Below are 138838 nucleotides of genomic sequence, written 5' to 3'. Positions count from 1 at the left end.
GGCTGGAGAGATGGCTCAGTGGTTGAGAGCATTCACTGCTCTTCTGAAGATCCTGAGTTCAAATCCCAGCAACCACATGGTGGCTCACAACCATAAATCTTATTTATTTATTATATGTAAGTACACTGTAGTTGTTTTCAGACACACCAGAAGAGAGCACCAGATCTCACTACAGATGGTTATGAGCCACCATGTGGTTGCTGGGATTTGAACTCGGGACCTTTGGAAGAGCGGTCAGTGCTCTTAACCGCTGAGCCATCTCACCAGCCCTAATAAATAAATCTTTAAAAAAAAGTCTGAAGGGCTGAATTAAAAATAAAAAAAAGACTTATTTATTTATTATATGTCAGTACACTGTAGCTATCTTCAGACACACCAGAAGAGGGAGTCAGATCTCATTATGGAATTTAAACTCAGGACCTTCGGAAGAGTAGTCAGTGTTCTTAACCGCTGAACCATCTTTTTAGCCTTCCAATTTGCTTCTTGGTCATGATGTTTTGTGCAGAAATACAAACCCTGACTAAGACAAATTGGTATCAAGAGTGAGGTATTCTGGAGGCAGAGACAGACAGATTTCTGAGTTCGAGGCCAGCCTGGTCTACAAAGTGAGTTCCAGGACAGCCAGGGCTATACAGAGAAACCCTGTCTCAACAAAAACATAACAACAACAACAACAAAAGAGTGAGGTATTCACGACCATGTTTTGGGGAGGACTGTGGAAGGACCTTGAAACTTTGGTCTAGAAGAGCCATTGGGTGTTAAGAGCTCTGTGGGATGCTCTGTAGGAGCTTGGAAGATAATGTTGAGAACAGTGCAAACAATGGAGGCCTGGTTTGTGAAATTTCAGAAGGAGGGTTATAGACTCTTATCAGGGCCATTGCTATCTTGATTGTAAAGATTCTGTGGTTTTGGTTAGCTGAGGCTGAAGAATCAGCTGTGATTAACAAGATACCAGAAGTAATAAAATGAAACCTTTGCATTACAGGGATGATTGATGCTGGTTAGCTGGAGCTAAGAAATTAGCAGTGAATTTTTTGTTTGTTTGTTTGTTTGTTTTTCGAGACAGGGTTTCTCTGTGTAGACCAGGCTGGCCTCGAACTCAGAAATCCGCCTGCCTCTGCCTCCAGAGTGCTGGGATTAAAGGTGTGCACCACCATGCCCGACTTAGTAGTGATTAAGAAGAGACCAGCCTGGGGCTGGCGAGATGGCTCAGTGGGTAAGAACACTGACTGCTCTTCCAAAGGTCCTGAGTTCAAATCCCAGCAACCACATGGTGGCTCACAACCATCCGTAATGAGATCTGGTGCATCTGAAGACAGCTACAGTGTACTTACATATAAATAAATAAATCTTTAAAAAGAGAGAGAGAGAGAGAGACCAGCCTGGTCTACAGAGTGAGTTCCAGGACAGCCAGAGAAACCCTATCTCGAAAAAAAACTTTTAAAAAAGTTAAAAATAAAAAAAAAATTTAAAAGAAGAAGAAGAGACCAGCATCACTACACTAAGGTGAAATCTTCTGGGAAGTATTTCCTGAGAGCATAGAGAAGCGGTGTTCCAGAGGCAGCCATGATTGTACCTCATGTTAGCAGTCAGATTTGGTAATGTGTAAGAGTCACCCAGGTGGTACTGTCTTTGAAGCATGACTGGGTAGCAGCTGATGCTTGGGCACCATTGGTGCAGGTACAGCCTCAGTGGCAGTTGAAGGCTCAGGACTGAAGGGGGCATGCAGAGAAGTTGAGGCTGAGAACTATTTGTGAAAGTTGCAGCAGAAGACAACAGTGTATTAGAGATGCCAGTACCATGAAATGACCACCAAGAACAGCAGCAGCAGTGGAACACAGGCAGCTGAAGCCTAGAACACAAGGTGTGTGCTACAGAGGGCAGAGCTGGAGAAGTGACCCAAGCCCTTGGAGGAGCCCAGAAGATCGTGAGTGGATCCCAGACATTGGAGGGTTAGAGTTTGATTTTGCTTTTGTCACTGTGCCCTGATATTTTTCCCTCTTGGAGTAAGAAAGTATTTTAGTGGACCCCAGAGTTAAGAGACTTTGAATTGTAAAAAGATTTTGAATTTTAAAAGAGATTGAATTTTTAAAGGGATTGAATTTTTAATATGTAAAGATTTTGGGACTTTTAAAGTTATTTAGATCAATAATGATGGTGTGCTTGTGTATCAAGTTGACAAGAGGTCAGTTGTACTGGCTGGTTTTGTGTCAATTTGACACAAGCTGGAGTTACCACAGAGAAAGGAGCCTCAGTTGAGGAAATGCCTCCATGAGATCCAGCTGTAAGGCATTTTCTCAATTAGTGATCAATGAGAGACAGCCCAGCTCACTGTGGGGGTGCCATCCCTGGGCTGGTGGTCCTGGGTTCTATAAGCAAGCAAGCTGAGCAAGCCAGGGGAAACAAGCCAGTAAGCAGCATCCCTCCACGGCCTCTGCATCAGCTTCTGCCTCCGGGTTCCTGTGTGAGTTCTTTCCTGACTTCCTCTGGTGATGAACAGCAATGTGGAAGTGTAAGCCTGAATAAACCTCCCCAACTTCTTGGTCATGATGTTTTGTGCAGCAATACAAACCCCAAGAAGACATATGCCCATGTTTTTTTAAAAATGCACACAGAGGAAAGCCGTGCTCCCTCCAGGATGCCTAATGTGGCGGCATCCCACATGCTGCAGTGGGTAAGTTGGTTTTCAGTGGACTTGAAGATGCCAGAATGGGTGTTTGTGGCTTCCTTTAACGTGATAGGCAGGTCATGTTCAATCCTGGGGAGCTGGGGAGCACGGAGCTGTGAGCTCACGGCAGCATTGTGAGCTCACGACTGAGCTCACAGACACTTCAGACACAGTAACTCCCGCTAGGACAGAGATGGCTTCCTCTGGCCATGATGTTAGTACTTCTTTCGTGATTCTCATTCCCCGAGAGACATCTGCCAAACGAAGGAAACAGGCCTCAGCCCGGCTGAAGGAGGAGACCCGAGTGAGGGCCACATCCTGCTGGAGTTGGGTATGGGGAGAAGAACGGAGAGAGGCAAATGAAGATGATCAGTTAGAGCCGAATGGCTTTGCAGTCATCAAAGCTGACCCTGGCCAGGTGTTCTGGTCTGCTCAGGTGCTGGGGCTCAACCTGTCAGCTCAGAGGTGGCACGTGAGGTGGGGCAGAGGGGTGGAGAGGATGGGAAATGACTAGAGGAACTACCAGTCATTTATGAGACGTTTGCTATCCTAAAGGTCTGGAGAGCATCCATTCCTCGTTGGGAAAAGTCTGATCTGTTCCCGTTTCCTCAGAGACCATTCAGCCCAATCTCTTACTCTGTGACTGAGAACTTTGTGTTTTTAAACCATCTCCGAGGTTAATGGATGGCTTTCTGGGCCAGCAGGACTGCTCAGTGGAAAGGCACTTGGTGCAAACCCTGCAAATCTAATATCCATTCCCGAGACAGAACAGACACCCATGCCTGGCCGGCTACTGTCACCCTGCTCTTATCTATTAGATTCAACCTCCAGGATGCTGCAAGCCAAAGGGCAGCCATTGTTCTCTGCTCTATCCAGTTTTTTTCTGAATTGACAAACACAGCCAGTGCGTGGGTCTGGGAGGAGGGAAGGCAGGAAAGCAAGAGGAGAGGGGAGAATGGTTATGTTGACCATGATGATGAGTCTGTCCCAGGAGCAAGGCCTAGAGTCAGGGCAGTTAGCTCTCTGCCTCCTGGACTTGGCACGTGAACCTGCTGTGGCTGCCACAGGTCAGAGCTCCAGAGGGAACTAGGGCCTTGGGTGTTCAGAAAGGAGACCCTGCAGCCCCTGCTTTGAGCTCTGGCCCTTCAGAATGCTACTAGGTGGCCTGGGGCCTGGGCAGGCCGTGTCTGTACTCCAGTAGCTCCCAGCATGTGCGACTGTCCTGTGCCTGCTGCTGTGCCCCTCCCCTCATGCCCATGGGCCACATGGGCTGTGCTGCCAGACAGGCTAAAGAACTGGTGTGGTGGTGTGCTCACACCCTGGAAATCTCAGAGATCTGAGATGGTAGGAGAGGATCTGTCCCCTCACAGCCTCTCATGCCTGCTCTGGAACATGTAACTACACCACTGAGAGAACCACGGGCAGTCAGCCATAGAATGCGGCATATGGAGTCCTTCCCCATGCAAATGGTAGAGCATCACCAACATCCCAAACTTGGCCAATACGAAACCTTTACCTGCCCCATCCCATCCCATCCCATCCCACTCCCCAAGGTTCTTTTCTTTTTTTTTTTTTTTTTTTGGTTTTTCGAGACAGGGTTTCTCTGTGTAGCCCTGGCTGTCCTGGCACTCACTTTGTAGACCAGGCTGGCCTCGAACTCAGAAATCCTCCTGTCTCTGCCTCCTGAGTGCTGGGATTAAAGGCGTGCGCCACCACGCCCGGCTCCCCAAGGTTCTTATAGTCCCTGTCCACATAGAATAAAGCACACAAGTTACTTCACCAAGGATCGTTTGAAAGTGGCTGTCTTTACTGAGCTGTAACGCTGGAGAAGAATTCTCTCTCTCTCACAGAGCCTTTATCATTGGATCTTGGACCCGCCTGGCTGGCCAGGCTCCCACTGCCTGCAGAGGCTCACATCAGAGTGGCAGAAGCTCACACCACCAGTGCAAGCCACCCAAACTCCTTTTTTCCTCTTTTAAGAGCTGGGACACTCCCAGCATTCCCAGCTGAACCAGAGTCCTGTGGATATTCATGCCAGACTGCGCTTTGCCATCCTCGGTCTGGTGTATAGACATGTCTGACACCCTAGAGGGAAGTGGGTAGACTGTGGACCACACATGTCCGTGGCAGTGAGGAGCCTCTCTCCCACATGGTCTTCTAATCCCCCCCCTGCTCTGTTCTGTGACAGGTGCCCACGGATGGCACTGCTGCTGCACCGCCAACCACTGGTGACACTATGTTTCTTGGTGTCGTTCCCTGCCCGGATGCTGACCTCATTAGTGGGGTATCACCTCAGGTTTGTGCTTCTCCCCTTTGCCTGCCACCCTCCTGTCTGCTTCCCAAAAGATCCCAGAGTTCTATAGACTCTCTACTCTGTTCAGATAGCTTGGTTCAGGTGCTGCTTCTGGAGCCTGGCATGGGGAGGCCAAGATGGGGAACACTTGGGATAATGGGTGTTGAGATGAATTTGGCCCACTGTGTCCCTGTGGACAGTAAGCAGAAGCTGAGTAATGCTACCTTATTTCTCTCTACCCATACAGAGCCAAGATGCTGGCAATTGCTCGAACCTCATGGAGGAGACCAAGTAAGTGTTCCCTACTAAGGGAGTCGGGGCAGGCCTCTGCCCATGAGCCCCATTCCCATCAAACTACCTGCACCCCTGATCTTATGTCTCTTCTCTTAGGACTTTCTCATCGACTGAGAGTCTGCGACAACTTTCTCAACAGCTCAATGGCCTTGTGTCTGAGGTACCACAGGACTGGGACCTAGAAAGAAGGTAGAGAGGAAAGGAAAGTATGTTAGAAAATGAGGTGGGATTCTCAAGAGACTAATTCACGAGAGGCTCTTGTCATACTGGAGAAGACTTGGATTTGGACCACAATGGGCAACGTGATTTTTTTATCCTGGTGTGGTTTGAGGTGACAGCTGTTGAGCGGCGAGGTTGAGCCATGGCGGGATAAGAGCCATGAGGAGTGGCACAAAGGGGGTGTGAGTGAGCAGGAAAAGAGATTCTGCTAGTTGAGGGGGAAGTAGGAGGCTGCAGGGATTAGACATTGAGGGTGACAGAGCATCTCCATGTGAGGTATTGTCTCTCCTAGTCTACATCCTACATCAACGGGGAGAGCCTCACATCTTCCAACATGAATGCCTGGACCATGGATTAGGACCCTGTCTCAAAACTGTCATGGGGGAAGGGGGCTTGGAATGTAGCTCAGTGACTACATTCTTATCTACTGAGTACAAGGCTCTGGGTTCAATTCCCAGAACCAAAATAGAAAATGAGACGCCACCGGGCGTGGTGGTGCACGCCTTTAATCCCAGCACTCGGGAGGCAGAGGCAGGCGGATTTCTGAGTTCGAGGCCAGCCTGGTCTACAAAGTGAGTGCCAGGACAGCCAGGGCTACACAGAGAAACCCTGTCTTCGAAAAACCAAACAACCAAACAAAAAACAACAACAACAAAAAAAGAGATGCCATGGGATCACAAGAGTATGTTTGAGCAATACTTAACCAATCTGAGACACTTGGGAACATCCAGGTGAGAAACACTGACATCTGTACAACAGAAAGACAGACAGACAGCAGTGCTGTGGACAGTCCCGACTGGAGACAGTATGTACAGAAGCCAGAGACAGGAATAACGTTTAGTTGAGAAGCGAGCAGGAATAGAGGCAGGCAGGCTGGTCCACTCAGATCCTTGGAGTGAGACAAGAGCCTGGCCCAACTGCATCTTAACCAGGCTCTGCCTTTGCATGGATCACCGGTACCAAGGGCACTGCAGAGGAAAACATCCCAGATCCAGGTCTGTGTGAGAACAGCTTTCTCATGTGCCATAGCAAGTACTAGCCTCCAGGGGGCAGTGTCCACCTAGTGATGTGCCCATCAGCTGGGTAGCCTCTGTTCTGTGGGCTTCTCCAGTCCACTCTGTGCAGGCCACTGGCCACAAGCTGGATCTTTCAGCTTTCTTTCCAGGAGTCTCCAAGGGAGCAGGATGGAGTCACCTGGTTGGAAAATCGAGGCTGACAGAGAAGGCATGTATATTATACACCGCCTCACTATACCCGCTGTAAACCCTACTTGAAAACATTTGAGAGTCAGGTATAATGGCTCACACCTGTGATCTCAACTCCAGAGGCTGAGAAAAGAAAGAAGCAGAGTTCAGGGCCAGTCCTGCCCTCCCTACATGGCCAGGCCCTGTCCAAAAATAAAAATAAATTACGCCAGTGAGTGCCAAAGAAGCTGATGTGAGCAGATTGCTTCCATAGATTGAGACCCGCCTGGGTAAGCAAGTGGAGAGCCTATCTCCAGATTTAATAGTTGAGCTGGAGTTCAGCTCAAAGCCCGAATTCCCAGCATCCCTCTACGGAACTGGAAAGGGGACTTGGAGCTTAGGAAGAGGTGGTTCAGCACCAGAGCCGTTACCCACCAGCTGGTAGCAGGTAACTCCAGCTCTGGGAACTTCTCTCCCTCTTCTGCCCCCTGTGGGCACTCGAGTTTACATATCCAAATTTTTTTAAATAAAATTTTCTTTAAAAACTAAAATATTATTGCTGATAGGACCCTGATATAGCAATCTCTTGTGAGGCTATGCCAGTGCCTGTACAGAAGTGGATGCTTACAGTCATCTATTGGATGGAACACAGGGCCCCTAATGAAGGAGCTAGAGAAAGTACCCAAGGAGCTGAAGGGGTCTGCAACCCTATAGGAGGAACAACAATATGAACTACCCAGTACCCCCTTCCCCCCAGAGCATATGGTGCATATGTAGCAGAGGATGGCCTAGTAGGCCATCAATGGGAGGAGAGGCCCTTGGTCTTGCAAAGATCATATGCCCCAGTAGAGGCCAGGAGTCGGGAATGGGTGGGTTGGGGAGCAGGGCAGGGGGAGGGTATAGGGGACTTTCGGGATAGCATTTGAAATGTAAATGAAGGAAATATCTAATTAAAAAAAAAAAACCTAAAACTTTGTCTCATCCTGAACCTGTGGCACTCAGGACAAAAGTGCATTATAATCTCCACTCATCCCAGACAGCCAGAAGGTTAGAAACTTCTGAGTGCCATGCGGTGGGACCATCAAACTGCACCCTCTCCAGCCTTTCTCAAGAGACCGCTACACTCCAGTGACAGCGTGACAGGAGCCAGACAAAGCACCCAGCTTCATGGTAAGGAGGAGGTGGAGCCTCCCAGCCTGGTCCTGAGGCACTGTAAGGAAAGGTCCTCCAGGAAGGCAGAAACAGAGGAGAGTGACAGTCACACACCCAAACCAGTCGCCTTCAGGACTGCAATAACCAACGTTTACACAAGTCCGTGGCTCAGCCAGGCCTGTGCACCTCACCCGAGGCACCTCATTGACCCCCAACAATGGAGCAAGGTCTTGTGGAGCAGTCCAGCCCCAGACTGAGCCAGCTGAGTACAGAGAGCAAGGCGCTACATCTGATACATAGTGTCTGACTCGAGAGCTGCCTCCCCAGCAGAGGCTAGCCTTTCAAATGGTGTGGTGTGCTACACACTTAATTCCAGCACTTGGGAGGTGGAGATGGGGGTGGGGTGGGGCGGATCTTTGTGAGTTCAAGGCCAGCCTGGTCTACATAGCATATTCCATGAGAGCCAGGGCTATGTAACAAGACCCTTTATTTAGAATGAGAGATCTTGTGACAAGGTTCTCATGTAGCCCAGGATGGCTCCAAGGGGAGGGATGCATGGAGGGAGGGAGGATCCACAATTTCTCTAAGCCCTTAGATGTGAGGTCTTAGTCGCAAACCTCTGCCATGCTTTGTAGAAGTTGTCTGGGGGTTGGAGGATGGCTCAGCAGTTAGAAGCACTGGTGGCCCTGGCTACTCATACAGGGACTGAGTTCAATCCCCAGCACATACAAGACAGCTCACAAGTACCTATAACCCCAGTCCTAGGTTGTTAACTTGTACTGTTTGTAAATGCTCCCATACAGGCAAACCTACACACACACTCCCCACAATTTTTTGAAGATTTATTTTGATGAGTGTGTGAGTGGGGGTGTGTGTGTCAATGTGTGCCATGTGGATGCAGGGATATGTGGAGGCCAGAGGTGACATCAATGTCTTCATAATGGTTTTTCCATCTTACATTTTGAGTCACAGTCTAAGATGCTGGTCAATGATCACTAGTGAGCCAGCCACCTGTCACCACCCCTCAGCACCTGGCATTGCAGGTGCATGCTGCCACACATCTGCACATGAGTGCTGGGGACTGAACTCAGGTCCTCAAGCTTGTATAGCAAGAACTTTATCTACCGGGCCACCTCCCCAGCTCCAGGGCTTTGCATGTGGTAAGCAAACATTTAACGGCTAAGGCACATTCCCAGGTTTCTTCTTTTCAATTTTCACTTTGCGATAGTATCTTGCCAAGTTGCCAAGCCTGGCTTTGAATTCACCCTGTAGCCCAGGCTGGCCTTGAATGTGTGATCCTCCTGCCTCAGCCTCCCTTAGGGCCTATTCACCAGGCTAGCTTCTGTGGGTATTCATCTGTGGTGTCAAGTTATGCCTGCTAAGCAAATGCTCTACTACCAGACTAAGCTCCCAACCCCTCCTCATGTTTTATTTGGAGACTGGGCAAACCCTGAGTCACTCTACCATCAAGATGGTCTTGAATTTATGATCCTCTTGTCTCAGCCTCCTGAGTATCTGAGATTACAGACCTGTGCCACCAGGCAGTTTCCTAAGTGTGAATGGCATCTTCTGCCTCTGCTGCGTGTTCTCTGGTACCTGGTGAGATGGCTGCCAAGCCCCAGTAATAAAGTCCAGCAGACACACCAACCTCCCACCTGAGAGCCAGCACCATCTCAGCTCTCTGCCGCTAAGGAGAGACCTGATCTCGCTGCTCCCACGCCATCTCACAGGCCCTGGTTGTTCCTTGGCTGCTGTCCTTACCCTGGAGCTGACTTGCCCTACCTCCACCCTACTCTGGAACTAGTGAACCTGCCCAGCTCGTTTGCCGGGGAGGAACGGGGCTTGTGGTGTCATCTCGGGGCAATTCTGACGACTGATTGACCAGAACTTGAGAAAGCACATGCAGGGGGGGGCCAGAAGTGGGACCATGAAGGAAAAAATGACTAGAACCTGCTCTGCAGACCCCACCGGGCTGGGATCAGCAGCTCCAGATCAGCACCCCTGGCCTGACTAACCACACCGTGACCACCCACCTGAGACACTTGTCCCTTAGCCTCCACCTCCCCACAGCAGCCTCAGCCACCATCTCTGCCAGACCAGACCTTAGCCATTACTAATGTCTGCCCTCCTGTCACCTAGCCCAAGCAAGAAGGCCTGAACTTCCAGCTGAGCCAATCAAAGGGGTGGGGCTAGGGGCCTGTCAGTCAGGCTGAGCAGAGGCTGGAGGAGAAGTGAGATGCTGACATGGTGGGTATGGATTTGTTTGCTTTTCTGTCTTTTGAAAAGGTCTCCCTCCATAAGTAGCCCAGACTTGGACTCAAACCTAGAAGACTCAGACTCCTGAGTGCTCGAATTACAGCTATGGGCCAGTAACCTGGCTAGATTTAGGATCATCATGGAAACAGGCCTGAGGCCAAGGGAGAAATGGAAGACCTACCATAAATGTAAATGTGGGTATTACCATTCCATTTCCTGGGGTTGGGGGTGGGGATCCAGGATAGGAAAAAGATGAACACAAGCATTCATCCCTCTTCGAGGGCTTAGTGTGACCAGCTATCTCACAGGCCTCCCATGCCATGGCGGCCTGCACCCTCCAGTTGTGAACAGAAATAAAGCTTGTTTGTTTGTTTGTTTGTTTGAGACAAGGTCTCACTGTGGGTGGCCTCAAACCCACAGAGCTCAGCTTACCTCGGCTCCAGAATGCTGGGTGGGGCCGAAGGTGTTTGCCATCATGGCTGCCTCTGGGTGGGGCTGACACTGTGCACCATGGTGATTGCCTCTTAAGCTGCTTTTCTCTCAGGCATTTTGGCGAGATGAGAAAAGAAACTAAGATAGCTTTTCACTTGTCTGCCTGTGGCTGAAGACACGGCTCACAGCTCAGCGTGGCACAGAGGCACAGAGACAGCGCTGAAAGCTTCTTCTTACCAGGCCTGATTTCTTCATCTATAAAAGATGCCTGTGGTGGCCACGTCAGGCTGCCTTAATGACTACATAGACATTAGTAAATGTCAGCTCAGTGTTAAAATGGCCACACTGCATGTTCTGAGCACATTTCAGGCCCCGGGGCCACAGCTGTGGGATCTTAATGAGCCGACTGCCCACAGGTACAGAGAAGGGAGATGGAGTGGGTTGAGGAGACATGAGGCTACAGGTTTACAGTGGCCAATTCGATCCATTTATTCCTTCATACATTCATTTGTCCGTTCATTCACCAAGGTTTTTAATTTTTTTTTAATTTTTTAAAGATTGATTTATTTATTATATGTAAGTACACTGTAGCTGTCTTCAGACACCCCAGAATAGGGCATTAGATCTCATTACGGATGGTTGTGAGCCACCATGTGGTTTTGGGATTTGAACTCAAGACCTTTGGAATAGCAGTCAGTGCTCTTAACTGCTGAGCCATCTCTCCAGTCCAGTTTTTAAATTTTTAAATTTTGTATGTGTGTGTGTGTATGTGTGGTGTGCATGTGGGTCCTGACACCCACAGAGACCAGAGGTATCAGTTCCCCCTGGCGCTGGTGTTACAGCTCAGGGCTGTCTTACGTGGGTGTGGAGAACTTGGGTCTCCCACAAGCACATGAGAGCCTTTACCCTCTGAGCCATCTCTCCCTCACCAAATCCTGACCCACGGAGGGGCAGCTTGCAGGGGTAAAGTACCTGGGCTTGCACAGTTAAGTTCCAGGTAATAGAAATGGACATGAAACCAGGCTGATGCACACACCGCCCCAGCACTTGGGCCAGAAGACCGAGAGTTCAAGGCTAGCCTGAGCCACATGAGACCCTGTCTTGGGGGGGGGAAAAAAAAAAACAAAATCAAAGAATATACATTAAAGCCCATGTTGGGACTGAAGTCCATGTTGGGGGGAGGTGCTCACACTAGAGGTAGAAATGACTTAATTCCAGGGCTAAACCTCTCCTCTCCATGCCATGTCACCCAGGCAGGTGTCTGGCAAACTGTGTGTGTGTGTGTGTGTGTGTGCGCGCGCGCGCGCGCGCGCGCACATATGTGCAGTGCCCTCAGAGGCCAGAAGAGGGCATTTGATCTCCAGGAGCAGGAGTTGCAGATGGTTGTTATCCATTCAATGTTACAAAGCCCAACTTGGATCCTCTGGGAGAGCAGCCAAAGCTCTTAACCATCAAGCCATCTCCATCCCACCTGTTTGTGGTTTTTTGGGTTTTGTTTTGTTTTTTTTGTTTTTTTTTTTTTTTTTTTGAGACAGGGTTTCTCTGTGTAGCCCTGGCTGTCCTGGAACTCTGTAGACTAGGCTGGCCTTGAACTCAGAGATCTGCCTGCCTCTGCCTCCTGAGTGCTGGGATTAAAGGCATGCGCCACCATGCCCGGCTTAAAGAGCTTGTTTTTAAAGCTGCAAATGTTGACTCAAGTTTGCATCCCCAGAACCTAGCAATGGGTGTGGCAGCCTCTGATTCCAATGCTCACAAGGAAGACAGGTCTCTGGAGGCAGGCAGCTGGCTAGACTGACTGTCGGTAAGCTCTGGGTTCAGTAGAGAAGTCCTGCCTCCATGGGGAAAGGGAAGACAGGAGTTTGAGGTTAACCTGGGCTACATGATGAGGCTGAAACAAACCCTGTTCAGTGTACCTGGTCTACAGAGTCGCAGTGCGGGTGGCTATCAGTGTGTGCAGCTTCCCTGCCTCCATAGCAAACTGGCTTGGCCAGGATCCAGGGGGCTCTGAGCTGAAGCTGTGTTCTGCTTTGGGGCACACACGTATGAGGTAGGCAGGTTAAACTGAGGTTAATCACCTCTTCTGTCCTGGAAGATGGGGTGAATAACCAACATGAGCCACAAGAAGCACCCACCCCAGCCCCAAGCCCTCACTCAGTTAATGACAGCTAGTGTCACTAATAACAATCTCCTCGCCCGAGTGTCTCCAAGCCACCCCAGCTTGCTGATAACAAGATCAAGGTCCAATGCGTCAGACCCTCTGAAGGAGCAGACCACAGTCAGGTTAGCTCTGAGTCTGGGCTGACATTTAATCAAATGCACAGAACCCAAAGCAGGTCATCTTGGCTTCTGAGTCAAACCAAGAGCTGGCCTGGCCACCCTTTATGAGAACAGCTAACACTTGCCCATCAGGTTTTCAAGGCCTTGGTGAGCCTGGCTTCCTAGCAATGGGGCCACTCAGCAGCGAGCTCTGCGTTTCCCTGATGAGTCACCTTCTGTATTTCTTGGCTCTGTTCATCATTGTCTTCTGGCCTTTACTCAAAGGACCAGTTTTTGTGACTAAAGAACACTGCTACCTTCTCTGCACTGAGGTTTGGCTGTCCTGGGCACCTATGAATGATCTGAGCCCACAGTAAGCACAGACTAAAACTGTCCAGCAGTATTGATTGCATAAACTGACTGGAGAGCATGCCTGAGAGAGACTCATCCTCCGGCAACAGTTTCTTAATAGGAAGGAAGTTGCCCAAGTAAAGCAGAGGTCAGAGCTACGTAGATGGGCCCTTTTTCAAAATGGCCCAATTCTCTGATCACCCTGAAGGACTCTGTGTAAACGAATGTCCAGACATGATGGAACATTACCATGCATTATTGCTAAATCAAAGAAGCAAGCTGCAGTGTACTGCATACACAAATTATAGATTCCATTTTGGTAAAAAAAAAAAAAAATCAAACAACAACAAAAAACCCCAGCTGGTCACTTGCTGACGCATGACTTAAAGGTGAGGAGCTCTGAGTCTGAGGCCAGCCGGATCTAGTCTACAAAGCAGGTTCCAGGACAACCAGGGCTAAGGGGTAGAGGGGATTTGAGACAGGTTCCCACTAAGTAGCCTAGGTCTAGAACTCTATGTAAACTAGGCTGGCCTCAAACTCTGAGATCTTCCTGCCTCTGCTTCCTGGATGCTATGTGCCATCATCCTGGGCTTTCCAACCTTTGGAAAGATTTATTTTGTGTGTGAGTTTCTTGCTTGAATGTGTGTATGTACACATTTGTGTGCCTGGTGTCCAGGGAGGCGAGAAGAGGGCACTGGATCCCCTGGAACTGGAATTATAGATGTTTGTAAGCCACCATGTGGGTGCTTGGAACTAAACCCAAGATTTCTGAAAGAGCAGCACATGCGTTAACCACTGAGCCATCCCTCCAAGAACAAAAAGATTATGTTCATGTGTGGTATGTTCACATGTGGTGTGTTTATGCCACATGTGTAGGTACCCAGAGGCCAGAAGGCATCTGGTCTCCTGGAGCTGAAGTTACAGGCAGTCGTGAGCTACCTAACGTGGGTGCTGGGAACTGAACCCTAATCCTCAGAAGAGCAGACAGCGGCCCTAAGTGCTAAGTCAGACTTTGAGACTCGGACACAGGCTGGCCTTGAATTCTTTTTTTTTTTTTAAGATTTATTTATTTATTATATGTAAGTACACTGTAGCTGTCTTCAGACACTCCAGAAGAGGGCGCCAGATCTCATTACGGATGGTTGTGAGCCACCATGTGGTTGCTGGGATTTGAACTCTGGACCTTCGGAAGAGCAGTCGGGTGCTCTTACCCACTGAGCCATCTCACCAGCCCCCCTTTTTTTTTTTTTTAAAGATTTATTTATGGCCTTGAATTCATGATCCTTCTGACTCAGTTATGGCGCCCACAGCTAATTCCTTATGTTCTTTTCAGATACCGTTGACAGAATAGAGTTCTCGTGCCTAGGGACGCAGTTTCTTGTGATGTGGACTTACATCTGTGACTAAAGGTGTATCTGTATCTGCAGCGCACACTGAGGATCAGAGTTCACAGAGATAGTGTGTCTCACTATCTGTGTTCTGCTCTTAAGCCTCACCCAGGAAATACTGCGCTAAGCCACCTTGTCTCTGGGATCCTCTTGGCTCGAACAGTTGCTTAGTCTGTGTCTGCATTAGACATCGGTCAGATAACTTGCTTGCCACCCCCCAGCGGAGCCTCCCCTTTATCTGATAAGACAGAGCTCATGGGTCATTGGGTTGCCACACGCTATCAGCCTGACTTACACCATGGGCCTGTCTGGCTGACTACCTGGCAGATTGTTAACACCACAGAAACAAGAGGTGGAGGGAAGCCCAGACTCTATCTTTCCAGTCATTGTTCTGGCTCTGAAGTCAGCACTTAGACTAGATGACCATATATATAACTCACATCTGTTGGACCACAGCACCTGACACCTCATCTTGTCTGCTCACACTAACCTCACAAGATACTCAAAGTCATTATTCCCATTCCATGGATGGAGAAGTTGAGTGCTTGAGGTCTCCTAGCAGGAGCCTGCTGAAGACCGACTGCTTGGAGCAGTAAGCTGCCCTGGGGGCCGCTGCGGAAGGGTGGAATGTGATGCTAGTCAGGCCAGTTTCCACAGATGGCACACGGTCACATGGAGAGCACGGAGAAGGGGCATCCTGGTGCTTCTCTCTGAGGGTGAGGGGATTGTGGGGATGGGATGGCCTCCTTTCAGACTTAGGGGCACAGAGCTGAGCTAACGGAAGTGAGCTGCTGCAGGAGCTCACACCTATGAACCCAGCACGCAGCATGCAGGAGTCAGAGGCCAGCCTGAGCTACAATGTAACACTCCGCCTCAAAAAACAGAGGGAGACACAGTTGATGCAAGTTGCATGATGACCTAGCTCAGACACCCAGTACCATGTTTAAGAAGCAGGAAAGCTGCACTTGTAATCCCAGCTCAAGAGAGGTGAGGATTTCTGGGGCTTCTCTGCCACCCAGTTGGGCTGAACTGCTAATTCTAGGTTTAGTGACAAGACAGTTCCTCTCTCAAAAGGCAAAGTGGGGAGCATTTGAGGGGGAGACTATGTGACCTCTGGCCCCTAAAAACATGTACATTTCCCCCTCAAATGAGTAGTTTTGCTGTGGGCTGGTTTCAAACTCACTGTACGACTAAAGACAACCTTGAGTCCTGATCCTCCTGCCGCTGGCTCTAAGTGCACGCACAGGTTTGCATGAACAAGACAGGCTTTCTCCAAATACACGACATGTTTCCAAAATAAAACACCAGTCAGAGAAAGTGAAAAGGTATCTGCACGTGGGGACAAAGTGCCTACTACAGAGAGAAAATCAGGGAGAAAAACAGCAGGGAGAGGGGTCACTAACATTAAGGACATTTGAAGCCGGGCGTGGTGGCGCACGCCTTTAATCCCAGCACTTGGGAGGCAGAGGCAGGCGGATTTCTGAGTTCGAGGCCAGCCTGGTCTACAAAGTGAGTTCCAGGACAGCCAGGGCTACACAGAGAAACCCTGTCTCGAAAAACCAAAAAAAAAAAAAAAAAAAAAAAAAAAAAAAGTCACACAAAGCCACATAGAAACTAGTTTTCTAAGTCTACTAAAAAATATAATTAAGCTGATACAGTGGCACACACTTTAATCCCAACACCCAGGAGGCAGAGGTGCTCAGAGCTCAAGGTCAGCATGATCTACAAAGTGAATTCCAAGATTACACAGTAAAACTGTCCTGAAAACGAATATTTAAACATTTATATTCATATGTATGTATGTGTGTGTATATATATATATATATATACATACACACACACACACACACACACACATATATATATATATATATATATATATATATATATATATATATATATATATGCTTGAATGGAGGTACACTACACAGGGACTAAAGCTCTGTCCCAAAAGCCATAGGTTTTTAAAATGCTCCTCTCCACTGTGGGATACGTCCCTTTGTCAGGTCACCCAGATCCTTCAAACAATCCAAGCTAATGCTATTGCTCTTGGTTGCCCAGCAGAACATGACAGACCATGCTGCTGAGGACACCACACTTTGGTGACAGCATATGAAGAACAGACCTGGAAACCTCTAACACTGGAAGGTGCTGCGCAGGTTACTCAGGGAGACAAGCCAACACCTTGCGTAGCTGTGAGCCATCAAGCCACAGATGACCACCCTGGCAAGATATATGTCCATTACTGCAACAGGGGCATTAATATTAATTACAGAGGTAACCACTCACTGTTCAGACTTTGAGCTTACTCCACAGGAGAGACTCAGGCCCAGTACTGCAAACTGGGCTAAGAACCTACAGCTGAGAGGTCCTAGGAGAGAAGCAGTACTGCCATCTTGCTCATCTGCCCTGTAAACAGCCATCTTTACACAAACAGGTGAGGGCAGCTCTCAGGCCTCTTAAAATCTCATCACTGCCCATTCAGCGGAGAGCAGTTAACGAGAGCCATGGATGGCCAAGGTGCAGAGCAAGTGACATCTGCATCATCGTCCCATCACCTTCAGGGCTTGGAACAAGTCTCAGAAGCCAGGGACAGGGGACAGTACTGGAAAACTGACTTCTGGGCATGATAGTCTCAAAGCACCTCTGGTTATCTGTACACAACCAAGCCAGTCAACCTTCCAGCAGGGATGGAAGGGGTGTTGAGGTTTGGTCTGTTATGTGTTGCAATGCTAAATACTGGCCCCCAAGGTCTGGTTGCCTCAGGAAGAGAAGATCTTCAATGTGCACCAAGTCTATGGAACCTTGCCCCCAAGTTATCCCTGATTGGTCAATAAAAATGCCTACAGTCTATAGGAGGTAGGGCTTGGGGTCTGAGGAATAGACCATGAGGAGAGATCAGAGAAAAGAGGAAGACACCATGGGGTAAGGGGTAGTAAAAACTGGCCAAAGGGGTGTCCAGGGGAGTAAGAGTGGCTGGCCCAGGTAGAACATGGCAGGTCGCGTCTCTGGGTTCTTGGCAGGGAAGTAGACGAAATAGCCCCAGAGGGTTCTTGCATGTGTAAGGTTGTGTCCTTTATCTGGGAACCAAGTAATCTAAGGCATGCTGGAAACCCCCAATTAATATCATTTACCACACAAAGGGGCTCATGGACCCCACCACCTTGAGGCTGCTGGAGGAGGGGGTGGCTGTAAATGGCCCCATACCGTGCACTTGCCCAGCGCTAACTGGTCTCAGGGACTTACAAAGATAACTGACTTGAGGCTGAGAGGGGGACATGATGGGAATGGGGTCAAGGAAGAGTTGAAGGAGTAATTAAAACATCGTATGCCTTTCTCAAAGAAGAAAAACACTGTATTTTATAAACCTGTTGTCTTTTCTGCACCACTCCTTCCACCGGCACCACCGAGAGAACACCATCCCTTGCTTTCCTGTTAGTGTTTACACTGCAGACACCAACAATCATCAGCCTGTAAGTGTTTACAGCCAGGGCACTGGATAGTTACAGCTGTTACATCACAGGGCAGGCAGTTAAATTAAATTCTGAAGAAATGGACCAGTGGTTAAGCTGTCTTTCAGAGGACTAGTGGTCCATTGCCAGCATCTCCATGGTGGCTCACAACTGCCTTTAAGCCCAGCCACAGGACTCTTACATCCTTTCCTAGCCTCCATGATGCACCCGGTGCAGACATACATGCGTGTAAGTACTCACATGCATGCATAAGAAAGAAAACCTTTTAAAAGTAATTCTGGGCTTTTTATATTGTCTTGGAGATAACGTTCCATGTAGCCTGGAACTCATGTAGCTAAAGATGACCTTGAACTCCAGATCCTCCAGTCTCCACCCAGGTGCTAATTACAAGCTTGCAGGATTGACTGGCAGGATTAAATACTGACACACACTACAAAGTACTCCAGGAGACTTGTTCAGACTGGCCTTAAACTCAGAGCCAATCTCCCGCCTCAGCTGAGTAGTACTGAGATCTCAGCTGTGAGACACCACTTTGAAACAGCGAAAAAACTTTCCTTCTGTGAAAACAGATTCAGATCATCTGTCATGTAAATCTGAGTAAATCACTCACGGCCAAGGAGTGCTGAGGCAGCGGCATTTCCCATCAGTGTGAAAAGCTGAACACTGCAAGTAGCTCAGGCTGGCCTTGAACTCCCGACTTTCCTTTCTACCTCTGGAGGGCTAAGATTACAGAGACATCATGCCTGACTCTGAGTCAAGGTTTTACTAAGTAACCCTAGGCTGGCCTTGAACTGTCAAGATTCTAACCTGGGCCTCCCAATTAGCTGGGACGATAGGCCCTGTGGCCACACCTGCTTGCCTCTGCAGTTAGTCTGTGTCTCAGGGATGATGGCTCAGGGGCCCCTGATCTCATTACTCTTGCAGAGTGACCAGTTCTGACCTGTGAAGAGCCTGTTTGCCCTCCATCTGGGTGCTACCTGGCCCTTTACTGCCCTGAACAGCTTTCCAACTCCAAAGTGGAGCTTGGGTCCTTGAGACCCCAAGGTTGCCCAGTGCTGGGGAGCTGCTGGTGGCCCAGCTTTAGGCTCAAGTTCTTTTGCAGTTCCGCTGCCACCCGGGGGGCTGCCGCCTGGATAGCATCCTGGATGTTGTGTAGGTCCCACTGGGTTCTCAGGAGGGCATCATCCAGGCTGAAGAAGCCATCCCGAGTCCGCCGGACTTGCGTGCAGACAGCACTGGTCTTCAGCTCCAGGCCGATTTCATGCACCAGCTTCCTCAGCTGCTGCTGCGTCTCGTGCATACACTGCACCTCTGTGGGTCACAGACACACAGACATGACCGTCAGGAACAGCTGCAGGGACCAAGCTGACATGGGCTCATGTCCCTTGGACCCCTCCCCACAAGGAGCCCCCATTATGAGATGCTTTTGAGCTTTGCTGTAGGGCTGAGAGCATGGCAGTGGTGCTGACTGCAGGCCTCCTGCACCTGCTGGGGCAGACCCCAGCTCTGGATCCCCTGCTTGAGCTGTAAAAAGGCTGGGCTTCTGGCAGCACCATTCACACACTTGAGTCTACTCAGCAGCAGGAGTGAGGTCAAAGACAGCACTGTCATGTGGGGCTCTCCACCAAGGTCTTTGGTCAGAGCCCAGGGAAGAACCCACGGAAACAGGGAAGAGGCTGGGGCAGAGCTGGGTGAGACTCAGGAAGTGACAGTCATGCCTGAGGGGCCTAGAACAAGGTGGAACTGCTCAGGAACTGAGCTGCCAGAGACCCAGCTTCTGTTTCTTTTATTTCCTTTTTTTCTTTTCTTTTTTTTTGTTTTGTTTTGTTTTTTTTTTTTCAAGACAGGGTTTCTTTGTGTAACCCTGGCTGTCCTGGAACTCACTCTGTAGACCAGGCTGGCCTCAAACTCAGAAATCTGCCTGCCTCTGCCTCCCAAGTGCTGGGATTAAAGGCCAGCCTCTGTTTCTTAAGGGCTGGTTTCACATGCTTTGGGAATAGACAGGAGACAGAGCAGAGCCGTTGTGCTGCTCCTGGTGGAAAGAAGCCACTCGGGGCTGGGCATGCTGTACGTGACTCCATCACATCACTCCAGCATCCTGGGTGACTTACCCAAAAGAAACTCGGGAGGTGCAAAATGCAGGCAGCGGATGCCAGAGATGAGCATGGGGGACTTGTTCATGGGCCTGATCACACCTTGCACAGCCATCTCATAGGCCTCCTGGGACTTCAGGTCCAGGTTGGAGTACCTGGGATTTGGGAGAATGGGAGGCTGGTGTGGGGCACCTGCTCCACCATAAAAGGGGGTATCTTAATTGTTCTCCATTCCTGCCTCCCACCCCTTCAGAGCAGCCTCCCTCTCAGCCCCCAAAGGCATCCTAGATCAATCCCTGGCTCCATCTGTCACAGGCTGAGCAATCCTGACCACGCCCTGTGCACTGCGCTGCACCCTCAGGCACCTTACCTAAGAGATGCAACTGATTCCAGGGCCACCCACACAGATGCCCCAGCTCCCTTCTTTTCCTGCGCTCCCTCCCTCCTCTAGGCTCTTCCTCTACTCTGCTGCTGCTTTCCCGCTGTCAGCAGGCTTGGAGCAGGGAACACCGGGCACTGTCCTCACAGCTGGTCTCCTTCACTGCCTGGCTTTCCTCACAGGGTCCCCAGTGAGACCACAGTGCTGCTTCAGAACTAACCTCAGTGCCCACTGCCCTGGCCAGCCTTACTTGCTTCCCTTTGCGCCTGTCCCAGCCCTTCCTACCTCAAGCTCTGATCCTTGGCTTCTAAGCACAACTGGCCATTTCAGTCCTGGCACACCCACCGCGGGTGCAGGCAGAGGGCCTGTCTCCTGCTAATCCTCTGAGCTCTGTCAACTGAGCCACTTCCTACAATCCCAGCTGCTCTGCCCCTGCTCTGTCCCTGTCTCTGCCTAGAACACTGTGCTCAGGTAGAGTTAGATCTGTAAGTCTGTCCCATTTACAGATGGCTAGGTAATTTCCTGGGAGCCACAGGGCTGATGCCTGGGAGTCAGGAGTCCTGAGCATCCCAGCAGAGGCCTCTCAGGCAAGCTCTCAGATCCTAGGGGATTCCATCACCCACACCCACCCCTAGTCCTATACCTTGGGAGTATGGACCTCCCCTCTAAAGCCCCAGCAGGGCAGAGGAGCCCTTGGATCTACTTACATCACCAGAGCTTTTTGGTGGGAGCCTTGGATCACAGCCAGGATCCGGTCCAGCCGCTCTCTGGTCACATGGTCTGGAAAAGGCGTGGGGTAAGGAGAGTGTAAGTCTACAGGTGGCCAGGGGCAGATCACAGTAACCAGCCAAGCACCTTTTACCCAAAACAAGCCCATCTTGGAAATGGCCAGAGCATCCAGTATGGGGTTTTTATAGGAGGCTGAGTCTACACACAGTCCTTTAGAAACGGCTGATGTTGGGTAAGTAGTGCATGCCTGGAGCCCGAGCACCTAAGAGCCGAGAGTGACAGGAGAATGAATTGGAGGACAGCCTGGGCTACATTCCAAAATTTAACAATAAAAATAAGTAATCAGCATAATAAGACATATTTTATTAATAAATAAGTATTATTAACAAATACATAAAAAGTTGTCAATTGTAGTGTGTACACCTTTAATCCTAGCACTCAGGAGCACAGCAGATCTCTGTGAGTCAGAGGCCAGCCTGGACTACAGAGTTTTAGGTCAGCCAGAGCTACAAAGTTAAGACTGTCTCAAAAGGTAAAAAGAAAAAAGAAAACTTGATGAAGGAGCTGAAGAGATCCCAGTGGCTGAGACCACTGGCTGCTCTTACAGAGGATCTGGATTGTCCCCAGAACCCACATGATGGCTCACAACCATGGGCACCTCCAGTTCCAGGGGATCCAACACTTCTGACCAGTCTCCTGCGCAAACACGGTACACACATACCCAGGAATACACAAACACGGGTTATTTTTAAGTTGAAGAAAACTGGACTCTTCCATTGGCTAGATTTACACTATCTGAAGAGCTCCCTCCACCTCGCTAGTGACTGTAGGAGGCAGCACCTGGCCAAATGCAGAAGCAGGCACCCATGGGAGGAGCAACTCTGCCGCCAGGCCCCATTGAGGGACTGAGCACTTAAGCCTGGACTTTCACAAACTACCAGGAAGCTGAGGCGTTGAGGCATGGGGGCACACACACTAACTTCTAAGCAATGCTAGGATTTGGGAACAGCATAGGGCTGAGGCCTAGTTGGTTGCTGTCTCCAGCCTTCTGACTGCACTGAACCCACCATGCTACCTGGAATCCACCTGCCACTGTCTCTCTGACAGGAAAGCCCTCCCAGCTTTATCCCCTTCCCAGGAAGCTCCCCCAACCCCAATTCTCCTGGCTTCTTCTCTTGATCACTTTGCATTTGGGTCCTTCCCACCATCTGGTATACTTTGACTTTTACTCTACTCTTTAGTTATGTAACAGATATATGAAGGGTTGGAGCATTTTTAATGGTAGCGCAAGCACAAGGACCTGAGTTTAGTTCTCAGTACATAGTAAACAACAACAAAAATGTTCACGCTCTCCTTTAAGAAGTTGTTATGGGCTGGCGAGATGGCTCAGTGGTTAAGAGCGCCGACTGCTCTTCTGAAGGTCCAGAGTTCAAATCCCAGCAACCACATGGTGGCTCACAACCATCTGTAACAAAATCTGATGCCCTCTTCTGGAGTGTCTGAAGACAACTACAGTGTACTTACATATAATAAATAAATAAATCTTAAAAAAAAAAAAAAAAAAAGAAGTTGTTATACCCAGCTGTGATGGCGCACACCTTTAATCCTAGCACTCAGGAAGCAGAGGCAGGTTGATCTCTAGTTTGAGGCCAACCTGGTCTTCAAGAGTGAGTTCCAGGGGCTGGCGAGATGACTCAGTGGGTAAGAGCACTGACTGCTCTTCCGAAGGTCCTGAGTTCAAATTCCAGCAACCACATGGTGGCTCACAACCATCCGTAATGAGATCTGATGCTCTCTTCTGGTGCATCTGAAGACAGGTACAGTGTACTTACAGATAATAAATAAATAAATCTTTAAAAAAAAAAAAAAGAGTGAGTTCCAGAATAGTCAGAGCTAGACAGAGAAACCTTATCTTAAAAAAACAAGAAATGCTGTTATTTATTATTATTAATTTATTATGATTTTATTTTTCTGAGACAAAGTCTCACTATGTAATCCTGGCTGTCCTATAACTCAATATATAGACCAGACTTGCCTGGAACTCAGAGATCATCTTGCCTCTACCTTCTGAGTGCTGAGATTAAAGGCATGTGCCATCATACCCAGCTTACACCTACACTGATAAGCCTGGACAGATCCTTGGCCACAAGCTGAACCTCCCGGTCCATCTCTCCTGAGATAATGAAAAGACAGATCTTAAGTAAGTATGCATAACTGGTTTCCATTCTGACTGCAGCTAACGTAAGACTGAGGTGTGGCAAGCGCCCCAGGGTGGGGACATTTGAACTGGAAAGGAAGCAGGGCCAGGGTATTCTGGGAGACATGTGGTGAGGGCAAATCTCCAACCTGAGCTTAGTGTGCCGAAACCCAACAGGTACCACTGTGAGGTGGTCAGGAAAGCTCAGGAAGAGAATCACAGAGACAGGAAATAAAGGGAGGCTGAGGCAGCTACCTCTCCTGCCCCACCCTGGTTCTCACCATACGTTGTCTTCTCTATCAGCCGCCCATCTTCACAGAAGTTGTCTGTAGCTTTGCCCAGGAGGCCACGCACTGTGTAATCCTGTGGGGACAAGGCAGGGGGGGTCCCCATTCTAAGCTCTGATGCTGAGGAAGTGGCAGTCTGGTGCTGGGTGGGGCCTCCTAGAGCTCCATACAGCATGCCTGCTGCTCCCCTGCCCTGAGGGAGGATGTGCACTCCACTCTGGAGCTCAGGGCAGCCCTGTGCTGTTCCCTGTGACCCAGGCATGGCACCAGCACCAGTCTCCACCCACTTGGCCAAAACAAACAGTGTCACCCCACACATGTCCTGGGGCTGTTTCAGTGCCCAAGTTAAGGGCATTTCTGGATGCCTTCATGAACCCCCCTTTCTCCAACTCTGTACAGACAACCAGCCCTTCCCTGGGGTGATGATAGCAAGGAGGAGAGAGATAGCAGTGGCAGTGACGTTGATTTGGCCTGGACTGTGTACCAGGGGCTGAGCCAAGGCTTCATATGAAGTCACTTTAACCCTATTTCTTCATTCCCATTGAAGACTAGAGGAAACTGAGGCACAAAGATAAGATGTTCATGGACTTGCCAAGGACATGTGAGCTGTGGCTGGCAGAATGGTATAATGTGCAAGTGTCTCACCACAGCCCTGACTAGGATTGCAAACTGGAACCTTTTGGTCCTGAATTCTGTGCTGTTTAGCACTGAAGACACAGCTACCTAAAGTGTCCCCTCAGCAGACTTCACAAGACCACAGCCTAAGGCCCCACCTGGTCCTGGAGGAGTCCTGGAGACTAGACAGTGACACACATCTGTCTTGCTGTGAGAACAGAACACTGCTTGGCTTGGACTGTGGTGTGGGACAGATCCAAGCTCAAATTTCAGCTCCTAAGGCTTTAAAGAATGTGTGACCCTGGCTAGGCATGTTCTTTCTTCCTAAGCCTCACTGTACTCAACAGTAAAATGGGAGCGTGGCTAAGTGGGACAGGGCTTTCCTAAGGGGACCCACACACAGCTCTTCGTGGTGGTCAGAAGAGAAGAGTGTGAGGGGCAATGCTGGATCTCTAGTCTTTCCTAGCTACAGCAAGCCAAACATGCTTGCTAGTGGCCTCGACCTTCCCTATCCATGACTTCTGGGAAAGGATCACTGGGTAAGTAGGCTGCACCGTATCTTTAACCCACCATACCTTGGTGAGATGAGCATCATACATGTCAGTGAGGAGGCTGCGTCCATGTCCCACGGCGAGCACTGAAAGGAAACCAGACCCTCTCTCACCTAGTCCCTTTCCCTGGGAACAACCCTTGCCATTCATTCCCTGCCATCAAACACTTCCTCTCCTTGCAGCCAGTATCTGGGGAGGGAGCTGCTGTCAACACTGGTCTCCAGGGCTGGTCTAAGGGTGGCATCTGGCTCACGGTGGGAAATGAGCCTAAGTACCCGAGGAAGCTCCCAGAGGGTACTGAAACACCCCCAAAGCAAGAGACCATTGTCCCAGCTCCACCAAATTGAAACTACATTTAAGGCTGGGAGGGAGTCACACACCGATAATCCCAGCACTTGGGAGGCTGAAGCTGGAGAACCCTGAGTTCCAGGCCAGCCTTGGAAGTAGTCAGAGTCTGTCTCATATAAACACATACATTTAAAAAATAAAATAAAGCTGGGCGGTGGTGGCGCACACCTTTAATCCCAGTACTTGGAAGTCAGAGGCAGGTGGGTCTCTGAGTTGGAGGCCAGCCTGGTCTATGGATCAAATTCCAGGACAGCCAGAACTACACAGAGAAACCCTGTCTCGAAAAACAAAAACAAGACAAAACAATTCAAGACAAGTGCCACGTGCTTACACTTGTCCCCAGCACTCAGGTGGAGGAGGGCCAAGATCTCAAGGTCATTTAGACCCAACTGGAGCCAGCCTCAGCAAACTGAGACAAAAAAAAAATTCTTCTCAGAAACAAAAACAAGAACCTAGGTTTTCTGACTCTTAACTTTAAACATTTTTAGCCCTCAAACTCTCAATGAGTTATATAGAGAAAGATGCTCAGGCCTGTGTATATCACAGACTGGGAGAGGCAACAAACAGAAAGCTAATGGTACAAAGGAAGGAGCCATAACAGGGCCTTTGGGGCCACTTCCTGCCTATTCCCTGATCTGTTTATCCCTCTGTCTAAAGAAATGAATGGCTTTCCATTCACTGTTAGAGAGGGAAACAGGGAGGGGGCATGAGATCATGTCTGACTGCCCACACCTCAGGAAGAAAGACAAGGGAACCAAGACTGTGGAGGCTGGACAATGGGCTACCATATGACCCGGAGGCCACAGAAGGCTTGTGACTTGGGGCTTTGTATCCAGCTCTGGCAATATGCAAACCGCAGCCAGAGGAGATAGAGCCATGTGCCTGCTGCACCCTAACTCGATGGTAGCTCCTCTGGGGACCATGGATATTTACTGGCCAGGCCTTAGCTCCAGTCTTACTCTCTTCACTGGTAACATTACATAGCATCTGTCATGGGTATGATGAACAAATGTCCATACATGTCCTTGAACCACGTGTCATGCAGGAAGGAATCCCTTGACAGAGGTGGGACCTGCCCAGCTGAAGAGACAAGAGATTCACCGGAGAGAAAAGTAAAAGAGTGAGGTCAGATAAGCTGTGGGCCGGGCCCTGGATCACCTACTGATCCTTCTCCAAGCTCACGCACCACATCCCCAGACTTACCAAGCACACCAGAAGCCTGGGCATCCAAGCGATGTCCCACACCCATCTTCAGGTTTGTGAATGCTGGACCACGTACTGGAAAGAAAAAGCCAGTTCATTTCTTCAACTAATGAGCCTTGAGGGTAGCTTTGGGACGAGGCCCTCATTCCAAGAACAGAAGGGCCTCATGGGGATCAAATTATGCTAGGCTGTATTTCCAGGCTTCTCTTCCAGGAAGCTGGAACCACTATTTCCCTAGTTCCCTGGGCCCAGAGAGAGGGCAATGCAAGACTCTTCTCCCTCTGCCTATCACTATTCGCCCCATCCGAGGCTTTGAGATCAGGCATCACACTGGCGATCAAGATTCTGGGGTTCTCTACACAGCATGTGCTGATAGAAAACCTGGCCATTCTCCTCCTGAATCAGTGAGCTCCCTAAGGTGGGACCTAGGTCTGTCTGTCTACAATACTGACCTATGGCCCCAGACTCAGTGTCTTGACCACTAAAAGACTGACTACAGCTTAATGTGCCCCAGCACTTGGGAGGCAGAAGCAAAAGGATCAGAATCCAGACTTCAAGGTCATACTTAACTATATAGTGAGTTCAAAACCAGCCTGGACTACAGGAGGCTGTGTCTCAAAACACAAAAACAAGAGCTGGCGAGGTGGCTCAGTGGGTAAAGGCTGCCAAGCCTGATGACCTCAGTTTTGATCCTGGGACCCATGGTGGCCTGAGAGAAGTGACTCTCAAAAGATGCCCTCCGACTTCCACAGCCATGCCTTGGTGTGCACACATATATACAAATAATATGTTTGTTTGTTTGTTTGTTTTGTTTTGTTTTTTTAAATAAGGGACCTACCTCACAGAACTGTGGTGAGGAGAAAGATAACATGATGTCTGATACAGAACAGGTATTAATTAATAACATAGGTCTACCAGAAGTTCTCAGTTTCCCTAGAGAGTCCTAGAATAGTTAAGAGTCAGCAAAGTATAGTTTACAAGTCAAATCATCAAGTCTACTTTGTTTTGAGACTGGGTCTCACTGTGTTGCCCAGGTTGGCCAGGGACTCCTAAATTTAAATGATCCTTTCAGTCTCCCCTATAAGACAAAGGCTGTTGGACACTGGTGTTTATAACTGCTCTCAAAATAGCTGTTTTGTAATCCAGCCATTTTTTTTTTTCCAGACAGGGTTTCTCTATGTAGCCCTGGCTGTCCTGGAACTCACTTCGTAGACCAGACTGGCCTCAAACTCAGAAAACCTGCCTGCCTCTGCCTCCCAAGAGCTGAGATTAAAAGTGTGCGCCAGGACCACTAGGCTGCACTCCAGTCTTGACTGAAATACAAGAAGGTTCTCTCCTTTCCTATGGTCTAAAGATGCTTTGCATTACAATAGCAGAGAGGAGCAGAGAGAGGTAAACCACAAGGCTGTAGGCAGAAGCTGTTTAAAATCTTCCCTCGCTAGAGAAGTTTGCCAAACCCTGGGCTAGAAATCTAACTCGGGCCAGGGATTTCCTCTAACATCACGGCCAGGGTGCTGCCTGACTCTGCCTTACCAAGTCTGTGGGTGGTGAGGGAGGGTACACTGGTGGCTCTGAGAGTCAACTTCTTCTCTTCACTGCCTTCCACAGGGCCTAGCAAGAAGCAAACACGCTGTTCAGGAGCAGGAGGCTGCTGGGCATTGAGACCTACGCACAAAAGAACACACTGTCAGTACTTTTCCAACCCGCAAGAGAAGGGGTAGAGAGATGGTAGCATAGAAGATGGATTTGTGTATTGTAGAAAACATACTATGACTCCTTCAGAAGCCAGGTATGGTGGCACGCATCATTAATTCCAGCACTGGGGAGGCAAGAGGCAGGCCTATCTCTGAATTCAAGGCCTGACTGATCTACAGAATTATTTCCAGGGCAGCCAGGGTTATACAGAGAAACCATTCTCAAAAAAATGAAGAACAAACAAAACAAAAATCCTAGGTTGGAAGTGTAGCTCAATTCATGAAGTGTTTGTACAATACGCAAGATGCCCCGGGTTCCATCCCCAGCACCCTAATGGGAGGTGGTGCTACACAGATGTAGTCTAAGACCTTGGGTAATGAAGGCAGGACAGTCAAAAGTTCAAGGTTATCTTCATCTTACATAGAAAATTTGAGGCTACATGACAGTTTTTTTAAAAATGAAAGAAAGGAAAAAAAGAGAAAGAAAAAAAAATTGGTGTTTGAGGGTCGGGGTGGTGGTCACGCTTGTGATCCCGGCATCTGGCAGGTGGAGACAGGAGATTCATAATTCTCAGTGCCTCACTGATTTCAAGGTCGGATTAATTAGAAAAGACCCTGTCTCAAAAGGCAAAAAAAAAAAAAAAAAAAAGAAAGAAAAGTTCAAATTCTAACTCTGTAACAGAAACCGCGAAAAAACCCCAACACTATAGAATGAATTTCTCTAACGGAAAATAGCGGAGAGTGGGTAGTAACGAAATGTGTACAAGAGAAAACAAAACAAAACAAGAAACTGCTACAACCAGGCAAACGAACCACGTGACCTCACTCCACGTCAGAAAGAACTAATGCAGAACCGTGGGTTCGCGTCGGAGTTCTCACCTTTAAGCAGTTGCAACTCCACGGTCTCACGCAAGTGCAGCCATTTCAGCCCCGGAGGTTTATAGACAGCGAAGAGCCCCTGCAGCCGAGATAGGCCAGAAGAACCCATGGCTGGAACTCAGCGGTACAACATCATCCAGAAGCGGGGATGCGGGCGGAAGTGCTGCGTGGTCCTTTCCCAAATGTGGTCCCTACTGTAGGTAGCCGCCTTGTTTCCTTGGCAGGAAGAGGTTCTTATCTTATTGTCCTCCGGGGGGAAAATATGAGATGGAGAAGGAAATAGGGCCGGATATCGAGCAACCGCGTTCTCGGTTCTGTTATTTTTGGAATCCCTTTCAGGAGTTTTGTTTGTTTGTTTGTTTCTCATATATCCCAGGCTGCCCTCAAACTTGCTAAGTTGCCGAGAATTCATGACTTTCCTGTCTCCACTTTTCCAAGTGCTGGAGTGACGAGTAATTCACACCGGGCTTGGTTTTTGAGATAAGGTCTCTAGTACTGTCTTCGTACTTAAGAAATAGCCAAGAAGGATCTCGAACTGATCCTACGGCCTCCAGGTTTCAAATGCTGGGTTGTCAGGCCAACGTTATAAATAACGCCTGGCTCACAGCAGTTGTTTTATTTCAGTGGCAAACAGATCTTGTGGCTTTCCTTCTCATGCTCCTGTCCATATTACAGCATTTCCGATCAAAAAGCCACAGTGAGTGCAGTGCCCCAGGAGTCTTTTGACTTCTCGGGCCTCCATAGCACCTGCGGAGCCCCGCCTATTCACGCGGACGTCCGCTGCCATGGCGACCCTGCTGCTGCTTCGCTCCCTGCGCCTCCACCGCAGTCTTCGGCCCCGTACTCGGCCAGCTGTAGGTGAGCAGCTCTGACCCCGGTGTCCGCGGCGACCGGAGAGACCGGACTCCTCTCACCTTTACCTCTTTTCTGCCCGCAGATGTACCCCTCAGGGCCGGGAGCCATGGCGCCCACCTGCTGTACCCGGACCACATCCCAACCACCCCGCTGCAAAAGATGCTGCTGGCTGCGGGCGCGGCGGGAATGGCGCTCTACAACCCCTATCGCCACGGTAAGACGGTTCACTCTTCGGTCTCGAAAGCTGGGACCGGTGAAGACTTGGTTTGTGGGCATCCAAACCTGGCTGCGCCTATCTCATATTTCCCAGGAACGTTTATGATAACCAGGTGCCTGGCTCTAGCTAGAACTGTTTTGGGTCTTCTGGGCACAGGGAGGAGAGGAAGAAAGAAACATGAAATCTACAGATTTGCCTTTTTTGTAATTCTTGGAAGAGTCTGTCACCCTAGCATATTAATCTGGGCTGAATGAGTTACAGGTACACACCACATTACAGCATTCTCACTGGGTAGTAAGTAAACTTGGTAAGGGCTATGATCTTCAGGATTTTCTTTGCTGAAACAGTTCAAGATCAGCTTCTTTTTTGCTTGTTTGGCTTTGGTTTTTGTCTTTTTCAAGACAGGGTTTCTCTGTGTAGCCCTGGCTGTCTTGAAACTCATTCTGTAAACCAGGCTGACCTCGAACTCAGAAATCAAGGCCTGTGGAAACACGACACTCTGTCTCGATAATGGTCTATGAAAGTGGTTCCTACTGTTGATGAAAGCCACCATATTCCTATAGGTTTGTAATGGTAAGAATAGTAGCTAGCGCCGGGCGTGGTGGCACAGCACACCTTTAATCCTAGCACTTGGGAGGCAAAGGCAGGTGAATTTCTGAGTTCGAGGACAGCCTGGTCTACAAAGTGAGTTCCAGGACAGCCAGGGCTATACAGAGAAACCTAGCTGTCCTGGTGGTACAGGCCTTTAATATAGCACTTGGAAAGCAGAGGCAGAAAGATCTCTGAGTTTGAGGCCAGCCTGTACTACAAAAAGAAACTGTCTCAAAAAGAAAAAAACAAACAATCAAAAGAATCCATTCTCTGTCTTTTCCCATCTCTGTCCTTTCAGACATGGTTGCAGTTCTAGGGGAGACCACAGGATGCCACACCCTGAAATTCCTCAGAGACCAGATGAAGAAGGATCCAGAGGGTGCCCAGATTCTACAGTAGGTCCCAACTTTGCTTTGGCATTTGGCAGGGGTGTGTCTGTCCTCATCCTGTAAGGAGCCCTTCAGAGGACCATGGATGGATATATTGCCTGGGGCACTGCTCAAAGCCAGGAGCATACATATGCGTATGTGGGATGGACCCCCTGGATTATACAATATGTCATCTTAGTCCTGTGTAAACCACAAGACTCTGCATTAAGCTCCCAATGGCTAGCTGTACTTCTCCAGATGTGCTGTATCTATCCCCTCCCTGGCATCTGTGGCCCTTCTCTCTGACTAGATTGTGCCTTTGAAGGCACCAGCTCAGCCCTGGGTTGGGATCGTCTCCATAGTCCCTAATACTGCAGTGTTCCCTTCGGGCTTGTGACTACATAGATGTCCTGTGGCTACATAGGCCCACTTCAGCTTCCTTTATGTGACCCTTTCACTTGCCCTGGCTGACACACACCCAGGCTTACCTCCTACATTCTGTCTTTCAGAGAGCGTCCTAGGATCTCCCTGTCTACCCTTGACCTGAGCAAGCTTCAGAGCCTGCCTGAAGGCTCACTGGGCCGTGAGTATCTTCACTTCCTGGATGTGAATGTGAGTTTCCGGGCTCTGTGTATCCAGCAGTTACCAGTAAGGGTGGAGGGTGGCATGGGAAGAGATAGCCTAGAGCGGGAGGATGCCTAAGATGCCAACTAAGGCAGGAGTGCTTTTCAGTCTGTGACATTTTTCTATATGATGGATAAATGGTCTGGTAATGCCATTCCAAGTACTGGAGGTTACCAGCCTCCTGTTACATGCCAGCTGACAGGCTGGCACATGACCTGGCTAGATCCTGCCAGTGACCTTTCTTGTAAGTTCTGTTGTCATCTTCTTGCAAGACATGAGGACTCAGGCACAGAGCAAGCAGTGAAACAACATAACTTCACAGCTAGTCCAACCCTGGGCAGAGGGAACCAGCGTCCTGGGATCCACTGTGCTGTGGCCAGAGTAGGACTCTCCAGCACCAGGCAAGACAGATGGTGGGAGGTGGGGATTCCCAAAACTCAGCGTCACTCCGTGTGCTGCAGTGTAACAAGTCAGGTCCCTGCCCCACCCCACCCCCCTGCAGCTTGTGCTCTTATTAGAGAGGCAGTTAATAAAGTAGTTTAAAAAATTGAAATGACAATGTAGTGGTCTGAGGAGATAGCTCAGTTGGTCAAGTTCATGTAGAAAGGCCTGGGTTCAGTCCTCAGCGTGAACCTGCTGTAGAATAGAGGAAGGAGAATCAGAAGCCCAGGGCCAGCCTAACCCTCACAGAGTAGGTTTTGGCCGGCCTGGGTTACACAAGACCCTGTCCCTCCTACTTTTTGAGGTAAAATATTTCTTGAGTACTTAGAACACACAAAGCATCATGCTCAGCCGTGGGACACAGTGAACTGAAGGAGCCAGACATCTGTTACTGGGGAGCCCACAGCCTAGCAGGCGGCCATGCTGAAGGGAACAAGACAATGGGACAGAGGATGTCTCTGGATGGAGTAGGGGTAGCCACTGCTGGTTCAGTGGTCAGGAGAGACCTTTCCAAGAAGACTGGGATGTTGTTGGCTCTGTAGAGCTCTGGGGAAGAGCACTATGAGCAGAATCAACCAGCTCAAAGAAGCAGGATGGTGCAGGGCTGGGAGGACAGCTCCACAGGTTCAGTGCTTGCTGCTTAAACATGGGGGCCTGAGTTTGTAAAAGCAGACCTGGCAGTTCAAACCTGCAACCCTAGCAATGTGGAGGGAGGGGCGGCTGATTCCAGGAGGTCACTGTCCAGCTAGCTGACCTGTATCAGTGAGCCCATGGTGCAGTTAGAGATGTGTCTCAGAAGACACTCAACACCAACCTCTGGCCACCGCACACGTCATACATGTGCATACGAGCTTATATGCCACACATGTATCAAAAGAGAAAAAGAAAGTCAATCCAGTAGCTATGACCCAGTTGCTCCTACCAGCGTGGCTGCAGCAGGAAGGCTGCCTCTGAGCTCAAGATCATCCCTGGGTACGGAGGGAGCGACCACACGTACTATACTTACAAGGCAAGACCCTGTCTTTAAAAAAGCAGACGAACAGGCTGGCGCGGCAGCTCAGTGGTTAAGAGTGCCTTCTGCCCTTTCAGAGGACCTGGTTCAATCTGCAGCACCCACTTGGCAGCTCACAGCCTTCTATAACTCCAGTTCCAGGGGATCTGACATGCTCTTCTAGCCTCTGTAGGCAGCCAGCACACACTTGGTGCATAGACATATATATATATATATATATATATATATATATATATATATATATATATATGTAAGAAACAGCCATGTGTATATTAAAAGAAGAATAACAAAACAAAACATCGGAGGGCCTGGGGGCAAAGCTCAGTGGTAGGTAACAAGCACGCCTAAGGCCCTGGGCTCTGTCCCAAGCATAAGTGCATAGACAAACAAAACACACTGCAGAGGCCTGAGCAGAGGAAAGGGAAAGCTTATGCTGATCCAACAATGCCGGGGCCTTGGGAAAGAAGCTGCATTTTGTAGCAGGAACCATTAAAAATGATTGGAAAGTTTTAAAATAGTAATCCCAGGTCTCGGGAGGCAGGGGTGGGTGGATCTTTGATCTCCACAGTTCCTGGACAGCCAGGGCTAGACACAGAGACCCTCCAGGATACAGAGACCCTCTCTCAAAATGAAATGAAGAAAAGATCAGTATAATACAGTTTTCCTTCTCCACCTGTCCCCTCCCTCTCGTGCACACGTCTCCTTGAAGCTTAATGGCTCTTCAGCCAGACGCAGCCAGGCTGGAGGAGGAGGAGGAGGGTGGCCAAGGGTCACTCTAGAACAAGGAGGGTGGCCAAGGGTCACTCTAGAACAAGGAGGGTAGCCAAGGGTCACTCTAGAACAAGGAGGGTGGCCAAGGGTCACTCTAGAACAAGTTCTTAGAGTTACATTACTGCTGCTGTGAACTGGGGACTCTTGATTGGGCAGCTGTCCTGTGCCTCGTAGGCTCTTTCGCAGCATCCCCGACCTCTCTCTACCAGATGCCAGTCAACTCCCTCATCCATCCATTGGTCTGGACACTGTAAAGATCCCCTGATGAACAGTTGAGAACTACTACTCAATGCAGACAATGCCCCCAGACAGCAAGCTGCCTCTCACCCTCTCCTAGCACCATTGCCTTAGCAGGGCCGTCACCTGCCCTAGTTTCACCAGGGTGCAGGTTACTTCATCAGTGAGGAACCTGCCCCAAGTGCCACCATGGGAGGGACAACTTCTGCATTCCCCACAGCCTTTAGCCCTGTTGCTGGGGTGGGGAGGAGGTCTATTAGGGCCATCCTGGGTGCCTTACCTAGCATATTCCCTCCTATGGTGTCAGTCTGGAGATGTGGTACTTCTACTACAAGGAAATCAACCACATAATGGCAAGGTGCACCTTGAGCCCTACAGAGAATTAGGTGAAAGTTGAAGGTACAGTCACAGGAGCTAAGGCTGGCTGCTGAAAGGTGTGGTCACCCTTTGGTGAGTTGAAGGGATGTGGGTAATGCCCCACAGCCCTGCACAAATCCTCCCCCAGAAAGAGGATAGATCTTTGATCTCCAGGGCACTAATATGACTGATTGATAATGGGTATCAGGGCTGGAGAGATGGCTCAGTGGTTGAGAGCACTGACTGCTCTTCCAGAGATCCTGAGTTCAATTTCCACATGGTAGCTCATAACCATTCGTAATGGAATCTGATGCCCTCTTCTGGTGTGTCTGAAGACAGCTACAGTGTACTCATATACATAAAATGAATAAATGATTCTTTAAAAAAAAAAAAAAAGAGCCGGGCATGGTGGCGCACGCCTTTAATCCCAGCACTCAGGAAGCAGAGGCAGGCGGATTTCTGAGTTTGAGGCCAGCCTGGTCTACAGAGTGAGTTCCAGGACAGCCAGGACTATACAGAGAAACCCTGTCTTGAAAAACCAAAAAAAAAAAAAAAAAAAAAAGATAATGGGTATTGTCTTAGTCAGGGTTTCTATTCCTGCACAAACACCATGACCAAGAAGCAAGTTGGGGAGGAAAGGGTTTATTCGGCTTACACTTCCATGCTGCTGTTCATCACCAAAGGAAGTCAGGACTGGAACTCAGACAGGTCAGGGAGCAGGAGCTGATACAGAAGCCATGGTGGGATGTTCTTTACTGGCTTGCCTCCTCTGGCTTGCTCAGTCTACTCTCTTATAGAACCCAAGACTACCAGCCCAGGGATGGTCCCACCCACAAGGGGCCTTTCCCCCTTGATCACTAATTGAGAAAATGCCTTACAGTTGGATCTCATGGAGGCATTTCCTCAACTGAAGCTCCTTTCTCTGTGATAACTCCAGCTGTGTCAAGTTGACACACAAAACCAGCCAGTACAATTGACCCCTTGTCAACTTGACACACAAACACATCACTAGTAAGCCTCAACCCTTACATTCTTATTCATCCCCAAGATCTAAATAACTTTAAAAGTCCCACAGTCTTTACATATTCTTAAAATTTCAATCTCTTTAAAATATCCATCTCTTTTAAAACCCAAAGTCTTTTTTACAATTAAAAGTCTCTTAACTGTGAGCTCCACTAAAACAGTTTATTCCTTCAGGAGGGAAAATATCAGGGCACAGTCACAATCAAAGCAAAAATCAATCTCCAACCGTCCAACGTCTGGGATCCAACTCACGATCTTCTGGGCTCCTCCAAGGGCTTGGGTCACTTCTCCAGCCATGCCCTTTGTAGCACACACGTCGTCCTCTGGGCTCCAGATGCCTGTACTCCACTGCTGCTGCTGCTCTTGGTGGTCATCTCGTGGTACTGACATCTCCAAAACACTGCATGACCCCTTCAGTCCTGGGCCTTCAATTACAACTGGGGCTGCACCTTCACCAATGGCCTTCCATGGCCTCTCACAGTGCCGAGCCTGAGCTGCTGTGTGACCCCTTCATGCCTTCAAAACCAGTACCACCTGGGTGACCCTTACACATTACCAAGTCCCACTGCAGAAGGAGTACAACCTTGGCTATCTCTGGAACACAGCCTCTTTGTGCTTTCAGAAAACACTTCCCAGAAGATGTCACCTCAACGATGCTGGTCTCTTCTTAATCACCGCTAATTTCTTAGCTCCAGCTAACCAGCATCAATAGTCCCAGTAATGCAAAGTTTTTGCTTTAGTAGTTCTGGTATCTTGTTAATCACAGCTGATTCTTCAGCCCCAGCTAACCAGAACTACAAAATCTTCACAATAAAAACAGCAATGGCCCTGAAGAGAGTCTTTAATTTTCCCCCTGAAATTTCACAAACCAGGCCTCCATCTTCTGCACTGTTCTCAGCATAATCTTCCAAGCTCCTACACAACATCTGACAGAGCTCTTAACAACGAATGTATCTTCAAGCCCAAAGTTCCAAAGTCCTTCCACAGTCCTCCCCAAAACATGGTCAGGTTGTCACAGGAATACCCCACTCTGCTGGTACCAATTTGTCTTAGTCAGGGTTTCTATTCCTGCACAAACACCATGACCAAGAAGCAAGTTGGGGAGGAAAGGGTTTATTCGGCTTACACTTCCATGCTGCTGTTCATCACCAAAGGAAGTCAGGACTGGAACTCAGACAGGTCAGGGAGCAGGAGCTGATACAGAAGCCATGGTGGGATGTTCTTTACTGGCTTGCCTCCTCTGGCTTGCTCAGTCTACTCTCTTATAGAACCCAAGACTACCAGCCCAGGGATGGTCCCACCCACAAGGGGCCTTTCCCCCTTGATCACTAATTGAGAAAATGCCTTACAGTTGGATCTCATGGAGGCATTTCCTCAACTGAAGCTCCTTTCTCTGTGATAACTCCAGCTGTGTCAAGTTGACACACAAAACCAGCCAGTACAGGTATCAAGGCTGCTGGCTTTGGAGACCATCAGGTTGTCCCATCTATTTCAGCTGTAATATCTTTACCTTCCTAGCCACATTTTTCTCATCTGTTTGTAAAGTTAGCAATAATGTCTACCTCCTAGATTACTGTAAGAACAAAATATGACAGTCTATGTAAAGGACAGCATATAGAGTTGGCACATAGTAGGTCCTTGGTGAAAGCAGCCACTGTTACTGCAGTTGGCTTCCTCTTAGCACAGCAAGAAGAAATGAGGTCTTGGGGCCCAGCAAGACCTAGGTTAACACTGAGCATAGCACTGTACCAGCTGCCCCGAGGCAACAGAGACCTCAGATCCGTTGGACCAGGCCAGCTAAGCTGACCCCAGGCTGTTCAGGCACCGATGCAGACTCAGAGAAGCAGGGTGGAGTGAATGAGGATGATCAGCCTGTGTGGGGAGTGCACACACCTGTAACCCCAGCCTTAAGGAGGCTGAGGCAGAAGACCTGCTATGAGCTCAAGGTCAGCCAGGGCTGTGTGGCAAGAGACTAGAAAATGACAGAAAGGCGTTGTTCATCTGGTCCTGGACACCAGCGTCATCACTGTGAGTGAAATGGCCAGCCTGTCCCAAGGCATACAAAACAACTGGCCACACGGGGACTTTAAAGCTTCCTACTGGCTCCTTAAAAGCAAAAGGAAGCTGATAGAAATAATTTAATAACTTTTTGGATTTACTTATTTATTTTGATTTTTGGGAAAGGCTCATAGCCCAGGGCAGCCTCAGATTCTCTATGTAGCTAAAGATGACCTTGAACTCCTGATTCTTCTGTCTCTACCTTCTAACTGCGGGATTACAGCCACTGTGCCTGGTTTTATGCAGTCCTAAGGGTGTGCTAGACCTGCACTCTATCAACTAAGCTCCACCCCCAGCCTGTCACAACCATTGTTAAGTTTATAGTTCAGCAACAGTGTGTTTATCTTACAGTGTGTATGTGTGTGCCTCTGTGTGTGTGTGTGCACATGCACGTGTGAGTGAAGATTTTTAGAGATTGACATCAAGTGTTTTCCTCCACCTTACGTTTCAAGTCAGTCTCATTGAATTTAGGGCTCATCAGTCTGGCTAAAGTGTCCGGCCTGCAGGCCCTGGGGCACCTCTTTGCCTCTTGTTTCTGCCTTCCATGTGCCGGGATTACAGGCACAGGAGCAGCCACCTATTGACTGATTGATTGATTGATTGATTGATTGCATGGGTGTTGGGGATGGGCTCAGCTCTTCACGCTTGTACAGTGAGTACTTTCCTGACCAATCATCTCCTTAGCCCCTAGTATGTGCAATTTTTTTTATGCAACTAATCTCAGAACTTTCTGTCTTACAAAATAGAAAGTCCATCCCCTCCCCCCACACACACCTTTCTTTCCTCACTAAAGCTGTAGATTTCACCAGGCTGCAGCATTGTGCGAGGTGTGAGCAGGAGTGGGGGTTGGGGTGATAGCTACCTGAGGCTCCCAGTTAGCAGGTGTGGAGACAATGGCAGGATTCTCAGTTAGGGTATGTGCTCAATGGGAACATAGCTGAACATCAACTAGTGGTGGGCCAGCAAGGCCCTGGGGTATGATGGGGAGGAGTCCAAGGAGGGATTATGTTCTCCAGAAGGTCTCTCCGGACACACGAGCACCTACGCGCTTTGTGGACGATGAAGAGCTAGCCTATGTGATCCAGAGGTACCGTGAGGTGCACGACATGCTCCACACCCTGCTGGGCATGCCCACCAACATGCTCGGTGAGTGCCGGCGGCCAGACAGGAAACGGCAGGGCACCCCCCACCCCAACCCCCACCCCAGGTCTGTCTGAAAAGGCAGAATCCCAGTTCATGCTTCTCTTTATCAGCTAGCTCCATCCTGCCTTCTGCATTGTATGTATGCCCTAGCAGCATCCCTGCCAGCCATCCTCATCCTTCCCTGCCTCCCGGCCCTTGTCTCAGCATCTAGTCACCAAGGATCCCTGCCTCTGACACCCATAGCAACTCCCTGAGGCCTGTACAGACCATTGTCAGCCTGGCCTTCGAGGTGTTCTGCATGTTGTCCCTGCATGCTATCCCAGGATGAGACTGGACCCCACCAAACCTTACAGTGCTTCTCGGGGGCCATTTCAACATCACTGGTCCCCCTCACCTGCCCACCTCCTATCCTTCCTTATCTCTAGGAGAGGTTGTGGTAAAGTGGTTTGAGGCTGTGCAGACCGGCCTACCAATGTGCGTCCTGGGAGCACTCTTCGGACCCATCCGCCTCCGTACTCAGTAAGTTTCCTGGGGTGAGAGGAGACCTCAGAAGGGCTGGGGCTCCAGGAAAGAAGGATGGCATGATACAGGTGCTTCATGCCTCTCCAGAAAACAAGGATGGGGAGAATGAGGCAGAAAGGGAAACTGAGTCAGTGAGCCCCAGGGTCTCTCCAGCCAGGCCTCAGGGACTGGATCAGCATGAACAGGGTCTCATGTTGCTACAGCTTCTGGAATTGGACAGCCCTGTATTTAAATCTGAGCTTCATTGTCTGGGGTGTGTGCTATGAGGAGTGGGAACTTCCCTCACTGAGATCTGCATAGGTCTGAGGGAGGGTTGACAGAAAACAGGGTCTGTTTGGGGACTTTATGGCTTTTCTTCTCTCTGCTGCCCTCCAGGAGCCTCCAAGTGCTGTTCTCAGAGCTGATCCCTTGGGCGATTCAGAACGGGCGCAGGGCCCCATGTGTCCTCAACATCTACTATGAGCAGCGTTGGGAGCAGCCCCTGACAGCCCTGCGGGAGGAGCTGGGCATCAGTCCTCCCCCAAAACATATCCAGGGCCTGGCCTAGCTTGAGCTGCCACACACAGAGGATTAAGCCTTCCTCTCCACACACTGCCTTCTTGGGACAAAAGAGCCTCTCAGCTGCTTTTGTTTCTTCTCTTTGAACCTTGAACTCAGAGTGTCACTTATAATTTTTATAGTCCTTGCTGCCTTGTACCTTCAGGGCCAGCCCAGGAGAGAGAGGCAGAGCAATGGGGCCCCAGGCTGCTGTGAGCCATCCGGAGAGAGCAGTATGTGTGCCTCGAACAGCCATATTGGATCATACTGATCATTGCAGTCTGAGGCTCCTCTTCTGGACAGTGACTCTGACAGGGCATTTTGTCAAGCTGTCTTCGAAAGCTTTACTACTACATCATATTACCAAGCCCTGAGCAGACTGGTGGGGAGGAGAAGGCGTCTCTGGTGTCTGAATAAAGCTCCCATCAGGCCTAGAGTCTGCTGGTTGTCCTAGACCTAGCTCCCTTTGCCTGACATATTGGTGAGGGGAATTCCGTCCCAGTTGGACTCCAGTTGATGCTGCTGTCATTGGGTCTTAAGGCAAGCAGTCTAGGAATCAAGTCCCCAACCATCAGAAAACTAACAAGTCCCTTGTGTTTGTAAGCCAGCCTTTTGACATCAGCTGAGGAACAGCAGCAGTCGCTATGGGTCAGTGGCAAAGGCGCTGCCATCAAGGCTGCAGACATGATTCCAATCCCAGCACCCACAGGATAGAAAGATAACGGTTTCTCACAAGTCGTCTGCCAACGTCTGCATGCACCATGCATGTGTCCACACACACAAACGCACAAAATGAAACTTCAGAGCTGGAACAAAACAAATAAAACGGGTTTATTAGATGATTTACAAATGTGAAAGCACATGCCACCAAACCTGAAGACCTGACTTCCATCCCCAAGACCCACAAAGTGGAAGGTGAAAAACAACATCCGCAAGTTGTCATGACCAGCACAAACATGCCATGGTGTGCATGCACTCACACCTGTGCAAAATAAAGTGTGAAAACTATCTAATGTGATGGTTTGGGGAGCTGTCTCAGCAGCTAGACACTGGAAAACAGGACCTGAGTTCAATTCCCAGCACCCATATGGTGATTTATAACCACCCTTCACTCCAGTTCTAGAACCTAATGCTGTCTCCTGATTTCAGGATCCCAGGCACTCTGGTGGTGCATATAAATACATGCCCACAAAATGTTCATCTACATAAATCTTTTAAAAACTAAAATGAACAATGAAATGTTGGGGTGACTGGAGACAAAGCTCCAGTCCCTTATTTTCCCTTAGGGAAACCTCTCCCTTCCTCCTGCCCTCTCCCTCCCTACCTCCTTCCCTTCCTCCTGCCCTCTCCCTCCCTACCTCCTTCCCTTCCTCCCTATTTCTCCGTCTCCCCCCCCCATCTGTCTGTCTCTCCCCCTCCTTCACCCCCCCCCATAAGAGGCTTAGTAAGCCTCTTACTACAGGGAGGCTCACAACCATCTATAATGGGATCTGATATCCTCTTCTGGTTTGCCTGAAGACAGGGGTGGTGTTTTCATATACATTAATAAGTCTGTTTTGTTTTGTTTTTTAAAACAGACAGGGAGGAAGGGAAGGGGAAGGGAAGGGAAGGGAGGAAACGGGCTTAGTGCTTAAGAGTACTTGTTGCTCTTGCAAAGGTCTCTGGTTCCCAGCATTCACCTGGTGGCTCAGCCATTCATAGCTCCAGTTCCAGGAAATCCAATATCCTCTTACAACCCGGTGCTTTCTCCTGACATCCACAGGCACCAAAATGCAAGCAAAACATTCATCCATATAAAGTGAAATACATCTAATTGCTTCTGAAACTTTTGACTATTATCAATCAAGTCTAGTATCTGTTCTTGTCAGTTTAATATCCAATATGTCCTCTATCCTAGGATCTTATAGTACATGGTTTTTGGAGCTAGAAGTTAGAATGGGAGCTTGTCACATCCACTCCACTCAGGACTTCTAGGACTGGTTGGTGTACCATACACACACACACACACATACACATAAGAACATTTTTTTTTTATTTTTGTTTTTTGAGATAAGGTTTCTCTGTAGTCCTGGCTGTCCTGGAATTTGCCCTGTAGACCAGGCTGGCGTTGAACTCGGAGGTCCACCTGCTTCTGCCTCCAGAGTGGGAAGCCAGGTATTCCCCACACCTGGTTCCCGGATGCTTTCGTAAGTTCCTGCTGCTTTTACCCCCAGCTACGATGGTCTGAAACTGAGCAGTAAAAGCAACGGTTTCTCCCTTACACTTCTGCCCAGCTTCAACTTTTTGTTTGTTTGTTTGTTTGTTTCAACAAAAATTTAAAAAGCGGGGCTGGTGAGATGGCTCAGTAGGTAAGAGCACCCGACTGCTCTTCCAAAGGTCCTTAGTTCAAATCCCAGCAACCACATGGTGGCTCACAACCATCCTGAACAAGATCTGACTCCCTCTTCTGGTGTGTCTGAAGACAGCTACAGTGTACTTACATGTAATAAATAAATAAATCTTTAAAAAAAAAATTTAAAAAGCAGCTGGTCATATGTACCATTAGGAAACAGGGACAGAGAATGCCTGCGAGTGCTCAGCTAGATCTATTTATTGTTGGTGTTATTTTTGAGACAGGGTCTCACTATGTAGCCTTGGCTAGCCTAAGATTCACTATGTAGATCATTGAAATCATAGAAATCTTTCTGCCTCTGCCTCCTGAGTGCTGGGGTTAAAGGCATGCACCATCATGCCTGGATAGTTTTCTTCATTTTATCCAGCCTAGAACCCCCTGCCCAGGGAATATCGCAACCCACAGTTAAGATGGTTCCCCTCAATCTCAGCACTCGGGAGGCAGAGGCAGGCAGATTTCTGAGTTCGAGGCCAGCCTGGTCTACAAAGTGAGTTCCAGGACAGCCAGGGCTACACAGAGAAACCCTGTCTCGAAAAACAAAAAACAAACAAACAACAAAGATGGATCCCCTGACATTGTTTATGTAAGATGATTCCCCCCACAAGCATGAACTAAGGCTAACTTCCCAAGTGACCCTAGACTGTCAAATTGGCAACACCATCACAAGCAATAACGGAAACAGTGCCATTTCTGGCCTTAGAGTTGAGGCCAGCTGAGGGTCCTCTGTGGGTCAGCTCTGCATGTGTCACCTTGAATTCTTGCCAGCCCTGGAGGGATTTCTATTTAACAGGTGCAGATAGACTCTGGGCTCTGGGAAAGTGAGTTCTCAAAGCCTAGCCACTGAGGGCAGGGACTCCATCCTAGCTGCGACCGACCAGCAGGGAAAGACCCAAGGAGAAATGCCCAAGGAGAGCATTAGGCAGATGAAGGGCCAGAATGTGGGGAGGAACAGCCTAGTCCAGTCTTTACCCACCCTCTCCTCTCCGTGTCCAACCATGCCCAGCAGCTTGAAGGCAGAGTGTCTTGCTTGTCTGTGTTTGGTTTCTAGACCTCAAGCCCAGTCCAGCATTCTGTGGGACACTGAGCCCCAGCGTTCTGTGGGATGCTGCCTTCATTTGACCACTGTGACAAGTTTATTAAGAGAACAGCAGTTGCTTCTCCCAAACACACACTTGCTCCCCTGCAGTGACCTCAACCATCTAGGGCGAGTGTTCACACTTACTGGTCACCATACTCTCCCTCTCTTTCTCTTTCATTCAACAAGCATTGCTTTACCACTCACTAATCCCAGTGCACGAGCACGTCTGTGCTCACAAGATCTTTCTACCCAGAGTTTTTATCTGATACAAAGTCTTGTCATGTCATATGACCTAGACTGGTCTGCTCCTTCTTTTCTTATTTGAATTTTTCTTTCTATATATGTATGCATGTTTTGCAGAGGCTAAAAGAGGGCTTCAGATTCCCTGCAGTTGGGGTTATAGGGGACTGTGGGCTACTGGATGAGGGTGCTGGGAAGGAAACTTAGGGAAGCAACAAATGTTTCCTACTGCTGAGTCACTCTTCAGGTTGTCTTTGAGACAAGGTTTCCCTGAAACGCTGGCTCACCTGGAACTCATTATGTAGAACATACTGATGTCCAACTCACAGAGACCTGCTTGCCTCTGGCTCTCGTGTGTGGAGACTAAAAGTATATGTGTGCCAAGGGGGCACATGCATGAGTGGGCAGGGAAGGTGTGCGTCACACTGCCCTGCTTGGCTTTTTCAATTGATTGGTTGGGTGTTTTGGTTCTGGGATCAAATGAGGGCCTTGGGCAAGCTAGGTAGGGCTCTTCTACTAAGCTGTGAGTCTAGCCCTATCCTGACACACTGTGCACTCAGGATAACATCAAACAAAGGGAGCCATAATGTCTCCTAGAGCTTGATTTATGTGCTCTCTATAGCCAGCCTATAAACTATAATAATAAACATGTCAGCGCTATTTCAAATGTGTCCATGAATTTGCACACCAGTGCTGTGAGGTGAGTCCATGAATCATAGCCATGTGATATTGCTTGTTTACTTGTTTGTTTGTGACAAAATTCGCCAATCCCGGGGCTGGTGAGATAGCTCAGTGGGTAAGAGCACCTGACTGCTCTTCCGAAGGTCTGGAGTTCAAATCCCAGCAACCACATGGTGGCTCACAACCATCCGTAATGAGATCTGACACCCTCTTCTGGTCTGTCTGAAGACAGCTACAGTGTACTTACATATAATAATAAATAAATAAATCTTTTTAAAAAAAATTCGCCAATCCCAGCACTTGGGAGGCAGAGGCAGGCAGATTTCTGAGTTCCAGGACAACCAGGGCTACACAGAGAAACCCTGTCTCGAAAAACCAAATAAATAAACAATAAAGTTATGTACCACCATGCTTGCCTGACCCCCAAATCCACTTTGGTGGGGTGTTGTTTTGTTAGTTTTTTTTTTGAGACAGGGTCTCACTACGTAGCCCTGGCTGTCTTGGAACTCACTATGTAGACCAGGCTGGCCTTGAACTCACTATGTAGACCAGGCTGGCCTCGAACTCAGAGATTCATTTGACTCTGCCTCACAAGTGCTGGGGTTAAAGGTGTGCACCACCACCACCACTGTGCTTGATCCCCTAAAACCCACTTTTAATACATAAGAAGGCACAGATTTGGAACTCTCTGCTGAGAACATGATTCTCTTGTTGTTCTGTAACACACATGTCTATGTACGCGGGGCACCTGCTAGTATAGCCCTAGAGACATCCTTTTAACTTACTATCCAGCCTCTCCGATGGATGCAATCCTGAACAGGTCCAGACCATCTTCATACCAAAATGTCATCCGTAATCCCTATAAACAGACCTTGAAGGTTGCCCCTCCCCGCCTTAAGAACTTGACTAGGCTATGTCATTGAAGGGGCTATTTAAGAACAGAGGCAGTAATAGACACATTGCAGAGTCATCCCAGAACTTTTCAGAGGCTCTCAATCCAACCGCTGTGAGTCTAGACCCTTGCCCACAGCCTGACAAAGCTCTCGGTTTACAAAGGAACCAGTGTTCGGGAGTGTTATCAGCCAGGGTTAAAGTTAGTTACACAGGCTTTAAATCCTGACCTTTGAGGAGATCCCCTGAAGCTACCCCTCCTGGCTCTTCAGTTCTTTTTGAACCTTGCAAAGGTACTGAAAACTGTAAAAGTCCTGAGGGAACAATCATACTCAGCTGTGGTGAATGACCATTCCAGAATGGTCTAGAAGCCCAATGCCCTGTGTATTCTGCCAGAATCCATAATTAACATTGTGCAGGCTCACCTCTGCCAGAATCCAGCCTTTTTTTTTTCCAGCAAGTGGTATTGAACATTTGCTAAATTCTATTTCAAGACAAGTGTATTAGTTAATGCCTGTAATGCCAGCGCTTGGGGCTGAAGTAGATTAACTACAGCAAGATCCAGGGCAAAGTTACTACCCTGTTTCAAAAAACAAACAGGACTGACAAGGTGGATCAGGAAAAGGTGCCTGTTCCCAAGACTGAGGGCCAAGCCTAATAACCTTAGTATGATCCCTGGAGCCCATGGTGTAAGAACAGAATCAACTCCCACGAGTTGTCCTCTGACCATACAGGGTCTTTGGCATATATATCTACACATACACAAATAAGCAAACAAATGTAAATAATAATAATAAGTTAAACAAATTCTACTTGGGCCTTCGCTTCTGGCTATGTATTCTCAAATGGTCTGTGGGCGGGTTTATGCTACCTGGATCCCCTGGTCCAGGAAATTGCAGAGAGGAACGACCCAAGGAGCAGATCTACACACTGCCTGACCAGGGCAACTTCAGCAGCCTGAACAAGCCAAGACTACTAGGACTACAACTCCCAGCATGCCGTGCGGCTCAGCCTACCACTCCCAGCGGGCCGGGCGGCTGCGGAGGCAGTGGCGCGCGCAGGGCTGGAGGGGCTGGGCGGTGTCGGGCGCGCTGGGGCTGGGTTGCGCTGAGGTGCACGGTCTCAGAAGCTCGCCCTCTGCGGGGACGGCACAGAAGGCGGTGCTGCCGGCTGGCACAGCCGGTGCGGATGCGGGAGGCGGGTGGGGGTGGAGCGCGGCAGAGGTACAGACCCTACAAGGACGAGGAGTGGGCCAGACGCACCGAGGCTCGGCTGTGTGTGCCTCGGGGCGGCCGATGCCCCCAGCGCACCGCACTCCGCTGCCGCAACCGGGCCGCATCCTGACGGGGCGCCGCGCCGCGCAGCCGCAGCCGGGTGAGCTAAGGCGGGGACGGCGGCTTTCTGAGCGGGGAAAATGTGCCAGGCCGAGCAGGGGGAGACGGCGGTGCCGGCTCGGACTGAGGGGCGCGCCCTCTTTCTCCCAACCCCGAGAACGCTCTGATGTCCTGGCTATCTAGAGGCAGGTCGGTCCGTGGCGTCCCTCCTGTCCTGTCTCCTCTCTCAGCGGTCTTGGACTGGCTCCTAGCTTGCTTTTTGACTGCCTCTGTCAGAGAGCTAAGGATCTTAGCGATCCTGCGGTAGTCCTCCCACCCATAGCTTTATGCTTTTCTCCAGAAGGCAGTCTCATAAGGGAGTCCCTGTGGTCCAGGCCGTGGTCCTCCGCCTAGCTTGGAGATATTCAGGCTACTTCATATCTTTGACCTTCCTCTCTTCCCAAGAAAAGCAGTCCATTAGCAGTCCTCTTGACTAAATCCATAAAGAAGAGGGAATAGAGCGTGGGCCTTAATCTCTGCCCTGGGGTTCAACACAGCCTTTCCCCTTCTCAGCCCTAGTCCTCAAAGATTCATCTGAATGTGTGGGTACTTCCAAATCCTTTTCCTGTCCGAGAATCACCTCTTTCCACCCTACCCCTGGGCTGTCACCTCTCAGGCCCCTCCTGCCTCTAAGCCATTTGCTGGCTCGCCCTCTATGGACCGGTAGAGGCACAACGCTACCTTGAGTCTGTGGACCAGAGACTGTGCAGGGTTCCCTTCCCAGGAAGCTGCCCTTTTTGGTGGTGTCATTTCCAGAGCTTCCTGGAGTCCCTAGCAGAGGAGTCAAGCCAAAGACACTTCTATCCGCGCCTGTCTCCCGGCCATCTGCTTAGGGTGCTAGAATATCGGTGAATGGATTGTCCTGTTTGGGTTAGAAAGGTTCTAAGAACAAGTCTTACTAACCCAATGCATAGAGCAAGGTGCTATGGCCTGAAGTAGGAAAGGGGCTAGCACAAGGTCACTTGACAAGGTGGTCAAAGATAGAACCAGAAGCTAGATCATCCTCTTGTTTCTTAACCCCAGAGCTGTAGATCTTGAGGCCCCTCCAACTTGGCATGGAACCAAAGCCTTGAACCTTTTTCTAAGCCACCCCTTTTGAGGTGACTAGGCAATCCCCATAGGCTGACCCTTTGGGCTCATACTGAAGTGGCTGCTGGTGCAGAAGAGGCCCCTAAAGAAGGAATTGAGTCTCCTAACCACCTTGTACCTGCAGATCACAATGCTACTTGGAGCATCTCTGGTGGGGGCGCTACTGTTCTCCAAGCTAGTGCTGAAGCTGCCCTGGACCCAGGTGGGATTCTCCCTGTTGCTCCTGTACTTGGGGTCTGGTGGATGGCGTTTCATCCGGGTCTTCATCAAGACGGTCAGGAGAGATATCTTGTGAGTACCATATCTAGCCTCCCTTGGGGTCTCAACTGTACTGGGCTTTACCAGCCATTATCCCTGCCAACACAAGACATCTGGGTCATTAAAGGAACAGTGTCTTCTCTTTGCCCTTCTCCTGGCATACCTAGAACTTTCATCTCCAAGGTCAAGGTCTCAAGGAATCTCCTAACCCCGAGACTCCTTGACCTGGGGCACAAATCAAAGCAGATCTGTTGAAGAGATGTGTCTGAGAAGGGTCTCGAGGACACTGTTCATTGCAAGGTGAAGAAGACCCCAGGGGAAAAGGACCTTTCCTTAGGTTGGCACAGCCTGAAAGAGCCCAGGGGGACACTGGATGCTAGCACAAATCCTGAGTTAGACATGTGGGAGAAATTGCTCCTAGCTGCTCTAGGCTAGGTGCTAGGCTGGTTCTGAGGATCAGAGAGGAAGAAACTCAGACTTTTAGGGGGTAGGAAAGGGACGAAGTGACTCCCTAAACTGTCTGTGCTATTGCTGCAGAGCCCCTGGTGGTCTTGCTCACTCCTGTGTTCTAGTACCCGGAACAGGGAGCCTTGCCTAGAATGGACAGCTCAGTGTTTGTCAGTCTGGGCTGACTAGGACAGGTGTCTAGTGGCCCCACGGGAGCTGTGGGAGCCTGGGGTAAAGAGAGCAAGCCTTAGGTGAGGAACTTGGGCCAGAAACCCAAGAGGTCTCCTGGAGGGAAAGGACTCTGTTTGAAAGGTGCTGTGCAGGTGGGGGAGGGGGACAGAGCACAGCCGGAGGACCCAGCACTGACAAAGTAGCAGCAGTTGGCAGTGTGGGATATGGGGGTAGGGGGGAGGTTCCACAAGCTCTGGACATTTTCCCTGTGCCCAGCATGGAGAAGGCCTAGGCGACAAGGTAGTAAATGTGACAGGTACCTGCTTCCACCTGCAGGGAGAAAGCTCATCCCTGAGTTTCTATGGCAGTTAGGGCTAAGGGAAGCTCCCGATCTCCAGATCAGGAATGGAGACTATGGGCTTGGGGCCCCACCCCAGAGGGCTTCTAGCAGAACAGCCGACTTAGAAGAATAAGAGTAGAACTCCGAGCCGGGCGTGGTGGCACACGCCTTCAGTCCCAGCACTTGGGAGGCAGAAGCAGGCAGGTCTCTGAGTTTGAAGACAACTGGGGCTACACAGAAATCCTGTCTCAGAGAACCAAAAGAGTAAAAGCTAGCTAGCTGGTTCCTGAGCCTCAGGCTGTTTGGACAGCCTGGGCTGAGGTGTCAGGAGCCTGGCTTAGCACTGACAGCTTCTTTCCTCCCACACAGTGGTGGCATGGTGCTCCTGAAGGTAAAGACCAAGGTGCGACGGTACCTTCAGGAGCGGAAGACGGTGCCCTTGCTGTTTGCCTCAGTGGTACAGCGCCACCCCGACAAGACAGCCCTGATTTTCGAGGGCACAGACACTCACTGGACCTTCCGCCAGCTGGATGAGTACTCCAGTAGTGTGGCCAACTTCCTGCAGGCCCGGGGCCTGGCCTCAGGCAATGTAGTCGCCCTCTTTATGGAAAACCGCAATGAGTTTGTAGGTCTGTGGCTAGGCATGGCCAAGCTGGGCGTGGAGGCGGCTCTCATCAACACCAACCTTAGGCGGGATGCCCTGCGCCACTGTCTTGACACCTCAAAGGCACGAGCTCTCATCTTTGGCAGCGAGATGGCCTCAGGTGAGCTGCATGTGGGAGACCCATGGGACCTTGCACAAATGACAGCTCTGTTCTATCCCCGAGGGAGGCTGTATGAGTCTCGGCACCAGAGCTTCTGGACCTGCCAGGGATGCTGCAGAGCCTTTAGGAACCACAGGTCCCCTGAGCATTGATTTCCCTAGCCACAGCACCACAGATCTCAAGAAGGTCTTGCTCTTAAGCACCCACAGAGTGGCCAGTGCTGTCTGGTCCTTGGGTAGATTGGCCTTGTCTGCTTTATCTGTACAAGGGGAGCAGAACTTAGGTCCCTTCTTTCCTCTCAGACCTGGCTTTTATTTCTTGCTGAGTCAGGGACAGAAAGTGCTGAGCGTGGTGCTTTCCGAAGCTCTGATCTTCACTAAGACTGAAGAGACAGCAGTGGTCATCTTGATTTTTGGACTGTGAGTCAGGTTCAGAGGGAAGTGAGGTGTTCATCTAGCATCACACAGACACAGCAGGCTTACGAGTTGATCTTAGGCTGGACCACAGACTTCCTGGTCTTTCTCCCTATACTGCTGTGGTCATGAGGTGGTGGGAGAGGTGTTAAGAGGCTCCAAGTGGAGAAGAAAGAATACAGCAGTGAGAGAAGCCCTTTCGGTGAGTCAGAGGGAAGCCAGAAAGACTGAAGACATAGCTCTTTCATTCATAGTACTGAAGAAGGAATTTAAAGCTAGGCAAAGCAGAACCAGCAGGCCAGGATCGTCTCATGCCCAGAGTGAATAGAGTCTCTGCCGCTCCAAGAGGCCTGAGAAAAGGTTTTCTGCGAATGGGAGCCTCTGTCCTCCTCTTGTCCTCTAATTGTCTCTGACAGAAGGCCATGCTAGAGCAGGCTAAAAAGAAAAGCTCAATGTGAGATTGCAGCATCTCTTCCATCTTTAGCATTACTTTCACCATCTGTAAAATGGGCTGATGGTAGCTAGCATGCTGGTATATACCAAAAATCCTAGCACTAGGGGGCAGGAGGATTGGATTACATTGCATTACATCGCATTATCAGGCCATATACATAGCTACTTTCCCTCCTCCTCCTCCTCTCCCTCTTCTTCTTCCTCCTCTTCTTTCCGTTCTTTTTTTTCAGCAGGGTCAGAGGTCAGGGAGATGGAGAATTGTTTTTTGGTAGCTACCTCCCAACTCTGAGCAGGAGCCTATGAGTAAGGCATCGTGAAAGTTCCTGAGAAATGCATCTCCTGACAATAGTAAATGTGTCTCACCCATTTCCCTACACCATTCAGTCTTCCCTGACTGTCAGCCATGAATGACAAAGGTCCAGGGAACATGGGCTTGCTAGACTGCCTGCTGACCTGAAGTGTCTCCTCTTCAGCTATCTGTGAGATCCATACTAGCCTGGACCCCACACTCAGCCTCTTCTGCTCTGGATCCTGGGAGCCCAGCACAGTGCCCATCAGCACAGAGCATCTGGACCCTCTTCTGGAAGATGCCCCGAAGCACCTGCCCAGTCACCCAGACAAGGGTTTTACAGGTGGGCCTTACAGTACACTGGAGAGTTCCAAAATGTTCTAGAAGACAGTGCTGGCCTCAGGGCTGCAGACCTGCCAGGTGCCTTGAACAGGTTGAGACACCTCCTCTTTTCCATCTGGAAAATGGGGCGGGGTTACTAGAAAGGTGAACTTGTCGATTTGTGGAGCAACCCATGGCCACACCTTGTATGTAGGGCTGTGTGTACCCTGCAGCTTGCCAGGTGGAGAGGAGGGTAAGTGTGAGACCCTCAGTGTAGCCTTCCAGCTTGTTGAGGGTAGGCTCTGCCAGGCCCCAGCCTTTGCCCTCTCCTCCAGGAAGCCTCCCTGGAGGCTCTTCTCTACACTGGAGCCCGACAACCCTTCTGCTGCTGCTCTTTCTACTCTTCCCTGAAGTCTCACCACCTGCTTTGTTGCCTGCTGGCTGCTGAGCCCCCATCTGAGTTCTGTTCTGGCTCTGCTACTTCCCTGCCTCTGACCTGCCCTCTGAGCCTCAGGTCCTGCTGCAATAAAGTTGGGGATAGTAGCAATCTACTTTATGGGCTTATTGTAAAGGTCAACCTGGAGGCTAGGGTATCAGCAGGAAGGGCTGGGACGTGTCATTGCCAGAATTGAGACTCTCCTTTCCCTCATTTCTTAGATGCTTCCAGAAGCTGCTTGACGGCAGGGACCATGGCTGGTTCCCCCTCTTACTCTCAACTACCCAGGGCTGGCACACAGCAGGTGCCACAGTGCCTGAGGTGGCTGCTGGCAGTGCTGTCTGGCAGGGTTCTTGACCTCCTGAGAAACACACCCCTGTGACAGGGTGTGACAGGGTACTTGGTGACAGTACCCATTTGGGTGGGCAGATGGACATTAGTGGTGTGGAGTGGCCATAGTGCCTGCTTCTTTTATTCTTTTTTCCTGCTTTTTGAGACAGGGTTTCTTTACATAGCCTTGGCTGTCCTGAAACTCACTTATGTAGACCAGGTTGGCCTTGAACTCAGATCCATGCCTCTGCTGGGATTCTCCTGAGTGCTGCAGTTTAAGGCCAGCATGCTTAGCCTTTGTTTTTTTGTTGTTGTTTTGTTTGTTTGTTTGGTTTGGTTTTTGAGACAGGGTTTCTCTGTATAGCCCTGGCTGTCCTGGAACTCTGTAGACCAGGCTGGCCTCGAACTCAGAAATCCACCTGCCTCTGCCTCCCAAGTGCTGGGATTAAAGGCGTGCCCAGTGTTTTTTTTTTTTTTTAAAGGTTCGTTTATTATATTTATATGAGTAAAGTGTAGCTGTTTTTATTGTGAGCCACCATGTGGTTGCTGGGAATTGAACTCAGGACCTTTGGAAGAGCTATCAGTGCTCTTAAACGCTGAACCATCTCTCCAGGCCTGAGATGGTACCTTTCTATGTAGTTTTCACTGTCCTTTTAGCTCAGTGTGTCTCAATCTCACAGAGATCTTCCTGTCTCTGCCTCCTAAGCACTAGATTAAAGTTATACACCACCTCATTACCCTTGTACCTAAGCCTTGAAGCAGGTATCCGCTCCTTCTATAAACCCTCCTGATACCACCCTTGCGCCTGTCAGCTGAGCCAGCTGGTGCTTAGCTGTCACCAGTCCTATGTCCCCACGATGAGGCTTGGTGTTGAAGTGTTTTGTCTTCATCTGATTGTCTCACTCAGCTGGGACCTCAGAGGGGACCAGTTCTGTATTCATCTCAGCCACTGTTCTCTCACTCAGCCTGGGGGAGGAAGGTGCTGTTGAGGTTGTCAGTAGGTCTGTATCCTGGAAGAGATAGAAATGGGCTGAAGGGCATGCACCTTCCGTCTCCCTACACGGTCCTGCGGCCGCTCTCCTAGTGACCTGCATTGCATATCTGTTTCCTTCAGATAAGCTCTTCTACATCTACACATCGGGCACCACAGGGCTACCCAAAGCTGCCATTGTGGTGCACAGCAGGTAATGGACAAGGGCCCAGGGCTGGATGTGGCCTGTATGGGACTGGGAAGCGTCCTCTTGCCACCCCCACCCCCGTCCCACTGACCTCTTTGCCCTGTCCCCTCGAAGGTATTACCGTATGGCTTCCCTGGTGTACTATGGATTCCGCATGCGGCCTGATGACATTGTCTATGACTGCCTCCCCCTCTACCACTCAGCAGGTAACCCTGGGCTTGCCCTTAGCTGCCAGCACCCTGTGCCTTCGGAAGGCCCACTTTCCTAGCCACTTACAGTAGAAACATGGGGCGGGGCCATCGACTCCACCACAGTCTTCTTGTCCACTGATGATGACATGAGGTTCCTGTGTCTCAGGGGGCATCGTGCCTGCTGTGCAGTGAGGTTGGTTTCTGCAGATGTGCAGCATCACTGCTCCGTTACAGGAGCATAAGGGAGGCGAGCTTGAGTCTTAGCCTGACCTCTGGGGCAGCGTTATGGCCGCTCCACACCACAGAGCTGGTCCATGATGGGAACCTGCCTGACACTCAGGAAAAGAAGGTAGGAAGGGACACAGTGAGGAAGCACAAGTGTCACCCTCAGGAAGACCTGTGGTGGGCGCTCAGACCTCCTAGAGGAAACATACCAGGTAGGAGAGCAGTCCTGAGTAGCAACTGTGTAGACAAGAAGCGTGTGCTTAGTCGGGTGTGGTGGCGCACGCCTTTAATCCCAGCACTTGGGAGGCAGAGGCAGGTGGATTTCTGAGTCTGAGGCCAGCCTGGTCTACAGAGTGAGTTCCAGGACAGCCAGGGCTACACAGAGAAACGGAAGAAAAAAAAAAAAAAAGTGTGTGCTTGATTCCACAGGTACTGGAAACATGGTAGATAGGGAAGAGGTGTGGCCAGTTAGCAGGACAGAACAGGAGGAGGAGACCAAGGGAGGGCCTGTGAAGAGACAGGGCTGGAAGCTGGTTGTGGTAGTGAACCCTTATAATCTAGCTGAGGCTAGCCTGGACTATATGAAGAGGCAGGTCTGAATGAGATTAGGCTCTGGGGTGGGGTCACTGTCTGACCTCCAGGCCCTCTGACTTAAGGAAACATCGTGGGGATTGGCCAATGCGTACTCCACGGCATGACTGTGGTGATCCGGAAGAAGTTCTCAGCCTCCCGCTTCTGGGATGATTGTATCAAGTACAACTGCACAGTGAGTGAGAAGGGACAGGCATGAGCAGCCCCATCCCCATGTCCCCCCCTTGCCACCCATACACTGGGGCATCTGAACAGCTGAGACTTCAGAATGCTCCCTCGGGCAGCGTCTTCATTGCTCGGATGAGAGGGACGGGACTGTCGGGCCACTGTGGGGAGGTGATGAAGTGGGGCACCCCTAGAGTCTGGACTGACACCACACCCACCCCAGATTGTACAGTACATTGGCGAGCTCTGCCGCTACCTCCTGAACCAGCAACCCCGTGAGGCTGAGTCTCGGCACAAGGTACGCATGGCACTGGGCAACGGTCTCCGGCAGTCCATCTGGACCGACTTCTCCAGCCGTTTCCACATCCCCCAGGTGGCTGAGTTCTATGGGGCCACTGAATGCAACTGTAGCCTGGGCAACTTTGACAGCCGGGTAAGGTCCAGATTGGGGCTAGTAGGGCTGCTATGGGGGATGGATCACAATCGGCCCTCGGCTTACAGAGGGGAAGCAGAATACCAGCATGGGAGTGGATACCAGAGTCCCTCCAGCCCCTCTGTCTTTTGGGGAGTCCATGGAGCCCTGGCCTAAATCTTGGCCTTTGCAGGTGGGGGCCTGTGGCTTCAATAGCCGAATCCTGTCCTTTGTGTACCCTATCCGTTTGGTACGTGTCAATGAGGATACCATGGAACTGATCCGGGGACCCGATGGCGTCTGCATTCCCTGTCAACCAGGTCTGCCCAGGAGGGAGTGGACATTTGTGGGGGAAGGTGTTGTCTTGGAGGATAGTCAGTGTGGGTAAACCATTCTGAGTGTGGGTTCTGCTTTACCCACTGTTCACCCCACTGTCGTCACCAACCCTTGCTCGCTTGCTCACTCGCCCGCCCGCCGTGCCATCTGCACACCTCCCTGAGAAGGCTCCATCCTGGCCTCATACATGAGCCCCTCATCTTCATGCAGAGCTGATGGCAGTGCCTGGTTCAGGGTGTGTGTGGTAAAGTGTGGGGCACTCACTGAGGAGAGCCTGGTCAGGGGTAGGGCTCAGTGGTACCAGGTTGCTCTGCTGTCTAGTCGGGCCTGTAACAGCATTAAGTCAGCATAAGATGCAGGGTGCCTTTGTGGATGGAGACAGGTAGACGAGGCCACACCTGACTGGCTTTCTCATCCCTAGGCCAGCCAGGCCAGCTGGTGGGTCGCATTATCCAGCAGGACCCTCTGCGCCGTTTCGATGGGTACCTCAACCAGGGTGCCAACAACAAGAAGATTGCTAATGATGTCTTCAAGAAGGGGGACCAAGCCTACCTCACTGGTGAGTCCCCTGCTGTTTGCTGTTTGACCTTCCAGAGGGGACAGGGAGAAATGAGAGCTTCCAGTCTCAGAGAACACATCCCCTGTGATGACTTCCTGACTCAACCTGTGTCAGGAACTAGGCTGGCCCCGTCATGACTAACTGTCCCCTCCCTAGGTGACGTCCTGGTGATGGATGAGCTGGGTTACCTGTACTTCAGAGATCGCACTGGGGACACGTTCCGCTGGAAAGGGGAGAATGTGTCTACCACTGAGGTGGAGGGCACACTCAGCCGCCTGCTTCATATGGCAGATGTGGCAGTTTATGGTGTTGAGGTGCCAGGTATGTGAGGAGAGGATGGTGAGCATGTCCGAACATTGCCTGCCACTGACTGTGTACCCTCCTGCTTCCAGGAACTGAGGGCCGAGCAGGAATGGCTGCTGTTGCAAGTCCCATCAGCAACTGTGACCTGGAGAGCTTTGCACAGACCTTGAAAAAGGAGCTGCCTCTGTATGCCCGCCCCATCTTCCTGCGCTTCTTACCTGAGCTGCACAAAACAGGTCTGTCCCTGGTTCCCTTTCCTGGCTTTCAAGGCTGGGTCTTTCTATAGTATAAACTCCCTGGCTAATCTCTTACCTTGACAAACAGCCTTGCCCGTAGGCTGAGATACGCTCTCCTGGGTAGAAATGTGCAAACATTTCAGAGAAGGCTCACCATCTCTTAGAATGGGGACTATTCTATGGCTGCCATACTATGGTTTAGACCCAGAGTAGAAAAATTACAGAGGTATGGAATGGGCTGGGTGTGGTAACACCCCGGTAATCCTGATGCTTCAGAATGGAGGAAAGAGGCCAGCCTTGAAGTTACAACACACAAGACCCTGTCTCAGCAACAACAAAGCAGCAAAAAAGAAAATGGACTTCAGATCATGGCATAATAGACAGGACAGAACTCAGTGGAAGAGCTTGTCTAACGTACATGAATTCTTAGGTTCCATTCCCAGTAGCACAGAAAAGTAGTGATAAGTAAGTGGGTAAATAAATAAATCATAAGGCATATAGGCAGATAGTATTAGACCAATAAATTAAAAGGAAAAGAGACCCCCAAACCTGGATGCTTCAACAGTAGTGTGCTGTGGGCCATCAGCAGAGGCCATCAGGACCCTTATAGGCCTATAGGATCTTATAGACCAGGATGGGAGTGGGATAGCCTAGAAATAGTAGGAAGTTATCTAAATGTAAGATTGGTCCCACAGAGATCTCCAGCTGCAGGGTGGAGAGTGGCAGAGAACTACAGATGTCTCAGGAGGAGTTGGTATCCAAGAGTGAGCTGTGGGTGGGTCTATGATCACATAGAGGCTTAGTCAGGGTTTCTGTTCCTGTACAAACATCATGACCAAGAAGCAAGTTGGGGAGGAAAGGGTTTATTCAGCTTACACTTCCACATTGCTGTTCATCAACAACAGAAGTCAGGACTGGAACTCAGGCAAGTCAGGAAGCAGGAGCTGATGCAGAGGCCATGGAGGGATGTTCTTTACTGGCTTGCTTCCCTGGCTTGCTCAGCCTGCTCTCTTATAGAACCAAGACTACCAGCCCAGAGATGGCACCACCCACAAGGGGCCCTCCCACCTTGATCACTAATTGAGAAAATGCCTTACAGCTGGATCTCATGGAGGCATTTCCCCAACTGAGCTCCTTTCTCTGTGATAACTCCAGCTTGTGTCAAGTTGACACAGAACCAGCCAGTACACATAGTAGCACAGTGACATCCTTCTATGTGTTGGTCTACTGATGGCTCTCAGGAGTTCCCTGAGTCAGGAAGGGGATGTGGAATCTCCTGTCTAGGCCCACCATACTGTCCTTAGGGTCCTTCCTGGCTCTCTCCATTGCTCAGTCTCATCCCTAGCTGCTTACCCAGGGGTCCATGTGCCTGACCCCCTCCCATGCATTGTCAGTTCCAAGCCTTCTCTGGCTGCTGAGGTCTGTCAGCTTGTGGACATCTGTACCCCATGCAACATATGAGATGGTGGGAGAGGCCTAGGCTGCAGTGTGACATAGGGAGGGACACAGGGGCCAGTCTTGCAACTGAGACTGAACTTCCTGAGGACTGGACGTGTGACTCTGTCCAGGACAAACAAGATGGCTTTTCTGCAGAGTGAACTACATGCAAGGATGTCTGAGGGTCACAGTTCTGTAGGTTAGTGATGTGGGGTTTAAATTCAACTGTAAGGTGTTAGTGGAGCTGCAGAGGCCATAGTTGCTCTCTTCTGCAGCCCCATCCAGCAAAACTTTGTGTGCTGGTAGGAGTGTTTGGCATCTCTACTGCCTACTATGGTGGCAGCTAGTACCATGGAGGGATTGGGCATTTAAGATAGAGTTGGTGTGCCTGAGGAACTGACATATGGGCAGTGCTGGTCGAGGGGGCTTGTCTGGATTGGTTTGTTTCTTTCGTATGCTTCTCAATCTTCCAAGGCCGGGCTGGGCTCAGGGATTTCTCCCCGCCACCCTCAAGGCTGGGCTGGCCTCAGAGTTCTCTCCCAGCTACCCCCAAGGCTGGGCTGGCCTCAGGGTTCTCTCCCCGCTGCCCCCAAGAGCATGGGTTGGAATGGCAGGGTCCTTGGAAGCCTAGACTCACTGGAATTCCAGAGCAGTGCTTCAGAGCAAGCTAGCAGGCCAGTCTGGTTTGGAGTTTCTGGAATTGTGGTTTCTGTTGGGAGCAATGGGTGGCATTTCAGAGGCTAGCAGATCTAGGGAGAGGGTCTGTCATTCCTGTGTTCAAATCCTGGTTACCACTTATTTCCTGTGTGACTTTGCTTTCTCCCCCCCAAAATGGCATGGTGATGTACCCCTTTAATCCCAGCACTGTAGATCTAGAGACCAGTGGATCACTAAGAGTTTGAAGGACAGCCAGGGCTATCTAGTGAAACCCTGTCCATAAAGGGGGAATGGAGAGGAAAATACATGCATCTTAGACTATGACTGAGATCTGCCTCAAGCACCTGACTGTATCCGGTCAGTACTCAAATAAAAGGGACCAGATTCTGCCTCTACTCTGCTGCCCATCAGAGATGTCGTTGGACATACACAGTGTCCCCGTGTCCTTTCTCCCCTCCCTAGCTCTCCCTTTCTCAGCCCTTGTCATCAGATTTGTAGGAGCTGCAACCCCTGCCTTGCACTTTCTGACTTTTCTTACCCACTCTCTAGGGACCTTCAAGTTCCAGAAGACAGAGTTGCGGAAGGAGGGCTTTGACCCATCTGTTGTGAAAGACCCGCTGTTCTATCTGGATGCTCGGAAGGGCTGCTACGTCGCACTGGACCAAGAGGCCTATACCCGCATCCAGGCAGGCGAGGAGAAGCTGTGATTTCCCCCTACATCCCTCTGAGGGCCAGAAGATGCTGGATTCAGAGCCCTAGCGTCCACCCGAGAGGGGTCCTGGGCAATGCCAGACCAAAGCTAGCAGGGCCCGCACCTCCGCCCTCGGTGCTGATCTCCCTCCCCCAAACTGCCAAGTGACTCACTGCCGCTTCCCCGGCCCTCCAGAGGCTTTCTGTGAAAGTCTCATCCAAGCTGTGTCTTCTGGTCCAGGCGTGGCCCCTGGGCCCCAGGGTTACTGATGGGCTCCTTTAGGATGGTATCTTGGGTCCAGCGGGCCAGAGTGTGGGAGAGGAGTCACTAAGATCCCTCCAATCAGAAGGGAGCTTACAAAGGAACCAAGGCAGAGCCTGTAGACTCAGGAAGCTAAGTGGCCAGAGACTATAGTGGCCAGCCATCCCGTGTCCACAGAGGATCTTGGTCCAGAGCTGCCAAAGTGTCACCTCACCCTGCCTGCACCTCTGGGGAAAAGAGGACAGCATGTGGCCACTGGGCCCCTGTCTCAAGAAGTCAGGATCACACACTCAGTCCTTGTTTCTCCAGGTTCCCTTGTTCTTGTCTGGGGAGGGAGGGACGAGTGTCCTGTCTGTCTCTCAGATGCAGCCTTCCTGCCTGTCTGTGAGTCTGTGTTGCTTCTCCATCTGTCCTAGCCTGAGTGTGGGCGGAACAGGCATGAGGAGAGTGTGGCTCAGGGGCCAATAAACTCTGCCTTGACTCCTCTTAGCCTGACAGCCTGGCTCCTTGCCTACCTCCTTCCCCTCTAGCCCCTTTCACTTAGCCCTTGGGATAAGCCCTTAGCCAGTCCTCTTTTCCAAAGCTCTGCCTTCCTATAACTCCTTAGGAGAGACTCCCACCGGATCTGACAGGATGTTAAACTTTGCAACTTAACCTTTAAAATAAGCATGTGGCTTTGGGCAAGTGTCTCCTGAATTATGGGGGTAATTAAGGGATTCAGAAACTACACGAAGCCATTAGGAGTGGGAGAATACTTGGCGTCTTTGAGGGAAAGCCCTCCCCTGCACAGAACTGTCCATGGGCCCATGCGCTGTTGCTCCATCTTCTGCCAAATGACCCATTGGAGCCTCCCCAGCCCTCTGAGGTTTTCCATGGAAGTTTCATGTCTAAGCTCTGTCTTCTTGGCCAGGAGGCCTCTGCACCCGGGCTGAGACTGACAGGCACCTTGAGGATGATGTATCTGATCCAGACAGACTGCCTGACCTCCTCAGGCAACCCCTGGCCAGTCAGCAGCACACTGGTCCAGAGGCCTCCAGCCTGGGAGTCCCTGGGAAGTACAGAGGGTCCTAACAGCTCAGGGTGGACTGCTCAAGGACCCTCCTCCACTGTTGGACCGTCTCCTGTATCTGTGAGGTCAATTTCTTGAGTTCTGAGATTTTTTTTTTTTTTTTTTTTTTTTTTTTTTTTTTTTTGTGGTCCTGATTGGCATTTTCCTTGGTAAGATGTTGAGAATGGCTTTGACCTCAGGCTCCTCCTCCTTCCTCCCAGGTGCTGGGATGAAAGACATCTGGCTTGAGTGGTTTTGTTGTGGTTATGTGGGCATGACTCAGGTTTCTGCAAACAAGAGACCAGAGGCCTCAGAATCCCCTGGAGCTGGAATTAAAGGAGGGGGGTTCTAGGAGCTAACCTGGGTCTCAGAGCACGTTTTTTGTTTTTTGTTTTTGGGGGGAGGGTGTTGATTGGTGTTCAAGACACAGTTTCTCTATGTAACAGCTCTGAACTGGCCTCCAGCTTACAAAGATCCACCTACCTCTGCCTCCAGAGTGCAGAGATTCAATGTGTGTACCACCACCACCCTGGCTTGAAGCAGGTTTTATAAATGGACTATTCAAGAATTGACCCAGAGTGAGGATATTATGACTAGCTCAGTGGGCAGTGTCACGCAGGGAGTGGGGAGGCTGGAATGCAAAAGGTCACGTTCTTGATGATGCCCCGCCCACGGGGTACAGAAGGCAGCAGGAAGCCAGAAATTGCTATTCCACACAAACCAGTGGAACCTGCTCTGGGCCACACCCTGTGCCAGCAGCTGACAGTCCAGAGGCGGGGGTGGCCAGACTAAGAAAGAGATCCAGGTGCCTCCAGGAAGAAAGGCTTTTGAATGGGGGTATGTCTAAGAGCCCAGAGATAGGTGTGGAGCATGGCTGGGTGTCATTTCAAATATGGCCAGCAGAGGGAGCAAGGGGCTCAGATTTGCATTCCTGGCTTACAATGCCTAGCCAAGGAAGTAGGATGAAGGGATGTGGGTTTTTTGCCTCACCATTGAGCTAGGGCGATTTCCTAAGGTTGGTCTCTGAGGACTTTTGCTTATGTTTCCAAAGATTTAGGCTCGATGAAAAAAAGAAATGTTTCAGATGTTAAGAGCTCTTTAGGATCTGAAGAGATAGTACAAGGGTAAAGCGCACTAGCTGCTATACCAGAGGAAAGCATTCCATCTGTAACTTCAGTTCCTGGGATGCTGATGCCCTCTTCTGGCTTCCACTGGCAATGCACACACACACTACACAGATAAACCGTGCAGGCAAAACACCTAGGCTCAAAATAAAAAATGAACCGGGAGATGGCTGTGCACCCTTTAATCCTAGCCTAGCACTTGGGAGGCAGAGACAGGCAGATCTCTGAGATCAAGGCCAGCCTGCTCTACAGAGTGAGTTCCAGGACAGTGAAGGTTACCCAGGAAAACCTTATCTTCAAAGAAAAAAATTAAAAATAAAATTTGTTGTTTTAAAAGATCTTGCAGGGCTGGTGAGATGGCTCAGTGGGTAAGAGCACCCGACTGCTCTTCCGAAGGTCCAGAGTTCAAATCCCAGCAACCACATGGTGGCTCACAACCATCCGTACCGAGATCTGGCGCCCTCTTCTGGAGTGTCTGAAGATAGCTACAGTGTACTTACATAATAAATAAATAAATCTTTAAAAAAAAAAAAAAAAAAGATCTTGCAGGCAGTGATGGTACATGCCTTTAATCCTAGCACTCGGGAGGCAGAGGCAGGCGGATATCTGAGTTCGAGGACAGCCTCGTCTACAGAATGAGTTCCAGGACAGCCAGGGCTACACAGAGAAATCCTGTCTCAAGAAACCAATAGATAGATAGATAGATAGATAGATAGATAGATATCTGGTGATGCATACCTTTAATCCTAGCACTCGGGTGAGATCTCTGTGATTCCTAGGCCAGCCTGGTCTACAAAAAGAGTTCTAGGTCAACCAGGGCTACATAGTGAGATTCCGCCGGGCGTGGTGGCGCACGCCTTTAATCCCAGCACTCGGGAGGCAGAGGCAGGCGGATTTCTGAGTTCGAGGCCAGCCTGGTCTTCAAAGTGAGCTCCAGGACAGCCAGGGCTACACAGAGAAACCCTGTCTCGAAAAAAAAAAAAAACAAACATAGTGAGACTCCATCTCAACAAACTGGATGGTGGGATGGTTCAGCAGGTACAAGAGCTGCTGCTAAGCTTGACAGCCTCATGGAGCTGCAGAACCTACATGGTGGAAAGAAGGAACTGACAATACGTTGTCCATCCCAAGCACACAGCAGTTCATAATGTAATCAAAACATTCCAAACAAGGCTGTTCCCACTTTTACACTGGGACTACTTCTAACCCCTCCTTGAGGGGCTGACAGCTCTTGGACCTGCATCTGATTGTCCCCAGACCGTGCGGAGCCCTCTTGAGTACACACAGCAATTGACCAATACTTGCTTATAAAGTTAACTTACATAGCTACTGCTATTGGGCAGCTCCTCCCATTAAGTACTTGACGGTTGCAGAGCATCTATGGGTTCACCTAAGAAGATAGAAAAAGCTGCCTGCCATGGGGCGAGGTCTAGGCCCCAGATCCACCACAAGGAGCAGCAGTTGGCAGCAGCTAGCAGATGGACCCAATGAGGTGTGCCCTGGGACACAGGAACACTGCTCTGTTGGCTTTGAAATGTTCTCCCTATATAGCCTTACCTGTCCCACAACTTGCAGGAATCGTCCTGCCCCATCCCAAGCGCTGGGAATATGAGTTCTTTGTACCAGGGCCTAGCACCAGGAAGCCTTTCAAGGAAGCATGCCAGGCAGACTAGGTCAAGGCCCACAAAAGGAAACAGTAGACCAGATGGGCATGGGTCTTCACACCTTTGGTCCCAACCCTTGGGAAGCAGAGGCAGAGATCTCTGCTTTCAAGCCTACCTAGTCTAAGTCTACATAGTTTCAGGCCAGCCAGGGAGCATAGTGAGACACTGTCAAAGGGGAGGGGTGGGGCAGACTGGAAGGATGGCTCTCAGTGGCTAACTTGCTGCTGCGGGGCTCTCAGCATCCATACACAGCACACATACATGCAGGCAAAGCATGCATATGTATGCATATGCATAAGACAAAAATAAATTTTGTTTTGTACTTCAGAGGAAGATGCTATCAGAGGGGTTGAAATATAAATTTGAAATATAAGGGGCCAGAGAGACAGCTCAGCCATTAAGAATTCATATTGCCCTTGTAGAGGACTAGAGACTCCAGCACCATCATGGAGTGACGCGAATCTGCTGCCTTTGACTCCAGTTCTGGGGAGTCCATTCGATGCCTTCTTCTGGACTGTGCAAATACTGCAGTAACATGAATATATATATATATATATATATATATATATATATATATATATATATATATATATACACACATAATTAACAGAGTAAATAACTAGTAAAAACCCGTAAGGCGATGGAGCTGTATGGTTGGGGAAAGGAGTCATTGCCCAGCCTCCTGCATCCTTGGAGGTCCAGCAGTGCTTGGACAGGCAAGTGGCTGCCCAGGCCAGTGTGTGGCTATCGCTTTCAATTCCTAGGAAGAAGGTTAAATATCTTCCAGAGGCCCCTAGAGGCAGTTGTGGAGAGGGCGGGGGATGGGGGGCGACCCAGTGACTTTCAAAGCGGCCCTGAAAGCATAGCCACCCCTCCCCCGGGCCGCGGCTTCCTCCTGGCCTAATCAAATTCTGGGCTCAGCCCTAGTCTTTGGCGGCAGTTTAACCCGAGCCCGGGCGGATTTCTTTCTCACTGATCTCAGCTTGACACCCAATTAGCACAAGAATGGGAGGAGGAAGCCTGCGAGAGGCGCCTCCCAGCCTCCCGGGGTGCGCGAGGGGGCAGGCGGGAAAACAAAGGGCGGCGGGCAGGGGGGCACTTGCGCCCTCGCCTCCGCCGCGACCTCGCCATTGTCTCTCTTGGAGCTTCAGAGAGGATGGAGGACTACGCCCTGGCTCTCTGGCTGGGGCCCCGGACCCTCTACTGCAAGGGATACTAGGGGAAAGTTATTTGTGAGACCCTGGCCTTAAGTGAGAAGTAGTGGGGAGGGCCAGGATCCCGAAGGCACGGCCTTCGGAGACTCAGTTTTGTCATCTGAAAAATGGGAGGAATATACAAGGTGTAGTCCAGTGGCTCTACTGCTTGGCACCACAGAGCTCAGTAGACAAACGTTCTTTGAGGGAACACAATACCCAGCCTGTACTGTTTCTAACTGATAGGTTAAGCTTGGTTCTGGACGCGAAGTGGCAGTAGCATCAGACTCAGTACTGCCAGCATGAGTTCTTTGCACAGACTTCTTCTGTTCAGATGAAGCCTGAACTCGGACTCATCATGTTCCTGAAAGGGACTCCCATCAGAACTGCTGGGGTGCCAGGCAGTGGTGGCGCACGCCTTTAATCCCAGCCCTTGGGAGGCAGAGGCAGGCGCATTTCTGAGTTCGAGGCCAACCTGGTCTACAAAGTGAGTTCCAGGACAGCCAGGGCTACACAGAGAAACCCTGTCTCGAAAAACCAAAACAAACAAACAAACAAAAAAGGGCTTGCTGCTTTTTCTGAGGACCACTTAGTCCCTAGCGCCAGCTCCAGAGAATCCACCCTCTTCTGTGCTCACACACAGAAATCTAAAAACAAAACAAACAGAAACAGTACAAAGAGCTGTGGAAGTAACTCAGTCTGTGCGCCAGTGCTGGGGAGATAGAGACTGGCTGGACCTCATTGGCCAGTCACACTACCCATCCTCAAGCCCCCAGTCTCGGTGAACTTGTCTAAGGGGTGGGGGGGGCGGGGGAAATCAAGGGTTGTTATTTCTCCTTCGGAACTCCTCATTTTCCTTAACAGTTTTTATTTTATTTTATTTTGCCTGTAGATATGTATGTGTACCATGTATGTAGCCCGGTATCCAGGAGGTCAGAAGAGGGCTATAGGACTTCCTAGAACTGGAATTTGGATGGTTGTGAATCATCATATGGGTGCTGGGAATTGAACCCTGATCCATTGGAAGAGCAGCCAGTGCAGCTACTGAGCTGTCTCTCCAGCCTGTCCTTAATAATCGGAGGGAGAGAGGGAGAGAGAGGAAGGAAGGAGGAAAGAGAGAGAAAGAAAAGTCAAGCTTAGTAGCTAGTCCAAGTCTTTAATCCCATAGGCAGGCAGACATCTGAGATTGAGCCAACCTGACCTATATATATATATATATATATATATATGTGTGTGTGTGTGTGTGTGTGTGTGTGTGTGTGTGTATGTGTGTATGTATGTCAAGGCCAACCAGGGCTACATAGGGAGACCCTGTCCCCAAAATAACTAAAATGGATGGCTCCTGAGGAGTGACACAGGCTAACTTGGCCTACACACACACAAACTAGAAAGGAGTGGGGAGGTAGCTCAGTATTAGAACTCTTGTCTAGTGTGCGGGAGACCCTGCGTCAATCCCAAGCACCGGCATGGAAAAGTAGCCAGAGTGGCTAGGCTTAGCTTAGTGTGATGGTGTAGACACCATAATCCCAGAAGAGAAAATAATTCCAAAAAGAAACACGAAACAAGGCCTGGAGAGATTGGCTGCTCTTCTAGGGGACTCAGATTCTGAGAACCCACAAGGCAGCTCACAAGTGTCCATAACCCCATGCTCTAGGAATCCAACAACCCCCCTCCCCACCACCACACACACACACACACACACACACACATATTCAAGCAAAGCACCAATGTATAATAAGTAACAAATACATAAGAATCATTAAAAAGAGAAGAAGGTTTCCTCTTGGGAGTGTGAGGTGGCTTAGTAGCTGCTGCTCTTAGTTCGGTTCCAGGTCCACAAGGCAGAAGGAGACAAGCAATTCCTACAAATTGGCCACTGACACCACACAGGCCTCGGCATGCACAGGAACATATGTACACATGCAAATAAATGAATAAAAATGTAATAATGGAAAGTAAAACATAAAATTCCACACAGGGGCTAGAGAGGTGGCTCAGCAGTTAAGAGCACTGACTGTTCTTCCAAAGGTCATAGGTTCAAATCTCAGCAACCACATGGTGGCTCACAACCATCTATAATGAGATCTGATGCCACACCTTTGGGGGTGTCTGAAGACAGCTACAGTGTACATAAATAGATAGATAGATAGATAGATAGATAGATAGATAGATAGATAGATAGATCTTTAAGAAAAAAATCCACACAAACTTTAATATAATTTGAAACATAAAAGTTCAAAGAAAGACACTTAAAAATGTATAACCTTAGCCAGACAGTGGTGTCATACGCCTTTAATCCCAGCACTTGGAGGCAGAGGCAGGCAGATTTCTGAGTTCAAGGCCAGCTTGGTCTACAGAGTGAGTTCCAGGACAGCCAGGATTACACAGAGAAACCCTGTCTTGAAAAACCAAAAAATAAAAATTAAAAAAAGCCAGGGGTGGTGGCACACGCCTTTAATCCCAGCACTTGGAAGGCAGAGGCAGGTGGATTTCTGAGTTTGAGGTCAGCCTGGTCTACAAAGTGAGTTCCAGGACAGTCAGGGCTACACAGAGAAATCCTGTCTCTAAAAACCAAAATAATAATAATAATAAAATAAAATTTAAAAATCTATCTATCTATCTATCTATCTATCTATCTATCTATCTATCTATTGTTGCTTCCTTCAGACACACAAGAAGAGGGCATCAGACCCCATTACAAATGGTTGTGAGCTACCATGTGGTTGCTGGGAATTGAACTCAGAACCTCTGAAAGAGCAACCAGTGCTCTTAACCGCAGAGCCATCTCTCCAGCCCATGTGGGAACTTCCTGAGTGAAAATCACATTTAATATTTTATTTATTTTACATGTACAAGTGTTTTTGCTGCGTGAAATGTATGTATGTATATGTGTATGTATGTGTGCATGCATGTATGAGTGTATGTATGTATGCATGTGCCATGTGAGTGTCCCAGTACTTCGGAGGTCAGAAGAGGGCATCCGATCCCCTGGAGCTGGAGTCACAGCTGTGAGTCATGTTCCTGTTGGGAATCCCACATTTATTTATTTATTTATTTATTTATTTATAACTTTCAGACACAGGATTCTTTTAGTGTAGCCCTGGCTGTGCTGGAACTCCATCCATCCTGACCAGGCTGGCCTTAAATTAGAGATCTGCCTGCTTCTGCCTCCCAGATGTTGGAATTAAAGGTGTGCCACCTTCACCACTGCCTGGCTTTCCTTTTATTTTTGTGACAGGATCTCTGTGGGCCTGGTTGTCCTGAAACAAATAGACAGAGATAACATAGAATGCACAGAGATGTATGTGCCTCTACCTTCTGAGTGCTAAGATTATAGACACGAGCCACCACCATTCCTGGAAACGTTTAATTTTCATTCATTCATTCACTCATTTATTCATTCTTTCTTTCTTTCACTTACTCATTTATTTGGCTTTAGAGACAGGTTTTCTCTGTTAAACACCCTGGCTGACCTCAAACTCACTGAGATCCACCTGCCTTTATCTCCAGAGCATCAGGATCAAAGGCATCAGGATCAAAGGTGTACAATACCACTCCTGGCAACAATCTTTTAACAAGAGTTGCATTGGTGGCTTGCAAGTTATATTGTTCAAATGATTACAAAAATTAAGTGAAAGCCCTGAGTAGTGCCTCCCAGCTTCCTTCAGAGTAGTGCCCCACCCTGTCTTCCCACCATTCAGGAGGCTAAAGCAAGAACATTGCTGCATGTTCAAGGTGAGCTTGGGCTTCTCTCAAAAACTACATCCCAAAAGGGGTTTTGGTAAACATTTTGTTGTTCTGTCTTGTTTGAGACAGGGTCTCATTGTACCACAAGCTGGCCTCAAACTCATTACTTCTTTTTTGGGGGGAGGGGGGAAAATGCGAGACATGTTATTTTGTTTTATTATTTTTTAAAAAGATTTATTTATTTATTATATGTAAGTATACTGTAGCTGTCTTCAGACACCCTGGCAGAGGGCATCAGATCTCATGACAGATGGTTGTGAGCCACCATGTGGTTGCTGGGATTTGAACTCAGAACCTCTGGAAGAACAGTCAGTGTGCTTAACTGCTGAGCCATCTCTCCAGCCTAAGACATGTTATTTTTTTTATAGATTTATTTATTTATTTTATGTATATGAGTACACCATGGCTCTCTTCAGACACACCAGAAGAGGGCAGCAGATCTCATTACAGATGGTTGTGAGCCACCATGTGGTTGCTGGGAATTGAACTCAGGACCTTTGGCAGCGCAGTCAATGCTCTTAACTGCTGAGCCATCTCTCCAGCCTGAGACATGTTATTTTTTTTTTTAAAGATTTATTTATTTATTATATGTAAGTACACTGTAGTTGTCTTCAGACACACCAGAAGAGGGCATCAGATCTCATTACGGGTGGTTGTGAGCCACCATGTGGTTGCTGGGATTTGAACTCTGGACCTTCAGAAGAGCAGTCGGGTGCTCTTACCCACTGAGCCATCTCACCAGCCCCGAGACATGTTATTTTTAAAACAAGGTTTCTCTACATAGCCCTGGCCTTCAACACAGAGACAAGTCTGCTTCTGCTTGCTGAGTGCTGGCATGACGGCCTTTGCCATCATGCCTTTCCTTCCCTTTTCTAGGCAGTATCTCCTCTCTAATTGAGGGTTACCATGCACTTCTTCTTTTTTTTTTTTTTTTTTTTTTTTTTTTTGGTTTTTCGAGACAGGGTTTCTCTGTATAGCTCTGGCTGTCCTGGAACTCACTTTGTAGACCAGGCTGGCCTCGAACTCAGAAATCCGCCTGCCTCTGCCTCCCGAGTGCTGGGATTAAAGGCATGTGCCACCACGCCCGGCTCTACCATGCACTTCTACCTCTGCATGCTTGGATCACAGGGAGACAACAGCATAGCCACTGATTTCTGCATTGCTAGAGTCCAACCCCAGGGCTTTGTGTATTCTAGGCAGGTAATTTCCCAACTCCTATACCCCCCCCCCAAAAAAAATGCATTTAAAACAGTATTTAGAACAATCCCATCCCTCCTCCTCAGGGCTTCAATAGCTTTCCTTCTCTTCCAGACTTTACAAGACATAGCTTGGCTCTGCCTACTTTTTTGTTTTGTTTTGCTTTTTCAAAGCAGGGTTTCTCTGTGTAGCTCTGGCTGTCCTGGAACTCAAGAGACCTTCCTGCCTCTCCCTCCTGAGCTGGGATTAAAGGTGTGTCCCGCCATGGCCTGGCCTCCTACCTACATTTTTAGCTTTACCATTGGCCAAGCTCCCTGCTCTCCAATTTGCTCCCTCGATATTCCAGTTAGTTTGCAGCTTATGTTCTCCTCATAACTACCTGGCTAACTCTTATAAAAGTTTAGAGCCCAGACAGTCCACTTTGGTATGTCTCATATGTATACCACCCGGTACTGTGACCAAATCTAGACCCTTGAGCAGGGGCAAGCACTGTACCATTGGGCTACATCTCCAGTTGACATTTTTTTTATCTTTTTTTTTTCTTCATGTGTGTGGATGTTGGTGTCTTCCTAAATCATCATTCTCATATATATATATATATATATATATATATATATATGATTTATATTTTTCAGTGTACTGTTTTTTTGTTTTTGTTTTTCGAGACAGGGTTTCTCTGTATAGCCCTGGCTGTCCTGGAACTCACTTTGTAGACCAGGCTGGCCTCCTCGAACTCAGAAATCTGCCTGCCTCTGCCTCCCAAGTGCTGGGATTTAAGGCATGTGCCACCACCAATTGGCTCAGTGTACTGGTTTTTGCCTGAATATATGTAACTGGAACTGGAGTTAAAGTTGAGGACTGCCATGTGGGTGCTGGGAACCAACCCTGGGTTCTCTAGAATAGTAGCTAGTGCCTCTGGGCCATCTCTGTAGTCCACCATTTTATGTATTGAGGCAGGGTCTTTCTTGAACTCAGAGCTTGCTCATTGGCTAGTGTAGCTTGCCAGCTTGCCTTGAGGAAGCTATTGTCACCTCCCCAGCTCTGGTATTACCATGCTAACCATCATTTCAGGTAGGTTAGGGATCTTATCTCTGATCTTTACACTTGCCCAGCAAGTACTTTATCAGATTGAGCCATCTCCACAGCCGTAATGTTCTCTTTCACAAATCTCTATAATTCTAATTCTCTAACATCAGAAAATTTACTTCAGTTTAGGATTTCACATTTATTAGCATGGTTTGTACATTTGATTACAGCTGTCTCCCCGTCTCCCTGCTACACGGAGAGACCTAGAGACAAGAACTTCAGTTACACCCGTTATTACTGACTCTCCACAGGACCAATCTGCCAGACACATGGTTAACTCAGTAACCGTGGAGTAGAAGACATACAATTCATCATCTGACACAGATGTTTGCATAGTAAGATGGCAGCTCGGGAGAGAGACAACTGGGTCAGAAACACGAATTTGGAGTTACCTCGTTTTACTCCCTTAAGCGATGTTAGCTTAAGGCTGGGTTGACAAGGGTTCTTGTTTGTGGGTTCTTTGTTTTTGGTTTTGTTTTGTTTTTGAACCCTGGGTGTCCTGTAATTCCCTACGTAGATCAGGCTGACCTGGCATTCGCATAATCCACCGTCTCTGTCTTTCTGAGGGTTAGGATTAACGGCGTGTGCCACCACGCGTGTCTTAAAAACAGATTTGTAGCCAATGAAAGATCAACAGTACGTGGCTCACAATCATGTCATCGAAAGCTGATGAATTTCCCCTTAGACGTCTTTCTTCAGGAAGTCCCTTCCTGCTCGTTTTTTTTTTTTTTTTTTTTTTTTTTTGCCAGGTCTGCAAATAACGTAGACAATCAATTCCGCAGCCCAATGAGCGGGACGGTGCCTTCGTCCAATAGCTGAGCAGTAACGGATTTCGCCCCACCCCATACCGCCTCTTCCGCTTCCGCTTCCTGGTGGCGACCGGAAATAAATGGGCTCTCCGGAAGTTAAAGGGCGTGTCCTGCTAGTTTGGTTTCCTAAACATGGCTGCGCCCTTATGTGTGGAGGTGGAGTTCGGGTGAGTGAGATCTGGGGCGCCGTGGGGATGGAGCGAAGCCATAAGGCTTGGAATTCCGGACCTCTCTTGGCCTGCCGAGGCTGTGTCGCCCTCCGAGAGCCGGGATAATCCCCTGGCCTCTGACTGACGCGGTCTCCGTGGGTGACGAGGCCGTGAGTCCGAGAGTTGAGGCGCACACACGGGTAGGGAGATGCGTTTGGAGTCCCTCGCCTTGTTCTGTATCATGTAGGACTGGGAGGCATTGACAGTGAGCAAGCCATCTTCCAGCATGTTTCACCCGTGCCATTCCGAGCCCGACTCGCCTTGTCTGGTTTTTGAGCTTCTAAGGGGAGCGCACGAGTAGAGACGAATCCTGCTGAATAATCTCAGTTCTGTCTTCCCGCCTAGTGCCTTCCTAGGGGAAGACTTGGCCAAGACAGGACTTTCCTCTTTCTCAAACCTTGTGTGTGTGTGTGTGTGTGTGTGTGTGTGTGTGTTTTCGAGACAGGGTGTTTCTCTGTTTGGCTGTCCTGGAACTCACTCTGTAGATCAGGCTGACCTCGAACTCAGAAATCCGCCTGCCTCTGCCTCCCAAGTGCTGGGATTAAAGGCGTGCACCACCATCGCCCGGCATACCTTGGAGTTTTAATTTTATTTTACTCTTTTGCAAAGTAGTTTGGTAACTGTCTTCTGCAGAGTCCAGAGGAGCTACCGGAGTAAATAAGATGCCACGGAGGGAGTGACTAACATTGGTAGTATATTATCCTCCCGTGAAAAGGTCCAGAATCCGGGTACACATCACTACTTGAAGGAACACAGGGAAAAGTGAAGATTGTCTCAAATCACCATTGTGTTCTTCCAACATACAGAATGTTTGTCATGGTTTCAAAACCTGCAGAAGATAGACTTCGGAAGCTGAGAACAAAGAACTGAGGCTTCTAGAGATGGGTGGTTGGTTTCTAGAATCATATGGAAAAACTAGGGGTGTGTGTGTTTGTGTGTGTGTGTAGATGAACAAGCCAAGGTTGAAGTGAAGGGAAACTCAAGGGTAGAGAGAGATGTAAAATTTCTTCCAAATGCCTTTCTTTGCCTTGGATGCCCCCCATTCCTTTCATGTTGTCCCTTCACTAGGCAGTTCATTCACCAGTCATTTATTGAGTGCCTACCATGTGCCAGGCAGTGAGCCAGACACCAAGGATACAAAGATAAATAGCACTCTGTCTAGTCCCTACAGTGTTCAGCATTTCTGTCCCTTGGAAGGGAGTAGTCTCATGAATGTTAAGTGCAGTTTAATTGATGATATTGTCTTGCTGCTTGGATCCAATTAGGTTGGTCTGGCTTCCTGACTGCTTTGCCTCTTCGAACCTTAGCCCAGCTAACACGGTATCCTCCCACCTCCCAGACTGGGCTAAGAGGGGACTTCCTGATGCCTTGACCAGCTTCAGCAGAACTGAGAAGGAAGAAGCTACAGGCTCTCAGTGTTAATGTCTGTTGGTAGCCAACTTGCCTTTCATTCTTACTGAGACGTGGTGTTTACTCAGCAGAGATGTGTTCTTTCTGCCAGCTACTGTGCTGGCAACAGTAAAGACGTCAAGTGAATCAGACCCTTGCCCTCAGGTTACAGACCCATACAGTTACTTATTTTCTAGCCTCTACCTTCTTTGCCTCTCAGAGCAGCCAGACAGGACAGCCTTCTTTACCCACCTGTGCATCTCCTTCCACACCTCCCCAGATAAGTGACCCATCCGAATTGCAGCTTCATGGGGCATGGTGGCTCATGTCTGTTATACCAGCATTTGGCATGCAGGAGCAGTTGGATCTTTGTAATTTTGAAGCTAGGCTGGGTACAGAGGAAGACCTTTCCATAAATAAACGTGCTTACCAAACCCAGAAGTCTTCCCTCTGTCGTCCTATTTTGATGTTGTTTGGAGACAGGAGCTCATGATAGAGCTCAGGCTCACCTCGAGCTTTCTATGTTAGCTGAAGCTGGCCTTGAACTCTTGGTCCTCCTGCTTCCTGAGTACTGAGATTACAGGTGTGGGCCACCCTGCCAGTCATCTTACATGTTTTTACCTCTGACCTTTGATTAATTGTGTCATTTGACAGAGAGGCTTCACCTTTTACTATGAAGCTGAGAGGATGTCAAAAGATCTGTAATGCCATCAGTCTCTCCTCACTGGTCCTAGAAGTCTAGAAACTATTGACTCTAAACACTGGGTAGATGGGATCCTCTTGGTGCCACCAGCTCTGTTAGGTCCTTTAGAAGGCTTCTCATCTTTTCCTTGTTAGGACTAACTCTGTCACCTTTTGACATGCCTCCTGAACTGCTGCTATCAGAAGTGGTTTTGGGGGGAGGTGGTTGGATTCTGGAAAGCTTTGACAATAGAGCTATCAGTATTTGCTGGTTGAATGATTTTGAGAGAAAAAATACGATTAAAGATGACTTTTATTGCATCTAATCCCCCCCCCCCCAAAAAAGGGGTTTTGTTTTGTTTGTTTTTCGAGACAGGGGTTTCCTGGCTGTCTTGGAACTCAGAGATCCACCTGCCTCAGCCTTCCTAGCACTGGGATTAAAGGTATGCCCCACAAAATCAGGCTTCTTTTGTTTTTTTTGAGACATGGTATCCACGAGGGCTAATATCTCATATTCAGTAGGTAGCGAGGATCTCTCCATCTCTCCAGTGCTGGATTACAGGCATGTACTGTCATGCCCAGTCTGCAGTGCTGGTGATGGAATCCCAGACTTCCTGAAGACACAGCAAACACTCTACTGTGCTACACTTCCCAGCTCTACCAGAGCATACTTTGAGGACATACAGAATTGGAAGTATAGTACAGGCATGTTTGGGGTTCATCGTTTCAAGATTGTAATGACTTAGATGTGAGATTCCCATGCTGTGAGTTTGGGGAGGGAGGGAGGCTGGACACACGATTGAGATCAGAGAATTAGAAGTAGTCATATTCATTGATGTGGCCGTTTTTCTTTAATTCCTGCTGTATGGCAGGCCTTATTTCATTTAGAGGCTATTTGTGTTCTGTGAGCTGAACAGAGAATAAACATGGACGGGTAGATGTGGCGGTGGTGGTTAGTTGGTTGGTTCATTGGTTATTGAAGCAGGGTCTCATGTAACACAAGCTAGCCATGAACTTATAATGTAGCTGAAGATGTCCTTGAATGCTTGTGTCTTCTGCTTCTATTCCCCAAGAGGTAGAATTATAGGCAGGTGGCACCATGAGCAGCTTTTAGATAGATGGATATTTTTTTAAAGCAACTAGAGACAGTAACTAAGATATGTGTGTGTGTATATATATAAACATATACATATATATATATATATATATATATATATATATATATATATATATATAAAATAATTGGTATTAGCAGATCACACCAGGACTTGAGATACTGAGAGAAGATGGAAGCATCTTGATTGAGTTTGAATGGTAAATCCTATAAAACATAAGACACTCTGGCCTTAGGTCTCTGGGGCCTCAGCAGCCCCATGTCTGCCTCCTTAAATCAGCCCTGAGGTTAAGTGAGTCTCAGTCTGTCTGTCTGTCTGTCTGTCTCTCTCTCTGCCCACAGTAACAGGTCAGTCAGAGCCCACAGTAACAGGTCACTCAGAGCACCGATTTGCTCTTGCTGTTTGTAAGAGAAAAACACGCTTGGCTTTGGAGCCTGGCACCACCAGGTTTGGCCACTCTTGATTATTTCCCTTGTTCCCACCCCTCTTCTCTTGCCCTCAAGTCCTGAACCCCCTGCTTATCACCCTCCCCCAGCCCAGCTGCTGCATGTGCCAACCCCTACCCAGCAGAAAAGGAAGCTCTTGGAAGGGGATCAATGGAGGTTCTGTGTGGGCTTGCAGCTGAAATGGCCCTGCACACAGCCACAGATGGGCCTCTGCTCCCCCTCCACATTTCTGCATCAACAAAGCGTGACCTTGTTTAGATGACAGTCGCCCCATGTCTACCCCATGACAATGTTTGCCTTGCTTTTGCCTCCTAGTGGGCTGCCTCAGGACATCTCTGTCGCCTGAGACTGGAAAAGGGTGGTGGGATAGGAAACATATCCATCAAAAGTCTGTTAAGGCCTTCTCAGTTCAACCCCACGTGAAGTCTGAGATGGGATTGGGAAACCCACAAGAAGTAGTATGGGGCACTGAAGGCCTACTGCCTACACTGAAGTCCTGGCTTCTAACCTTGGCTTTGAGCACATCTGCTGTCTTGACTCACCCCTGGCTAGGTGCTGGGACACAGAAATGAAAGGAATTGTGTCCTTAGGGGCTTTCAGGAAACCTCTGGGGTTACTTAACCCAGCTTATCACCCTTCCCAGCCCAGAGAACTGGGCTTTAGGGGGTTTCTCCACTCTGTTAAATGGAAGTAACAATGGCTGTCTCCTCCCTTCTTCCCTGGGATGGCTAGAGGAGGAGAGGAGATGAGGAACACCCTATAACTGACAAGGTGCTATGAATGGTTGCTCTTAGTCAGTGCGAGCCTCAGTGGCGCTCTGCCCCTAATTGCTGTGTGCTCAGTCGTGCTGTGACAGTGAGCTGGAACAGGGTTATTTCTAGCCAGAAATGCACAGGGTCTCCAGAGCATCCCAGAAGGTGCCTCAGCAACATTTGCAATAAGATCAAGGCTTTTAAAGGTGGGTCCATGGCCAGGGTCTGACTGGCAGTCAGGGGTAGGTAGAGCCTAGTTTACTTCTTGGGCTGGCAGTTCCCAAGCCTTTATTCTACTGCTGTGTCCTAAACTGTCTCCCAAGAAAGCAGAGGAGGAGTAGAGAAGGCTGCGGTCTTGGGGTCCACTAATAGTGAAAATGGCTTCTCCCCGTCTGCTTTACCATGGTAAGAAGGCATCTTGAGAGGCAGTCACTAGTTATGCAGCTCTTCCTAAACCTTGGTTTTTGCATCTCCTCAGCTTTTTTTTTTTAAAGATTTATTTATTTTATTATATGTAAGTACACTGTAGCTGTCTTCAGACACACCAGAAGAGGGCGTCAGATCTTGTTATGGATGGTTGTGAGCCACCATGTGGTTGCTGGGATTTGAACTCAGGACCTTCAGAAGAGTAGTCGGTGCTCTTAACCACTGAGCCATCTCCTCAGCTTTTACCACCATCCCTGTACCCAGTTGCAAGACTCCTCTCAGTCCTATTAGCAGTAACTTAGCTGTCTTTCTTTGGCCTTCCTTTGTAGAGGTGGTGCAGAGCTCCTGTTTGATGGGGTAAAAAAGCATCAAGTCGCCTTGCCTGGGCAGGAGGAACCCTGTGAGTATTGGCTTTCCTGGCTGCTCTCTGGGGCCAGTGGGCGTGAGTGGGTCTATGGTCTTAAGTGGAGATAGTTTGGGTTGCTGTGGCTGGTAGCAAGGCAAAACGAGACTGTAAAGTATGCTTACCTTTCCTGCTGGGGCTGGCCACATCTGCAGGAAGGGGTGGGAGACAGGTCTTCACATGGAGAATGGTTGGACTGATGATGGCTTATCTGTTAGGAGCACTGGCTGCTCTTGAACAACTCAAATGTATTCCCAGCACCCACACATCTATAACTGTAGTCTTAGGATTCAATACCCTCTTTGATCCCTGGGGCATTGGGCATACAGGAAGTGTCCTGACAGATGCAGGCCAAACCCTCTGACAAGCTAATGTGGTGATACACACCTCACATCCCAGCACTGGGAAGCAAAGGCGGAAAAGCAGGCGGCTCTCTTAGTTTGAAGCTAACCCGATCTACATTAACGAGTTCCGGGCTGCCAGGGTATAGAATGAGACCTTGTCCTTTTTGCGGGGATTGAGACAGGGTTTCTCTGTGTAGCCCTGGCTGTCCTGGAACTTGCGCTGTAGACCAGGCTAGTCTTGAACTCACGGAGGTCTACCTGCCTTTGCCTCCCAACTGCTAAAATGAAAGGTGTGTGCCACCACTTCCCAGCTTGAAACCTTGTCTTCAAAAAAACAAAGCAAAACAAACAAACAAACAACCCACTGGTATTTATAAAATAAATGAATCTTTTTAAAAAAATGGGCATGGTAACACACACTTTTCATTTCAGCAGTCAGTAGCAGAGGCAGGAGGATTTCTGTGAGTTTAAGGATAGTTTTGTCTACCCAGCAGGCTTCAGGACAGCCAGAGAAAAATCCTGTCTCAAAGTCTCAAAAAAAAAAAAAAAAAAAAAAAAGGACTCAGCACAGAGGTGTAAATTAAAAATAAGCTTTGTCTGGGCATGGTGGTGCACGCCTTTAATCCCAGCACTTGGGAGGCAGAGGCAGGTGGATTTCTGAGTTCGAGGCCAGCCTGGTCTACAGAGTGAGTTCCAGGTCAGCCAGGCCTACACAGAGAAACCCTGTCTCAAAAAAACAAAAAACAAACAAAAAAAAAAGAATAAAAAAAAATAAGCTTTGGAGCTGGGAATGTGGCTTGGTGGTAGAATAATTGTCTACCACGGACTAAGCCCTCCATCAGTCCCTGCCACCACCAGGGACCAGAGAAAATACCCAGCCAGAGGAAAGGGGTGTGGGGTGGGGATAGGGGGGTGCCTAGATAAGAGAGGAGGTTTCAGTTTGCTTATTTAGAATCCTTAGTGACCTTGAGTAGCTGCATGCTGCACACCTCATTCCTGGCAGGGCATGTCCACAAACATCAGGAACCAGAAGAGCCTGTTCCTGTCTTCATTAAGTTGTCGGTCCTTGTTTTCAAATTGGTGGCTGTTGGTAGTTAATTTTCATGGGTCTGTCTGCTCTCACTATGACCTGAAGAACACTTGACTGTGTTGAGCTGGGACAGAAAGCAGCCAACGTTAAATGTCAGGGTAGCGGGATGTGTGTCCCTGTTAGGGAACGATCCACAGATAATAAATAAAGATAACTGTAGTTTGACAATCACATAGCCTTGGTGGCCTTGAGAAGAAACAAGGAATTCTCAAATGAAGCTTCTCAAAGATTCTATCCCAAAGCCTGGTTAGAAGTTTATTAAAACCCCAGGCCATGCATGGTGGTACTCATCTTCATCCCAGCCCTCGGGAAGCAGAGGCAGTTGGATTTGAACTCGAGGCCAGGCTGGTCTACACAGTGAGTTCCAGAACAGCCAGGGCTACATAGTGAGACCCTGTCTCACAAACAAAACAATAAGGAGGTTGTATTATTAGTAGGTTTCTCTGGGTAGTCCTGGCTGTCATGGGAGTCACTAAACTCAGAGATTTACCTGCCTCTGCCACCACGTGCTGGGGTTAAAGGCATGTGTGTCTAGCTTAAAAAGGCATCTATTAAAATACCAGTTTGGGCTGCAGGTGTAACTTAGTGAGGTTTGCCTAGCATGAACAATGCCCTTTGTTCCAACTGAGCACTGAGTGATTCTGGGCTACAACTGGGTGTGGGGAGGAGTGGGAAGCAGGGCAGCCAGAAGTTGGAAGTTCCAGTGACCTTGAAACCAGTCTTGAGGGGCTGGTGAGATGGCTCAGTGGGTAAGAGCACCCGACTGCTCTTCTGAAGGTCCAGAGTTCAAATTCCAGCAACCACATGGTGGCTCACAACCATCCGCAACGAGATCTGGCGCCCTCTTCTGGAGTGTCTGAAGACAGCTACAGTGTACTTACATATAATAAATAAATCTTAAAAAAAAAAAAAAAAAAAAAAAAAAGAAACCAGTCTTGGGACGCATAAGAGACTGTATCCAAAATAAAACAGCACGAGTTAGGGTTTATTCCCCCCTAGGCTTGCTTGACACAAAAACACCCACGTTTTCACAGTCCCCCCCCCCCCCTTGTCACTCACTGAATACTCAGCAAGTGGTGTAGTTGTCACATTCCTCTGCACGATGCTGGATGCTGGAGTGTCTTTGATGCCTTCTTTGCTCTGGCTCCTGATCATTGCTGATCTGGGAGGTACCTGCCATTTCTGCTGGTTGATTAGTTGACTCATTGGCTGTGCGCTCTGTGTAGCCCAGGGTGACCCTTTCCTCTGCTGCCCCATCACAGACATAGTCCACTCCTGTTCCAGTCCTGTTAAAGGGTGGCTAGCAAGGGAGGGCAGGAGCTGAGCAGCAGTTCCTGGGCGTTTTAAACTGCTTAGCATGCATTTCACAGCCTCTCTGGGGCCAGCTGTTCCTTTCTCTGCTCTCCAGGCCTGTTTGCTGATCCCTTTCCTACCTCCCTCCTCTCCCCTCCCTTCCCAGTCCCTGTGCAAAATTGCTTTTGAAAAGATCCACTTTCTGCTTAATTAAACAATGAGGAGCGTCCCGCACACATCTGTAAACCTCCTTCTGAGGCCAGTTTAGCCCACAAACTGCTCCATTCTTACCCCCATTCACTTGTAAATGGAGCCTCTGAGGTTCCCTCCACCCTCTTCTCTTTCATTCCTCCCATGCCAGCTCTTTCTTCCCCTTTAGCTCAGGCCTGGGGTGGGAATCCTAGAAGAGTCCTGCCTTGGAGTCGAGCCTTATACTTGGTAGGGAAGGAACACTTTAACTTATGGGCGGGACTTAGGGGCCTGGTGGAGGTGAGAAAACACTTTTGTTGGTATGGGTCCTGTGCTCCAGCAGGCCCAGCGGATGGGAGTGGCAGAGGACAGACTTCTACTTGGGAGAGAGCATTTTAAAGGAGCAAGCCCTGTCCCTGTGTGTTCACCAAGGCTGGATAAGGTTCTGCTGCAGCCAGGATTTGCTGTCAGGGATGACTCTCCAGCTCTGAGGAACTGATATTGACACTCTAAGAAAGTGGTTTCTTTCTAATGTTGTGACACTTTAATACAGTTCCTCATGTTGTGGTGACCCCAGCCATACTTGATAACTGTAATTTTGCTACTGTTGTGAATTGTAATATAGATGTCTGCTATGCTACCATGGCCCACAGATTGAGAGCCACTGCTCTAAGGAGCCCTGCCAGTGTGAGCTGTCAGGATCTCCTAAGTAAGGTGACGGGGGCAAGGGCTTCTGGCAGGGGATTCCTTGCTTCTTTTTTTTTTTTGTTTTTTCGAAACAGGGTTTCTCTGTGTAGCCCTGGCTGTCCTGGAACTCACTCTGTAGACCATGTAGACCAGGTTGGCCTCGAACTCAGAAATCCGCCTGCCTCTGCCTCCCGAGTGCTGGGATTAAAGGCGTGCGCCACCACGCCCGGCCTCTTGCTTCTTTAATCATACAAGGTTACCCACAACCATTTTCATAAGAGTATAAAATAGACTTTGAGTATGTTCCTTCTCTTTTGTGACCCCCACTAAGTCTTTGGAGGTAGGGTCTGGTGGAGCCTAGGCTGGCCCATAAACTTGCTGTGTAGCCAGGGACGACCTGATCCTCCTGCGTCATCCTCCCGAGTACTGGGATGCCTGGCTTTCACCACCAAGTCTTGCCGACCTAGTGAGAGGTTTTGTACTTGCTCTCTTAGGTGGGCACAGTGTGGTTCCTGTCCTTTAAGTCAGTCTCTGGCCGTGCAGAGGATGAGGAGTGAAGTCACTGAGTGCACAGCTCAGAGCGCCGGCTGTGAAGCGCTGACTGTGTGCTTGATGCTGATGTCCTTGCATTTTGCCTTAATCCTCACAGCAGAACTCTTGAATGTTGATTGTTATCTACATTTTTCAGGATAAATGATACCAATATGTTAAAGTGAAGTGATTTTTTTTTTTTTGGCCCGAGACTCTCTAGCCCTCGGTGCAAGCCTTCTCTATTTGGTCTTTAAGCATCAGAGTCTCCCCCACTGTCTCCAGACGGATTGCACTGGGAACCTTGCATTAGAGCACCCCCTTCCTTCTCAGTACCTAGTGAATCGCAGCTGTAGCGCACACAGCCTTGGAATGTGAGTCTTCCCACACAGCCTGCCCCAGGAGCTTGACCAGCCACTGGCATCTTACTGTTCTGGACCCTAAAATAGGAGGAAAATGGTGGGAGTGGCGCCATGTGCCTGTAGTTCCAACCTTACATGGGAGACTGAGGCAGGAGGAGATTGTCTGAGGCAGAACTCAGGACAGCCTAGACAACCTGGGAAATAAGACCAGCATGTGGATCCCACACCTTCTTCTTTCTGTTGTTTGTTTGGCTTATGGTTTTTGCTTTGTTTTTGTTTGTTTTTGGTTTTGAGACAAAGTTTTTCTGTGTAGCCCTGACTGTCCTGCAAGTCACTCTATAGACCAGGCTGGCCTTGAGCTCACAAAGATCTGCCTGCCTCTGCCTCCTGAGTGCTGATATGAAAGGAGTGCACACTACTGCATGGCTGTACCCTCTCTTGTGTCGGTTGCTGACATCTTGCTTCCAGTGAACACATAGATAGCATATCTTGTGGAAAGCCCAGGACTCTCTGAGTAGTAGTACTCCTCTCTAAGGCAATGGGCAGAGCATGTAACATACACCCAACATACTAGAGTCCAGAAGAGACAATTTCTTTCCCTGGATTCAGGAATAATTGATAGTCTAGGCACAGCTCCAAGAATCATGTTATAGATTATCTTTTTTTTTTTTTTTTTTTTTTTTTTTGGTTTTTTTGAGACAGGGTTTCTCTGTGTAGCCTTGGCTGTCCTGGAACTCACTCTGTAGACCAGGCTGGCCTCGAAATCCGCCTGCCTCTGCCTCCCAAGTTCCCAAGTGCTGGGATTAAAGGTGTGCACCACCACGACGGCTATTATAGATTATTTTATTTGATCCTTATAACACATTCTTTTCTCAAAAAATTCTTTTTAGTTTTATGTGTGTGGGTGTTTTGCCTACTTACATATTTGTGTATCATGTGCATGCCCAGTACCCACAGAGAACAGAACAGGGCATCAGGTCCCCAGGGACTGGGGTTACAAGTGATTGTGAACTGCCATGTGAGTGCTGAGGGTCAGATCTGGGTCTTCGAAAGAGCAGCTAGTGCTCTTAACCACTGGACCATCTTTCCAGGTACACATTTTTTTTTCAATTTTTTTTTTTACAGTTTTATTTTTGTATATTTATATTCATGAGAGGGAGAGAGTGTGTGCCTGCCTGAGAAGACTAGAAATGAGTATTAGATCCTCGAGCTGTATTGAAGTGCACTGAAGGTGGTTGTGAGCTGGAAACCTAACATTGGTCCTCTGAAAGAGCAGCGAGCTCTTGTAACCACTGAGCCGTCCCTTCAGCCAAGCAACAGTACAATCTGACATTTTTTTTCTTTTTTCTTTTTTTTAGAGGAAAAGTGAGGCTCTTGAATTCTTTTCCTGAGGCTGTATAAGTAGGAATGAACAGAGTCCAACTCCAAACTAAAGTGGCAGGCATAGTGACACACACCTGTAATTCCAGGATTTAGGAGGTGGAAGCCCCAGGATTGAGAATTCAAGGCCTGCTTGGCTACCTGAGTCTCTGTTCTAAAGGTAGACAGTTAAGACTGTCCAATTCCAACGTCTATGCTCTTCACCTCTCCCCTCCCACTGGCATTCCACTGGCACCGTGGGGTAGAGTTGTGATGGCAGCATCCTTGAGCCTGGGACAGAGAAGCATGGAGACATAGTAGGGTTCGGGAGGAGGGGGTAGCCTCATCCAGAGCAGGTCTTCTTCCCAGGGTCTCTAATGCTGCTCTTCCTGCCTCCTCCATCCTGCTTCCTTGAACCTGCCAGTTGCACAGTACCTCGGCTCTTTCCATATGTCTGCTCTTCTATCCAGAAAGCTATCCCCACCCAAGCCCATTCATTCTTCAGGCCTAAGCTTCACTGTTAGTGATCTTGGAAAGGCCTTTCCTGGTCCCAAAGGAGGTAGCTCCCAGCACCACTAATTAAGTCATGTCTGCTGCCTCTTTGATGAGGACAGCTCTGCATCCATCTTGCTGGCCCCATCACCCTAGTGCCTGGCTTAGGATAGTTGCTCAATAAATGTTTGTCTTGTAAATGGCAGCCCCAGGAGGGAAACCAAGCTCTGGAGGAGTGAGAAGGCAGGCAGGCAGGCAGGTGGAAGGTGAAAGTAAGGCTCTCTACCCTGTCTATTCCAGAGCCACCCAAGCCACCAGTCTCCGACAGCTTAACCCTTCCTCCTCCCTTGGGCGCCTTTGGAAGCCGACCATCTGGCTTGGAGCCTATTTGCATATTGTCTGGGCCTCAGCAAGCCAAGCAAGATGGGGGGGGGGGGGGGGGTGGCGTTTTTTTAGGCCAGTCTGAGAGTGGTCCTTGCAGCCTGAGAAGGGAGCCATGAGTTCCACCTCTCCCCACCCCCAAATCCAGGCACAGGGACAATACAGGCTGCTGTGATACAGCAGCCTCACCATGGTAACAAGCTATCAAAAATGTGGGCGGGCTTGGAGGGGGGCAGGCAAAAGAGGGAGGGAGTGACCTCAGCAAATAGGAGCATCATGATAAATGAGCCAGCACTGGGCGGCAGACTCATCCCCCAGCCCACCCCTCTGGGAGTCCATGACAGTGTCATCAAGTGGATGACCCCGACATGACCACTAGCCTTCCCCTATTCTCGAACTATCTAGAGTGGATCAGAGCACCCTCTCTTTGGAGGAAGCCAGGGCTTGTCCCCAAAAGAGTCCTGGACTGTCAGATATAGCCTGTGGTCATTGGGCAAACCTCTTCCCGGTCCTTCTTCCTGTGTACAAACACACAAGCACAGCTCTGGCTGCTGAGGCTGGCTGAGGCTAGCTGATGGATGTGTTAGACTCCAGTGGTTCTATCGAACAGCCATAAGATGTATGGGCTGCGGCTCACCAGATAGTGCCAAGATGGAGGCCAAGGGGATTCAGGGCCAAGGGGAAGACTGTGCAACCTGGGCCTTGGCAAAGAGCCCAGGAGTCCAAGGGCAGCTTGAGGGAGGCAGCACCCTTCTTCCTTGCCTAGGAGACCACACATTTGCGATGTTTAAAGGGGATTTTAAATTATGAGGTAACAGTTTTAGTCCATGAACATTGTCTGTTGCCCCGTGGGATGTTTGTGTCCAGCAAAAACTGCACCTTCCCACCTCCTGGCTCTACCCAAGACTAGACCCACATATGCACTGCAGTGTGAAGCTCACACTGGGAGCAGAGAAACTTCCCTGTGTACTAGCCGTCCTTTGTTACAGGAGCCCTTTATTTGGGCTCTAGGCAGGACTTCTTAGGCCACACTCACCTTGCTTCAGCTTAGCCTCAGAGCTTTGTCATAGGCAGCTGACTGAAGACAGCCCCCCTAGGCCTCCTAAGTGCCACTTGTTTCTCTGGGATCGTTTCTGTCAAGTCACCCCTGAGAACAGGACCTCCAAGAGCCCCCAGGAACAAACCTAAGTAAAGAAGGTGGTGGGGGTGCTGGGGCGGGGTGGGGTATGGATGCAGGCCAATCCCAGTTATAGGCTGGTCCTCATGCTCCTAGGAAAGGACAGGTAATCCTGGTAACCCGGGAGACCACTGCCTCCAAGTGCTGCAGAGACTGGTGGCCGTCCCACAGGAGGCAGCTCTGGGTGGCAGCAGATCAGGAGAGTCTTTCGCAGCCCAGAACCTTTTGCCTCATCAAGGTGGCCACCCCCCCCCCCCTCCAGGGCTCTGCAAAAGTGATTTGTCAGTGTCTGGCTGGTGAGGAGCCTTCTCTTCCTCTGCTAGAGGAAATTAACTGATGTTATCGGCTCAGCGATTGTTTTTTCTCCCCTTACAAAGGGAAAGATATGCAGACCCTGCTCATGAGCAAAGCTGAGGCCTCCCCAGCTGGACGGCAAGAGAGAGAGAAAGGTGGCAGGCTTTGATGCCCTCTATGCAGTCTTATTGGGGTAGCATCATCCTCACTCTGTCCCTGAGTTCTTTTTTCTAATCCTTTTTAATTATGTGTACATACATGTGGGTATATGTATGTGAGTGTATGTGCATGCCGAGTTTAGAAGAGGATATCTGATCCCTAGATTGGAAGCATATGTGGTCTTGGGCCATCCAGTTTGGGTGCTGGGAACTGAGGTCTCTGACAGATCATCAGCCTCTCCTAATCAGGTCTCTGGGCCCCATGTTTCATTTGCACCGGGCACAGTTTGGGGCCTAGGAATGAGTTGGGTTTGACAGTTTGTTCTGTGCCTCCCTCTCTAGGGGATATACGGAACCTCCTTGTCTGGATCAAGAAGAATTTGCTAAAAGAGCGACCAGAGCTGTTCATCCAGGGAGACAGTGTGTGAGTTCCCATCCCCCATCCCTGAGCAGGGCAGAGGGAGGAAAGGCTGTCTGAGTCCACGTCCTGGGGTTCTGATTGTCTCATCCCCCTGAGTTCTCTGGCCCATAGATTGATTCTTGAACTCCTCTGAAGAGAGAGCTGTGCTCAGATATGTTTATATTTGTCTTACTACCATAGTAGGCTATTTGAGGCTCTTAAACACCCATATGAAACACATACCTTTAATCCCAGCACTTGGGAGGCAGAGGCAGGCAGATCTCTGAGTTTGAGGTAAGCATGCATGGTCTACAGAGTGAGTTTCAGGACAGCCAGGACTACATAAAGAAGTGTGTATGTAGTCTTGAAAAACAAAAACCAAAACCAAACCAAACAAACAAAAAAACCCCATATGAAAGGAACTTGGTAAAATTTCCCAAAAATGTGGATTATGCTTCTCACTATCACAGACTTGATGTATGTAGGAATTTAGGTGAGTTACCTTGCTTCTCTGCGCCTCACTTATCCTCTGTATAGAAAAATACTAAGAAAGCCATACTGCCCAAGAACTCCTTCATCCTAGTCTAGGAAAGCTGTCCCATATGCCTTCTCACTTGTAAACAAGTATGGTCTTCTGTCTAAAGGAGGGCTGCAAGACTGTGAGACTCTTATCTGCCTTTAAGAATGGGTCCCCTGTGGCCTAGGACTGAGCTCCAGTCTCCAGTTTCTGGCACAGCAGTCCTGGAAGCCACCTGCAAGGACATCAGTGCCCCCTGGACCACTGCCCTTAGGAACCAGGACTGATCCAAGCATCAGGTGCTTGGGCCTGTCCAGGAGAGGCATCCAGGGGCCGTAGAAGCCAAAACCCTTTCTTTCCGGAGCCTAGGAGAGTCAGGTTAGACACTGAATAAAAGTAGGTTCCCGCTGGGCAGTGGTGGTGCACACCTTTAGTCCCAGCACTCAGGAGTGGCAAGCAAGCCCTGGGCACCGCTTTGTTGTACCCTCAGCAGACCTTGTCATTGGCTCTGTCTTCACATGAAGGAAACTGATACTTGGAGAGCTACAATGCCTTCCCTGAAGTCTGGGCAGTAGGTGATGGCTGACTTTTGCCCTCCAGACAGTGATTGTCTGACCTGGTTTCCTGACCATGTACTCTGTGGCTTCCACTTGATGGGAAGTGGGAGGGAAGGTTCTCCGAGTTCCTGTACCTCACAGACAGAGAATCCTACCATCTCCTTCCTGCTCCTCACTACCCTCTTTCCCACAGGCGGCCAGGAATCCTGGTGCTGATTAATGATGCCGACTGGGAACTGCTGGTCAGTACCTCTAGTGACACACCACCCCAGCCTTTGCCTTCCCTGCTCCAGTGGGAAACCCTAGGCTTCTGTCAGGGCTGGGTAATCTCTGTCTCATTTATGCCTCCTCCCACCCCCAGATAAGCCCTTCCTGTATTCTGTCTCAAATGAGGAGGGAGGGAAGCTGGGAGCTCACCCTTCCTGGAGACTCGAAAGTTGATATGTAGACTCTCCATTTTTCTGGCGAGGGTTTTCTTTTTTTCCTAGAACACCCACCTTTCTCCTCTGTGTCCCAATACCTGGCAATGACCTGGACCATGTTCTGATGGCCCCTGCCCCTTTTTCCTGACCCAGGGGGAGCTGGACTACCAGCTGCAGGACCAAGACAGCATCCTCTTCATCTCTACACTTCACGGCGGCTGAGGCCTCCCCCGTGGGCCCAAGCACCTTTGCAGGGGAACACAGGACAACCACAGCACTCCTCGGATCTGCTTCCAGGTCCTCAGTCCCCCTTGACTGCCTCCTTCCCTGCTGTACCCCTGAGCTTCCTCTAGGCAGGGAAAAGAGGCCAGGTGCTAAAAATGAGCCTTTCTGGGCAAGGCACGTGAGCAGGGAGAGCAAAGAGAGAGAGCAGCCGCCTGAGTCCAGCATTCCTCCCAGCAGCTGAGGTGGGGGAGGGAGCTCCTATGCTGTGTCAGGAGTAGAGGGGGCTCTGTGCCCAGGTGACCCAGCTGCTTGCCACTCATGTGTCTTGGTGTATCTAAGCGCTGAGTGGTTGCCTGGAAGGCACTCCAGTTCCTGAGACATCTTCATGGGGAAGATAGATGGGCTGGAGTAACTGATGAGAAACTCCTCCCTTGCCAAAGATTAGAGGGGCCTCCGCCTCAGTTTCCCCATCTGGACACAGAGAGCTCTGCTTGTCCCCCACTGATGTCATTATGGAACCCCAGCTGGGGTCCCCTATTCAGTGCTCCCCTCCCTCCACCCAGCAGCTGCTCTCCTAGCCATTCCCCTCCTCCCGCCCCCCCACCCCCATCCCCATCCCTTGACCCTGGCTGGCCTCCCCCCACATAGGCCACCAGATGGGCTCCTGAGATACTCTCCAGGCTGCCTACAACTCATTCTGTTGGGGGTAGAGAATGGAAGGAAGTAGCCTAACCTTAGGCAGAGGGGGGCGGGGCCTCAGCATGTGTAACTCCAGGCTTCCTGAAACAAGTGGGATTTGGGTGTGTAGCACCTAGTAGGCAGAAGGCTGTGTCCCCCTTTCCTCTATCCCTTCTGGAACTCTGGAGACTTCATGCCTGCAGCAGCTGGCCTCGGGCAAATAAAAAGACTTAAGTGACTAGGTTGTTTACTAGCCTTGCTTCACCCTTAAAACTGGTGGGCCCCGTACTCTTTGGGTCTGTGGGTTCTAATACAAATGCCCTGTTCTAAGCCAAGGGTTCAGAGATGGCCTTCACCTGAAAGGTAAAAACATTAACTGTTCCAAAGAGAGAGTGGATGAGCAGGACAGTCTGGATGGGGAAGCGAGTGTAAACCCGTGATGACCAGCCCACATCCTAAGCCAGGAATTCTCACCAACCAGTCCAAGCTAGGCTTTGTTCTGCCAACTGCAGTCACCAGTCCCAGAAGGGGTGGCCTAAGTAAGCCTGCTGAGTCTCATGACTTCCACAACCTGCAGAAAAAGCTTTATCTGACCCAAAATGTTGCTTTTCACTACATAGCAATAAGGTGGACTCCTTTACCTTGCATAGATGAGAGTGTTTGATACTGTGGGCCAGTGATGAGGGGTGGAGAAGAGCAGACTCTCAAGGAGAGCATTCTCTGATGTCTGCTTGGTGAGCTGTTCCCAGCCACTGCCCCACAACAGACCCTTGGGCTTGTGTGCATAGTAGCAGCCAGTGTTGGGTCCAAGTGCAGCTGAGGGTGTGCTGAGGTCAAGCCTCATCATAGTTTTCTCACTGTGACATTTTTAGAGGGTCAGCCTGTCCTGGTTCCTAGGCTTCAGCTACCAGACATAAGCACTAGGATGCCTTCTGTAGCTGATGGGTGGGAGGGTGTGGGTAGGGACCTCTTGCTTTTATGGCATCCCATTTAGGAGGATGGGCTGAGGAAACCAGCTTTCCCCATGTGGTGCCACTGCTCTCGTGCAAATTGGTCCGAGCCCATTCACTCTGGTCCACTCAGGTCGTTTCTTAGTTTCTAGCAGGAAGGGGTCAGAGACAGGTGACTCACTAAGCTCCGAGCGCCCAACAGCCCCCTCCCATGCAACTCATGGCCCTTGCTTTTGAGGAAATAAACAAGTCCCACTACCTCCGAAGTATTTTTTGTTGTTGTTTGTTTGTTTTTTTTTTTTTTTTTAATGAAAAGGATTGATTTGTCCAAGTTCTTATTTCCAAAGCCTTAGCGATTGCCCGGCTGGAGCGCATCATTCCCCAGCTTCTCGGTTTCTGGCGGCAGCGGGAGGAAGCACAGCCCATCGGTCGGTCCAGAGGAGCTTGTGGGAGGGGTTGGTTGGCTGGTTTGGGATATGCGGGTTGATTTCGGGTTTGTTTGTTTTTTGTTGTTTGGGGGGACTGGTCAGGGGACAGGTTGAAACAAATTCAAAACAAGTTAGCAAAAGAATTTTGCTGTCATATCCCTTCGCCACCCCCACCCCCCACTAACTGCGGTTCTGACCAAGGACCAGCCGCACGAACCACATTCGGGTCCCGGTCCCGCTGCTGTATGCCAGCTTCGTTCTGGCCGAAATTTGAAAGCGGGGAAACCCAGCGTGATCAACCGGAGGACCCTGCCAGCCGACACGGGTCACCCGCGGAGGATACGGAAAGAGGCGAGGATGGCGGCGCCGGTGGCAAGGACTTTTGTCCCCTCTTTGCAAGCCAGTCTGGGGCCACTATGATCGTTCTGGGACCTGCTGGCTGCCCAAGGGGTCTCCCAGCGTGGACCTCCTCTCTGCGGCCCCCGTCTCTGTTGAGCCCGGAGCTCAACCACAGATGTCCAGCCACAATTCTCGGTTGGCCGCAGACTCGTACAAGAATTGCGTTTGGACAATCAGTGGCGAAGCCCCTGAGTTCAGGGCCCCGGTCCCCCTCTGGGTTCTGCCTGGCTCCTTAAAAGCGCACACCAGATCCCGGGAGCTGCGTATAGGAATACCTCGCAGAAGCTCGGCAATCGCAGCTCGTCCCGCGGTAAGGTGGACAAGCCGGTGTCCAGATCCCGGCCCTGCTAGGGCATCCCATCGCCCCCCAGTGTGTTTCCTTCCATCGCGGCCAAGGGTCCCTAGAGTAACCCGCGTTGTGTCTCTGGGCTGCCCCAGCTTGAAGGAATACCCTGTCAGGCCCAGGGAACCCCATTTCCCTCTCCCCGCCCCCAGGCTGGGTTCTGGGAATCCAGAATACTGGGGCCCGAGGCCGGTAGCATCTCTTGAGCCCCGGGACTGGGATGCTGGACTCGCGGGGGGCCCCCTCCCCAGCCTGGCCCCGCGCACGCACCAGCTCAGGCGCTCTCTGCTTCCTTGTGGCTGAGTCGCGGGTGTTGGTAGCCCGGGCAGCGGGGAGCGCCGGAATGTGCCGCCGGGTCACCTGCAGCGCCCAGGGAGCCGGACTGGGAGCCGGCGTGCTGGCGAGGCGCAGGGCTGAACCCGAGCGGGCGCCTCTGGCGGCTTGGGGCCGGGGCGGGCTTTTAGTGGGCCGCTCCAACAATACGGGCCTGGCGCGGAGAAAGGGGCTCGGCTGCAATTGGTACTGGATTTGAATAACGCCACGGGGCCATCAATGGTCATTGTGTCGACGGGTAATGAATCTCCGCTGTCTCTCGGGCTGGCCAGGCAGCTGCAACCTGCGCTCAGGCAGCTCTTAAAGACATAGCATGCCCCTCCCTGGGGACCGCTCCCCCCCACTCTGCACCGGCAGGACCCTGTGCCCTCCCACCCCACTCAGCACCCTCCATTACGGATGCCCCGCCTGCTCCCTCAGCTTGACCCCTTTGCCGGTAGCCCCCTCCCTCCAGGGCCAGGCACCCACATCTCGGTCCTGGACTCTGGACCTGAATGAGGCCACTCTGAGCTTGGCTGAGTTCCCCAAGAGTAACCAGAAGAACCCAAGATCTTTTAGGACCCAAGCTTCCTTCCAGTTACATCTTTCTCTCTTGAGTTCTCACTCCTTAAAGCTCCTTTCCAGGGTTTTCTCCGTGGTGTGAGGGGGTAACAGTCTAGAAGTCAGAGGGTCACCCCGCCTTAGAACGCTTATACGAAGAATAAGGGGGAATCATATAGTCCCAACCAACAGGCTGAAGATGCAGTCTCCAGAGACCACACCCCCAGAGGGATCTGGAGACCACCCCTCCCCTCCCCAAAGACAAGGGCTTGATTCCCAGGCTCCTGACCCTTAGCTGCAGCACCGATGGATGAGGGAAGCAGGTGTGTGTGAAAGGGTAGGCAATCTGTTAACGCTGCTTGTCTCCTGTGTCTTCCTTTGGATGGCCCACCCATCCAGAGGCTTAGGAGCTCTGTGGAAGGTCTAATATGTACCCTGAACAGATCTGATAGAGAAGAGGTCTGGTCTGCTGGTTGCATTCATCCAGATCCTAGCCCCAGAGATCAGTCTGGGGGTTGTCACCCCAGTGAGTGTCACTTCCCAGAGGGGAGTGAGCGCTGGTCTTCTTGCCTTTTATCCTTCCCAGGCTTCCTCAAGCACTCTGCCTCTTCCACAGCACACCCTGCACTCCTGCCCTGAGATGGGCAGCCCTGCCATGTGCCTAGCTGCGTTGCGGTTCCCCTCACTGGCCCAGGAGGCGGATTGCGTGGGTCTTTGTGCCTCTGAACCTCCCGAGTTCTGTGCCTTCCCTCAACCACTCATTAAATGTGGGTGGGGGGTGGGTGTCTTCATGGCCTGTGACTTAAAAATGAACTACACAAACTTTTTTGAGTTTTTCTTAACAAATACTACAAAACATGGTTTCTGGGTTTATAAGAGCAGGATCCCTGTTAGCTAAAATCTCAAGTTCCTTGATGCTGACAGTGTACTGTGTGCAGGCATCAAGCGCCTATAGTCTCTGGTTTCTTGGGGCAACTGAGGCAGGAGAATCACTTGAAGCCATGAGTTTCAGACCAACCTGGGCAATATAGCAAAACCCATCTCATGTAGTGAGTGATTAAGAAAGGCACCAACGTTCTGGATTCTGGCAACAACCTTCAAAGTAGGTATGTTCTCAACTCCATTTTACAGATAAAGAAACAGCCCAGTGGCTAGGAAGTGACAGAGGCAAGGTTGGAACCTAAGATTGTCCAACCTATTGCAAACTGTTTTCCTAGTCTTTCATTAGCAGCTACAGAGAAGCCAGCCTTAACTGTGCTCCAGGCAGTGGCTTCTAGGGGACTGTATAAGTCATAACCCACTGCAGTCTGGTGTGAACACAGCCTGAGTAGACAGGGCATGGAACTGCAGGAACAGAGAGCAGAAAAAGGCTTTCCCCTCCTGCCGTCTTCCCCCCACATCACTACTGCAGGTTTGGTTTTGTCTGTGCTACTAGGAATCTAACCAAGAGCCCCAAGCAAATGCTCACCTCCAGACTGATGTCTGAGCTAAAGCTGCCCCTCACCCTTACCCATTACCCTCAGGGCACGAGAGGCCAGTGAAAATCCTGCACACTTACTGCGTGCCTACCCTGTAGTATAGTCAGGACAGCAACGAACAGGCATTCCCTAAGGAGGTAACCCAGCCACATCTGAAGCAAATCATAGAGAATAGAAGTCCAGAGAAAGAAGTTGAGAGTGTGTGGGTAAAGACAGACAGTGGGCGCTGTCCCAGGCAGAGATTCCAGTGGCTCCCAAAGCAGCAAGCGGGGAAGATCATGATGAGTTCGAGTAGAGGTCGGATTCCCTGGGTCTGGAACTCAGTTTCACACAAATCGGAGGCTCACCCTGGCAGGCCTAGTGGGGCTTTCGGAGGATTCTACTCTAAATGCTTCAGGGATCCTGAAAGGCCAGTGGACAAACAGACATCTAGCTTTCTAACCAACCCCACTGGAAGGGGAAGAGCCAGGGGGTGCTCTGAAGTGTTGGCAAATTTCTCTGGGACTGTAGAAGGCAGAGATTCACTACAACAGGAAGAAAGAAGGAGACTCCCTGGAGAAGCAGAACCACCATGGGTGTCCAGGCAGGTGACTTCAGGTGGCTGAACCTTGGTTACAGCTCCTGTACTGTGAGGTTCTTATACCTGCCCTCTCCAAACACTGGCACCTGCTTCCAGTGAGGAAGGCTTTATCACACCTCCAACATGTATGGTTATGTGCATGCAACTATACACAGAAAATGTTTGGGCTTCAGTGCGCATTCAACCCATCTAGCCTTTATGAAAACCAGTTCTCTATTCACAAACCAGGCATGGCAAGAGCACACACCTTTAATCCCAGTGCTTAAGAGGCAGAGTCCAGGAGCCGGGCGTGGTGGCGCACGCCTTTAATCCCAGCACTCGGGAGGCAGAGGCAGGCGGATTTCTGAGTTCGAGGCCAGCCTGGTCTACAGAGTGAGTTCCAGGACAGCCAGGGCTACACAGAGAAACCCTGTCTCGGAAAAACCAAAAAAAAAAAAAAAAAAAAAGAGGCAGAGTCCAGCCTGCTCTATATAGCAAGTTCCAGGACAGCACAGAGCTACTCAGAGAAATCCTGACTTAAAAAAGAAAGAAAAAAAAACAAAAAACAAAAAACCACAACCACACACACACACACAGAGGGGGAGGGTGGAGAAAAACCAGCTCTCAAAAAGAAAACAGCAATGTGCACATTTGCACACTTCCCACAAGACTGGCATTTTACCAAGGACTGGCCCAAACACTGCCCGGCACAGAGGACGTGCTCAGAGAGCATCTGCTGAATGAATGACAGATAACGTGCATGAATGAATGCCTTACTAATGTCATAATTAAATGAATGGGTAGATGACAAAGAAACCGACTTCAGGACAGTTGGGCAAAAAGCCAGGTGTGATGGCACATGCCTGTAATACTAGTACTTGGGAAACCGAGGCAGGAGTCAAAAAGTCAAAGCTTAAACAGGAGAAATGGCTCGGCAGTTAAGAGCACCTATTGCAGCTGGATGGTGATGTGGTGTATAACTTCAGTGTCAGCAGCACTCAGGAGGCAGAAGCCGGTGAATCTCCAAGTTCGAGGCCAGCCTGGTCTACAGATCGAATACCAGCACAGCCAGGGCTACACAGAGAAACCTAGTCTTAGAAAAACAAAGAAAAGAAAAGAAAAATAAAGAAAACAACAAAAATACGAGGACAAGGGATATAACACAGATGTAGGACATTGACACTTGCCTAGCACTCCCAAGGCTCTAGTTTTGAATCCCAGCATTGAGCTTTTTAAAACCAGAAAACAGGTGAAAGATGGCTCAGTGGATAAGAGTGTTTGTTGCTCAGACTGATCCCCTGAGTTTGCTCCTGGGGACCTACATGGTAGGAGGAGGGAGCTGACTGTTAGCTGTCTTCTATCCAGCATCTGCCACGGCGTACATACCCACACCCATCCACACAGAAGAAGCACGCACAATAAAAAACAGAAACAGTGCAGGGTGTGTTATGTGACCATTCATAGCAAATTGGCTGAGCTGCTGGGCTGGGGTCAGAGGCGATGCAGCAATAGGGAGCCTAAGGTTGGAAGGGCTCTGTGCTGAGCTTCACAGGCAAGCCCAAAGCTCAGAGCGTGAATGGCATGCACCCAACAGCAGCTGGGGCTACAGGCTCATCAGAACCCAGATCTCTACTGGGCATTTTAAACTCTGTGGTCTTGTCTCCTGTCAATCCAAGTTTCATTCTGACCTGGCTGGAAGCCAGCTTGGAACACAAGAAAGTCTTCTTGCTTCTCGCTGCACCCCCTTGGGCCAAAGCTGGCTCACTCTGAGTTCCAGGGACTCTACAGAGTGCTCTCTAGTGGTGGTTGCTGGCCAGGTGGCCCAACTTTAGAAATAAATTGGTAACCCAATACATGAAGTCATAGATGCTAAGTCCCCTGCTCCCGCTTGCAGTCTGAGAGCCCTTCACTCTATTTCATATTGCAGTTTGCAGAAGACATTCTCTTCTGTGGGGAGGGTAGCAGCAAGCCTTTCTGTTCAAAGTAGCCATTGTGGTAGCCAGACGTGGTGCTGCACACCTGCAATCCCAGCTACTCTGGTGGCCAAGACAGAAGAGTCCCAAGTTTGAGCACAAGCTAGGCCACTTTCAAAATCAGTGACAGGTCTGGGGAGATAGGCCAGTCACAGAGCACTTATTATATGCAAAGTCCTGGGCTCCACTCTCAGTACAGAAATAAGTCTGACACCATGTAAGTAGCAGGCTTCCTCCATCACGCTGTGCTGTGCTGTTGTCTTCCCTGATCTATCTCACCCAGTATGTGTCCTGTTGATGAGCTATCTTGTCTGTCTCCTGCACTAGATGGATGGTTTGCATGGACAGGATCATGTCCCTTTCACTGTCTCCAGCATCTAGAAGAGCATTTCACCCTTAATAGGTGCCTAGGTCAAGATCAAACAAGCATTGGATTGCATGGACCCCTGTCATCCGTAAACTATGATATACTGAGTAGCAGGCACCTGGCTAGACATTTGTCACGAACTGCTCCATCCCTGGGAGAGAAAGGCTGTCTCTCCATTTCACAGACCAAGAGCACAAGGCTGGAGAGAGTAAGCCCTTCTCTCCCCCTAGGCATAGATCTGGGTGGTGGATGAAGGTTGTAGGGCTGTCAGCCTACAAAAGTCACATCCGTAACTGCTCTACCTGCCCCAACACTTTGGTGACCCCCATCCCTTCCAGAGTTGGAGCTGTTGGAAGGTGCTAGAACTCAGGTGTGCTATCTGATTACATGTATAGGAAATAGTCACAATGGGGAAATCTACAGATACAAGGTAGATATGTGGTGGTGAGGCTGAAGGAGGGGAAGGTGGAAGGTAACAGAGAGCACTCTCGTAGGTAATGGCTGGGATGGACTGGCCTCCGAACCTCCCTTTCCTCCCTCCCTTACCTCCCTCCCCCTCCCTCACCTCCCCCCTTCCCCCCTCCCCCTCCCCCCTCCCTCCTTCCCCCTTGGTGGCAGTTCTGTGTAGCTCTGGCTGTCCTAGAACTCCCTCTGTAGTGTGAAGGTGTGTGAGTGTGGTGGTGGGTGTGTGAGTGTGGTATGTGTGTGTGAGTGTGGTGTGTGAGGGTGTGTGTGTGTGAGTGTGGGGTGAGTGAGGGTGTGTGGGTGTGTGAGTGTGGTGTGTCAGTGTGAGTGTGTGTGGGGTGTGTGAGTATGGTATGTGTGTGTGAGTGTGAGGGTATGTGTGTGTGAGTGTGGTGTGAGTGTGAGGGGGTGTGTGTGAGTGTGAGGGTGTGTGTGTAAGTGTGTGAGTGTAAGGGTGTGGTGTGTGTGTGAGTGTTGTGTGTGTGTATGTGTGTGAGTGTGGTGTGTGTGTGAGAGAGAGAGAGAGAGAGAGAGAGAGAGAGAGGCAGACAGACAGACAGACAGACAGACAGACAGAATAGGGCTTACAGTAGGTTCACAGAGGTAGAATGCTGATTCTACGACTGTGTTATATGCTCATCTTGAGGATAGGGTGAGGGTGAGAGGAGGGAATACTTTAGAATGATATAAGAATAAAATAAGCCAGGCAGTGAAGGCACACATCTTCATTCCCAGTGCCAGAAGGCAGAGGCAGTCAGATCTCTGAGTTCAAGGCTGCCTGGTCTACAGAGTGAGTTAATTCCAGCATAGCCAGGACTAAACTGAGAAACCCTGTCTCAAAACAAAAACAAAAACACCACCAAACTGAAAAAAAAAAAGAATAAGTTAGATACAAATGTTGAAAGCACTTTGGACAAGAAAATTGTATAATGTGCAACTCAGTAAAGCTGTTATTTAAAACTAGCTGGGGCTGAGGAAAGCGCCCTGGCCTTATCAGCTAGGTGCTTGGTGTCACATCTTTGAGCCTCTGTTCTCTAACCAGTAAATGGCAGGGGGGGGAAAATGACCTTCCAGCAAATTTTTATGAGGGTTAAATGAGGTAATATACTCCCATTTTACCAAGGAGAAAACACAGGACCAAAGAAAGAAAATGACTTAATGCAGATAGCACAGATGGCGGTAACAGGAAGACCTGGGTCTCTTGGAGGTGCCTGCCTTGACTCGTAGCACTGTTCAGTCTGGAATGGTGTCTGCCAGCCGCTTCCACCTCCCACCCCTCTGTTCTTTCTGTCTTCTTGCTTCAGATGGACTCTGGGGTCCTGTGCCTGTGCTGCTGGTGCTCAGTGTGCATGGGGACGGTGGACCCCTTCAGAGCACAGGGTGCTCTTCCCTCAGCACCCCAAGGCCCCCCTCTGGGACCACAATTCTGTCTTCCCTTTGCTTGTAATAAAGAAAATATCTCAGCTACCCTTTATGGTTGCTTGGCAACTCCTATGGGGAATTGGAGGGGGGGCACTCTGGAGCCAATCTAGAGACAAAGAGTAGGATTTGGGTGGGTGACATGGAGCCTGTTCTTAGTGCTAACCTGGCCTGGCTGGGGCAGTGGATGGGGGCAGGGACTTTCTCCCACCCCAGTGTCTCACACCAATAAATATGGATTAGGGAAATGGGCAGAGTTTTTCTCACGGGCCTGAAAGGGCACATCTGACCTTTCTACCCCCTTCATGTACCCATGTGACAGTCAGACAGAGCAAAGAGCAGGACCCCGAGGTTCCACCCCCATGGCCTTCTGACGTGGGGAAACTTTTCACCCTTTCTCCTGGCCCCAGACCAGGTCTCAGCCTCATCCTGGAGCCCTGGTCCAGGGGTGAGGATGCTCATTTCCAAGTGGGCATCCCAGCATCAGAGTCTCGGCACAAAACAAGGCGGTGAGGATCTGGAGTAGTCCTCCCTGCACAGTGGCTCCTGACCCTGGCTCTGTTGGCCAGGACCTCCTGGGAGGCTCTTTTTCCCACCATGCGTGTCCTCATCTTTTTCAGACTCCTCCATATGTTCTTTGACCCTCCCCTACCTGCCCTGTTTTATTTCCCTCTCTTCTTTCCAGTGCCCCATGAAACTGGGAGGCCCGTGTGGCTGCTATGGCATGTTCATGTTCACGCAAGGATGGAGGGAGGCTGGGCCGTGATCTCGCCCCCTGGTGCACTGGTCCTTGGCTGCTGGCCTGGGGTGGGATGGGCCACTCTGAATGGAACCAGTGTGGAGGCAGGAAAAGCAAACACCTCTATGTGGGCCTCCCTGGCCTTGGGGTGGGGTGGGGTGGGGCAGGGGCCTAGATCAGATCAGCATCTCAGTTAGCCTCTGCTGGCTCTTCTGGACCCCTAGCTTTTTGGACCCTCCTCCCACAATGTGCAGAGGACGGTGAACGGAGGGTTGGGTTGAGCCCTCTGGGAGACACCTTTGCTTAAGAAGTCTTTCCTTGTTCATGATGTCTTTCCTCGCTCTTCCCAACCCCCAGGCAGTGCCCTTCCTGCCTAGAGATGCCAGGAAAGTCTGGACCTGGGCTGGGCTGTCTGGCCAACCCTCCAAATAAGAACTGCACAGGCAGGCAGTCATCTTGTTCCTAAGCCCCCAGCGGTGCCATCCACCTCTGGGCTATGAGGGACCCTAAGATGCTTGCCGATGAGTGGGTGAGTGCTCCTGTATTTTGAAGCCAGGCAGGGGAGGGAAGGCTTCTTGGGCTCCAGGAACTGTCTCCACAGTTTGTGGCAGTTTCTGTTTGGATGGCCTCACTCACTGCCTGTGACTGATGTGTGTCACTGGTGGTTTAGGGAGAGACATTGAAAGGACAGGAGAGTAGTTGCAGGTATTGAGAAACTATTCTGAGAAAGAATTGAGGGCGTAGGGCGGGGGATTGATGGAGGCTGGGATCTTGGATCCCAGATTCCAAGATTCAAAGCCTTTTTTTTTTCTTTTTTCTTTTTTTTTTTTGAGACAGAGATAATCATGTTGCCTAGACTAGCTAGTCTCAAACTCAGTCTCAGTTACAAGCCATCAAACGTCCCAAAGCCACTTTATGAGGCAAGATCTCATGATGTGACCTTGGCTTGTCTAGAGTTTGCTATGTAGTCCAAGCTGGCCTGGAACTTGCAGAAATCCACCTACCTCTGCCTTCTGTTAGAATTAATGAAACACTCTGCCACACCCAGCCCTCTATTTTATTTGACTAGCCTAACAGAATTACATTTAACCTTCTAAAAGTAGTTGAGATAAGGTGGCCCCTATCCCAGACAGGAAGAGGAGGATCAAGAGTTGAAAGCCAGCCTTGGCTAATGCTAAACTGGCTTAATGCTAAACTGGCTACATGAGACTGCCTGACTGAGTGAGTGAATGAATGAATGAATGAATGAATGATTTGTGCTCAGCCCAAGTGAATGGCAGTCTGTGGGGCCCTGGAGTTCAGCCCTGAGATGGCTGTGCTGCTATTGCTTGGCCGCTGCTCTTTCCCTGAACACCTATGTAGCTTGCATCCTTTGGATGTCACAGTCAGGTAAGGGACCCGGGACAGCACTCTGGGCCTCTCCTCTTTATGTCAGAGCTCCAGACAACCCCTGCTGGTACTGGGATCACTACAGTCTCCCAACTCACCCCCTGAAGTCATAGTTGGTCTTCTGTAACAGATCCTAGAGAACAGACAGATAACCCCTCAGGTTGTATTAAAAACCCAACTGCTTCATGGAAAGGAAAGCTAACGGCATGTCACAGGAGGTGGTGCCCTCTGTGAGGTGAGATGAGCTAGCCACTGGTCCTGGCCAGGAGGACTCCCTCTACTGCTTCAGGCACTGTTCTCCAGCCTTCATTGAAGCTCTCTAAATGGGTACTGCACAGACCTACAACCTAACTCACAAACCTTTAAATGACCTTCTGTCTTGCCTTTGATTCCTGGGGAAGGGGGGGGGCTGTCATTGTGTCTGGTCCCCTACATCTGGGTGTCCACCGAGGCCAACCTTGCTCATAGAGAAGAATCAATCCAGATTTTTAAAGGCACCTGCTCTGGGGATGGGATTCCCCCTGGGGATAATCAAATATTTATTTATTCATGGCCTTCTGTTGGGAGGGGAGGCCCTTCCACCCCAGCCAGCTCAGCTTGGGCCAGCTGCCTCCTCACTCCTTCTCACAGGGGCGGTCAGGAGCCAAGCAGCCTGGCCCTGCCTGGGTAAGCCACTCCACTTCTCTAGGCCTCAGTTTATCAACTTTAAAGCAGAATGAATGATGCGCCTGTTTTGTAAGGCTGATAGGGGGTTCCATGATCAAAGCAGGTGAGATCCAGTAAGGGCTGAGTAAGCCAACTCCTGGGTGGCACCAGAGTGCAGCAGGACCACTCAGTCTCTCTGCCACACCTCTGTAGACTGGATCTTGCTGTGTTGTCCAGGCTGATCTGGAGCAGCTGAAGCTCAGGAGATTCTTCAGTGAAGGGGCCTCCTCCAGGTGTACATCCCCAACTTGGCCATCGTCGTTATTGAAAACCCCCTGCCACAAGGACAGAGCTGCCTGCTCTCAGGGTTGTACTTTATATAGCATCTCTATTACAGATAGGGAAACTGAGGCCGGGGGTGGGGAAGGACCTATCCAGGGTCACTTAACAGTTTCACGGGAGAGTGAGAAATGACTCTCAAAACTCCTCCATTCCTAGTTGTAGTGCGTCTCTTCCCTCCCTTCGCCTCAGGTCCTCCCAGGTGTGCCAGGCCTGGCACTGAGTGGACTGGGCAGAACCTGGAAGAGAAGTGCACAGGGCCTGGCAGAGGAGTAGGGTCTGAGGCCAGCTTGCGCTCTCAGCCTCGGCCCTTTGTCTGTGGCTTTGTGATGGTAAGTGCTGCTCCTAAATCAGGTCTGTGACACTGTTATTGTCGCCCAGGGCGCAAAGAGTCTAAACTTTTCCCCTGAGGTCAAGAATGTGGCCAGTCCCCAAGCAGCCCAGAGCAGGCCTGGGTGGCTGGGGGTGGGGCTGGGGCCTCACCCCGAGCTGGGGCGAGATGCGTGGAAGGGAGGGGGTCAGGAGGAACAAAACGCTTTGAAATGCCTCCTCTCCATCACTGCCAACATTGTCCGCTGCCCGTGGGGGGCCTGGCACCGCCTCGCCGGGGCTCCGGCCCCCAGCCCTGGCCAGGCCTGGCCCAGCCTCTGAAAATGGACAGAAGGTTATTGTCCCTTCCCGCAGCCCTTTGTCTGCCCCAGTTCCAGATGTCTAGGCTGGGACCAGGGACCTGACCCATGGTGGGCAGGGAGGATGGGACAAAAGGGTAGAACACGGGTCACTGCATCCTGAGAGGTCGTTCCCAGACCCTGAGATCTCACCCAGCCTCAGCCAAGTCACCTTCTGAGCCATGTTAATCTTGGGATTGTCCCTATTCCTTGGCTCCTTCCCCAGACCAGGTTCCAGTCTCTGGAGAAGAAGCACAGGGATGCAGGGTTAAAACAGGAGGCCTTGGGGAAATCCAGAGACAGGCTGAACTCCCCTACCCAGCCTGATTTCTCTGCCTAGGGACTCCTGAGCCAGTAGCTCTCCTACCTAACCAGATCCACTTTGAGCCTGGAACGCCCACAGTGGCTTTCTCTGTCCCTTACTGATTGTGGTCAATAGTCATACTGGCAAGATAGGACATTTCACACCAATCCTTAGTTGGGTTGTGGGCAGAACATCATACCTGCATCATCAAAACCAAGGGCAGTTATTCTTGTCTCCGTTTTCCAGCTGTGGAGACAGAGAGGCTGGGAGATAGTCACTAACCCCAACGCTGGCAGCCAGGAGGCAGTGAATCTGGGATCTTTGCCCAGGCCAACCGCAGCCACCAGGAGGAGTGATCACTAATAAAAACTTGGAAGGTGTCTTGGCCCAACTCTCCATCCGGGACTAGCGGTGTTAACTCTGTCTGTCAGTTTCTCCATTTCACAAATGAGGCTCCTGAGCCCAGACCTCAGAAAGAGGGCTCAGGAAAACCTGAATGGCAGTGCAGAGGCTGTTCCAGAGCCACCAGACCTCAGAAAGAGGGCTCAGGAAAACCTGAATGGCAGGGCAGAGGCTGTTCCAGAGCCACCAGGGCTAAGCAGCATCTAACTAACTCTTGGTAACTGAGACGATTCACATTTCAGGTCTCCTGCCTTTCTAGTCAGTAAATAATACTTGCCATTCCACAGAGTTATCAAAACAAAGTTGTCAAATGAGTCCCTGAGGCATCTAGTTAAACTCCTGGTGGCTTTAAGGCTAACAGCTGAGGACAGCCATCATTGGTATTATCATTTCCAACAGGGGTTGGTTGGTAACATTTATCCCTTTGGACCTCACTTAGATCCACCTGGGGTCAAGGCTCTGTGGGGCATGGGGTGGCAATTGTTGAGGGGGTTGAGGATAGCCATATGTAGCCTTCTTGGAGGTCTCTAGAAGTCCCTCCAGAGCCTGGGGAATGCAGAAAGCTGGGATGCAGAAGCTGCTGCCTGGACCAGAGGAGTTAACCACTCCCAGGCCCTGGCCCAGTAGGGCTGCCACGCTGCAACCTAGAAACGACTTTAGCAGAGGATCCAGGGCTACTTTCCGATGGGCAAAACAGCTGGCCGCTTAGGGAAAACAGCTGGCTCAGCCCCAGCCTCCTAAGAGCAGAGGCAGAACCTCAGAGGACAGCACCACATCTGGGGTCCTCAAAGAGAAGGCATACTCAAGAGGCAGAGGGTGGTCCTTTGGAGCATGTGGGTGTTGGGTGGGTACCCAGGAGGCAGGAGGGGTGTGGGCTAATTTCTGGATCAGAAGCCAGAGTATGCTAAGTTTAAACAGACTGGGCAAGAGTGTCTCCAGTTGGGATCTGAGGTCTCAGTCTTCCCTAAAATAGGACAGATGAAGGACAGGGGAGACTAAAGTGGACAAGTCTCTGCTTTTCCCTGGGTGTTCTTGGAACCAGGCTTGGAGGCAGAGGTGAGGATGGTGTCCAAGCTGGTCTCCTGGTCTGTTGAGCTGCACCCAGAACAAGGTGAAGGCTCATCCTCTGGCCAGCATCGTGGGCTTCCGTGACCACAGAGCAGGACAGGGGCCCATAGAGCCTCCAACCCAAGAGACGGGAAGCTGACAGCTGGTAAGAGCTCCATCCAAGAATCCTTCCTGCTTTGAGTCCCCATTTCCAGCCTACCAGGTTGGTAGGCTGTGAGAACTTCCAGCTTTGAGCTCTTTGAGCTACCCCCAGGCTACCCCTACCCTTGGCAGGGAAGCAGGACTTGGAACCAGAATAGACAGGTTGAACAGGATAGGCAGAAGGTTAAAGTGGCATGTGGCAAGAGTTACCCATCTGAGCTTTTACTTTCAAGTCTCAGAGGTCTGGCACTCCTACCTCTTCTGTGACCAAGGAGGTTACCCTCTAGCATAGCTCCCTGCTGCTCCAGAGTTACCCACTTCCAATTGGAGTGTATCAGCTTCTGGCTGGTACACTTTTCTGGTATCAGCTTTTCTCCCTGGCAAAGGACCTTCCCATTGTCACGGAGCCTTAAAGCTCAAGGGGTTCTTCCAGGGTCTCCAGTTCAGGATCTCCAACTGAAGCAAGCCCTGGGGTACTGGCGCCACCACATGGTTTTGTGTAGAACTACAGTGGCTGAGGGGCACAAAAATGCTGGCTGGCTGTGAGGCAGAAACCCTGAGAGCATTGGTTGCATCTGGTCTAGAGCCTTCTTAACCTGTTAGGCTCCAGGAGTGACTATTTTCCAGAACTTGACATACCCCAGAGCAGGTAGGCTCAGCATACACGCAGCGGCAGTTCCCAAGCTCAGCCTGCATCAGAATGACCTGGAACTTTCCATGAAAACAGATGGCTTAGGGTCAGTGATAGAGCCAGCATGGAGCTCTGGGTTTGACATCCAGAAGCAAAAAAAAAAAAAAAAGTACTTCTTCTACCGTGGTGGTAACCCTGTAATTCCAGAACTCTTGAGTCTGTGTAGAAGGGTCTGGAACGCCTGACCATTTACATTACATGGTGAGTCTGTTTCAAAAAAGACAAAAATTTAAAAGGAAAGAATTCATTTTATTTTACTCCCAGAGTTTCAGACTTCCTAGGCAGGGGCATGGGGGTGATATTTGAGATATATATATGAAGAGCAGGTAGAACTCACCGTGCGGGCCACACTGCCTGCAGAGCATGATCCTCCTGTTTTAGCCTTAGAGTGCTAAGCTGCACCTAAGCCTGCACCACCAGTCCTAGCTTTTGTACTTTGAGGGAAGGGAGGGGAACAGATGCTTGGGACAGGGTTTTACTCATAGCCCTGATTGGCCTTGAGCTTGTGACAGTCTTGCTTCATTAAGCATCCAGACTGCTGCTGGGATTACAGGTCTGAGCCGCCCTGTCCTGTTGGTGGTGGATCTCTGAGAATTCTAGGCCAGCCTGCTCTACACTGTGAGTTCCAGGATAGCCAGGGTTATGTGATAAGACTCTACCTTAACTTCCTCTCCCGCAGAAGACTGTATCTCATGATCATTTTAGGGGTTAAAAAGAGTGCAAGTAGGTGAATTGTCACTTGGTGATCTTGCTTCCATTAGAGACCCCACATATATCTGTGGAGAGGCCACATAGTCTCTAGGCTCTGCCTAACCTGGGGCTAGAAAGGTGGACGGGAATGTGGTCTCCTTGGGGGAAGTCGGGGCAGAAAGGTCTCATGTATGCTTTCATACTGGCAGATCTAAGGGACAGCTTAGTGTAAGGTGAGAGGAATAGGGCTTTCTTTCCTATCTTGGCCTGATTGTCTTTCCACCTTCCTTATGCAGTACCTAGCCTGCTCCATGTAAGCCCATGTCCTCAGTCTCCCACATCCACCCTACAAGGCCCATGGGATTCCCCAACCTCACTGTTCAGCAGTCTTGTCTCTCCTACGCAGGGAGCCCAACATCTGCCATCTAAGCTATGGCTAGAACAACAAAATGTGTTACTGTTACTTTCTGAGACATGGTCTTACTGTATAGCCCCTGGCCAGAATACACACACACACTTTTTTTAAGACATGGCCTCATTATGGACCCTGGCTGTCCTGGAACTCACTTTGTAGACCAAGCTGGCCTCAGACTCACAGAGATCCCCTTGCCTCTGCCTCCTGAGTGCTGGGATTAAAGGGTGCACCACCACTGCCCAGCTTTCCCCCTGGTTTTTTGAGACAGTGCCTCACCGTGTAGCCCTTTAACACCTAGACTGAAGACTGAACCCAGGGCCTTGTGCAAGCACACTACCATTGAGTTAGAGCCCCAAGCTGATCTGTCTCCACCTCCTCCTCCCTCTGCCCCTCCTTCCTCCCTTCCTCCTTTGATACAGTCTCACACTGTAGCTCAGGCTACACCATAGCGTAGGCTTTCCTGGAACTTACTGTGTAGCCAAGACTAGCCTCACACTCAAAGCAATCCTCTCATCTCAGCCTCCTGGGCTTTAGGGTTGTAAGCTTGAGACAGCATGTCTGTCTCAGTGATTTTCTTTTTTTAGATTTGTTTATATTTTATTTTATTTTTGTTTTTTCGAGACAGGGTTTCTCTGTATAGCCCTGGCTGTCTTGGAACTCACTTTGTAGACCAGGCTGGCCTCGAACTCAGAAATCCACCTGTCTCTGCCTCATGAGTGCTGGGATTAAAGGCGTGTGCCACTATGCCTGGCTAGATTTGTTTATTTTTATTTTATATGTATAAGAGTTCTCACTACTTATTTTTAAAGATTTTTTAAAAGATGTATATATATATATATATATATATATATATATATATATATATATATAAACACACACACTGTAGCTGTCTTCAGACCCACCAGAAGAAGGCATCAGATTCCATTACAGATGGTTGTGAGTCACCATGTGGTTGCTGGGAATTGAACTCAGGACCTTTGGAAGAGCAGTCAGTGCTCTTAACTGCTGAGCCATCTCCCCAGCCTGTGTTCGAGCTACTTATGTGTTTGTGTACAGTGTGTGTAGAGTGCCCTGTGAGGCTAGAAGATGGTAACAGGTAACCCCAGCACTGGGGGTGATTGTGAGTAGCACATGTGCTATTAACCACTGAATCGTCTCTCCAGACCCAGAGAAATCTGCTGGACCCACTGAAAACAGTTCCACAGTAGATAAAATCATTTGCCACGTGAGACTGAGAACCCGGGTTCCACTCCGGAAACCATAGTGAAGGGAGAGACTTATCTTTGAAAGCTGCTCTTTGGCCTCCAAATGGGTGCTGTAGCATGCATGCTCCTGTGAACACACTCAAATGGGTGCTGTAGCATGCATGCTCCTGTGAACACACTCAAATGGGTGCTGTAGCATGCATGCTCCTGTGAACACACTCAAATGGGTGCTGTAGCATGCATGCTCCTGTGAACACACTCAAATGGGTGCTGCAGCATGCATGCTCCTGTGAACACACTCAACAAGAGCAGCAATAAGTTGAACAAAACAAAACCAGAAAAAAACAGGAACAATAGCACACATCTTTGACCCCAGCACTGGGGAGACAGAGGCAGGCAGATCTCTGAGTTCAAGGTCAACTGATCTACAGTGTAAATTCTAGGTCAGCCAAGGCTGCATAGTGAGACCCTATCTCCAAAAAAAAAAAAAAAAAAAAAAAAAAAAAAAAAAAATCTTGCCCTGCTTCTTCCCAGCGTTGCTGAGAAGACCATAACTGCTATCCCAGTCAACCTCCCCATCATCCCACAAAACTCCCTCACTTTGCCGTTGTGCTGGCCACGCTGGCCCTCTTGTCTGTCCTATCTCAGTACCTTTTGCCCATCAATTGCTGGACCTTCATTGGCATCCGCATTTTCAATGCCTTGAAATTACACATTCGTGAGCTTGCTTGCTTTTTTTCCATTTTCTGCTCACCGGCAGTTGTGGGGCTTTCTACCTATGTGCCCTCAGACCCTAGAGAACCTCAGGAGCCTGTGCTAGCTAAGTATCTTCTGATTAGACAGGCTCTCATAGGATACTGTGTAGAGCTGCATCCCTCAGATAAGAATGTCTGAAACAGAGGCTGGTGAGATGGCTCAGTGGTTAAGAGCACCCGACTGCTCTTCCGAAGGTCTGGAGTTCAAATCCCAGCAACCACATGGTGGCTCACAACCATCCATAACAAGATCTGACTCCCTCTTCTGGAGTGTCTGAAGACAGCTACAGTATACTTACATATAATAAATAAATAAATCTTTAAAAAAAAAAAAAAAGAATATCTGAAACAGCTTTCCAGGGAAGGGAACCCAAACTGAGAAATCAGCTCTCCAGGAAGAGGGAGATGAACCCAATCAGAGGGACCAGAAAAGCATGGAGGAAAACCATGTGCAAAAGTCCCAACTCACAGAGGTTCCTGGGAGCCATAAGTGCCCAGTTTGGATGGGGCAGTGGATTGGGGTCAGGTTGAAAGCAAATGTGTTAAAGTCACAGGCAGACAACACGGGGCCTGCCATCTATTCTGAGGGCAGTGCCAATGAATGCATTTGATTTTCTAATGCTCTTCATCAAAACCCAAAACCTCACTAAATAGGCAAACCCTATATCCAGACATTGTGTTTGTTTGTTTGTTTGTTTGTTTTTTGAGGCAGGGTTTCTCTGTGTAGCCTGGCTGTTCTAGAACTTGCTCTGTAGACCAGGCGGGCCTTGAACTCTTAGAGATCCACCAGTCTCTGCCTCCTGAGTGCTGAGATCAAAGGCGTCCATCACCACAGCCTGGCTTTTTGTTCGTTTGTTTTGTGTTCTTTATTACGTTTATTGATTGATTTTGTATGTGAACATGCATGCCTGTACAAGGTGTGTGTGGAGGTCAGGGAACAACTTTCAGGATTTGGCTCTTGTTTGTCCTTTCACCATGTGGCTCCTGGGGATTAAACCCAGGTTGTCGTGCTTGGTGGCAGGCACCTTTACCCACTGAGCTCTCTCAGCAGCCCCAGGCATCCGTGAGGAACAAGCCTTCACCAGACACCATGCTAGACATTCTAGCTTCCAAAGTTGTGAACAAAATATGATTCTGGAGCTAGAGAGGCAAAGCTCTAGGTTTGGGCTGTTTCTTTGAGACAAGATCTTGCCCCATTGTAGCTCAGACTAGCTTTGAACTCCGACTTCCTGCCCTATCTTACCTCCCAAGAGCTGAGTTACAGATATCCACAGTCACACCAGCTGGCATTTTAGAAAGGGCTGTGGACAGGGTAAGTGCCAGAGAGAAAACCTGGTTATGGTGACATTGAGAGGTGCAGCGTCACATGAGTGACCCCAGTGGTACCTCTTCCATTGTAAAAGACGCAGAAACTGGCTTGGGGAAAGAGGTGGAACCTTCGGGATCTGCTGGACCCAGAGTTACTGCCTTTCTCCAAAACACAGCTTGGAGCTCCTTGGTCAGGGACAGAGTCGAGGACATTTGAAATGACACCGAGGACAGAGGACAGGAGCCAGGACTGGGTGGCTGTCTGGATAGTGGCTGGGCTCTACAAGTTTTCTAGGCAGGACTGATGGGGAAAGCTGTGAGGGACAGGAGCAGTGACAGACTGGAGGGCGGGTGGCCCTGGGGAGGGAATGGAGGAAGGAAGCATCCCAAACCGTTGGTGTGCTAGGGAGGGGGGAACTGAAGGCAAGCGAAGAATCTACAATCTTAGTGTGATTGGGCTGTTAGGACACAATACCGCAGCCGAGATCACTGGTGAGCAGCAGAAATGTAAGCTTTCTTTGGCTTACTTTTCTCAGGGGCCTTCCTTCTTTTCTTCCTCCTCTTCCTTCCTCTCCTTTATATACACACACACACACACACACACACACACACACGCACACACCACACATACACACACACACACACACACACGCACACATACACACACCACACATACACACACACACACACACACATACACACACCACACATACACACACACACACACACACACACACACACACGCACATACCACACATACACACACACACACACGCGCACACACCACACATACACACACACACCACACACACACACACACACACACACACCACACATACACACCACACACACACACGCACACACCACACATACACACGCACACACCACACATACACACACACACACACACACACACACCACACATACACACACACACACACACACACACACACACACACGCACACACCACACATACACACACACACCACACACACACGCATACACACACACACCACACACACACACACACACACCACACATACACACACACCACACACACACACACACACACACACACGCACACACCACACATACACACACACACCACACACACACACACACACACACGCACACACCACACATACACACACACACCACACACACACACACATACACACACACACCACACACACACACACACACACACACACACAATTATATAATTTATTCATTTATATGTGTGAGAGATGTGTATGTATATTTGTGTCTTCCTTGATTTCTGTCCACATTATTGTATTTGTTTTGAGACAGGGTTTCTCTGTGTAGCCCTGGCTGTCCTAAAACTCACTATGTAGACCAGGCTGGCCTCAAACGAACTCACAGAGATCCGTCTACCTCTGCCTCCTGAGTGCTGGGATTAAAGGCGTGTTCCACCACTTTCTGCTTCTCTTTTTTCATTTTTTTTAAAAATGTGTGTGTGTGTTTGCAGGTTTGTATGTGTGCACACGCAGGTTCGTGTGTATGTGTGCAATATATACCATAGTGTATGGGGGGATCCTGAGTTCTAAGATACTCTGCAATTAAATAGCAAGACCAGCTTGGGTCAGGCATGGTTGTGCAGGTTTATAATCTACAGTCAGGCCTGTCTCAGAAAAACAAGCAAAACACACAGGGCTTAGCGTGGCGTGGCTCAGTGCCAGAAGACATCCTCAGGTGATAGTTCTGCCCTGCATCTCATCTGAGACAGTGTCTCCTGTTTGCCTCAGCATGCACCAGGCTTCCTGGTCTAGGAACTTCTTGTGGTTCTCTTGTTTACCACATTCCTGTAGCTCAGGGACTTTAGCTGGGCATCCAGCTTTAACTGGATTCAGGGAATATGAACTCAGGTTCTCGTGCTTGCACGACAAGTATTTACTCATGGAACTTGCTCCTCAGACCTCCATCTTAGCTTTTGAGTTTTACTGAACCTAGGCTTCATGAATTGGCTAGATCAACTAGCGAGCACTATTCAGGTCTTCAGGGATCTGAGTTACTGACATGTGTACCTGTGCCCAGTTCTTATTTGAGTTCTGGGAATAGGAACACAGATCCTAATGCTTGTCTGGCAGGTATGTTACCAACTGAACCACCCGGAAGTCCATGCCTGTTTTGTTTGTTTTCCTGAGACAGCCCCAAGAGTCAGAATAATAGATGTGCATCACTAGGTCTGACCTGAGCTGGTCTTGCTATGTAGTTGTAGGATGTCTTAGAACTCAGGATCCCAGCTGGGCATGGTGGCTCATGCCTTTAATCCCAGCACTCGGGAGGCAGAGGCAGGCAGATTTCTAAGTTCGAGGCCAGCCTGGTCTACAAAGTGAGTTCCAGGACAGCCAGGGCTATGCAGAGAAACCCTGTCTTGAAAAACCAAACCAAAAAAAAAAAAAAAAAAAAAAAGAATTCAGGATTCCTTGCCTCTGGCTAACCAGTTCCAAGATGCAGGTATGCTCCACCATGCCTAGCTAAAGAAAGCTTTTGCTTGCTGGACAATGGTGGCACACGCCTTTACTCCTAGCACTTGGGAGTCAGAGGCAGGAGGATCTCTGAGTTCAAGGCCAGCCTGGTCTACAGAGTGAGTTCTAGGACAGCCAGGACTGCACAGAGAAACCCTGTCTCGAAAAACCAAAAAGAAAAAAAGAAAGAAAGAAAGCTTTTCCTCAGAATCTTGAGACTGCAAAGACCAAGGTCGAGATCCAGAAGATCTGCTGTCTGGTGAGAACCTGTTCCTCACAGGTGGAATTCTTGTGTTTTGAAGACCTCTCTTGGGTCTCTTTAATTTTTACCTTTTTACCTCAGGGGCGGTGGGGGTGGGCTGGTGGCAGTGGTAGTGTATCCCTTTAATCTCAGCACTTGACCAGCAGAGGTAAACAGATCTCTGAGCCCAAGGCCAGAGGTCTACAGAGCAAGTTGCAGGACAGCCAGGGAAATCGTGTCTCAAAACAAACAAAGATGTCTTTTATTTTATGTGTTTGCCTATTTTGCCTGCTTGTATGTATATGTACTCTGCGAGTGCCTGGTGCCTGCAGAGCCAGAAGATGCAGTTGCATCCCCTGGAGCTGGAGTTATAGATGGTTGTAATCCTCCATGTGAATGCTGGGAATTGGACCTGGGTCCTCTACAAAAACAGTCAGTGCAGCTGCGCGTGGTGGCACACGCCTTTAATCCCAGCACTCGGCAGGCAGATTTCTGAGTTCGAGGCCACCCTGGTCTACAGAGTGAGTTCTAGGACAGCCAGGGCTACACAGAGAAACCCTGTCTTGAAAAACCAAAAAAACAAAAACCAAAAACCAACCAAACAAACAAACAAACAAAAAAAAACAGTCAGTGCTTTTTAACTGCTGACACTGTTTTTCGGCCACACTTTTTATTTTTTATTTTTTTTAAAGATTTATTTATTATATATAAGTACACTGTAGCGGTCTTCAGATACACCAGAAGAGGGCGTCAGATCCCATTATGGATGGTTGTTTCTGGGATTTGAACTCAGGACTTTTGGAAGAGCAGTCGGTGCTCTTAACCACTGAACCATCTCTCCAGCCCCTTTATTTTTTAAAGATGTATTTATTTTATGTATATGAGTACACTGCAGTTGTCTTCAGACACACCAGAAGAGTGTATTGGATCCCATTACAAATGGTTGTGAGCCACCATGTGGCTGCTGGGACTTGAACTCAGAACCTCTGGAAGAGCGGTCAGTGCTCTTAGCTGCTGAGCCATCTCTCCAGTCCCCCACTTTTTATTAGTTGATTATTGTTGAGACAAAATCCCACTGTAGCTCAGCCTGGACATCCTCCTGCCTCAGGTTCCCAAGCACTAGAATTACAAGTGTGATCTACCAGGCTGTGTCTGAGCCTCAGGCCTGGTGCCTGAGGAAGCCAGAAGCCTTTGTATCTCCTGGAACTAGAATTACAAATGGCTGTTAGCTGACAAATGGGTTCTGGGAACTGGTCCTTTGTAAGAGCAGCCAGTGCCCTTAACCCCTGAGCCATCTCTCCAGTCTCTCCTCTGTCTCAGTACCATGACACTGGTGATTAGGTTTCAGATATGAGTGTTGCAGGGTGGAGGTGTGGTCACAAGCACTCTGACCATAGCACCCCTGTCACTAATAGAGTGGGCAGTGGCTCTGGGTGAGTAGGATGGGGACAGCTTTAGAGAGAATCTGCAATGGAGGCCAGCAATCCCTGTGCCTGAGACTGCCATGCAAAAGAGAGGATGCTGCCTTCCCCCTTCCCTCCAGGATGTTTTCATGGACCCTTCTCTTTGCAGGACCATTGGCCTGGAAATAGTCCAACAGGAAGCTGTGACCAAAGCCAGGGTAGAGATCTGAGTCCAGTGTCCGGCCCCTGGGACCGGACATCATCAGGTAAGCGCTTTCTTTGTTGAACCTGCTCCTTCCATCCTCTCTCAATAGAGGGAGTGTGTCCTTCCCCTTTCCTAGTGTCCTGAAGAGCAGCTCTACGAAAGCAGACCATTCAGGCAGAGGGAAGGTGGATGGGTGCAGAGGCTTGGCTCATGCTCCCTACAGAGAGAGAGAGAGAGAGAGACTCAAGTGCATTCATGCTCAAGGTCTCCCTGTAGCAAACCTTCATGTTAGCCATTATCAGTCAGGTTTTACCTGTGAGAATCAGGAGACTCAGGGAAAGTGTCAGTCGGAGGTTGGTGACAGATACCCAGCAAGAAGTCTTAAGCCCCTTTCCCTCGTCTTTTTCTCTCCTAAGAGAAGTTGGAGATTTCCTTTCATTCTAACAGAGTCCTAAGATTTGCTCTGTCCCAAAGGAGGCTGTATCTCCTATTTTGGAAGGGGGATGGGTCGCCATCAGAGGTTCTGTGGTGGCCCCTAAGTCCTACCCTCAGTCGGAGTGGGCTCTGCTTTCTTTATTATTACCATCATCATCATTATTATTTTATTTATTTATGTTTCAATGTTGTTCCCCTTCCCAGTCCTCCCTCCAGGATCTCCCGAATCCCACCTCCCTCCCCTTCGCCTTTAAGAGGGTGCTCAGCCACCCACCCACCCTTGTTCCCTCCTCACCCTTCTAGTATCCTCCTTCTTGGCGCATCAAGCCTCCACAGGACCAAGTGCATCCCCTCCCAAATAACTCTTCTTTCAAAAGAAAAAAACAAACACATTGTGTCAAACGAAATGCTCCTCAGAGTCAATGTGATGATGTTGGTTAGGTCTTATTTGGGAAGTTAAAGACGCAATCTTTAATTTTATTGTATTAAAAAGCAATTGAAGCTGGGCGGTGGTGGTGCACGCCTTTAATCCCGCACTTGGGAGGCAGAGGCAGGCGGATTTCTAAGTTCGAGGCCAGCCTGGTCTACAAAGTGAGTTCCAGGATAGCCAGGGCTACACAGAGAAGAAACCCTGTCTCGAAAAAAACAACAACAAAAAAAACCCAACAAACAACAAAAAAAAAACCAAAACCAAAAAAAAAAAAAGCAATTGAAAGAAGGGCTTTGCTTTAAGGGCCAGAGCCTGTGGAGGTGATGCGAGGTCGCGGAAGTGGCCAGATCAGCTGCACTCAGTCCTCTCCCCCAAGCTTGGGCTTGCTTTCCAACTCAGCGCGTCATCTGCTGGGTATGTCGAGTTACTGCCTCAGGCCGCCAGAGGGCGCCTCAGATGGAGCAGGGGGCGGGAACCTGGGCTCCCCGCGAAGACTGCAACCTCCCCGGTCCACCGCTGAGAGGCAGAGAGCCGGGAATCCCGGGTGTCAGTATTCCAGGAGTGAGATGAACGCCCAGGGTACAAGCGGTCCACCATGGCCCACGGATCCTCCCTTCCGTGCCAACGCCTTCCGAGATCCACACGGAGAAGGCGGACCCCAGGACGCGTCTGGAGCAGGTGCTTGACCCTGGACCTCTAGGGCCTGGGCGGAGAAGAGGACAGCGGAGCGTACAGGCGCCTAAGAGGGGCGCAGGGGCCCCCAAGGCAGTAGCCACGCCCCTCTAAGACCCCGCCTCCATGCCCCGCCCACCCCGCCCCCTCCCTGCCTTGGTGGGAAACCCAGGGCCCTCCACAGCCACGGAGTCCCGCCATGCGCGTTGCGCGGCTCCTACCTCTGCTTCTTCTGTTGGGGCCGCAGCTCCGGGCTGCTGGTGTCACGGAGCCGACTCTACCCACCGTGGTCCTTGCCATCCTGGCCCGCAATGCTGAACACTCTCTGCCCCACTACCTGGGTGCGCTGGAGCGCCTGGACTACCCCCGGGCCAGGCTGGCCCTCTGGTGAGAGATCCAGGGGTGGGTGCATTTGGGCATCAAGCCCCAGGACCCAGGAAGGCTTTTGACCTGGAGGCCTTATTGCTTCTGCCCAGACACAACCCGAGCAAGCTCCTCCCTCCCAGACATACCTCAAGCCCCTCAGCAGTATTCCTAAACCCCGCGGGGCAAGAATCGACCTCTGAGGCCAGGGTTCAGCCCAGGGACACCCACCCCTCCTTTGGGCTCCCTACTCGTCCCGGGTCTCCCAGGCTTCCTGGGTTTCCCCTGGGTTTCAGTTAGGCCTGTCCTTTCTGACCGAGCAGTACATCGCAGTAAAGACCTGTGGTCTGCCTGATGTGCGGTAGAACAGACTGAACCTCTGGACTCCCCTGGGGCCCAGCATAGAAAGGATCACTCAGACTGGAGGTTTCTAGAGAGCAGGTGGAGGGAACCCTCATCCCCAGGCGGCATGCTCGGGTGCCCTCCTGAGTGGTACTGCTAAGCTTCTCTGGGTAGAGGGGCTGGCTGGTTCTGACAGCCAAGGGTGTGGTCTCATGGGATGCTGGGATCAGAGGTTGCAGTACCCTGTCTAAAAAAGTCAAAACAGGGAGGAGCCTGAGCAGAGGCTGGAGATAGAGTACTCCTCACAGCACACCAAAGTTCGGCTGGGGTGGAGCTGTGGCCTGGGGAGGCTGCCCACAGCCACCACACTTGGGGAGTTAGTTAGTTCCCACCCCTGTAAGACTTGACACGTAGTTAGTCTTCACTTCTGGGGAATTGGCTTAAAGGAACAGCATCGCCTAAAACCTGGGCTCTTGGCTAAGCCTTCCACCTCCATTACTGAGCCCCGTCCCCAGCAGAGGGGCTCCGTGGTAACAGAACTTGGACTACTAGCTCTTCTCAGGGGTTGTCGGAGCATGGTGTGAGCCTAATTACAGCTGGGGGGGGGGGGGCATTAGGTAAGGAGAGAAAGGCAATGACTGTTTTGTCTGATTCTGAGCTGGAAAAGGCCTGATGTGTGGAGCCATGGAGAGGGATGGAAGTGAGGGGACGTGGCAGGTGCAATCTTTAAGGTCAAGGGACTTTCCAAGTGCACTCAGGCCGAGGATGGCTCAGGGGTCAGGGGCTTGCCTGATGTGTACAAGTCTCTAGGTTCAATCCCCACAGTACAATACACAAAATTAGAAGGGAGGACGTGAAGCACAGAGAGGCATGGACCTTGCCTGAGGCTCCACAGGACATCCTCCAGCACCTCCACTGGAGCACACAACTCTCCCCCATCGCTCTCAGGACAGTCATTCTGTGTCGTGCTCGCAGGTGTGCCACAGATCACAACGTGGACAACACCACAGGGATGCTCCAGGAATGGCTGGCTGCTGTGGGTCGGGACTATGCGACTGTCGTCTGGAAGCCTGAGGAGGAGGCCAGGTGGTTAACGGAGGGCAAGGGTACTGGAAGATGGTGAACAGCCATTCCCCGGGGCACAGCCCCCAGAGCACGCATGTCTGTTCTGTGCAGAGAACGAGAGGCCCCTCTCTCAAGAGATCATTCCACCTTTCTCCACTTCAGGTCCTACCCAGACGAACAGGGTCCCAAGCACTGGACCAAAGAACGGCATCAGTTTTTGATGGAGCTGAGGCAGGAAGCACTGGCCTTTGCCAGGGTCTGGGGAGCTGACTACATCCTGGTAAGAAAGCCTGGCTAGAGAGTAGGGGGGCAAGCATCAGGACCTGCTCCCAATAAAGTCTGGTTATAACCAAACTGTCTATAGGACGGCTCTTCTGAAGACTGAGCTGAGACCCCTGTATTTAAGTTCACATTAGATACTAAGCCTGGCTCCTTGTACAGGTCTTAGGTTATATGCTGTTCCTAGATTCCTGAGCTTTTGTATGCCAAGAGTATAAACTGAGCCTGGATCCCTGGATTAGAGCTCAGAATAGAATTTTTTCCCAATATTTTTGTTATGTTTGCTCACTGGGTTTTCGAGACAGGGTTTCTCTGTGTAATCCGGACTGTCCTGGAACTCCCGCTGTAGACCAGTCTGGCCTCAGAGATCCTCCTGCCTCTGCCTCCCAAGGGTTGGGATCCAAAGTGTGTGCCTCCACCACCTGACTGACTTTTGTTTTACGAAGGTGGGCGTCTTGGCGCATGCAGCCCACAGAGGGCAGAAGGGGGCCTGGAAGCGAGCTCCACTTAGTAGTGAGTCACCATTGGGTCAATGGGTTTCCAATTCAGGTGCTCTGCAAGAGCCACCAGTCCTTTTTTTTTTTTTTTGAGACAGGGTTTCTTTTTTTTTTTTTTTTTTTTGGTTTTTCGAGACAGGGTTTCTCTGTGTAGCCTTGGCTGTCCTGGCACTCACTTTGTAGACCAGGCTGGCCTCGAACTCAGAAATCCGCCTGCCTCTGCCTCCCGAGTGCTGGGATTAAAGGCGTGCGCCACCACGCCCGGCTGCCACCAGTTCTTTTAATCAGTCCCCTCAGATTAGTTCCTGCTGTGTAAGCTAGACCTCAGATAAGATTCTCAGATCTGCTACTTGCTCTGCTCTAAGCCAGCATCTCAGAATGGCCCCTTGTCAGAAATGTTTAGCCCCTTCTCATATCTGTATCCTGTATCCTGTATGTATGTAGGTATGTATAAGTGCACATGCCATGGTATGTATGTGCATGTCAGAGGATGGCTTTCTAGAGTTGGTTCTACTGTGTGGGTCCCAGAGACTGAATTCTAGTTGTCAAGCTGGGCAGCAAGTGCCTTTACCTTTCTAGGCGCCTCTCTCTGGCCCTGGTTAGATCTCTGTGTGCTCAGAGCTACTCTGAAGAAATTCCCCCTCAGTGAGCTCTGGTCCCGAGTCTGAGACAGGATTCCCTGTGACACTGTCCTTCTCCAAAGTTCGCAGATACAGACAACATTCTTACGAACAACCGGACACTGAAGCTTCTCATAGATCGGCAGCTGCCGGTGGTGGCCCCGATGCTGGACTCTCAGACCTATTATTCCAACTTTTGGTGTGGGATCACTCCACAGGTGAGACTGGGTGAGGCCCCAGGAGCCCCAGGGTCCTGGGAGGATAGATCCTGAGGCTTCAAGGCCTTTGGGCCAGGATAGGCTTGGCCTCAGCCCAACACATTCTCTCCTCCAGGGCTACTATCGCCGCACGGCTGAATACTTCCCTACTAAGAATCGCCAGCGCCAGGGCTGCTTCCGGGTCCCTATGGTCCACTCTACCTTCCTGCTGTCCTTGCAGACTGAGGAAACAGCCCGGCTGGCCTTCTACCCGCCTCATCCCAACTACACCTGGCCTTTTGATGACATCATTGTCTTTGCCTATGCCTGCCAGGCTGCTGGTGAGGACCAGGCCTTCTTCAGCAGGCCTTGGGGACCCCTGTGCCTTTGCACCTGCTGGTCCCCCTGCTTAGCCAATCTCCACCCCACATTTCATTCTATCAACTCCTGCTGGTCCCTTGGGTCATTACCTTTCTTAAATTTACTGCCTAGTGGAGGAGAAGGGCTGGTGGCTGTCCCCATTTGTCACTTTTAGGTATTGCTTCACTGAGGAGATATTTATGGAACACTCACTGTGTGACAGGCACTGGGGAGAGAGTGGTAATCAGGGAATCTCTGCCCTCCCAGAGCCTGCAGTCCAGGTAGTCAGAGGCCCTCACACATCAGATTTATTTTATTTTGTGTATGCATGCTTTGCCTGCATGTATGTCTGTGAACTGCCTGCATGTGTGTCTGTGTACTGCCTGCATGTATGTCTGTGTACTGCCTGCATGCATGTCTGTGTACTGCCTGCATGCATGTCTGTGTACTGCCTGCCTGCATGTCTGTGTGCTGCCTGCCTGCATGTCTGTGTACTGCCTGCATGCATGTCTGTGTACTGCCTGCATGTATGTCTGTGTGCTGCCTGCATATATGTCTGTGTACTGCCTGCCTGCATGTCTGTGTACTGCCTGCCTGTATGTCTGTGTACTGCCTGCATGCATGTCTGTGTGCTGCCTGCCTGCATGTCTGTGTACTGCCTGCCTGCATGTCTGTGTACTGCCTGCCTGTATGTCTGTGTACTGCCTGCATGCATGTCTGTGTGCTGCCTGCCTGCATGTCTGTGTACTGCCTGCATGCATGTCTGTGTGCTGCCTGCCTGCATGTCTGTGTACTGCCTGCATGTATGTCTGTATGCTGCCTGCATGCATGTCTGTGTGCTGCCTGCCTGCATGTCTGTGTACTGCCTGCCTGCATGTCTGTGTACTGCCTGCCTGTATGTCTGTGTGCTGCCTGCCTGCATGTCTGTGTACTGCCTGCATGCATGTCTGTGTGCTGCCTGCCTGCATGTCTGTGTACTGCCTGCATGTATGTCTGTGTACTGCCTGCATGTATGTCTGTATGCTGCCTGCATGTATGTCTGTGTGCTGCCTGCATGTATGTCTGTGTACTGCCTGCATGTATGTCTGTGTGCTGCCTGCATATATGTCTGTGTACTGCCTGCATGCATGTCTGTGTTCTGCCTGCATGTATGTCTGTGTTCTGCCTGCATGTATGTCTGTGTACCGCCTGCACGTATGTCTGTGTACTACCTGCATGTATGTCTGTGTACTGCCTGCATGTGTGTCTGTGTACTGCCTGCACGCTTGGTGCTTCCAGGAAGTGGTGAGTCTCCACGTGTGTTCTGGAAATCGAACCTCAGTCCTTTACAAGGACAAGTGCTCTTAACCACCAAACCAACTCTCTGTTCCCCAAGAAAAAGTATTTTGAAGCAGAAAGGCCAGCGTATGTGAAGACCCCGTGATAGGAAGGAGCCTAAGAAGGCAGGTGGTGGAGCACAGTGAGGGTGCACAGCGCAGGCGAGGCAGGACAGGAAGACAGGGCCAGCCTGGGAACCGATGGGCACAGACCTGGTCTTTAGCCTGTCAGTGCTGTGTTGCCCTCAGAGGGTCATATGATCAGATGGTCACATGATCAGACTGGCACTAGAAGTCACACTGGTGGTGTGGCTGTGTCCTGCTCCCTCCTCTTCCCTCCCTCTTACTCCTTTGATGCAGGGTCTCTCATGAAGCCTGTTGAGATCATTAAGCCCCAACAATTCTTCTATCCATCCCCACAACCCTGACTGGGTTTACAGGCATGCACATGTCCAGGGTTTCTTTTTTTCTTCTTTCTATTCTTTTGTTGTTGTTGTTATTTTGCATGTGTGTTAGATTCAAGCTCTGGTCCACAGTGCTGAGCCATCTTCTCAGCCCTGATGGTGGTTTTCTATTTAATTTTTATCTTTGTGCTGGGCGGAGACCTTTAATCCCAGAACTATGGAGGCAGAGGCATTGGATCTCTGAGTTCGAGGCCAGCCTGGTCTACAGAGTGAGTTCCAGGACAGCCCGGGCTGCACAGAGAAACCCTGTCTCGAGTGTGTGTGTGTGTGTGTGTGTGTGTGTAGTGTGGGGATGGAACCCAGAGTGCAGAGTGTACCCCTGGGCTACACTCCAGTGCTATTTTTCTGTGTATGCCACTCTACCACTGAGCCATGCCCCCAACCTGCCAGTATTCTTTTTAGACAGGGACTCACTATATAGCCCTGGCTAGCCTGGAATTTATTTTGTAGACCAGGCTGGTGTTAAACTCAGAAATCCACCTGCCTCTGCCTCTCCAGTGCTGGGACTAAAGATGTGTGCCACTACCCTAGCATTGTTATTTATTTTCATTTTTTGCACGAATGCTTGTCTGCTGATATGTATGTATGTGTACCACGTGGGCACAGTGCCTAAGAAGGCCAGAATAGGGTGTTGTATCCCCTGAAATCAAACTTACAGGTGGTTGTGAACTGAACTCAGGTCATCTGCAAGAATAAGAAGTGCTTTCTTTTAGTTGCTGAGCTATCTCTCCTTCACCCCATAATTATTCTTAAGAAGAAATTTGCTTAGAAAGGAAATGTTTTGCTGTGAGTGGGATAAATCCAATCCCAAGGGCACTGGGCATAGTGGCACATGCCTTTAATCCTGGCACTCCTGATTTCTGTGAGTTCAAGGCCAGCCTGGTCTACATGAGGAGTTCCAGGCTAGCCAGGGCTACAAAGTGAGATCCTGTCTCAATTCACCTTCCCTTACCAAACCAAACCAAACCAAACCAAACCAAACCAAACCAAACCAAACCAAACCAAACAAAAAATCCCCAACCACCCCAAGGAAGAACTGAGGATGAAATGGAGGCAATACTGTGGGACACCCTGACAGAGAAGGCTGTGCCCGTGGGATCAGGACCCAGACCGAAGCTTGGCTAGGGCTGTGAAGACGATCTGGGGAGGGGAGAACTTTCCTGGGGGTCAGGGAGGGAAGGGCCCTGGTTGTCCACCATGAGGTGCTGGTGAAGTCTGCAGCATGTAGGCAGGTAAGAGAAGGGCTGGAAGCTCAGCCCAGTGCCCTAGCCACTGTGGCACAGCTGGGTCGCTGACCGTGCCTGCTGAGAGCCTCGTGCCAGCACTCACAGGGTCTTTCTGCAGGGGTCTCGGTGCATGTGTGCAGTCTCTGACTGTGCATGTCTGAGAGCCTCGCTCCAGCACTCACACGGTCTCTCTCTCTCTGCAGGGGTCTCGATGCATGTGTGCAATGACCATCGTTACGGGTACATGAATGTGGCAGTGAAGCCCCACCAGGGCCTGGAAGAAGAGAAGACCAACTTTATCCACCTCATTTTGGAAGCACTAGGTGAGGGCTGGGGTCCCTGCTTTCCCACAATGCTCCTTTACTAGGTTTAGATTTAAGCATATTTGCATGCCAGCCTTGGTCTGAAGTCATGACAGTGAGCAAGCTCTCTTCCCTGCAGCACCTCAGGGTTCTGATCTGGCCTGCTAGCTGTTCTGCTGGAGCCAGAGTGAAGCTGGGGCTGGGCTCCAGGGGGCGTCTATGACCAGGAGTCAGCAGGGACTCATGCCTGGGCGTTGGGGGTGTTGTTTCCTTTTTCAGTGGATGGGCCCCCCATGCTGGCCTCAGCTCATGTATCTCGGCCCCCAAAGAAGCCCAGCAAAATGGGGTTTGATGAAGTAAGTTTCCAACCTACAGAACTGGAGTGGGGTGGATAAGGAACCCTCCCTTGGGCTTACATCTGCCCTTCTTGGACTCATGTCTACTCCCTCCAGGTCTTTGTCATCAGCCTGGCCCGCAGACCCCAGCGCCGGGCTCGAATGCTGAGCTCTCTCTGGGAGATGGAGATCTCTGCCCAGGTGGTAGATGCTGTAGATGGCAGGTGAGGCTCCCAGGGATGCAGCTTGGGGATCGTGACACCCATCTTGAGATCCTACGAGTGGACAAGCAGACCAGTAGAATGAGCTTCCTAAAGATCCAGGAGGTAGCCACATGGGGCCTGAGTCCTGCTCTCTCAGGAATGCCAGAGAAGGCCAACGGGGACAAGATGTCCTCCCTCAGCCCACCTGAGGGAGAAAGGTGCAGTGCAGAGGCCCCCAGGGCTTGGGTTGAGGGCTCTCACATGGCAGCTGTATAAACTCTGGGAAACTGTCCTGTCTCTGCCTCACTTCAACTTAATACATAAGCATGCTTGGTTCTTGTGGTCTCTGAGACTCCAGTGAGAAGCTAGCTAGGTCCAACACCTGGCTAAGGGGTAGGCAGCCTCAGGGATGTTCTTCATGCTAGAGTTAGGTCCCTGAGGGGCTGGAGCGTGGAACATGGGTAAAGTCTAGCTGTGTTCCACAGGGATTCAGTGGCCAAGCTACAATTGCTGCCACGGTCACATGCCCCAGATGCCAGCTGCTCTTTGCTTCAAACCCTAGGTCCCTTTTGTTCAGATATATACAAATATATGTATATTATGTATATGTATATGTGTGTATGTATGTATGTATATATATATATATATACATACACACACATACATATATATATATATATATTTCAATAGATAGGTAAATAGATAAATAGATACACATACACATACACATATATATAATTTCCCCATCATTCTTTTGGGGTTTATTTAGAAAAATTTCAAGTTTATTTGTGTGTGTTGCATATATGAGGGCGCATACATGTAGAGATCAGAGGGCATGTTTTGGGAGTCATTCTCTCCTTTCACTGTGGGATCTGGGGATTGAATTCACATTTTCAGGATTTCTAGTCAAACACTGTGTTTTTTTTTTTTTTTTTTTTTCCGAGACAGGGTTTCTCTGTGTAGCCCTGGCTGTCCTGGCACTCACTTTGTAGACCAAGCTGGCCTCGAACTCAGAAATCCGCCTGCCTCTGCCTCCCAAGTGCTGGGATTAAAGGCGTGCGCCACCACGCCCGGCCAAACACTGTGTTTTACTGAGCCACTGCTATCCCTACTGGACCTTGGTTTGTTTTTCTTTGTTTGAGACAGGTTCTCATGTAGCTAAGTTTGGCCTAGAATTCCTGACCATTCTGCTCCCAAGAGCTAGGACTACACAGGCTGCTTTGTTCTGTCTGTCTGTCTGCCTGCCTGCCTGCTTGCTTTTCTTTCCCCCTTCTCTCTCCATATAGGGTCTCACATAACTCTAGCTGGCCTGGAACTCACTATGTAGACTGGGCTTGGCCTCAAACTCACAAAGACGCCTCTTTGCCTCTGCCCTTCAGCCGCTCTGCCTCTCTGCCCCTCTCTGCCTCTCTGCCCCTCTCTGCCTCTCTGCCCCTCTCTGCCTCTCTGCCCCTCTCTGCCTCTCTGCCTCTCTCTGCCTCTCTGCCTCTCTGCCCCTCTGCCCCTCTCTGCCTCTCTGCCCCTCTGCCCCTCTCTGCCTCTCTGCCTCTCTCTGCCCCTCTCTGCCTCTCTGCCCCTCTCTGCCTCTGTCTCTCTCTGCCCCTCTGCCCCTCTGCCCCTCTGCCCCTCTGCCTCCCAAGAGCTTGACTTGTAGGCCTGCACCATTATACCTGGCTGCCCTGCAGGTGCCTTCCCTTTACTGGGCCTTGATGCAGAAAGGATTAACTACTTAGACTGCGTGTCTTTCCCATCAAGCAGAGTCCATAAGCCCATCTTCCTGAGGCTTTCTTAAGGAGACTAGAGTTAGCCGGGCGTGGTGGCGCACGCCTTTAATCCCAGCACTCGGGAGGCAGAGGCAGGCGGATTTCTGAGTTCGAGGCCAGCCTGGTCTACAAAGTGAGTTCCAGGGCAGCCAGGGCTACACAGAGAAACCCTGTCTCGAAAAACCAAAAAAAAAAAAAAAAAAAAAAAAAAGAGAGACTAGAGTTCTCTCAGCCCAGGCCACATGAAGGAGCTATAAATCTGGATCCTCCTTTAATCCAGGCTCCTGTGTGATTCTCTCCAGTGTATATAGGTGAGGCCCCTCTGGCTGCATCTCTGGTTGGTGCTTGTTACCCATGTATGCTTGTGTCTTGTAGGACACTCAACAGCAGTATCCTCAAACACCTCGGTGTGGACCTGCTCCCTGGCTACCAAGACCCCTATTCAGGCCGCACACTGACCAAGGGTGAGGTGGGCTGCTTCCTCAGCCACTACTCCATCTGGGAAGAGGTGAGGATGCCTACCCTCTGGACCATGCCCTTCAGGGATGCCCGAGAGGCTGGATGTCTTCGTCACTTGGTTGCCTGGCATACAGATGATTGCATGAGTGAATGGTGAGGCTGCCTGACATGGTCAACACTCAGCCTGGCACTACTGAGTGGTGGGGACATTTATCCCACTGTCTCTATTCCCCGGAGGGGGTTCTTCCCCAGTAACACAGGGGCCAAGGAAACTGTGTCCGTCTCATTCTTGTAAGAGAGAGTTCCCGTGAGTGGGGAGATGGCCCAGTGGTAACATGCTCTCTGGGGAAGCATGAAGACCTGAATACAGGGTTAAGTGCTTACAAAAAGCTGTGTACAGTAGGTCACATTTGTAATCCCAGTGTTGGGGGACAGATCCTGTGGGTTTGCCTGGCAAAGATGAAATGAAAGGTTCAGTGAGTGACCCTGCCTCAGAAATAAGATGTGAGACCCCTCTGCAGCTCACACAGCATGCCTCCCTTCTCTCTAAAAACTACATTCTCTTAACCCTCGTGATTTATTTTTAGTTTCTGTGTATGGGTGTTTAGCCTGCATGCCTGCCTGTACACCTCAAGTATACAGTGCCCTTGGAGGGTGTCAGGTCCCCTGGACCTGGAGTTACTCATGGTTGTGAGCTGCCCTGTGGGTCCTGGGAATCAAACCTGCATCCTCTATAAGAGCATCATGTGCTCTTAGCCGCCGAGCTAGCCCTCCAGGACCTTAGAAATATATTTTAAAATATATTTAACAAACTCCAACTCTGCTTCATTGAGGGGGGAAAAAAGAGTGAGATGAGCCTAGTGGCTCACACATTTAATCCCGGTGCTCAGGAGGCAGAGGCAGGCGGATCTTTGTGAGTTTGAGGCCAGCCTGGTCTAGAGATTGAGTTTGGGACAGCCAGGGCTACACAGAGAAACCCTGTCCAAAAATAAATAAATAAATAAAACAAAGCAAAAGAAAGTGTTGAGCTGGAGAGAAAGAGACCCCGACATTGACCTCTGAACTCCAGATGGAAGTATATGTACACAGTAAAGGAAGGGGACGTCATGGGGTCCCAGAGGGTGACACAGTTCACAAGAGGGACCAAGGCTGCACTTGTGTGTGTTTGGGGGGGAGGGGGGCTGGGGGGGGGAGGTCGTTCTTACATGTGTACTCGTTTCCCGTGCCTGGGGTCAGATGGACAGTGAACCTTCCAGACAGAAGAAAACGGGTGTGACAGTAGTGGAAAGCGGGAGGCCCTGGGGCACTCAGTCTCAGTCCCTGGCTAGGGCACTGCTGGAGAACTGGAGGGCACTGGGTGCCCGAGGGTGCCCCTGCTACCTAGCTTTTCCTTTCTTCCACCTCCAAGGAGTGTATGCGCATCTGCGATCTTTTTGCTAGTTACCATCTGTGAACAGACTGAGCGGATGACTCAGCTGGCCTTTCACCAGCTGATTTCACATTCTTTCCACATTTTCTTCCCTAGTTACAGAGAGTAGCTTTCCTTCATAATTTTAGGAGTAACTTTGTGGAGTCTCTCACACCCCCTTACCCAACCTGACTTCACAACCTGACAAAGCAAGAACCTGTGCTTCAATCTCTGAGGCTGAGCAATGACACTGGCCCCGAGAGAGCTTTACGTTCAGTGACTGTAGCAAAAGTCATGACTGCCACCAGGATTCTATCAGCTAAACTGTGGTGTGCCAGCTCAAGGGCCCTGAGTGCCAGAGCAAGATGGATTTCAGTCCCTAGGCAGCGGGAGCCCCAGCATGCTTTGGGGAGCTATAGGACAGCACAAGTCTGCAAAGTTCTCTCCCGTGTCATGCTTGCTGCAGGTGGTTGCCAGGGGCCTGGCCCGGGTCGTGGTGTTTGAGGATGATGTGCGCTTTGAGGACAACTTCCGGAGGCGGCTGGAACGGCTGATGGAGGACGTGCAGACTCAGAAGCTGTCATGGGACTTGATGTAGGCAGGCTGCCTCTCAGGGCGAGGGAGATGGCACATGCCTCTGGGGTCTGCTTTTTTATGCTGGGGTCCCAATGAGCCCTTCCTGCAGAGCCCGACCTTGTCCTATCTGGGAAAGGGCCAGGAGACCCCTGCCTCTGTAGGGACTCCTGACACTTTTGCTGTCATTTGCAGCTACCTTGGCCGGAAGCAGGTGAACCCTGAGGAGGAAGTGGCTGTGGAGGGGCTGCCTGGTCTCGTGGTGGCCGGGTACTCCTACTGGACACTTGCGTACACCTTGAGCCTGGCAGGCGCTCGCAAACTGTTAGCATCCCAGCCTCTGCATCGCATGCTACCTGTGGATGAATTCCTGCCTGTCATGTTTGATCGCCACCCAAAGTGAGACCTTGGTCGGTTAGGGCAGGGTCACCCTAGCCAGGAGTCCAGGGCAAAACCCCTTAGTGGGCAGCTACAGAGAGGGAGATGTTCACCCACATGGTCTAGGTCACCCGAGAGTTGCTGGGGTGTCAGACTCAGTGAGATGTGGACACTGAGCTGTTCATGTCCACGTGGGTTTTATTTTTAGATTTATTTTTAATTTTTAATTGCGTGTATCTGTGTGTGTGTGTGTGTGTGTATTTGCATGTGAGTGCAGGTGTCCAAAGAGGTCAGAAGAGGGCATCAGATCCCCTTAGAGCTGGAGTCACAAGCAGTAGAGAGCCACTTGATGTGGGTACAGGAACCCTGCAAAAGCAATGGCTGCTCCTAAAGGCCAAGATGTCTCCTTGACTCTCGTCCACGTGGTTTTCAACCCCATGACTTCCCTGAACTGAGCCTCAGTGTCCTCATCATGGGATATTAAAAATGCCACTTCTCAAGTAGCTATGAGGACTAGCAGGGAGGTCAGAGGTACTGCAGATAGTCAAGGCCCCAGCTCTGGGTTGGAATCCACTTAAGATTTCTTCTCTCACTTCACAGCGACCAGTACAAAGCATACTTCTGGCCTCGGGACCTCCAAGCCTTCTCAGCTAAGCCTCTGCTTGCCTCCCCCACCCACTATGCGGGAGATGCAGAGTGGCTCAGCGACACAGAGACATCCTCCCCCTGGGACGATGACAGTGGTCGCCTCATTAGCTGGACTGGCTCTCAAAAGACCCTTCGTGGCCCCCACCTGCACCTGACTGGCAGCAGTGGACACAGCCTCCATCCTCACCACAGGGATGAACTGTAGGTGAGGCTGGACCTAGAAGAGGACCAGTCCACGGCCCAGGCTTCCCTTCTCAGCTCTCTCCTCCTGCTTCCCCTCCATCCCCAATCCACCTCTTCTCTCCTTCTCTCTGATTTCTCTAGCTTTGTCTCTGTCTTGTCTCTGTATCTGCCTCTCTACCTGTCTGTCTCTCTCCATAGCTGTTGATGTCTCTACATCTGATTTTCCTTTTCTTTCTCCTGCCCCCTTGACCGCTAGCCCATGAGGTCCAAGTGGGAATCCAAATGAGCGATGAGAGGGGAGAGGAAGAGGTGACAGCCAGCAGAAATCTGACTGTTATTTTGGGCTCAGCCAGTTTTCTGTCCTCTGTACTCATTCCAGGGGAGCAGAAGCACTCAGAGACAGAGTCCACTCCTGAAGGTCACAGAGTGAAGACACTAAGACCCCAAGACTTTTTTTTTTTTTTTTGACAGGGTTTCTCTGTATAGCCCTGGCTGTCCTGGAACTCACTTTGTACACCAGGCTGGCCTTGAGCTCAGAAATCCGCCTGCCTCTGCCTCCCAAGCGCTGGGATTAAAGGCGTGCGCCACCACTGCCCGGCTACCCCAAGACTCTTGACTCTGCGTGCAAATTTAGATCCAGTGGGCTCAGGGACAGGGAGGCCTCAGCCTTTGGGGTTTCAAGCTGGCCAGAGCCCAGAGTCCTACCCTCTGAGGGCCCAACTACTTTGCCTCCATCTACCTCCGCCTTAGTGATTCCCTCCCTGCCTCACATCTGGGGCCCATTAGCACCCTCCTTCCTGGTTGGGGGAAAGTGCAAGAAGATGGGAGGCATACCTGGTGCTCAACACGCAGTAGGCCTTCAATAAAAGCCACTTGAATTAGCACTTTATACTTCACTGAACAGCTGAGTCTCTTTGTGTCTCTCCAGGCCAGGGCAGGACACCCTCTGAGCTAGGGATAGAGGGAAGGCAGAGGAGGAGGGGTCAGGCTAGCAGGCAGTTGCTTCCTGGCTGGACAGCCATGTTCCTTTGGATGGATGGAAGGTATAGCTCCTGAGAAGAATGAGCGCCTCTGTTCTGTGCTCATCACCATCCAGCCCGGGGTCACACCGTCCGTCCAGCCTGGGATCACACCATCCAACCTGGGGTCACACCGTCCGTCCAGCCTGGGGTCACACCATCCAACCTGGGGTCACACCGTCCGTCCAGCCTGGGGTCACACCATCCAACCTGGGGTCACACCGTCCGTCCAGCCTGGGGTCACACCGTCCGTCCAGCCCGGGGTCACACCGTCCGTCCAGCCTGGGGTCACACTTACACTCCTGCCCTTTGCATTTCTGCTGTGTCTGCAATCCTAGTTCTGTAAGAAGCCAAGTTCTGCCTCTGGAGAGCCAGGGGTCTGCTCTGGCCCTAAAGAATAAGCACCAGCAGACATCACCAAGTGGCAGAGCATTAACCTGGTGGGTCAGGGTGCTCCTTGTGACTTCTGGACCCACAGTGGAGAAGAGAGTATGGGGAATTTAAACTCAATCCTGTAGGCAGACATTTTTTTTGCAACCTACTTTTTTTTTTTAAAGATTTATTTATTTATTATATGTAAGTACACTGTAGCTGTCTGTCTTCAGACGCATCAGAAGAGGGCATCAGATCTCATTACGGGTGGTTGTGAGCCACCATGTGGTTGCTGGGATTTGAACTTCGGACCTTTGGAAGAGCAGTCGGGTGCTCTTATCTACTGAGCCATCTCACCAGCCCGGCATACATTTTTTTTTGCAACCTACTTTTAATAAGGGTCCAACCTCTCCTCTAGCCCATCACCCAGCAGAGGCAGTGGAAGAGAAAAGTTATTAGGATATATGGAGGAAGCAGACCTGTTCAGCAGTAGTCCTTTGAGGGGGAGCTTGATCTTTGGGTGCAGTTCAGTCCTGTAGCAAACTCCAAATGCGACTCAGCAGCTGCAGACCAGTCCTCTAGGCAGGAGACACCAGGCACGAACCAGCAGCTGTAGTTCAATCCTACGGAAACCACCAGGCTTGACAGTGGGCCCGAAGGGAGGGAGACTGCAGAAGTGGCAAGCAGCTGCAGGAACCTCATGCAGTTCTTGGGCGAGCTTCTCTCAATGGCAGCATTACCAGAGGTTGAGCTCAACAAGCTATGTAAGTCGAACCAATATGTGCATGTCGGTAGTGAAGAATCGTGAGGTGAGCAAACCGAACCACTGCTCCCCCTCCCATTGTCTGTGGGGTGGATATTTATGGTCCTTCATCAAGAGTCCATCCTTTCACCTGTGTGGCCCAGCAAAACCTCATATGACATAACTACTAACTTCCCAAAGAAACTAGAAGCATCCACTCTACAATCTGGATGCTGTGGATGCTGTGGGCACAGCATCTGAGGTGGCAGAGATGTTAGAGCTACTCCACATGCTTTTGCCCTTCTATGTGGGAAAGAGGGGGGGGGGACTTCTCTCCACTAGTCACAGAGGACCAGGTTCTGGGCCTAGCAGCACTTAGATGGGTGGAAGAGTGAGGGGGAAGGGATTCCCTGTCTTGGTTGGGGCTGACTTAGCACCTGCTAGTGCAAACAGGTTCTCTCCCTTAGAGGAGCTCATTTCTGACCTGTCTTCCATTTCACAGCAGCCCTTGAACATGAGTTATATTAGCGAGCACCCAGACCTGGCAGAGTCCCCATAGAACCTCCTGAGGTTTGGCTGCCAGTGCACTGCAGTCCAGGAGAGAGAGGTTCAGGACCTGCCATAGCTCTGAGGACTCTGGGCCAGAGGTGAGGCTGTGATGTTTTGTTCTTCTGAGGGTGAAAAATCTTCCTCTCTGGATGGCTGTGATCTAGAGCAAGTAACATTTTCATTCATGCTGTAAAATTTGATTAGCCTCCCAGGGACTGAGCAGGGGTGGGGGTGGGTTTTAAGGATTCAGCAGTAAATGAAACTAATGAAAATGGGGTGTCAGGTGGACCTGGAACCCCTGTCCAGCACACACAAGGTGTCTCCCATTACCAGGACTAAGGACAACAGATACCACAAAACAATGAAAGCCTGATGGTGGGGGCTGGAGAGACGCCTCAGCAGCTAAGAGCACTGTCTGCTCCTCTAGAGGACCTGGGTTCAATTCCCAGCACCCACACGATGGCTCACACTTATCTTTAACTCCAGATCCAGGGGCTCCAACTTCTTCCTCTGACCTTCTTGTACCTGCACTAATATGTGTGTGTGCATGTGTGTGTGTGTGCGCACACATGCATGCCTGAGTATACACAGACTCACACACAGAGAAATCTTTAAAAAAAATAATAAAATATAACAAACCTTATAAACAAAAGTAAGAAGTCAGCTGTGGTTATGTCCTGGGCAGCAGAGGCGGGAGAATCGCAAGTTTGAGGCCAGCCTAGTTCACATATCCAGACCTGAGAATTTATGTTTTACTTTTTGTTTTATTTTGTTTTTCAAGATAGGGTTTCTCTGTGTAACTATGGGTACAGAACTCACTCTGTAGACCAGGCTGGCCTTGAACTCATAGATCCGTCTGCCTCTGCTTCCCGAGTGCTGGGATCAAAGGTGTGTGCCACCACTACCAGATGATTTGTGTTTTTAATAAGTCCCCTAACTCTGCTGATGCTGTTAGCTCATGATCGCACTCTGGCTACAGTACAGTCACTGAGCATAGCATCTATTCAAGGTTCATAAGCAGTGAGGGACAGCTCAGAGGATCCAAGAAGGGCAAACCTTGAGGGCCTGGGAGAATTTTCTCTCCTGGCCCCTCCATGAAGACACAAAGGTACCAGGAAGAAAGAGCCAGTCCCACTCTGTAGCACTGATCGCCTCTCCTGAGGCTGTAGCAGCTGCAGCAGGGCCCTGAAGCAGGTGTTCCTGGAAACAACCTAATCAGGCCCTTGGGTAAATGGAGAGGCCTTAGCCAAGGGGAATAAGACTTCCCTCAGGTCAGAGTCATGTGGTTGGGGCTACGACTGGAGTCCACAAAGACTCCTTGAAATTCACAGAGAAGGAAACTACCTCATCCAGTCTGATGGATCGTTTTCCTGTGGGCTCTTGACCATGAGTTTTATTTCAGTCTTTTCTTTTTTCTTCCTCTCCTCCCCCTCCTTCTTTCTTCTTTCTTCTTCCTTCTTCTTCTTCTTTTTTTTTTTTTTTTTTTTTTTTTGTCCTTGTCCTCTGCATCCTCCTCTTCTTTCCTTTTTGAGACAGGGTTTCTCTGTGTAGCCCTGATTGTCCTGGAACTTGCTCTGTAGACCAGGCTGGCCTCGAACTCATAGATCCACCTGCCTCTGCCTCTTGAGTACTGAGGTTAAAGATGTGCACCATTACACCTTTTTTAACATTTTTTTTTTAATTAATTTTGTTTGTCTGTATGGGTACATACACAGGAGTTGCAGATGCTTGGAGAGACCAAGAGGGGGTCAGAGACTCTGAACTGTGAGCTTCCTAATCTAAAGTGGATGCTGACTGTTGGGCCTCTGCAAAACATGTTATATGTCTAGGTTTTAACTACTGAGCCATCTCTCCAGCTGCTCCACGTGCCTTCTCGTCTTTCCCATTCTGTGAAAGTGGAGCAGATTCTCTTTTTCCTTTCCTTCTCTCTCTCTCTCTCTCTCTCTCGCTCGCTCGCTCGCTCCTTCTTTCGTTCTTTGTGATAGAGTTTCATTATATAGCTCTGGCTGGCCTGGGACTCACAGGGACTTGCTTCTCTCTTGTGCGCTGGATCACCTTGTGTCCCAGCATGCCTGTTTTGTTTGTTTATTGCCAGATTGGAGATTCTAAGCTGTTAAACTCTTACTCAAACCCTTCCACAGCTCTCCAGGAGCTGAGGGCCTGAGATCTGACACCAATGCTTGACCTATTTGGCACTTTGTGGCTTAGTTCTGCTGACCTGGGCAGAATTCCTCGCCACCATGACCATAACACTTCAGAGGACTGAATATTCCACAGTGCTGCCCCATAGAACATTTTGTATGTGCCCAGGCCTGGGTGTGCTAACTCCATACCTGTTGTTCTCTGCTTAGAACCCACACCCGTCAGTCACACTTGCACACAGCTCTCAAGGCCTCAGCATCTCCAATACTATCACCTCTGGGAACTCTCTCCTGCCTGCCTAAGAAGATAGGTCCTGTTTCCCTCCTCCCTCTTCCTCCTCCCACTTCCTCTTATTCCTGTCTGCCCTCTCTTACAGTAGCTGAAAGACTTGCAGCTCTTTGAAAGCTACCACCTAGCATCTGAGTGGTTTGTACTCCTACCATTCAAAATACTAGCATGTGCTTCGACTGTTCTCTCAGCTGTAAGTACACTCGAAGTTTTACTTATTTGTATGAATACTTTATCTGCATGTGGTGTGTGTGCCCACTGGCTGAATGACTAGATCCCTCTAGGGGTCAGAATTGGGCATCAGATCACCCAGAACTGGAGTAACAGGTAGTTGTGAGCCACCTTGTGAGTGCTGGGAACCAAAGCCAGGTGCTTTGCAGGAGCAGCCAGTGCTCTTAGCTGCTGAGCCATCTCTCTAGCCCCTACAAGTACGTATAAAAATAAACCCCCTTTGCTTCCTTCCTTATCTCACTTTACTGTGGTGTCCTTGAGTGTGGCCTCCTTTCCCCCCAGCCTGGAACCTGCCTGCTCAAGGGTAGAGCTACCGGCTCATTCGTCCTGCCACGCCCACTGCTGGAACCTGCCTTTGCTGCCTGGAGTCACACACGTGTTTGTCCTGTTACTGGACCCTGAGTTACTTGGCGGGAAATTGGGTTCCCTCCCCCTTCCTTTATAAACTGAGTGTCTGGAATTAGTAAAATTGAGCCTAGATCAGAACTTGTTGTCCTGGCTCCATTCTTTTCTTCCGCCCCGTCTAGTTTCCTCTCTTTTCAGCCTAAACTGCCTTTCTCAGCGAACCGTTCGTGTTGTAGACTGCGGGCGGGCCGCAACACTTGAGCTTCTGTCATCAGCATTTTCCAAACCTCCCAATTTCTAGCACCTCAGGAATGACTCCTCTTTTTATTAGTTTTGGCTCTTTGAGACGGGTTTCTCTGTGTAACCATGGCTGTCTAGGTTGTCTTGGCTGTCTACAGAGCTACAAGTAGCTCTGTAGAATAGGTTGGCCTCAAACTCATAGAGCTGCTTGCCTCTGTCTCCCAAGTGCTGGAATCAAAGGTGTCTGCCACCACCGGCCGGAGTTCCTCCAATACCGTCCATTTTCAGACCTTTTATTACAAAAGTCAGAAATAGCTGACTGTCAGGGAGGACTGTTTAGACTGCTTAGATTGTTTAGTATAGAATAGACAACATAAAAGCTTTCCTTGTCTGGTTTCATTAGTATGATAGGTCATGTAACTCCTCTGAGACTGGATGGCAGGTGCTAATGTGCCTTGAATGTAGCATGGACTTAGTTCCATGAATGGGGACATGCTAAGAAATGAGCAACAATTCCATTTGGAGGTAGCAAAAGGACATTTCATTAAATTAAATTCATTTAATTAAATCGAAAAAAGGTCTTGCTATGTAGACCACGCTGGCTTCAAACTCCTGTCCAAATCAACTTGTTTCAGCCTCCTGATAGAATTCTGAGATTATAGGTGTGTACCATCGTGTTTACAAAGGAGACTCTTGACAGTCATGTTTGACCTGCACTTTGAAGCAGGTTGTTTATCTTAGGCAGCAAGAAGCACACATACATCTGAAGGTAGACCAGAAGGGCAGCTAAGGATGGGAAAGTGTGTGGATATTAAGGGACTTTCATTTGGTAGATTTTTTCTCTATGAAATAGGGAACTTGATGTATGGAATGCAGAAGAGACAAAAGTTTGGAAAAGCCGCTGTTGGTAATTGTCTAGAGAGAACTGCTGGACAGAGTGGAGACAATTATTCATGGAGATTATAACACGCACGTGTTACTGAAAATTGAATCTAGGATTTTGCTCAGGTCAGGCAAGGGTTTTAACTCAGAGTTCCTGTCCCCAGCTGTATGCTCTTGCGGAACCTCAGGATGGTAGAGATAGGACTGAGGGATACAGACTGGCCTTCAACTAACTCATGGCCATCTCCCTCCTTCATTGTTGAGATTACTGGCATGAAAAAAAAAAAAAAAAAAAAAAAAGGAAGGAAGGAAGAAGAAGAAGAAGAAAAGAAAAGGCTCGCCTTGCTGATGCACTCCTATAATCCCAGCAAGCAGCAGAGATAGGCAGTTTTCTGCTCAAGCGCAGCAAGTTCCAGGCCAGCCAGGGTTGCACGCACAAAATGAACCGTCAAGGGTTGACGAACAAATATGACATGGTAAGACTGCCCTGCCGGCTGTGGAGGTGGGAAGGTAGTTCACGCTCCAGGGAGGAGCTGGTGGGAGCACGACTACTGTGTTGGAGTTAAGGTGTCAAGGAAATGAGGTCTACCCGGCCCGGAGGTTGTTAAAGTCTCCCAGAATCCAGGGCGGGAACGTGAGCCTCGTGACAGTCCCCCACGATTGGCTAACAGGGAAGCATAGTTGAGAAGATGGCGGCTCAGCAGAGAGAACCTCAGCAGAGCAGGTCCGTATAGAAGCGGCGTTCGGTGTGCGGGAGGGCGGCAGGGGCGTGGGGAGTGCGGCCTCTTCCTTCGGTTTGGGGCGTGTGGGAGAGGGACACAGTTTGTGTAGTGTGCATAAGTTGTCTGCACTGAGCGGCCTAGGCACAGGGATGGCTTTCCAGAAGCCCCAGCCTGTCGCTTGTTCAGACGCCCTCTTCGTCCAGCTTCCTCCTGTGTTTCGAGGGGAGCGCGTTAGGGTTCAGGATTCAGGAGGACCAGGGCAAAATGGCGGAGGGGACTCGGTGGCCTGAACGGTGGGGCAAGACCAGGCCGGCTGGCGCGGGAGCGTCGCGTGTCTCCCTGACGACGGGGCGGTGGACAGGCCTCGTGACCCAGAAGTGGGCGGAGCGTCCCCATGTGGGGCGGGGCATCTCTGTGACGCTAGGGGCTGGGCCTAAATGGCGAAACCCGAGAGGCTCCGGGGGGGGTTTGAACTGGCCAATGGGCGAGCTGCCGACCGGTTGTCGGAAAAGGAGGCGGAAGCGGGGAGGAGCCGCCGCGGGAGCCGGACTGCATCCGCCGCGGCGTCTCCATGGCACGACCCTGGCCTCCGACTTCAACGACTTCATAAGGAGACGGTTCTGGGCGCAGCCGTGCCGCTCTTGGTGAGAGGCCACGCGGCGGGGCAGGGCGTAGAGTGCCGCGGGTTCAAGCCCCGCGCTCCCGGGGCTGGCTCGACCGGGCACCGTCCCCGAGTCTAGGCGCGCTCCTTCCTGCGTCCGAACCCGGCCCGCCCCGCTCCTCGTTGGGCGCGGGCCCTTCCTCCTCCCGCTAACGGGCGGGCCGGCCGCCTCCGTCCTCTCCGGGCCATCGGCAGCGCTCTTTCCCTCCTCTGCTGTCCTCGGGCAGGGCTGCGCCCTTCTATGGGCAGAACCCCGTCCCCTCTTGCCCGCTGGTGGGTGGCCGTGCGCCCCATCCTCCCCGGAGGCCACCCCTGCTCTCTGCGGGCTGGGCCGCAGCAGTTACATGCGCTCGGGGTGGGCAGGCCTCCGGGGACCCCTCCAGACCAGCTCCAGGGATGCGGGTGATCCAGGAGCGGTCTGGCTGTCCATGCCGCCCCGCCTAGGCCGCCGCTCCTCCCCTTCCATCTATTGGTTCTCCCTGGTAGCTATTCTGCCGGGAACGCCCCTTCACCTAGGAGACAGTTGCCCAGGCACTGTCCCGAATATCCCTCCAGCTCCCTGCGCGGGTTCCCGCCCCTGGGGGGCCCACTTGGGGCCTAGCAGTTCTCACCTTCTTCGCACTCCAGGCAGCCCTCAGGTTTAAACCCTAGTAGCCGTCGGCCCGCTATTCTTCCCGGGTGGGGCCTGGGCATGCTGGTCGTTGTCCTCCTTTCAGTGACGTGGCCCCTCTCTGTCTTGCCGCGCCCTCCACCTGCCTCCTGGCGGCGCACTCGGCACCCCGCAGGTCGCTCAGCCTCTCCTGTCTCCCTCCCTCCCCACTTTGGCAGGACAGTTGCTGTGCGACTTGGACAGTAGAGGAGCGCCTCCCAAGTTTTCATCCAACTGCCACCCCCAAAGCTTCCACCCTCCTCCCCTCAGAGAGAGGACGTTTGATGCCCGGCCCCTGAGATTCTCATTGGCAAGCCCCTCTGGGTCCCCCTGAGCAGAGCCTGCCGACCCAATTGCCCATCTTTGCGGCTTTGATGCTTAACCATGTCTGCCTCATCCTCAGGCGGCTCCCCCAGGTACAGCCAATGTGGGGGGCGCCTTTGCAGTAGGGCAGGGAAAGGTGGTCAGGGCTTCCCAGGCCAGGCTCAATGGAAACTTTTTTAGTTTCCCAGGTACTGAAAGTCTGGACCCAAAACACTTGAAAGTGACTTTGAAAGGGGAGGAGTAAAGACCCCCTCCCCCGCCTACAGCTTCCTAGTAGCAAACAAGATCACTCTTAACCGAGTATTACGCTCTGAGTTCAGCTTGGCTTCAGACTCACTAGGTAGTCAAGGTTGTCCTTGAATTCCTGATTCTCCTGTCTCCATGTCCCATGTGGTGGCTTAAAAGCATTTCCCACCAGGCCACCTCTAAACTAGTGTTAAAGTGAGCAGAGATATTATAAGTAAGTAGAAGGGGGGAAACTTGAGGTTCTAGTTTGAACATTCTTCTTCTGAGTGGCTGACCAGCTTGCTCAGTAGTTGTTTGGGAGCCCAGCAGAGTGCAGACCACGGTGCTGTTGCTTTAGGTTTCAGTCTTCCCCTTGAAGAGCTGGTGAGGTCGGCAGAAGGCTATCTGGGAACTGTGAGGAGGCAGTGGGCTAGGTTAGCTTTGACCATTGCAGACCATTCTCCCCCAGCCGGGACTCTGGCTGGACTGCTGGTCTGGAGCACAGTATTGGCTGTTTTGCACTTGTCGTATTGGGCTGCATATGTACAAGCAAGGCTCTGGTGTGGGCAGTGAGTGGACCACGTTGGGAAGTGGGGTCTTCGTATGCTTCAGCAAGTGTATGAGCCTTCCTTTTACAAGCTGGTGTCCCAGTGACTTTGCTCCCGAGCTGCGTGTTTTAGGTTAACCTGTCACTGAACGCTTCCCCAAAGGAGCTTGGGGACTGTAACCCTTGTTGAGACTGGTGCCTTGGCAGCTTTTTTTGGGTCACCTGATAGGATGACAGGTAGGCTTTCAGCACAAGGTCACAATACATGTGATGCGATGGCAGGTTTAAAAGGCCAGTCATGCAGACAGCCTACACCTGGTATCACCCTCCTGCTGAGCACACCATGCGCGCCTTGTGCTCATCTACAGAGAGCCAGGGGACTCAAGACTACTGCTCACGGCTGCCGACGCAATAGCCACCACATGCAGCGTGCCATTTCCCGAGATCTGAGACATAGGAGAACCCTGGCTTTCTGCTCATAATCTGGTTCTTGTGCCCGGGTGCAGGTTTCCATCGTGTGGGAAGAACGGAGTAACGAGTCTCACACAGAAAAAAGTCTTGAGAACACCTTGTGGCGCACCCAGTGTAACTGTTACGGTAGGTGACCCTCACAACGGTACCATCAGAACTGCTTCTGTAAGCCTTTGCTAGGGACTGCCCAGGTGCTCTGTATGGAGCTGGGAAGCATGGCCTGCTTGCTGATGAAGGAAGGAGTCAGGTGTGAGGAGGTTGTCTTGATAGCCTTCCAGGGACATCCCAACATCTTTAGAACAGATATTTTAAAAAGAAAAAAAATGAAATAAAAAGCATGAGAGAGAGGTGGGATGGGAGCTGCCAGCGGGCAGCACTGTTCCTGGGGTCCAGTTCTGCTCACGTTTTCTCTGGAGTCTCTACACCCTCCTCATGCTTGGCATCCCCACTGGCCTCCTCTCTGCCCTAATGTCTTGCTTGCATGTGGCCTGCATGCATCTGCACCTTAACCATTTTGAGTGTTTCCCACACTAACTCACATGCCTGGTTGGAAGATACAGCTTTGCAGCCGACCTGCACTAAGTCCAAGGCGGAGCTGCAGCTCTGAGGACCCTTCTTGTGCTTTTAGAGAACCTTGTCCTGAGCGGACCTGGAGGCCTTCAGCTGAGACCTCTGCAGAGTCAGCCTAAGTGTCACGCCAGCCGTGCTTTGTGCTTTCTGCCTGCATGCCAGTAGTTGGTAGCTGTCCTGCTCACTTGGTGGCTGAGCGTTCAGGTGTCCCCAGAAGCCTCTGAGCTCTGTTTTCATGCCCAGTTTACTCATCCACAGATCCATCTTTTTTGTGTTGCCCTCCCCTGCCTGCCAGAAGTGAACCATGAAGGACCGATCTTCAACTCCCCCCTTACATGTTCACGTGGATGAGAACACTCCTGTCCACGTCCACATAAAAAAACTCCCGAAACCATCAGCAGCCAGCAGCCAGGTAGGAGCATGGCAGTGGGGCGAGGTCATGGCTGCAGATCCGGTCTCCCAGCCTAGCCTCCTCGCACTGCTGACTCCAAAGGTTTGGGAGACACATTTTTTTCTGGAGGTCAGTTGCCTGGTTAGAAGGTAGGCCTTTGGTTCCCAGCAGCAGCAGCAGCAGCAGCAGCAGCAGCAGTAGCAGTAACATTACTCAGAAGAGGCCCCTCTGCAAAGGTGGCATATGCCACCTGAGTGACACTGGGCAGCTGGGCCTGGAGATGATTCTAGTTTTGTCCCTTCCCACAGAAATCTCATAAGCGCGGAATGAAAGGGGACACCGTGAATGTACGGCGGAGTGTCCGGGTGAAAACCAAGGTACCTTGGATGCCCCCTGGAAAATCATCTGCCCGGCATGTGGGATGCAAGTGGGAGGTAGGCTCAGTCTTGTTCAGGCTGCTCTTCTTGGACTGGTCAGTCAGATTCTAGCAGGCCTCAGACTTGGTATGATTGCAGAGATTCCAGTGAGCCTCATTTACTGGGTGCCTTTGTAAACCCTGTAAACTTATGGCACCACTTAGCCTCTTGCAGCTTTGCTGGGTGGTAGATCCTGCTGTTCCACTGTAGACATGAAACAGCTGGGAGCTGACATGCCCGGAGTCTTAAAGAGAGAGCAGCAGAGCTGGAGTTAGGACGCTGTCTCATTTAGGAGACTGAACTCAGCCTCTGCTTTGCACATAGATTTACATGTCTGTCATAGTATCTGAAGTATAATTAACATGGAGGATGTTACGTGTGCATGTGTACATAAACCAACCTATAAAATAGCCAAGAAAATGTTGCTGGCCATATAGATGATGCAAGCATCTTATTCACACTGCTTTGGAACAAATGGAGTATCTTCAGTATTAATACCCAAGAGAATGTGTCTTATGCTATATCTTAACAGTGTTTATCTATGTACTTGCCAATCACTCACCAACTCATCCACCCACTCATCTATCCACCCACCCATCCATCTATCCATCCATCCATCCATCTATCCACCCACCCATCCATCCATCCATCCATCCATCCATCCATCCATCTATCCACCCACCCATCCATCCATCAACCCACCCATCCATCCATCCATCCACCCACTCATCCACCCACCCATCCATCCATCCATCCATCCATCTATCCACCCACCCACTCATCCATCCATCCATCCATCCATCCACCCACTCATCCACCCACCCACCCATCCATCT

At 50.2% G+C, this 138838-nt stretch overlaps 7 protein-coding genes and 1 pseudogene across 16 annotated transcripts in view; 7 read left to right on the top strand and 1 right to left on the bottom strand.

Moving 5' to 3' along the window:
• The first annotated feature begins 2861 nt into the window (after positions 1-2861).
• On the top strand, positions 2862-5537 carry LOC147005954 (golgin subfamily A member 2-like). The gene is made up of 4 exons (XM_085828596.1): positions 2862-3104; positions 4857-4964; positions 5209-5252; positions 5352-5537. The coding sequence occupies exons 1-4, from the start codon at positions 2862-2864 to the stop codon at positions 5446-5448; spliced, it is 492 nt and encodes a 163-aa protein (XP_085684722.1). The 3' UTR covers positions 5449-5537.
• A 12289-nt stretch (positions 5538-17826) lies between these two features.
• Positions 17827-29120, bottom strand: Trub2 (TruB pseudouridine synthase family member 2). 2 transcript variants are annotated; one of them, XM_029474483.2, is made up of 8 exons: positions 28942-29120; positions 27902-27979; positions 26369-26443; positions 24842-24903; positions 23646-23727; positions 21146-21218; positions 20078-20214; positions 17827-19277 (listed from the first exon to the last, which is right to left on the bottom strand). In XM_029474483.2, the coding sequence occupies exons 1-8, from the start codon at positions 29048-29050 to the stop codon at positions 18952-18954; spliced, it is 942 nt and encodes a 313-aa protein (XP_029330343.1). In that variant the 5' UTR covers positions 29051-29120; the 3' UTR covers positions 17827-18951. The 2 variants fall into 2 exon arrangements, with proteins under 2 accessions (XP_029330343.1, XP_021009837.1); XM_021154178.3 differs by having other exon boundaries at positions 27902-28033; positions 28942-29119.
• Positions 29121-29446: 326 nt separating this feature from the next.
• Coq4 (coenzyme Q4) lies at positions 29447-40705 on the top strand. Of its 2 annotated transcripts, none has more exons than XM_085835063.1 (7): positions 29447-29799; positions 29879-30010; positions 30903-30999; positions 31482-31584; positions 38515-38641; positions 39064-39157; positions 39536-40705. In XM_085835063.1, the coding sequence occupies exons 1-7, from the start codon at positions 29727-29729 to the stop codon at positions 39705-39707; spliced, it is 798 nt and encodes a 265-aa protein (XP_085691189.1). In that variant the 5' UTR covers positions 29447-29726; the 3' UTR covers positions 39708-40705. The 2 variants fall into 2 exon arrangements, with proteins under 2 accessions (XP_085691189.1, XP_021009094.1); XM_021153435.3 differs by having other exon boundaries at positions 29454-29799; positions 38512-38641.
• Positions 40706-41519: 814 nt separating this feature from the next.
• LOC115030555 (U2 spliceosomal RNA) lies at positions 41520-41691 on the top strand (annotated as a pseudogene).
• A 4339-nt stretch (positions 41692-46030) lies between these two features.
• On the top strand, positions 46031-59394 carry Slc27a4 (solute carrier family 27 member 4). Its single transcript, XM_021185855.2, has 13 exons — positions 46031-46353; positions 47566-47732; positions 49027-49421; positions 50761-50919; positions 52778-52847; positions 52956-53047; positions 53914-54023; positions 54237-54446; positions 54619-54745; positions 55183-55320; positions 55477-55641; positions 55713-55859; positions 58503-59394. The coding sequence occupies exons 2-13, from the start codon at positions 47572-47574 to the stop codon at positions 58658-58660; spliced, it is 1932 nt and encodes a 643-aa protein (XP_021041514.1). The 5' UTR covers positions 46031-46353; positions 47566-47571; the 3' UTR covers positions 58661-59394.
• An 11485-nt stretch (positions 59395-70879) lies between these two features.
• On the top strand, positions 70880-87585 carry Urm1 (ubiquitin related modifier 1). The gene is made up of 5 exons (XM_021152998.3): positions 70880-70940; positions 76121-76191; positions 84891-84972; positions 86216-86264; positions 86598-87585. The coding sequence occupies exons 1-5, from the start codon at positions 70906-70908 to the stop codon at positions 86664-86666; spliced, it is 306 nt and encodes a 101-aa protein (XP_021008657.1). The 5' UTR covers positions 70880-70905; the 3' UTR covers positions 86667-87585.
• Positions 87586-113402: 25817 nt separating this feature from the next.
• On the top strand, positions 113403-127104 carry Cercam (cerebral endothelial cell adhesion molecule). The gene is made up of 13 exons (XM_021156820.3): positions 113403-113622; positions 114916-115026; positions 115168-115285; positions 116485-116619; positions 116735-116939; positions 120168-120287; positions 120546-120622; positions 120719-120825; positions 122943-123075; positions 124901-125028; positions 125203-125406; positions 125986-126238; positions 126688-127104. Exons 1-12 carry the CDS (start codon positions 113435-113437, stop codon positions 126236-126238), a joined length of 1779 nt encoding a protein of 592 aa, XP_021012479.1. The 5' UTR covers positions 113403-113434; the 3' UTR covers positions 126688-127104.
• Positions 127105-133664: 6560 nt separating this feature from the next.
• Positions 133665-138838, top strand: part of Odf2 (outer dense fiber of sperm tails 2) — a 43828-nt gene continuing 38654 nt past the window's right edge. The window contains exons 1-4 of one of the 8 annotated variants that reach the window (XM_029473335.2): positions 134267-134392; positions 136661-136751; positions 137454-137607; positions 137895-137963. In XM_029473335.2, the coding sequence (XP_029329195.1) occupies positions 137500-137607; positions 137895-137963 (177 nt within the window). In that variant the 5' untranslated portion in view covers positions 134267-134392; positions 136661-136751; positions 137454-137499. Of the gene's footprint in view, positions 133751-134212; positions 134393-134543; positions 134683-135024; positions 135048-135237; positions 135475-136660; positions 136752-137453; positions 137608-137894; positions 138021-138838 lie in introns of those variants that run through there. The other 7 variants (XM_029473321.2, XM_029473328.2, XM_029473313.2 and 4 more) reach the window with 7 other exon arrangements.

The sequence above is a fragment of the Mus caroli genome, unplaced genomic scaffold, assembly GCF_978045245.1.
Source record: "Mus caroli unplaced genomic scaffold, Mus_caroli_1 scaffold_2, whole genome shotgun sequence".
NCBI lineage: Eukaryota > Metazoa > Chordata > Mammalia > Rodentia > Muridae > Mus > Mus caroli.
Note: the sequence above shows the minus strand (reverse complement) of the source record. Positions and strands in the feature narration are given on the sequence as shown.

Excerpts from the sequence above, each read along its gene's own strand:
- Urm1 (XM_021152998.3), top strand. The coding sequence starts at position 70,906 with ATGGCTGCGCCCTTATGTGTGGAGGTGGAGTTCGG. Across the intron at positions 76,192-84,890 it reads GCCTGGGCAGGAGGAACCCT|GGGATATACGGAACCTCCTT; the intron begins GTGAGTATTGGC and ends CTCCCTCTCTAG. Across the intron at positions 84,973-86,215 it reads TTCATCCAGGGAGACAGTGT|GCGGCCAGGAATCCTGGTGC; the intron begins GTGAGTTCCCAT and ends TCTTTCCCACAG.
- Slc27a4 (XM_021185855.2), top strand. The coding sequence starts at position 47,572 with ATGCTACTTGGAGCATCTCTGGTGGGGGCGCTACTGTTCTCCAAGCTA. Across the intron at positions 50,920-52,777 it reads CCCAGACAAGGGTTTTACAG|ATAAGCTCTTCTACATCTAC; the intron begins GTGGGCCTTACA and ends TGTTTCCTTCAG. Across the intron at positions 54,746-55,182 it reads CTGCATTCCCTGTCAACCAG|GCCAGCCAGGCCAGCTGGTG; the intron begins GTCTGCCCAGGA and ends TCTCATCCCTAG.
- Coq4 (XM_021153435.3), top strand. The coding sequence starts at position 29,727 with ATGGCGACCCTGCTGCTGCTTCGCTCCCTGCGCCTCCACCGCAGTCTT. Across the intron at positions 29,800-29,878 it reads CCGTACTCGGCCAGCTGTAG|ATGTACCCCTCAGGGCCGGG; the intron begins GTGAGCAGCTCT and ends TTCTGCCCGCAG. Across the intron at positions 38,642-39,063 it reads CATGCCCACCAACATGCTCG|GAGAGGTTGTGGTAAAGTGG; the intron begins GTGAGTGCCGGC and ends CCTTATCTCTAG.
- LOC147005954 (XM_085828596.1), top strand. The coding sequence starts at position 2,862 with ATGGCTTCCTCTGGCCATGATGTTAGTACTTCTTTCGTGATTCTCATT. Across the intron at positions 4,965-5,208 it reads TTAGTGGGGTATCACCTCAG|AGCCAAGATGCTGGCAATTG; the intron begins GTTTGTGCTTCT and ends CTACCCATACAG. Across the intron at positions 5,253-5,351 it reads AACCTCATGGAGGAGACCAA|GACTTTCTCATCGACTGAGA; the intron begins GTAAGTGTTCCC and ends CTCTTCTCTTAG.
- Cercam (XM_021156820.3), top strand. The coding sequence starts at position 113,435 with ATGCGCGTTGCGCGGCTCCTACCTCTGCTTCTTCTGTTGGGGCCGCAG. Across the intron at positions 116,940-120,167 it reads CTATGCCTGCCAGGCTGCTG|GGGTCTCGATGCATGTGTGC; the intron begins GTGAGGACCAGG and ends CTCTCTCTGCAG. Across the intron at positions 123,076-124,900 it reads ACTACTCCATCTGGGAAGAG|GTGGTTGCCAGGGGCCTGGC; the intron begins GTGAGGATGCCT and ends TGCTTGCTGCAG.
- Trub2 (XM_021154178.3), bottom strand. The coding sequence starts at position 29,050 with ATGGGTTCTTCTGGCCTATCTCGGCTGCAGGGGCTCTTCGCTGTCTAT. Across the intron at positions 28,034-28,941 it reads GGAGTTGCAACTGCTTAAAG|GTCTCAATGCCCAGCAGCCT; the intron begins GTGAGAACTCCG and ends TTTTGTGCGTAG. Across the intron at positions 24,904-26,368 it reads CCAGGCTTCTGGTGTGCTTG|TGCTCGCCGTGGGACATGGA; the intron begins GTAAGTCTGGGG and ends GTTTCCTTTCAG.